This window comes from Mesoplodon densirostris, chromosome 4, assembly GCF_025265405.1.
Source record: "Mesoplodon densirostris isolate mMesDen1 chromosome 4, mMesDen1 primary haplotype, whole genome shotgun sequence".
In the NCBI taxonomy this organism is placed as follows: domain Eukaryota; kingdom Metazoa; phylum Chordata; class Mammalia; order Artiodactyla; family Ziphiidae; genus Mesoplodon; species Mesoplodon densirostris.
In genome coordinates, this window is record NC_082664.1 from 119,717,950 (window position 1) to 119,825,552 (window position 107,603).

General features: G+C 46.4%; 2 protein-coding genes across 6 annotated transcripts; one reads left to right on the forward strand and one right to left on the reverse strand.

The window, feature by feature from the left end:
- The first annotated feature begins 22,915 nt into the window (after positions 1-22,915).
- On the forward strand, positions 22,916-77,025 carry EDC3 (enhancer of mRNA decapping 3). 4 transcript variants are annotated; one of them, XM_060097007.1, is made up of 9 exons: positions 23,087-23,218; positions 23,930-24,024; positions 31,216-31,308; positions 40,705-40,886; positions 43,864-44,180; positions 53,623-53,958; positions 68,016-68,169; positions 71,845-72,062; positions 74,551-77,025. In XM_060097007.1, exons 4-9 carry the CDS (start codon positions 40,723-40,725, stop codon positions 74,883-74,885), a joined length of 1,524 nt encoding a protein of 507 aa, XP_059952990.1. In that variant the 5' UTR covers positions 23,087-23,218; positions 23,930-24,024; positions 31,216-31,308; positions 40,705-40,722; the 3' UTR covers positions 74,886-77,025. The 4 variants fall into 4 exon arrangements, with proteins under 4 accessions (XP_059952991.1, XP_059952990.1, XP_059952989.1 ...); XM_060097008.1 differs by lacking the exons at positions 23,087-23,218; positions 23,930-24,024 and adding an exon at positions 22,916-22,941; XM_060097006.1 differs by lacking the exon at positions 23,930-24,024.
- Positions 77,026-77,442: 417 nt separating this feature from the next.
- CLK3 (CDC like kinase 3) lies at positions 77,443-91,741 on the reverse strand. Of its 2 annotated transcripts, none has more exons than XM_060097009.1 (13): positions 91,651-91,741; positions 88,080-88,231; positions 87,177-87,393; positions 85,197-85,293; positions 84,853-84,919; positions 82,428-82,544; positions 81,602-81,768; positions 80,014-80,108; positions 79,793-79,922; positions 79,455-79,537; positions 78,806-78,885; positions 78,524-78,614; positions 77,443-77,853 (listed from the first exon to the last, which is right to left on the reverse strand). In XM_060097009.1, exons 2-13 carry the CDS (start codon positions 88,229-88,231, stop codon positions 77,677-77,679), a joined length of 1,473 nt encoding a protein of 490 aa, XP_059952992.1. In that variant the 5' UTR covers positions 91,651-91,741; the 3' UTR covers positions 77,443-77,676. The 2 variants fall into 2 exon arrangements, with proteins under 2 accessions (XP_059952992.1, XP_059952993.1); XM_060097010.1 differs by lacking the exon at positions 91,651-91,741 and adding an exon at positions 91,607-91,636.
- Positions 91,742-107,603: the final 15,862 nt, after the last annotated feature.

Below are 107,603 nucleotides of genomic sequence, written 5' to 3' on the forward strand. Positions count from 1 at the left end.
TGAACTCCTAAAGGAACAAAAAGGAATAATTGAATTAAGTTAATGGCCTTCGTTACTAACTTGAAAGGTAAAAACCAATATAGGTCACTCAGAGCTTTTAACCAACTTAAGTAATTTAATAATTGGAATATTACCATAAAAGGAAAAAAATAAAGCAGTATTTCTAGTTAAAATGAATCCTCGGAAATTAGTCTGGTTTGATAATATGACTTAACCCTGATTTTATCACAATTTTAGAAACTCTAGCACTATTCTAGGTGATGCAAAGGTTTTAATTTCTCAGAGAAAGCCCAACAACTGTAGTTTGAATCTCTTAAGTTTCCTATACTAGATTTACTGGTCAGATAAGCTAATATTGCTTTCATTATTATTTATAAAATTGTAGACCAAGTGAGAGAATGGCATGGACATATATACACTACCAAATGTAAAATAGATAGCTAGTGGGAAGTAGCCGCATGGCACAGGGAGATCAGCTTGGTACTTTGTGACCACCTAAAGGGGTGGGATAGGGAGGGTGGGAGGGAGATGCAAGAGGGAGGAGATATGGGGATATATGTATATGTATAGCTGATTCACTTTGTTATAAAGCAGAAACTAACACACCATTGTAAAGCAATTATACTCCAATAAAGATGTTAAAAAATAAAATAAAATTGTAAACCTATGTGTTCAACTAAATTAAATGATGATAACTAATGTTTTCATAAAAAGATAGACTTTTGTAACTTCAGACAGTACTGTAAATTGTTTAAATCTAAACTTGTGCTTTCTATGTAAATGCTAAAATGTCTTTTTTTCTGTTAATTTTTTATATTAATATTGATTGTTTTAAAATTAAACTAAAATTTAGTTTTTAAGATCTCTGACTTTGAGCTCTTGAAATTTATTAATTATTAATTTTTAAGTATAAAATAACCTAAGGAAATTAGAACTTATAAGACAGTGAGAACAAATGTATGGAGTTAAGATAATAGCTTTTTCTTATCCTTTGGCTACATACAAATACAGTTATCCTTTATAAAGCTTAACCTTTTTCTCCAGGTTTCTTGAGATATAACTGACCTATAGTATAAGTTTAAGATGTACAATGTGTTGACTTAATACACTTATATTTTGTAAAATCATTACCACATAGCATTAGCTAACATTTCCATCACATCACATAATCAACATTTGTTTCTTCTGGTAAGAACATTTAAGATCTACTCTCTTAGCAACTTTCAAGTATATAATACAGTATTATTAACTATAATCACCATGCTCTACAGTAGATCCCCAGAACTTATTCATCTTATAATTGAAAATTTGTACCCTTGATCAACATCTCCCCATTTCCCTCACCCTCAACCCCCTGGTAAGCACCACTCTACTCTCTGTTTCTATGAGTTTAGCTTTTTAAAATTCCTCATATATGTGATATATTTCAGTATTTGTGTTTCCTTGTTTGACTTATTTCACTTAGCATAATGCCCTCAAGGACCAATTCATGTTGTCACAAATGCAGGATTTCCTTATTTCTCATGGCTAAATAATATTCCATTGTATGTATATACCACATCTTTATCCATTCATCTGTTTGACAGACACAGCTTGCTCCCACATCTTGGCTATTGTGAATAATGCTGCAATGAACATAGGAATGCAGATATCTCTTCAAGATCCAGTTTTAATTTCCTTTGGGTATATACCCAGAAGTGGGATTGCTGTATTATATAATAGCTCAATTTTTAATTTTTTGAGGAACCTCCATACTGTTTCCCTTAGTGGCTGCACCAATTTACATTCTCACCAACAGTGCACAGTTGTTTTCTTTTCTCCACAAGCTAGTCAATGCTTGTTATCTCTTGTATTTTTAGTGATAGACATTCTAACAGGTGTGAGGTGATAGCTCATTGTGGTTTTGATTTACATTTCCCTGATGATTATTGATGTCAATCAACTTTTCATGACCTGTCGGCCACTTGTATGTCTTCTTTGGAAAAATGTCTATTCAGTTTCTCTGCCCATTTTAAAATCATATTGTTCGTTTTTTGGATATTGAGTTGTATGAGTTCTTTGTATTTTTGGATTTTAACGAAAATATCAGTTATATGATTTGCAAATATTTTCTTGCATTCTGTAGGTTGTCTTTTCGTCCATTGTTTCTTTCACTGTGCAGTAGTCTCAAATGTCAAGGAGCATTCTCCCTGTTTTCTTCCAGAAGTTTTATGGTTTCAGTTCTTATGTTTACATTTTAAACCAGTATTGAGTTAATTTTTGTGAATGGTGTAAATAGGGGTCCAATTTCATTCCCCTGTATGTAGTTATCCAGTTTTCCCAACACTATTTATTGAAGAGACTATCATTTCCCCATTGAGAATTCTTGGCTCCTTTGTCAAATATTAGTTGACCAGATATGTGAGGGTTTATTTCTGGACTCTTAATTCTGTTCCATTGGTCTACATGTCTGCTTTTATGCCGGTACCATACTGTTTTGATTATTATAGCTTTGTGATATAGTTTGAAACCAGGAAGTGTGATGCCTCCAGCTTTGTTCATCTTTCTCGAGATTGCTTTGGCTTTTTTGTGTTTTGTGTGTGTGTGTGTGTGTGTGTGTGTGTGTGTTTTAGGATTTTTAGGATTTTTTTTTTGGCTGCATTGGGTCTTAGTTGCAGCATGTGGGATCTTTTTTGTTGTGGCGTGTGGGTTCTTCATTACAGTCCACGGGCTTTTCTCTAGTTGTGGCATGTGGGCTTCTCTCTAGTTGTGGTGTGTGGGTTTTCTCTCTCTAGTTATGGCACGCAGGTTCCAGGGTGCATGGGTTCTGTAGTTTGCGGGCTCTCTTGTTGAGGCGTGCAAGCTCAGTAGTTGTGGCACGTGGGCTTAGTTGCCCCGTGGCATGTGGGATCTTAGTTCCCCAACCAGGCTTCAAACCCGTGTCCCCTGCATTGGAAGGTGGATTCTTTACCACTGGACCATCAGGGAAGTCCCAGGATTGTTTATTTCTATGGAAAATGCCACTGGAATTTTGATAAAGATTGCACAGAATCTATAGGTGGCTTTCGGTAGCATGGACATTAAAAAATATTAATTCTTCTGATCCATGTACATGGGATATCTTTCAATTTGTTTGTGTCTTCTTCAATTTCTTTCATCAAAGTCTTAGAGTTTTCAGTGTAAAGCTCTTTTATCTCCTTGGTTACATTTATTCCTAGGTATTCTATTGTTTTTGATGCTATTGTGAATGGGACTGTGTTCCTTATTTTCTTCTCAGATTGTTTGATGTTAGTGTGTAGAAAAGCAACTGATTTCTGTAGGTTGATTTTGCATCCTGCAACTTTACTGACTTTGTTTATAAGTTCTAACAGTTTTTTGGTGGAATCTTCAGAATATTCTGTACAGTCATACTTGGTTTTATTGTGCTTCTCTCTCTTTTTTTTTTTTTTGCGGTACGCGGGCCTCTCACTGTTGTGGCCTCTCCCATTACGGAGCACAGGTTCCGGACGCACAGGCTCAGCGGCCATGGCTCACGGGCCTAGCCGCTCCGCGTCTTCCTGGACCGGGGCACGAACCCGTGTCCCCTGCATCGGCAGGCGGACTCTCAACCACTGCGCCACCAGGGAAGCCCATTGTGCTTCTCTTTATTGAGCTTCACAGATATTATGTTTTTTACAAATTAAGGGTTTGTGGCAACCCTGCTTTCAGCAAGTTTATTGGCGCCATTTTTCCAACAGCATTTGCTCATTTTGTGTCTCTGTGTCCCATTTTGGTAATTCTTGCAGTATTTCAAACTTTTAAATTATTATTATATGTGTTATGGTGATCTGTGGTCAGTGATCTTTGATGTTACTACTATGACCTGAAGACTGGATGGTTAGCATTTTTTAGGAATAAAGTATTTTAAAATTAAGGTATGTATATTGTTTTTTTAGGCATAATGTTACAGTACACTTAACAGACTACAATATAGTGTAAACATAACTTTTATATGCACTGGGATACAAAAATATTCATGTGACTTGATTTATTGTGAATCTGGAACTGAATCCACTTATCTCCAAGTTATGCCTATATATGAGATCATATCATCTGCAAACAAAGACAGTTTTACTTCTTCCTTTCCTATTTGAATGCCTTTTATTTCTTTCTTCTTCTTTTTTTTTTTTCTGATTGTTCTGGCTTAGGACTTCCAGTATGATGTTGAGTAGGAGTGGTGAGAGTGGACATCTTGTCTTGCTCCTGATCTTAGATGAAAAGTTTTTCACCTTTCACCACTGAGTTTGATGTTAGCTATGGGCTTTTCATATATGGCCTTTATTAAGTTGAGTCATGTTCCTTCTATACCCAATTTGTTGAGCATTTTTATCATGAAAGGATGTTGTATTTTGTCATATACTTTTTCTGCATCTATTGAAATGATTATATGATTTTTATCCTTCGTTTTGTTAACCCTAACCCTAACCCTAACCCTAACTGGATATTTTTGATTTGTGTATGTTGAACCATTCTTGAATCCCAGGGATAAATCCCACTTGACTATGGTGTATGTTACTTTGTTGTTGTTGTTGTGTTTTGTTTTTGTTTTTCTTTTTTTTTGATCACATGCGGCTTTTGGGATCTTTGTTCCCTGACCAGGGATCGAACCTGGGCCCATGACAGTGAATGTGCCGAATCCTAACCACTGGACCACCCGGGAATTCCCTATGTTACTTTTAATATACTGTTGAATCCAGTTTGCTAGTATTTTATTCAGAATGTTTGTATCCATGTTCAGCAGGGATATTGGTCAGTTATTTGCTTTTCTTATAGTGTCCTCATCTGGTTTAGGTATCAGGGTAATGTTGGCCATGTAAAATGAGTTTGGGAGTGCTCTTTCCTCTTCAGTTTTTTGGAAGAGTTTGAGAAGGATTGGCATTAATTCTTCTTTAAATGTTTGGTAGTTGTGAATCCTTCTGGTTCTGGGCTTTAATTTGTTGGGAGGTTTTTATTTACTGATTCTATCTCTTTACTCATTATTGGTCATTATTTGTCTGTTCAGATTTTCTATTTCTTCATGATTCAGTCACGGTGGTTTGTATGTTTCTAGGAATTTATCCATTTCTTCTAGGTATCCAACTTTTTGGCATCTTATTTTTCACAGTAGTGTCTTATGGTCCTTTGTATTTCTGTGGTATCAGTTGTAATGTCTCCTCTTTTTTTTTTTTTTTGGCTGTGCCATGCAGCTTGTGGGATCTTAGTTCCCTGACCAGGGATGGAACCTGGGTCCCAGCAGTGAAAATGCCAAGTCCTAACTACTGGACCACCAGGGAATTCCCTGTCTCCTATTTCATTTCAGATTTTATTTATTTGAGTCTTCTCTCTTTTTTTTCTTAGTCTAGCTAAGAGTTTGTCCATTTTATCTTAAAAAAACCCCCAGCTCTTAGTTTCATTAATCTTTTCTATTGTGTCTCTGGTCTTGGTTTCATTTATTTCTGCTCTGATTTTTCTTATTTCCTTCTGCTAACTTTGGGTTTATTTTGTTCTTTTTTTTCTAGTTCCTTGTGGTATAAGGTTACGTTGTTTATTTGAGATCTTTCTTTTTTCTTGATGTAGGTGTTTATTGCTGTGAATGTCCCTCTTAAAACTGCTTTTGCAGCATCATATAGGTTTTGATATGTTGTGGTTCCATTTTTGTTTCTTTCAAGATTTTTTTTTTAAATTTCCCTTTTGATTTCTTCTTTGACCTATTGGTTGTTCAGGAGTGTGTTGTTTAATTGCCACATATTTGTGAATATTCCATCTTCCCTGTTTTTAATTATTTCCAGTTTTATTCCATTGTGGTTGGAAAAAATACTTGGTATTATTTCAATATTCTTAAATTTACCATGATTTGTTTTGTGACTTATCATATGATCTATCTATCTTGGAGAATGTTCCATGTGCACTTGAGAAGAATGTGTATTCTGCTGTTGTTGGGTGGAAGGTTCTGTATACGTCTGTTAGGTCTATTTGGTTTAAAGTATGGTTCAAGTCCAATATTTCTTTGTTGATTTTCTCTCTGGATGGTCTATCCATTGTTGAAAGGAGAGTATTGGAAACCTTGATTGTTATTGTATTGCTGTCTATTTCTCCCTTCAAATCTGTTAGTATTTGCTTAATATATTAAAGTGCCCTGATGTTGGGAGCATATATATTTATAATCATTGTATCTCCTTGATGAACTGACCCACTTATCATTATATAATGATTGTCTTTGTCTCTTGTTAGTGTTTTTGGCTTAAAGTCTATTTGTCTGATATAAGGATAACTACCCATGGAATATCTTTTTCCATCCCTTCACTTTGAGCCTATGTGTATCCTTAAAGCTGAAGTAAGTCTCTTGTAGTTGGGTCTTGTTTTTAACCATCCACCCACTTTATGTCTTTGGGTTAGAGAATTCAATTCATTTGCATTTAGAATAATTGTCCAAGGGTGGGGACTTGCTAATGCCATCTTGCTCATTGTTTTCTGGCTATTTTGCTTTTCTCTTGTTCCTTTCTTCCTCTTTTGCTGCCTTCCTTTGTGAACTGATGATTTTCCATAGTGGTATGCTTTGATTCCCTTCTCTTTATCTTCTTTGAATCTACTGTAGGTTTTCACTTAGTATTTACCATGCAGCTTAACCATGTACCATGGTTACCATCTCCTTACCATGTAAGGAGAACACCTGGGATCTCTCCCAAAGCAGTTATAGCAGTCTATTTTATGCTGATAACAATTTAACTTTGATCAAATACAAAATCTCTACCCTTTTACTCCCCCCCCGTTTGTGTTTTTGACGTCACAATTTACATCTCTTTATATTGTGTATTCTTTAGCTATTTTAATCTGTTTGTCCTTTAACCTTTATACTATGGTTAATTTTCTTAACACAGCACCATACTACAGTATTAGAGTATTCTGCATTTTACTATATGCTTCCCTTTACCAGTGTGTTTTATATTTCCATATGTTTTCATGTTACTAATTAACATCTTTTTGTTTTAGCTTGAAGAATTCTTTTAACATTTCTTGTAAGGCAAGACTAGTGATGATGAACTCCCCTAGCTTTTGTTTGTTTTGGAAAGTCTTTATCTCACATAGGGCTTAATATAAAATAGCAAAGCCAATGTGATATATACTATCTAACAACATTTAATTAAATTAATTATATTTTTAACTTGAAAATTTAAACTTTAAATAATATTGTCATCCAACATTGTAGGGTATGACTAAATCTTTAAGTGTATTCATATAATAATGTTAGTAAGAAAAAATTAAATATGATAAGAAAAGGGGACTTATAGCTATAGATATATTATGGCCTGGAATATACAGTTTGTTCTATGGCCTGAAATATACAGATATGAAGAAATAAATAATAATCTTTGTCCTCTGCATACTCTACTCAGACAACAAAATTTTATTTTGTCTCACCTATGTGCATACTCTCAATTCTCAAAAATCTACTTTTTTGTGTGTGTTTCTATGCTGCCTCTTACTCTTCTTCTAGGGATTTTTTAAATAAAGCAACAAGGATTCTTCACTTCAGGAAGGACTAAAATTCTTAATGATTATCATGTAAACTTTTATTATGTTTGTTTTAAATATCATTATTATCATTCTGATTAATGAGGTAACCAAGATAACAACTTATTCTTTGCTCTTGTGGCTAATCTGTTCTAACAACTTTTTTGAGATTGCCTTTCCAAAATTCAAGATAATGAAATATTAAGTCTTTGGAATAGTGGTTGATGGTTATAAGACATTGTGAATGCACTTAACGCCATTTAATTGAACCCTTAAGAAAGGCTAAAATGGTAGACTTCATGTTATATATATTTTACCACAATTAAAAAAAGAACAAGAGTCTTTCCTATCTAAACTGACTTTGAGGTTTCCCAGATGGTCACTGGGGAACCACAGAGATTTGCTTTTTCTCGTGGAAGGAGGAATAATAGGTTTTTTAGGTTGTTGCTAATTTCCATATTTTATTTAATTCAACATAGTGAGAAAATTCTTTTGTTTTCCATACCCATGATGAAAAGAAATTAAAATCTGACACATCAGAAGTTCAGTTTTGATATTAATATAAATATGTTTCATGGACTATGTACTTTTTAGTTTGAGAATAGGCATTTTCATGTTCACCTACAACAACTGAAACAATAACTGTACACAAATTAATGAACAATTTTTGTTTCTAAGTTTAAATACCTGTTTCTAATGGGAACAATCATAAAAACACTTGATGCTATAAATGACTGATGAAAGCTTTATAGATTGATGTGTATTATTCTCAACAGAGATTCCACTTTCCTCATTGTATTGTATTACTAGTTTTGTTATTATTAATATAAATTAACCAAAGTCATTCAGTCTTTCTGTGAGGCATGCGGGATCTTAGTTCCCCAACCAGGGACCAAACCCGCACCCCCTGCAATGTAGTCCAGAGGCAGGGACTTCATGGAAGTGGACAGCTCAACTCCAAGACTTTTCAATCAAGATCATGCCTATGAGTAGGCCTACTGATCTACATTTTAATTCTTTTAACTATTCTTAATTTTTCTGACCATCCTGATTCTAGGCCTAACTTTTTATATAGAAACATCTCACTTTTTAGATTCAATACTAGCTAGCTCAGGAAATTTAACTTACTGTTGGATTTCCCAATTGGGTATCCAAGAATACTGGTAAGATCTCTTCTGTTAGTGTATTCTACTAAAGTTGCCACCAGATGCAATTATGATTAAGTTCATTCATTGAAATTAATTTGTTTCAGATTAGTGCACAATTAATAACTTTAACATAAAAAGAAGTACATCATACAGGTTGATTAAATTGAGGAAATAAAACTAGTTATAATAGTTCGACAAATATTTTAGATACATTGCTTGTATTAAGCAGTCACTCCCCATTCCTTGTTGAAAATCAATTGACTATAGATATATGGACTTATTTCTGGACTCTCAATTATATTCCACTGACCTATATGTCTGTCTTTATGGCAGCACCACACTGTTTTGATTATTGTGGTTTTGTAGTAAGTGTTGAAATTGGAAAGTGTAATTCCTCCAACTTTATTCTTCTTTTTCCCCGATATGATTTTAAACAGCAAGTTTCTCAGGGTCTTACTATTTAAAAGAACAATATTCCTTAGCACTGTCCTTGATGTGGATATGATTTCAATGAACATGATTCCTAATATTATGCCCTTGATACACATAACAGAAGAACTCTGTTTGTCCTTTTAAAAATCTCCCCCCACACACACTTTTTTTTGGCCACATGTGGCTTGTGGGATCTTAGTTCCCCGACCAGGAATCAAACCCGGGCCTCTGGCAATGGAAGCTCAGAGTCCTAACCACTGGACTGCCAGGGAATTCCCTTAAAATCTCCCTTTTGACCTTTTTAAATCTAACATAAGAAAGAACACAATATTCTTTTTTTACATAAGTTTTTTTCTTTTCTTTCTTTCTTTCTTTCTTTCTTTCTTTCTTTCTTTCTTTCTTTATGGCTGCGTTGGGTCTTCATTGCTGCACACAGGCTTTCTCTAGTTGTGGCGAGCAGGGGCTACTCTTGGTTGCGGTGCGCAGGCTTCTCATTGTGGTGGCTTCTCTTGTTGCAGGTCACGGGCTCTAGGTGCATGGGCTTCAGTAGTTGTGGTGTGTGGGCTCAGTAGTTGTGGCTCGTGGGCTCTAGAGCACAGGCTCAGTAGTTGTGGCACACAGGCTTAGTTACTCCACGGCATGTGGGATCTTCCCTGACCAGGGATCAAACCTGTATCCCCTGCATTGGCAGGTGGATTCTTAACCACTGCACCACCAGAGAACACAATATTCTGATTCATGTTCCCAGATCTTCACAGCACTGTATATTCCTTCTTTCTGTCCCGGTGATCATCAGGTGTTTAAATTGACTTGATGCCATAACTGATCCATTTGCTTTCTCTGCAATGTCATTTGATGAATCAGTTTTCAAAATAGTGGCTGTACAGTAGCTTTTAAGACCCTGAGGTAAAAATACGAATTAGAACTATAAGGAGGGTGTGAAAAGCACCTCTAAACCATAATTTAAGGTTTTTCCAAGACCTAACCATGAGAATTGTGTTCAAACCTCAACTCCTTCATTTACTATATGATCCTCAGTAAGTGACTTAAGCTCCTTCAGTTCACATTTTCTTAACTATAAAATGAGGTAATTCTTCTTACCTAATCTAAGAATGTACATACTGGATATAGTATGGTAAAGTTGGTGAGGCCACAGGAGGAATCAAGAATAAGGCTTGAAAGAAATAAGTTTTTTCCCCCATGGGTCCCAGAGAGTGGGTCACTGCATGACATGCAGGGCCACAGGGGAAGTGCCAGGTTTTGGTCAGGTGCAGAAGACAGAAACAAGAGAAGGGCCTCCCTGGTGGCGCAGTGGTTAAGAGTCCGCCTGCCGATGCAGGGGATACGGGTTCGTGCCCTGGTCTGGGAGGATCCCATATGCCGCGGAGCGGCTGGGCCCGTGAGCCATGGCCGCTGGGCCTGCGCATCCGGAGCCTGTGCTCCGCGACGGGAGAGGCCACAACAGTGAGAGGCCCGCATACCGCAAAAAAGAAAAAAAAAAAAAAAAAAAAAAAAAGAGAAAAGCCTAGGCCAGAGGCTTTATTTTTGTTTCCAGGGAAAAGACAAGTCAGGACAAGGTAAACATCTTAGGAATGGCTAGTTTGAATAATTCTGGCAGGTTCTGAGGCATAGAGTGTTCTCCAATCACCTAGTACCTGGTCATGGGACGCTTTAAGGCTGGAGAAATACTTGCTTGGTGTGTGAGAGTTAGATAAGGAGTTGGTTGTGGGATATAGACTCTGGATTTGTTGGTTTGTGTATAAAAAGTGTGCTTTGGTCAAGCCCTTTGCTATCTGTAAGAATTGACTAGCCCTGGGAGGGGCAGTATTTCCCAGGGTCTGTAAGGCTCATAAATGCCATAGCATAAAGAATACGAAAAAATAAGAAAATATAGTTAATGTAATTAACCAATGGATGCCAAATAGAAAGATACAGAATCTAAGAAAACACAGAACAATTGACTCTGTGGCTATTCGGCATCATTTTAAGGGAACTTTTCACTAATGATAATAGAGACTTTTAGAGAGCAGGGCATGAGTTGCCCTAAGCAGCATAGAAAGCCTTTTATTATGGGGATAAGAAAGGCGGAACACAAGTAGAAGTGTAAGGAATCCTTGTAGGCTGGCCATAACTAAGTTTCCCATTTGCATGGCATTAGTCAAGAAAATAGATCTGAAATTTTTGGAGTTTCTAACAATATCTTGGTGGAATTATAGAGTGTGTTAGAACTATGCTCAGTTCAAGGTTGTAGGTCTGGCAGTTATGTTGTTGGAGGATATGAACTGATAAATTAGAAAGGAAACATAAAAATTAGTGATATTGTGTGTAACCAGGGGATGGAGTAGTTGTGATGGCTGTAGTGGAAAGGTTGTGGTCAAAAGCTGAAGGAGAGTAGTAGGAGAAGGCACTGCAGAGGGAGTAGTCCTCTTCCCAGGGAGGTCATGGGGTTGACTGACTGAAGGCAGATGCCTCCATAATGTCCACTAAGTTTTAGAATGGCACAGATAGTATTAACTTCTACCAGATTTCTCCTTCAGCTTGAGAGTTGTAGGGGTGTATGTTTTGGCAAGGAATATACCAGGATCATGGGCTAAGCAGACAGAAAGCTTGGGAGTATAATAGCATCTCTAATATCAAAGGAAGAAAACCAGAAATGTCCTGTGTCTATTATGAATTTTAGGAGAAGCAGTCCATAAGCTTTGCTGGGGTGGAGGTTTTAGTGTCTGGAGTGAAGTTGTCTCTGGCACAGGAGGTGAAGACATCTCCAACTTTGAGGTCTTGGACTGGGGCAATTTCACCTCCAGCAGTGAGCTCTCGAGCCAGAGCCATGTTGTCTGGGGTGTAGAACTTGGAGTATCCTTTCCAAGTGGGTGCCCCCTTGAAAAGTAGGTCTTAGCATTTTAACAAATTTGGCTTATTTGGCTGTTTTGGGCCTCTGGGTTATAAATCAATAAAAGCACCCAGACAATAGCAATAAGACCCTATCAGCATAATAGTGTGAAGCTACACATGAGAGGTTTGCTACTTTGACTTCTGACTAGAAGCCATGTCCAGGTCTAGGCCTGGGACCTGGTAAACTTCCCCCAGCACAGAGTAGCCCTTAGCCATTTACTGTTTTGTTTTGCTTTTTACTTCTTATGAGTGGTCAGTTAACAGTGGTCCAATTTTTCTTTTCTTCCTATATCTATTTCCCTTACAAAGTGACTTTATACATCTCCTCCTGTAAAGAGATATCGTCTATTTCTCCAGCCCTTGAATCTAAGCTGGTCTGTGACCAGCTTTGGTCAACAGAATGCATTGGAAGTGATACCCAGGCCTCAAGAAACCTTGCACACTTCTGTCCTCTCTTGGAATCCTGCCACCACCATGAGAACAAATCCGGGTTAACCTGCTGGAGGATAAAAGACCATATGAAACAGAAAGCAGTTAACAAAGTCAAGGTCACCTTAAAGCAGCCAGACCCTAGTCAACCTTCCTTGAGTGAGTCCAGCCAAGATCAGCCAGGCCTAGCCCAACTAGCAGAACAATCCAACTAATCCAAAGAGTAATGAGCTAAATAAGTACTTGTTATTTTAAGTCACTAAATTTTGGGAGAGTTTGTTATACAGCAATAAAAAAATTGATACACTGTGTTAATTTGGTTTCCCTGGCTGAACAGTAAGGGCAGGCCTATTTCTCTGTTGCCTCCATCCCATCTTCTAGCACTGGGGCTGAGCACATGGTTGGCATACCATAAATACTTGTTGATTAATCAGGCCTTCCCTAATAACTTTATGGGTGACTTGGAGCATCTCGTTTGCCTCTCTGGGCTTACTTTTCTCTTGTTCACACCTCTGTCTGATCTTTCCAAAGGATTTGATGATTAGTAAATAAAGATATGTTTCCCTGTTGGGACTTTTCCTGAACATCTCTTAGTGGGTCCTCCATAGAGTACTCTGAATCTAGAAGAAGAAGAAAGAAGAAAGAAGAAAGAAGGAAGAAGAAGAAGAAGAAGAAGAAGAAGAAGAAGAAGAAGAAGAAGAAGAAGAAGAAGGAGAAGGAGAAGGAGAAGGAGAAGGAGAAGGAGAAGGAGAAGGAGGAGAAGGAGAAGGAGAAGAAGAAGAAGAAGAAGAAGAAGAAGAAGAAGAAGAAGAAGAAGAAGAAGAAGAAGAAGAAGAAGGAGAAGGAGAAGAAGAAGAAGGAGGAGGAGGAGGAGGAGGAGAAGGAGAAGAAGAAGAAGAAGGAGGAGGAGGAGGAGGAGGAGAAGGGGAAGAAGGAGGAGGAGGAGGAGCAGAAGGAGAAGAAGAAGAAGAAGGAGAAGAAGAAGAAGAAGGAGGAGAAGAAGAAAATGCACACTTGCAAAACAGCCCAGAGCATTCTTGGGTTTATCACTTTGTTTAAATGTTTTTACACTGTATGTGAAATTATTCATTTACTTCCCACTTTTCCCAGCACTTCTCTTTTTTTAAAAAATACATTTATTTGTTTATTTGTTTTTATTTTTGGCTGCATTAGGTCTTCGTTGCTGCGCACGGGTTTTCTCTAGTTGTGGCAAGCGGGGGCTACTCTTTGTTGTGGTCGCGGGCTTCACATTGCGGTGGCTTCTCTTGTTGCAGAGCACGGGCTCTAGGCGCGTGGGCTTCAGTAGTTGTGGCACGCAGGCTCAGTAGTTGTGGGTCACGGGCTTAGTTGCTCCGCGGCATGTGAGATCTTCCGAGACCAGGGTTCAAACCTGCATCCCCTGCATTGGCAGTCGGATTCTTAACCACTGCGCCACCAGGGAAGCCCTCAGCACTTCTCTTGCAGGGGATACATCAGATATGTCAGAATGTGGCTCTAAGGTGAGTGGTAGTGGAGGAGGAGAGCAAGGGAGCAAGGAGAGATCCAGCTTGCAGTATTCACTTAATTGGGCTGTGGGGAACGTGCACAAGTGTCCTGAACTCCTAAACATTTTGCACAGTAGTCTGACCCTTGAGATATGCTTGGGGAGGACACCTAGTTTCTAAGTCCCCAGGAGCACACTGCACCTGGAAGGGAGCCCAGGCTCTGGGCTGTTAGCCATGGCGAGCTAGGAGGCTTTCCCATCCAATCCTCTCCCCACCAACATCGGGGCTTCTATTTGGTCCACCTATGTGTCTGCACAGTGAGATCACCACTCCTGAACATTTTAATAGCTAGCTTGCAGGTCCAGCTGAGGAAAATCAGGAGCTTCTGTGTCTGCACGTAACCCTTAAGGCTTGCCTGGGAACCTGAGAGTTGTGAAGGTGACGTTCCTGAAACTAAAGTCCCAGGACTGGAGTAAGAAGTGGCAAGTCAGCGGCAGCATCTGAAAAGCCTAATTGTTGCTGAACCGGTTTCTCTCTGAGTATCCGAGGGGAAGGAGAGGGAGGACACCAAGGCTGAGCGGCTGGAGCTGGGAGAGGCCTCACACCTGAGGCAAGGCTGCTGCCACGCCAGTGACAGTTGTCATCTGTTCTCTCCTTGGACATCTTTTCAGACAGGCAACACACCCTCCCCTATTACCCAGCACAGTTCTAGGTGCCCTTTGTTCTTTGCTCAATATCTATCCCTGCCCCATTTTAAAAATTAAGATAATTCTCTCTAGTTTAGACACTGGGAAAGAAGCTTGAAAGAGAAACCCAAGGACGTGGTAAAGATTACAGAGTGTGGTGGGAGAGGTATGAGAGAAGAGAGAACATTGCATTGAGGGAGAGAGGTTTGTTGCTGTGGCTGGGTGGACCACAGACTCCTTGGGATGACCCTTCAAGTTCAACCTCATCTTCAGTGATTCAGGAGCCCTGCTTACTGCACAGACTACTGTTTCATGCCTAAGTTGATTTCACCAAAATGACATACAAAGGGAAGGCAATTCTCAGATGATTTCAGTCAAAAATGCAAAGCTATCCCTTGACAAACCTGGGTTCGTTTCTTTGGAAACTTCTTGTTTAATGGGATGAGAAAACTACAACAAGTTTGATGGCAAGGCAAGGTTCTATGAGATAAATCCATTTCCCCATTAACTTCCATGATAAAATTGATGGTGTTTATCAAGTACTTTGCCCATTTTTTAATTGAGTTGTTCATCTTCTTGTTGTTGAGGTGTGAGAGTTCTTTATTCTGGATACTAGATCCTTATCAGATATATGATTTGCAAATATTTTCCCCCATTCTATGGGTCGTCTTTTTACTTTCTTGATATGTCCGTTGAAGGTCCCAAATTTTTCATTTTGATGAAGTACAACTTATTTTTTCTTTTGTTGCTTGTGTTTTTCGTGTCATATTTAAGAAACTCTTGCCTAATCCAAGGTTATTATTATTTTTAATCCTGACCTTTGTTTAGCATTTTATAGTCTGGGACCTGCTTTCATGTACGTTACCTCTCATAAAATGACACGTAAAAGTTTAAGACACATAAACCTTTGAGATCACATAAAAGAAAAATAATCTTATAAGTAAATAGTAATGGTTGCCTGGCCCCAAAACTTATGCTATATAAGTAGGGTGACTATAGAATTTATTGTCTAAACCAGAACACATTTGAGAATAAAAGCAGGTGATAATAATTACTATGAGTAACAGGTGTGAACTGGGAGTGTTTTAGGCAAACTGGGACATATGTTCTCTCTACATATAAGTAATGGAGACCTGAGTCCCAGTGTTGAATCCACCATTAATTTGCTAAGCCGTCACCCTTACAATGGGATGTGAAGTACATAATTTCTTTTTTTTAATTTTTAAATTTTATTTTATTTATTTTTTTATACAGCAGGTTCTTATTAGTCATCAATTTTATACACATCAGTGTATACATGTCAATTCCAATCACCCAATTCATCACACCACCATCCATCCCGACCCCCCGCAGCTTTCCCCCCTTGGTGTCCATACGTTTGTTCTCTATATCTGTGTCTCAACTTCTGCCCTGCAAACCGGTTCATCTGTACCATTTTTCTAGGTTCCACATACACGCGTTAATATACGATATTTGTTTTTCTCTTTCTGACTTACCTCACTCTGTATGACAGTCTCTAGATCCATCCATGCCTCAACAAATGACTCAGTTTCGTTCCTTTTTATGGCTGAGGAATATTCCATTGTATATATGTACCACAACTTCTTTATCCATTCATCTGTCGATGGGCATTTAAGTTGCTTCCATGACCTGGCTGTTGTAAATAATGCTGCAATGAACATTGGGGTGCATGTGTCTTTTTGAATTATGGTTTTCTCTGGGTATATGCCCAGTAGTGGGATTGCTGGATCATATGGTAATTCTAGTTTTAGCTTTTTAAGGAACCTCCACACTGTTCTCCACAGTGGCTCTATCAATTTACATTCCCACCAACAGTGCAAGAGGGTTCCCTTTCCTCCACACCCTCTCCAGCATTTGTTGTTTGTAGATTTTCTGATAATGCCCATTCTAACCCGTGTGAGGTGATACCTCACTGTAGTTTTGATTTGCATTTCTCTAATAATTAGTAATGTTGAGCAGCTTTTCATGTGCTTCTTGGCCATCTGTATGTCTTCTTTGGAGAAATGTCTATTTAGGTCTTCTGCGCATTTTTGGATTGGGTTGTTTGTTTCTTTAATATTGAGCTGCATGAGCTGTTTATATATTTTGGAGATTAATCTTTTGTCCGTTGATTCGTTTGCAAATATTTTCTCCCATTCTGAGGGTTGTCTTTTCGTCTTGTTTATGGTTTCCTTTGCTGTGCAAAAGCTTTGAAGTTTCATTAGGTCCCATTTGTTTATTTTTGTTTTTATTTCCATTACTCTAGGAGGTGGATCAAAAAGATCTTGCTGTGATTTATGTCAAAGAGTGTTCTTCCTATATTTTCCTCTAAGAGTTTTATAGTGTCCAGTCTTACATTTAGGTCTCTAATCCATTTTGAGTTTATTTTTGTGTATGGTCTTAGGGAGTGTTCTAATTTCATTCTTTTACATGTAGCTGTCCAGTTTTCCCAGCACCACTTATTGAAGATGCTGTCTTTTCTCCATTGTATATCCTTGCCTCCTTTGTCATAGATCAGTTGACCATATGTGCATGGGTTTATCTCTGGGCTTTCTATCCTGTTCCATTGATCTATGTTTCTGTTTTTGTGCCAGTACCAGTCTTGGTTACTGTAGCTTTGTGGTATAGTCTGAAGTCAGGGAGTCTGTTTCCTCCAGCTCCGTTTTTTTCCCTGAAGACTGCTTTGGTTATTCAGGGTCTTTTTTGTCTCCATACAAATTTTATGATTATTTGTTCTAGTTTCATAAAAAATGCCATTGGTAATTTGAAAGGGATTGCACTGAACCTGTACTTTGCTTTGGGTAGTAGAGTCATTTTCACAATATTGATTCATCCAATCCAAGAACATGGTATATCTCTCCATCTGTTGGTATCATCATTAATTTCTTTCATCAGTATCTTATAGTTTTCTGCACACAGGTCTTTTGTCTCCCTAGGTAGGTTTATTCCTAGGTATTTTATTCTTTTTGTTGCAGTGGTAAATGGGAGTCTTCCCTTAATTTCTCTTTCAGATTTTTCATCAGTAGTGTATAGGAATGCAAGAGACTTCTGTGCATTAATTTTGTATCCTGCAACTTTACCAAATTCATTGATTAGCTCTAGTAGTTTTCCGGTGGCATTTTTAGGATTCTCTATGTATAGTATCATGTCATCTGCAAACAGTGACAACTTTACTTATTCTTTTCTGATTTGGATTCCTTTCATTTCTTTTTCTTTTCTGATTGCTGTGGCTAAAACTTCCAAAACTATATTGAATAATAGTCGTGAGAGTGGACAACCTTGTCTTGTTCCTGATCTTAGAGGAAATGGTTTCAGTTTTTCACCATTGAGAATGATGTTGGCTGTGGGTTTGTCATATATGGCCTTCATTATGTTGAGGTAAGTTCCCTCTATGCCTACTTTCTGTAGCGTTTTTATCATAAATGGGTGTTGAATTTTGTCGAAAGCTTTTTCTGCATCTATTGAGATGATCATATGGTTTTTCTCCTTCAGTTTGTTAATATGGTTTATCACATTGATTGATTTGCATATACTGAAGAATCCTTGCATTCCTTGGATAAACCCCAATTGATCATGTTATCTGATCCTTTTAATGTGCGCTTGGATTCTGTTTGTTAGTATTTTGTTGGGGATTTTTGCATCTATGTTCATAAGTGATATTGGCCTGTAGTTTTCTTTTTTGTGACATTTTTCTCTGGTTTTGGTATCAGGGTGATGGTACCCTCGTAGAATGAATTTGGGAGTGTTCCTCCCTCTGCTATATTTTGGAAGAGTTTGAGAAGGATATGTGTTAGGTCTTCTCTAAATGTTTGATAGAATTTTCCTGTGAAGCCATCCGGTCCTGGGTTTTTGTTTGTTGGAAGATTTTTAATCACAGTCGCAATTTCAGTGCTTGTGACTGGTCTGTTTATATTTTTTATTTCTTCCTGGTTAAGTCTCAGAAGGTTGTGCTTTTCTAAGAATTTGTCCATTTCTTCCAGGTTGTCCATTTTATTGGCATATAGTTGCTTTTAGTAATCTCTCATGATCCTTTGCGTTTCTGCAGTGTCAGTTGTTACTTCTCCTTTTTCATTTCTAATTCTATTGATTTGAGTCTTCTCCCTTTTTTTCTTAATGAGTCTGGCTAATGGTTTATCAACTTTATCTTCTCAAAGAACCAGTTTTTAATTTTATTGACCTTTGCTATTGTTTCCTTCTTTTTAATTTATTTCTGATCCGATCTATATGATTTCTTTCCTTCTGCTAACTTTGGAGTTTTTTTGTTCTTTCTTTAATTGCTTTAGGTGTAATTGCTTTAGGTTATTTATTTGAGATGTTTCTTGGTTCTTGAGGTAGGATTGTATTGTTATAAACTTCCCTCTGAGAACTGCTTTTGCTGCATCCCATATGTTTTGGTTTGTCGTGTTTTCATTGTCATTTGTTTCTAGGTATTCTTAAATTTCCTCTTTGATTTCTTCAGTGACCTCTTGGTTATTTAGTAGTGTATTGTTTAGCCTCCATGTGTTTGTATTTTTTACAGATTTTTTTCTGTAGTTGATATCTAGTCTCATAGCGTTGTGGTCAGAAAAGATACTTGATACGATTTCAATTTTCTTAAATTTACCAAGGCTTGATTTGTGACCCAAGATATGATCTATCCTGGAGAATGTTCCATGAGCACTTGAGAAGAAAGTGTATTCTGTTGTTTTTGGATGGAATGTCCTATAAATATCAATTAAGTCCATCTTGTTTAATGTATCATTTAAAGCTTGTGTTTCCTTATTTATTTTCATTTTGGATGATCTGTCCATTGGTGAAAGTAGGGTGTTAAAGTCCCCTAATATGATTGTGTTACTGTCGATTTCCCCTTTTATGGCTGTTAGCATTTGCCTTATGTATTGAGGTGCTCCTATGTTGGGTGCATATTTACAATTGTTATATCGTCTTCTTGGATCATTATGTAGTGTCCTTCTTTGTCTATTGTAATAGTCTCTATTTTAAAGTCTATTTTGTCTGATATGAGAATTGCTACTCCAGCTTTCTTTTGATTTCCATTTGCATGGAATATCTTTTCCCATCCCCTCACTTTCAGTCTGTATGTGTCCCTAGGTCTGAAGTGGGTCTCTTGTAGACAGCATATATACGGGTCTTATTTTTGTATCCATTCAGCCAGTCTATGTCTTTTGGTTGGAGCATTTAATCCATTTACATTTAGGTTAATTATCAATATGTATGTTCCTATTACCATTTTCTGAATTGTTTTGGGTTTTTTATTGTAGGTCTTTTCCTTGTGTTTCCTGCCTAGAGAAGTTCCTTTAGCCTTTGTTGTAAAGCTGATTTGGTGGTGCTGAATTCTCTTAGCTTTTGCTTGTCTGTAAAGGTTTTAATTTCTCTGTTGAATCTGAATGAGATCCTTGCTGGGTAGAGTAATCTTGGTTGTAGGTTTTTCCCTTTTATCACTTTAAATATGTCCTGCCACTCCTTTCTGGCTTGCAGAGTTTCTGCTGAAAGATCAGCTATTAACCTAATGGGGATTCCCTTGTGTGTTACTTGTTGCTTCTTCCTTGCTGCTTTTAATATTTTTTCTTTGTATTATTTAATTTTTGATAGTTTGATTAATATGTCTTGCCGTGTTTCTCCTTGGATTTAGCACGTATGGGACTCTCTGTGCTTCCCGGACTCGATTGACTATTTCCTTTCCCATATTAGCAAAGTTTTCAACTATAATCTCTTCAAATATTTTCTCAGCCCCTTTCTTTTTCTCCTCTTCTTCTGGGATCCCTATAATTCGAATGTTGGTGCATTTAATGTTGTCCCAGAGGTCTCTGAGACTGTCCTCAGTTCTTTTCATTCTTTCTTCTTTATTCTGCTCTGCAGTAGTTATTTCCACTATTTTATCTTCCAGGTCACTTATCTGTTCTTCTGCCTCAGTTATGCTATTGATTCCTTTTAGAGAACTTTTAATTTCATTTATTGTGTTGTTCATCACTGTTTGTTTGCTCTTTGGTTCTTCTAGGTCCTTGTTAAACGTTTCTTGAATTTTCTCCATTCTATTTCCAAGATTTTGGATCATCTTTATTATCATTAGTCTGAATTGTTTTTCAGGTAGACTGCCTATTTCCTCTTCATTTGTTTGGTCTGGTGGATTTTTACCTTGCTCTTTCATCTGCTGTGTATTTCTCTGTCTTCTCATTTTGCTTAACTTACTGTGTTTGGGGGTCTCCTTTTTGCAAGCTGCAGGTTCGTAGTTCCCGTTGTTTTTGGTGTCTGTGCCCAGTGGCTAAGGTTGGTTCAGTGGGTTGTGTAGGCTTCCTGGTGGAGGGGACTAGTACCTGTGTTCTGATGGATGAGGCTGGATCTTGTCTTTCTGGTGGTCAGGACTGTGTCCGGTGGTGTGTTTTGGGGTGTCTGTGACCTTATTATGATTTTAGGCAGCCTCTCTGCTAATGGGTGGGGTTGTGTTCCTGTCTTGCTAGTTGTTTGGCATAGGGTGTCCTGCACTGTAGCTTGCTGGTCCTTGAGTGGAGCTGGGTCTTAGCATTGAGATGGTGATCTCTGGGAGAGCTTTTGCCTTTTGATATTACTTGGAGCCAGGAGGTCTCTGGTGGACCAATGTCCTGAACTCGGCTCTCCCACCTCAGAGGCACAGGCCTGATACCCAGCCAGAGCACCAAGACCTTGTCAGCCACATGGCTCACAAGAAAAGGGAGAAAGAAAGAAAAGAAAGAGAAAATAAAGTTATTTAAATTAAAAATTAAAAAATTAAAAAGTAATAAAAAAGAAGAGGGCAACCAAAGCAAAAAACAAATCTACCAATGATAACAAGCGCTAAAAACTGTACTAAAAAAAAAAAAAAAGGACAGACAGAACCCTAGGACAAATGGTAAAAGCAAAGCTATACAGACAAAATCACACAAAGAAGCATACACATACACACTCAGAAAAAGAGAAAAAGGCAAAATATATATATATCTTTTGGGAAGTCTGAGGTCTTCCACCAGCGTTCAGTAGGTGTTCTGTAGGAGTTGTTCCACATGTAGGTATATTTCTGATGTATTTGTGGGGAGGAAGGTCATCTCCACGTCTTACTCCTCTGCCATCTTGAAGGTCTCCAATCTCTCCTGTGAGTTTAAAAAATCATTTGGAGTGGACTACAGAACCATAGAACCAAAGGGAGGCATAAGAGAATTAACTACCTCTTTTTGGGACTATCAGTCATGCTCAGGCGCACATTATCTCATTTACTTTCTTTTTTTTTTTTTTTGCGGTATGCGGGCCTCTCACTGCCGTGGCCTCTCCCATTGCGGAGCACAGGCTCCGGACACGCAGGCCCAGCGGCCATGGCTCACGGGCCCAGCCGCTCCGCAGCATGTGGGATCCTCCCGGACCGGGGCACGAACCCGTGTCCCCTGCATCAGCAGGCAGACTCCCAACCACTGCGCCACCAGGGAAGCCCTATCTCATTTACTTTCACAGCAACTTTGTTAGCTATTATCTCCAGAGTTGCACAGCTCGTTTGTAAAATAATAATAACTAAAAAGAAAAGGTAGGGCAAGGGTTCAACTCTGAGTCTGATACACCAATGGTTCCCAAACCTGGGGTGTGCTAAGAATTGACTGGAAGGAACCTTTAAAATAATAGATGCCATGCCCCACCCCCCAGACCTACTAAAATGGGATCTCTAGTGATGGAGGAAGGGAAGGGAGAGCTCCTGAAAAGAAAAAAAATTTTAAGTTCTTAAACTGATTTTGCAGAGCCAGATTTGGAACCACGGCCCTACTCTATGCTGCCTGACCAAGCCGTGGTTCCTAAACCAGGTGTCAGCCTTCAAGATAACCTTGCAAACTTGCCTCAAGATAACCTTGTAAACTCAAACTCCAAAATTCCTCATTACACTCAGTCTTGGCCCTAAACACCTGCTCTTTTCAAAATCAAGACTACCAAGACTCTAAAATGCCACGGAAAGGAGAGTGGCACTTTCCTGTGTACCGAGTACTGGAGGTGGGGGTGGTGGAATGTAGTCAAGCACAGACTGGCTGACACTAGGCCAATAACGAGCTGAAGCTGATCAACTTTGAAGATCAACCATGAAGGGAATTTTTTGTTTCCTTTAATCCATCACGGGGGCCTACTAATTGCACCCACAGCTGCAACTGATCAAGGATGGGGCCACGTGACCAGGCGCCCTCCACGCCGAAGTCTTCCGCTCTGGCTCGGCTATTAGCCCAAGAGGGACTGGCGGGAAAGCCGGAGCTTTTTAGCAAGACTACGCGAGAGAGGGGAGCTCCCCAGGCATCTGAGGCGGGGAGTGCGGACAGGACTCCAGCTCGAACCCAGACTCCACTCGATATAATAAGGCGGAGATTGCAAAATGGATAGCAGGTGCGGTTCTGGAAGGGCACAGATCTGACCCTAGCAGTGCTCTTCCCAAACTCTCATATTTCTCGGGCGCCCCGCCCCTCAGCAGCCGGCTTTCCGGTTTCCGAGGCGTCGCGCCGGAAGTGACCTCACGGCAGCGGCGGGGAGTCGCGGGCGCTTCCGGCGGCGGCCGCGGCTGTCTGGGTGGATGTGGAGAAGCCCCGTGGTCTCTGGGTCCTGCGGTGTTTCAGGGCCGTGTTGGTGTGGTGTGCGCAGGAGGCGCAGGCCCGGCGGCGTGGAGGTGGGAGCGAGGTGGAGGCGGGTGGCTAGTGGGCGCTCGTGGGAGGGGGCTTCCGGGGTTGCAGGAGGGTTTGCTTTTAGGCTTCGTGGTTCCAGGCCTTGCAGACCTTTTTAGAGGCTGGCATGAGCTGGGGGCCGCTTCGGGTGCGCAGGGGGCCCATTACTAGGGCTTGCCTCCGGGGCATGGTTTGAGGTGGGAGGCCGAGGGGAGCGGGATTCTAAATAGTTGAGGAATTGTGGGAGGTGTGAGGCACTAGCCGCCTAGGCTCTTAGTTTAGCCTTGTTGATGGCTCCTGCAGCCCGCCCACTCATTGCTCCCTGCTTCAGTTTCCTTTTGCACAATGAAGTACGGTGGCAGGGAAGAGCGCTAGTGCCACATTCATGACTGATAGCTGGAGGACAGAGGTGAACTGGACTCTGAGAGGGAAGGGTGAATGAGAAATAATGATACCTGCTAGGGTGCAGCTTCTGCTGAATCCTGGGGACTTCCCCTTGATTGTTTACTGCAGTTCGTGTAAGTCTTAGCTTCTTATTATCAGTAGTCTTTGTACGATATTAGTTGACTTGATCAGTAATTGACTTGTTGAATGGTTCAAGTTCAAGTGTTTTGGTGTGTGGGAGGCATAGTCTTCACCTGCTTGGCCAGTTGGTTGTCAGTAAACCTCCCAATTCCGGAGCTAGGAGTCCTAACAGTCCTCTCCTGTGGTTACAGGTGAGGAACTCGAGACCCAGAATGGTTTTTGTTCTCTTTCCTAGCCACAGGCTAAACTGATTTCAGTCTGCGGTCTGTCTCAATCCCATCAAAACGTAAGTGACTGTCCCTGAGCAGGTCACTGTTTCAACTGGAAACCTCAGATGGATTCTAGGCTTTTTTTTTTGCGGTACGCGGGCCTCTCACTGTCGTGGCCTCTCCCGTTGTGGAGCACAGGCTCCGGACGCGCAGGCTCAGCGGCCATGGCTCACGGGCCCAGCCGCTCCGCGGCATGTGGGATCTTCCCAGACCGGGGCACGAACCCGTGTCCCCAGCATCGGCAGGCGGACTCTCAACCACTGCACCACCAGGGAAACCCTAGGCTTTTTTTAATGAACGGCAGATAAAGGGTACTGAACACAGAATTCCTATTTTTTGGTTTCTCTGTATGAAACGGAGATGGTTACAAATAACATAACAAAAAATTTTCTTTTTGAATTTCTTAATTTTATTTTATTTTTTTATACACCAGGTTCTTATTAGTTATCTGTTTTATACATATTAGTGTATGTATGTCAATCCCAATCTCCCAGTTCATCCCCCCCATAACATAACTTTTTGATTGCTAAGAATTTTTTGGTGGGGCTTTCTTGAGGGGTCAGGGCTGTGGGACTAGCAGAGTGTCTCGCAAACTTTTTGACCTGTGACCCACAGTTAATGTATTTTACATGCTGACCGTGCGTGACCCCTGCATGCACAGAGTGTGTACACACACAGGAAACAAAGGTTTACCCTTTCTATATATGATGCCCTCTGACATTTTCTATCTCATTAAAAGAAAAAAAAAGTTGATTGCAACTCACTAAATTGACTCTGACCTGTAATGGGTCTGACTGCTAAAGACCTGTAGTTTGAAAAACATTGGACTAGAATATGTTTAATTAAGATTCTTGAGATTCCTGAGATTCTGTAAGTAATGCAAGGTGGAAAATATGTCATTTTTCTCTTCTTATCAACCAGAGGAGCAGGGTTACTAGAGTTCTTCACCAGAACAACAGGACAGGACACCCATATCAGTATCTCAAAGGAGTGCAGTATCCATAGTGATAATGTGTCCGAATTTTGGCAAGGTGTTTGAGTCTTTTCCGATGACCTGGTGGGTGAGATGGGGGGGATTTGCCATATAGTGGTAAAATTAGATGACGTCATGACTTTGAGCATCTATGTCTGTAGGGATTTGATTTGTGGGCACAACTTACAGCTGGGATTTTGGTGATCAGTGTTGAGGCTCTGTCACTTTCCTTATACATAGTGTGTATTTGAAGGCTTATCTAGAGAGTGTGCTTATCAATTTGTTGACTTTATGAAGTGAAGAGAGGAAGTATCATCTGGGTAATCTCAAGATTTGCCCAGTGCAGTCTAATGAAATGGAAGGGTCATCAGAAATTTAAGTAGTTTAAATATTTAATTTTAAATAGTTTAGGATGTAATTTCTTTTTTTTTCTTTTTTAAATTTATTTATTTATGGCTGCATTGGGTCTTTGTTGCTGTGCGCGGGCTTTCTCTAGTTGTGGCGAGTGGGGGCTACTCTTCATTGTGGTGTGTGGGCTTCTCATTGTGGTGGCTTCTCTTGTTGTGAAGCATGGGCTCTAGGCACGCGGGCTTCAGTAGTTATGACACATGGGCCCAGTAGTTGTGGCTGCGGGCTCTGGAGTGCAGGCTCAGTAGTTGTGGCGCCCAGGCTTAGTGCTCTGCGGCACGTGGGATCTTCCCGGACCAGGGATCGAACCCATGTCTGCTGTATTGGCAGGCAGATTCTTAACCACTGCGCCACCAGGGAAGTCCCTAGGATGTAATTTCTGAAAGGTTGTAAATATTGACTTTTTAAAAATAAATACAAAGTTTTGGGCTTGTGGCGCAGTGGTTGGGAGTCCGCCTTTCGATGCAGGGGATGCGGGTTCGTGCCCTGGTCCGGGAGGATCCCACATGCCGCGGAGCGGCTGAGCCCTTGAGCCGTGGCCGCTGAGCCTGCACGTCCGGAGCTTGTGCTCCGCGGTGGGAGAGGCCGCATCAGTGAGAGGCCCGCGTACCGCAACAAAATAAATAAATAAATAAAAATAATAAAAAAATAAATACAAAGTTTCTAAATGTAATAGCAATTTGATGTTTTTAAAAATACAGATATATATATATATTTTTTAATATTTATTTATTTGGCTGTGCTGGGTCTTAGTTGCGGCACGCAGGATCTTCATTGAGGCATGCATGATCTTTAGTTGTGGCATGCGGGATCTAGTTCCCTGACTAGGGATTGAACCTGAGCCCCCTGCATTGGGAGCGTGGAGTCTTAACCACTGGACCACCAGGGAAGTCCTCAGATAACCTTTTTTTATATTAAAAAAGCCCTCTAGGATATGGATATGTATAAATGGTGTATTACATTACTTGATTTTCAGATGTTAAGCCAATCTTGTGTTCCTGGAATGAATCCCATTGAGTCGTGGTGTATAATACTTTTTTATATGTTGCTGAATTCAATTTGCTAATATTAAGAATTTTTGTGAACATCTGTTCATGAGGGATATTGGTCTGAGGTTTCCTTTTCTTATGATATCTTTGGCTGGCCTTAGTATTAGAGTAAAATTACCCTTATAAAGTGAGTTGGGCAGTGTTCCTCTTCTTCTGTTTTCTGAAAGAGTTTATGTAGAATTGTTAATTATTTCTTTCTATGTGTTTATATTATAGAGTTTACCAGTGAAGTCCTATGGGCCTGGGCTTTTCTTTGTAGGAAGATTTGAAATTACTAAATCAGTGTCTTTACTTGGTATAGGTCTATCCGGATTTTCTATTACTTTTTGAGTCAGTTTTGGTAATTGTATCCTTCTGGAAATTTGTACATTTCATATTTTTCCTTTTCCTTTTTGAACTTGTATCCATTCTACTTTAACCACAGAATTTTATCCTAAAACAGGAGTCAGCAAACTTTTTCTGCAGAGGACCTGGTGGTAGGCATTGTGGACCATGTAGTCTCTGTCAGTACTACTCAGTTCTCCCATTGTAGTGCAAAAACAGCCACAGACAGTAAGCAAACAGCTGTGCGTGGTTGTGTTCCAATACAACTTTATCGGTAGTGGGCCAGATTTCGTACATGGACCGTAGCTTTCTGACCCCTGTATTTTTTTTTTCTGACCCCTGTTTTAAAATAATAAATTTTATGCTTGAAAACCTTATTTGATAATCCAGTTATCTAGGCAGATCAGGTTTATGAAAGAGTAAGGTGGAAATTGATTCCGTTGCTTGCATATCTTTGTGTACCCCTACGGATATGTGTATTCCAATTCGTAGTTTTGTTCAGGTGTGATGGGAGGGGCCCTCACAGTATGATTTTCTAGGACCATAACTCTAATCCCCAATCTGGCCAGTATTCTTTCTGTGAAAAGGAGATATCTGAGGGACTTCTCTGGTGGTCCAGTTGTTAAGACTCTGTGCTTCCACTGCAGGGGGCACAGGTTTGATCCCTGGTCAGGGAACTAAGATCCTGCAAGCTGCAACCCCCCAAAAAAAGAGACATTTGAAATAAAATTTGCTGTATTGTAGAAACTGTATAGATTATCTCATTTAATCTTCACAATGGTTCTGTGAGGTGGTGGTATAATTGGCATACAGTTGACTCTTGAACTGTTGGGCCACCAACCCTCTGCAAAGTTGAAAATTCGAGTATAGTCTGTAGTTGGCCCTCCATATACCTGGTTCTTCTGTATCTGTGGTTCTGCATCTCAGATTCAACCAACCGCCCATCGTGTAGTACTGTAGTATTTAGTAAAGAAAATTGGTGTTTAAGTAGACCTGTGCCATTCAAGCCCATGTTGTTCAAGGGTCAACTGTAATTCCCATTTTATAGTTGAGACGATTGAGACTCAGATTAGGATAATTTGCTCGTAATTCTGGCCTGTAATGTCTGACTTCAGAAGTCCATGCCCTTTTCACTATGTTGCCTTTTGTGGAAGATAGGGACCTAGTACTAGGGTTGTACTAGATGTTTTCTTTTAAGATCTCTGCCATTCCCAAGCTTTTGATTCTGCAAACACCTTTCTGCATAGATGTGTGGAAAAATACCTAGTTTTTCAGAAATCCATAACTAACCACTCATCTATAACTGTTGATTTAATTGTCCTTAGCAGACCAAGGGATTGCTTCTTGGATCTGAATGCTGTGAGTTCTGTATGATGTGGCAGATGAGATGGAAGTTTGTAGGTCTGTTATTGGCAAGTTGTCTTTGAATCATTTTGGCAACTACCTCAGTTGCATAATGGGTGGAAGACCATTTAGGTCTACCTGACTTTGTTATCTAAAGGCTTCTTACAAGAGAAATGATTCAGTAAAGTCTCATAGTGTGACATTCGGTAGTCTGGAAATCCTGATAGCATTTGAGCAAAATCATCCCATATCTACTACTATGTGTGGTATGCCCAGCATAAATGGGTACATTTGTCCACCACAAAGACATATACAAAAATGTTTAATTTTTTATTCATAATAGCCCCCAAACTGGAAATAATCCAACTGTCTATCAGCAGTAGAATGGATAAATACACTGAGGCATAGTTATATCATAGAATACTACGTAGTGATGAATCTCACAGATGTAATATTGAGCAAAAGAATCCAGACACTTTAAAAGAGAACCTTTATGATTCCATTTGTATGAAGTTCAAAAACAGGCTAAGTGAATCTTTTGTGGTAGTTATCAGAATAATGACTGCCTTTGTGGGAACACAGTGGAACCTTCTGGAGTATTCAAAATATTGTGTCTTGATTGAGTGGTGGTTATTTGGGTAAATTAATATGTAAAAATTCATTGAGCTGTAAACTTAAAATATGTAGACTTACTATCTATGTAATACCATGAGAGAAAAGTAGAAGATAAAAGACAAAGATTGGTCTGCTTGGGAATTCCCTGGTGGTCCAGTGTTTAGGACTTTGCACTTTAACTGCTGAGGGCGAGGATTCGATCACTGGTCCAGGAACTAAAAATCTGCAAGCCACGCAGTGTGTCCAAAAAAAGAAAAAGATTGGTCTGTTTGTAGCTCCTAGATCATCTTCAGTGGTAGCTCTTCTTTTGACATGAAGGTGTTAGCCCTGTAATTGATGAAGCCTCCTTGCTTAGTGTGTTCATCTGATTAGAAACCCAGATGTTGGCATTCCACTTGTTTTATTTATTTGTTTGTTTATTTATTCAATTAATTTTTGGCTGTGTTGGGTCTTCACTGCTGAATGCGGGCCTTCTCTAGCTGTGGCAAGCGGGGGCCACTCTTTGCTGCAGTGTGCGAGCTTCTCATTGCAGTGGCCTCTCCCATTGCGGAGCATGGGCTCTAGGCACGCGGGCTCAGTAGTTGTGGCTTGCGGGCTCCAGAGCACAGGCTCAGTAGTTGTGGCACACGGGCCTATTAGCTCCATGGCACGTGGGATCTTCCCAGACCAGGTCTCAAACCTGTGTTCACTGTGTTGGCAGGCGGATTCCCAACCACTGCGCCACCAGGGAAGCCCCTCCACTTGTTTTAGATTTACTGTTTTCAATTAATAAAGGAATTTTCTTTAAAACTATTAAAATTCTATTTAGTTATTATTAACATAATATAAACTTGAATGTTTAACATCAGTGTCTTAAGGATATATGTTGAATGAAGAAGTAAAAAGTTTTTTCACATCTGATTAATTTCTGGTATTTCTAAAATTCTTATTACAGCTCTTCATTCTGCATCTATCTAAAATAAGCATCAGCGGGCCTCCCTGGTGGCGCAAGTGGTTGAGAGTCCGCCTGCCGATGCAGGGGATACGGGTTCGTGCCCCGGTCTGGGAGGATCCCATATGCCGCGGAGCGGCTGGGCCCGTGAGCCATGGCCGCTGAGCCTGCGCGTCCGGAGCCTGCGCGTCCGGAGCCTGTGCTCCGCAACGGGGGAGGCCACAACAGTGAGAGGCCCGCATACCGCAAAAAAAAAAAAAAATAAATAAATAAAAAAATAAAATAAGCATCAGGGACTTCCCTGGCGGTCCAGTGGTTAAGAATCTGCACTTCCACTGCAGGGGGCACGGGTTTGATCCCTGGTGGGGGAACTAAGATCTGGCATGCTGTGAGCTGCGGCCAAAAAAAAGAAAAAGGCAAAAATAAAATAAGCATCAGAGTAGGGTTATGATGGAGTATAAAATGATAAGAAAGGAACTCCATACTTTTGTGACATTAAGTAGACAAAGGCCAATCAGGAAAGGGAAAATAAGCATAAAACGTGTTTTATGTGCGTTTTACCATCATCAGTGTTGTGGAAGTTGTGTTGCATTGGAAGTTCACCTGATCTCTTAAATTCTTTGAGATATATTGATAACTGTTGCAACTCAGTGATGGGTATGTGGGGTTCATTATGCTGTTCTGTCTATGTTTGGATATGTTTGAAATTTTCTATAATAAAATGTAAAAAAAATTTATGGATGAGCCTGCTAACGCATTGTTTCTTTTATTTTCTGTTCTGTCGGCACAGTTTTGTGATACTTGCTCAGTTAAATACTAGAGAACTACCTGAGTTTGTCTTTAGGTTTTTGTGTTTCTAATGAGACATACTTTTTTTTTTAACTACAGGAGTGCCTTTTTTGCTCCTTTAAATACTTATATATATATATATATATATATATATATAGCTATTTTTCCTTTTTTAGACTCTATTTTATATAGGTATATTTCTGAAATTAATATTTGAGGGCTTCCCTGGTGGCGCAGTGGTTGAGAGTCTGCCTGCCGATGCAGGGGACACGGGTTCGTGCCCCGGTCCTGGAAGATCCCACATGCCGCGGAGCAGCTGGGCCCGTGAGCCATGGCTGCTGAGCCTGCGCGTCCGGAGCCTGTGCTCCACAACGGGAGAGGCCACAACAGTGAGAGGCCCGCGTACCGAAAAAAAAAATTTTTTTGAAAACTGTTTAAAACGCTATTCTATTTCTTTTCTATTTTTCATGGGAAACACTAAGCCAGTGTTTCATTTTATACTTAGTATTGTATGTTATGTTTATATAGTCATCTGCTGTTTGCTGACTTCCTTCTGTGTGTAGGGCAGTGTTAGATTTCATATCTTACATAGGATTTTGCATAGAATATGCTTATGGATATTGTATTTTTAGAACCTTTTCCAAGGAGAGCCAAGGCATTTAGATATAAATATTTAGATACTCTAGATTTTGAGTGATTAACTTCTGTCAGATTTATTATATCTAATTCATTCATTGACTGGATTAATATTTATTGAGTTCCTCTTCCATTCTAGGCAGAACAAAACAGACAAGGTCCCTTGCCCTGATGGAGCTTACATTATAGTGGGGTAACACATGCAACATAAACAAATAAGATAATTCATATGGTGAGTCATTTTGAAATCATAACAGAAAGTGTTGGAGAGTGATGGGGAGTAGCTGCATTAAACTGGATAGCCAGAAGGCCTCTTTGGGGTGGTGACATTTTAGCAGATACCAGAAAGAAAAGATAGAACTAGCCATTCTTAGAGCTGGGGCAAGAGTGTTCTGAGAATACCTGGTGCAAAGTTTTGGAGGGAACAAACTTGATATGTTTGAGGAAGAGTAAGAAGGTTAGTGTGTCTGGAGATCAGGGGGAAGGGAGTGGTGAGAGATGAAGCTGTCTCTAGAGGTTAGCAGAAATAGATCATGTAGGGCCTACAGTCCATGGAAAGGAAGTTATTAAGCAGAATCATGACAAGTGATTTACATTTTAAAATTTGCTCTGGCTGCTTTGTAGAGAAAGAATTGGAGGGGCAGAAGTGGAAGCAGAGATACCAGTTAGAGGTATCCTGTAATTATGAGATGATGGTGACTTGGACTAGGAAGGTGGTAGTGGAGATGGAGAGAAATAGACCTATCTCTGAGGTGGTGACAATAGAATTTGTTGATGAATTGAAAGTATGGGATGAAGGACAGGAAAGGAATCAAGGATGACTCCTGACTCTTTTTTTTTCTTTTTTTGCCTAAGCAGCGTAGTGGATATTGGTGCCATTTATTGAGATGGGAAAAGCTTGGGAAGGAACAAACTGGGGGATGTTGAGTGTGGGGCTAAAGAAATCAAGAATTGATTTTGGGCACTTATGAGATGCCTGACAGACATCTTTGTAGGAACTGTTTTCAGTTCTTTTTGTTTTGAGTTTTCATCTTTATGTTTATGGAAAACCTTGCTAGGAAGTTAATCTTATTGGAGGAATGGCTAAATATTCTGTGGCATTATATAGTGGTTATGTTGGCTACATATACTTTTCCTCCTTTTTTATTGAGATATGGTTTACATACAATAAAAATGCACAGACGTTAAATGCCCAATTCAGTGAGTTTTGATAGATGTGTACATCCTTGTAACTACTGCATCAGTAAAAACATAGAACATTTTCATTTCAAGAGGCACAGAAAGAGGCCTCTGTGCCTCCTTCTAGTCAGTTTTCCACCCTATAGGCAAACACTTCTGATTTTTCTCACTATAAAGTAGTGCCTCTTGTAGAAATTCTTATAAATAGACTCAAATAAATGTATCTGTATGATTTCTTTCAGTTTTTGAGAATCAACTACGTTGTAGCATAAGTAGTTTGTTCCTTTTTATTGTCCAGTAGTGTTCTGTTGTATAATTACACCATAATTTGTTTCCTCTCTTCTCCTTGTTTCCAGTTTTTGGATATTGTGATAATGTACTTTGTACATGTGTGTACAAGTCTTTTTGTGAATATATGTTTTTATTTCTCCTGCGTAAATCCTAGGAATGAAGTTTTGGGTCATAGGTGTGTGTTTAATATTGTAAAAAACTGCCAAACTCTTTTCCAAAGTGCTTGTATCATTTTACATGATCAACAGTTGAGAGAGTTCCAGTTGCTTCACATTGTCATACACATTTGGTGCTTTCAATTTTGATCCATACTAGTGGGTGTAGTATCCTCTGTTGTTTTTTTCCAAATTTAGTATTTTTTTTATTGTGGTGAAGTATACATAAAATTTATTATTTTAACCATTTTTTTTTTTTTTTTTTTTTTTTTTTGTGGTATGCGGGCCTCTCACTGTTGTGGCCTCTCCCGTTGCGGAGCACAGGTTCCGGATGCGCAGGCCCAGCGGCCATGGCTCACGGGCCCAGCCGCTCCGCGGCATATGGGATCCTCCCAGACCGGGGCACGAACCCGTATCCCCTGCATCGGCAGGCGGACTCTCAACCACTGCGCCACCAGGGAGGCCCTATTTTAACCATTTTTAAGTGTACAGTTCAGTGACATTGAGTGCACTCACATTGTTATGCAACCATCACCATCATCTGTCTCTAGAACTTTTTCATCATACCTAACTGAAACTCTGTTCCCATTAAATAGTAACACCCCGTTTCCTGCTCCCCCAACCCCTGGCAAACACTGTTCTACTTTCTGTCTCTGTGAGTTTGGCTATTCTAAATTCTTCATATAAGTGGAATCATACAAGATTTGTCGTTTTGTGTCTTATTTCACTTAGTATGATGTCTTCAAGGTTTATCTGTGTTGTAACATATATCAGAACTAACTTTTTTAAGACTGAATGATATTCCTTTTTATGTATATAGTGTGTTTTGTTTATCTATTCGTCCATCATGGACGTTTAGGTTGCCTCGTGTGTGTGTGTGTGTTTTTTTAATACTTATTTATTTGGCTGCACCAGGTCTTAGTTGTGGCACGTGGGATCTTCATTGCCACGTGCGGGATCTTTAGTTGTGGCTTATGGAATCTTTAGTTGCGGTGTGCGGGAGATCTAGTTTCCTGACCAGGGATCGAACCCAGGCCCCCTGCATTGGGAACATGGAATCTTAACCACTGGACCAGGGAAGTCCCTCATTGTATTTTAATTTACATTTCTCTGATAATTAATGATAATTGAACAGCTTTTCATATGTTTATTGGCTATTCATGTAACTTCTTTTGCCTGCTTTTAAAAAAATGTGGTGTTTCCTTTTTATTCCTGATTTGTAAGCATTCCTTATATATTCTGGATACAAGTCCTTTATCAGATATATCTATTGTGAATATTTTCTCCTTGACTGTGACTTACCTTTTCTTTTTTTCTTTTCTTGTTTTGGGGTGATTGTAATAGAAGAGGGCAGAAACATCTTTTTGCCATCATAAATTTGAGAGTTTTCTTGAAATGCTTGGCTGCCTGGGAGGTAGCCTTCACTAGAATGATTTTGAGATGGGGCTAGATTATATGGAATACCTTCCTAAATATTTTATTACAGTACCTTTGTTTTAAATTTATGACTGTCTTAACCCATCCAGAGAATGATTTGGTTTGGAAAAAAATGGAAAATAATTTGGTTTGAAAAAAAGAGTTTTCTGCTCTGGAGTATTGTAATGAAAGCTAGGTGGCTTTACCTTTTGACTGACTGAGGCTCTATCCTGAGAAAATTATTTAAGACAAGCACTGAATGAAATTGATCATTGCTGCACTAACTATATAATTGTGAAAAATGGAATTATCTAAATGCCCATTGAGAAAAAAACTGATATGTCAGTGCAGTGGAATATGTACAGCATGGAAAATATGCCATTGTACTAAGAAGCTGCCTTTATGCTCTGGTTACAAGTATGTAAAATATCCATGATAATCTCTCTGTTGTAAATTCCCCATCTGTAAAATGGGATAGTAAAGTAGCTACCTCATAGGGTTGTCACGATGATTGAAGGAAAGAATGCCTCTAAAGTTTTAGCTCGTTCCTGAGACATAGTAAGTGTGCAATAAATGCTAGCTGCTGCTGCTGTTACACAATATGATGGTATGTGTATAAAGGCTGTGGGATTATGTGTGTTCCATTCACCTTTTGTTTCCTTAATGGTGATTCCCCCCCCCTTTCTGTTACCTACTATATTAAATCATCACCGAATTTAAACCATCACCTATATAGGTTTTGAATCTGTCATCTTCTTTCCATCTTCATTGCTTCTGCCTATGCCAGCTTACCACCATCTCTTAAATGGGCTGCTCTAGTTGCCTCCCAGCTGGTCTCCTGCATCTTTTTTATACCTCTTCCAATTTGTATTCTTTTTTTTTTTTTTCGGTACGCGGACCTCTCACTGTTGTGGCCTCTCCCGTCGCGGAGCACAGGCTCCGGACGCGCTGGCCCAGCGGCCATGGCTCAGCGGCCATGGCTCAGCAGCCATGGCTCAGCAGCCATGGCTCACGGGCCCAGCTGCTCCGCGGCATGTGGGATCTTCCCGGACCGGGGAACGAACCCGTGTCCCCTGCATCGGCAGGCGGACTCTCAACCACTGCGCCACCAGGGAAGCCCCAATTTGTATTCTTTAATGATGACTTTTGATAAGTAAAACTTTAAAATTTTGATGAAATCTAATTCATCAGATTTTTTCTTTTATGATTAGTACTTATTTGTGTTTTGGCTAAGAAATCTTTCTCTGCCCTAAGGGCAGTAAAATATTCTATTTTTTTTGTTTTCCCAGTAGCTTTAGTTTTAGCTTTTATGTTTAGATAGTGTATTTCAAATTAATTTTTTTGTATCTATGTGGGATAGGACTAGAACGTTATTTTTTTCTCATATATATCCAGTTGTTCTAGCACCGTTTATTGAAAAATACTTTTTGATTTTTCCATTGATTTATCTTGGTACCTTGATCAGAAGTCAGTTGACCATATGTGTGTAGGTCTATTTCTGGACTCTGTTCTGTTGATCTAGTTGTCTATCCTCGCACCAATACCACACTGATTTTGTATAGCTTTATAGTAAAACTTGAAAGAAGATAGTGTAAAACAACTACCTCTGTTTTTCTTTTATATGATTATTTTGGCTACTCTAAGTATTTTGCATTTCCATATAGATTTTAGGACCAGTTTTTCAGTTTTTCCAAAAAGGCCAGCTGGGATTTTTATTAATATTTGTATTTGATCCACAGATCAATTTGGGGAGAATTGACAACTTTAAGCTCTTCCGTCTGTGAATGTGGTACATCTCTCCATTTATTTAGATATTCTTTTAATTTTTCTCAGCAGTCTTTCAGTTTTTATCATAGAGGTCCTGCCCATTTTTCATTAGATTTATTCCTAAGTATTTTGTTTTTTAATACTATTATAAATAGTATTTTAAAATTTCATTTTCAGTTGTTTGTTGCTATTATATAAAATACCATTGTTTATTTTATATTGAGCATGTATCCTGTGATCTTGCTAAAGTCATACTAGTAGGATTTTGGGGGGTACATTCCTTAGGGTTTTCTACATGCACGGTCAATAATACAGCTTACAAATAAAGATAACTTTACATCTTCCTTTCCAATATTTATGCTTTTTATTTCTTTTTCTTTTTTTTATTTCAGTGGCTAAGACCTAAATATAGTGTTGAATAAGAAGCAGAAGTGGCGAGAGTGGACATTCTTGCCTTGTCCCAGTCTTGCGGGGGAAAGAATTCATTGTTTCACCATTAGTATGATGTTAGCTTTAATTGTTTTGTAGATGCCACTGCCCCTTTTTTATATCATGGATGGATGTTGAATTTTATCAGATTATCTTTCTACATTTATTGACATGACCATTCATGATTTCCCGTTTACTTTGTTAATGTGGTAGAAGACGTTGATTTTTTAAAAAAATTAACCTTTTTATTTGAGATAACTGTAGATTCATATGCACTTGTAAGAAATAATAGAGATTCCATATACCCTACCTGGTTTTCCCCATTGGTGACGTCTTGTAAAACTATAGTACAATATCACTACCAGGATATTGACATTGATATGGTCAAATATAGAATGTTTCCATTACTACAAGGATCCCTCATGTTGCTTATTTATAGTCATCCCTGTTTTCTTCCTGCCTCCCAACACTTCCCTCACCCCTGGGAACCACTAATCTCTTCTCCATAGTTTGTCCTTTCAAGAATATTACACAAATGGAATCATACAGAATGTAATCTTTTGGGGTTGGCTTTTTTTCACTTTTTCTCCCTGGCATGAATATACCACAGTTTGTTTCACTATTCATACATGGAAGGTCATCTAGGCTGTTCCAGTTTGAGGCTATTAGGAGTAAACCTGATATGAACATTCATGTACAGGTTTTCATGTGAACTTAAGTCTTCCTTTCTCTGAGATAAATGACCAGTCGTGCAGTTGCTGGGTCATGTAGGAGTTGCATGTTTAGATTTTTTATAAATTGCCAAATTGTTTTCCAGAATGGCTGCACCATTTAGTAGTCCTGTCAGCAATGTCTGAGTATATGAGTAAACCAGTTTTTCCACATCCTTGCTCGCACTTGGTGTTACTGTTTTTCATTTTAGCCATTCTGGTGGATATGTAGTGATATCTCATTGTGGTTTTAGTTTGCATTTCCCTAATGGTTAATGATGTTGAATATCTTTTCATGTACTTATTTACCATCCGTATATCTTCTTTGTTGAAACGTCTTTTTGTGTCTTTTGCCCATTATGGATTGGATTGTTTGGGTTTTTTTTTTACCATTGAGGTTTTTTTTTTTTTTTTTTTTTTTTTTTTTTGCGGTACGCAGGCCTCTCACTGTTGTGGCCTCTCCCGTTGCGGAGCACAGGCTCCAGACACGTGGGCTCAACGGCCATGGCTCACGGGCGCAACCGCTCCGCGGCATGTGGAATCTTCCTGGACCGGGGCACGAACCCGTGTCCCCTGCATCAGCAGGTAGACTCTCAACCACTGTGCCACCAGGGAATCCCCTACCATTGAGTTTTGAGAGTTCTTTTTTAAAATTTTTTTTAAAAATATTTATTTATTTATTTATTTGGCTGTGCTGGGTCTTAGTTGTGGCACGCGGGATCTTTAGTTGCAGCACGTGGGATCTTTAGTTGCAGCATGCAGGATTTTTAGTTGTGGCATGTGGGATCTTTAGTTGCGACATGCGGGATCTTTAGTTGCGGCATGCGAACTCTTAGTTGTGGCATTCGGGATCTAGTTCCCTGACTAGGGATCGAAACTGGGCCCCTTGCATTGGGAACACGGAGTCTTAGCCACTGGACCGCCAGGGAAGTCCCGAGAGTTCTTTATATATTCTATATACTAGTCATTTGTCCTTGTCAGATAATGCAGTTTGCAAATATTTTCTGCCAGTCTGTAACTTGTCTTTTTTATCCTCCTAACAAGGATCCTCTTGCAGAGCAAAAGTTTTTAATTTTCAAGAAGTCCATCTGATCAGTTTCTCTTTTAATGGATCAAGTCTGAGAACTTTTTGCCTCACCCTAGATCCTGAAGGCTTCTCTCATGCTTTTCCTAAAAGTTTTATAGTTTGACATTTTACATTTAAGTCCATGACCCATTTTGAGTAAATGTATATATAAATTATGAGATTTAGGTCAGTGTTCATTTTCTAGGGATGGATATCCATTTATTCCATCACCGTTTGTTTGTTTGTTTGTTTTAACAACAAAAGCAAGGTATAATTGTGTTCTTTCACTGGAGGATACGAAGCCTGATACAGTTATTAAACTAAGTATCTATGTTATTTTATTTTAAAAAATATTTATGTTCTGCTGCTTGAGTCATCAAAGAAGATTGTCTTAAATCTCTTCTGTTGACTTAAAAAATTATTCTTGAATTTTTTTTTTCTAAATTTTTTGGCTGCGTTGGGTCTTTGCTGTGCGTGGGCTTTCTCTAGTTGTGGCGAGTGGGGGCTACTCTTCGTTGCAATCTGTGAGCTTCTCGTTGTGGTGGCTTCTCTTGTTGCGGAGCATGGGATCTAGGTGCGTGAGCTCAGTAGTTGTAGCATGCCGGCTTCAGTAGTTGTGGCATGTGGGCTCACTAGTTGCAGCGTCTGGGCTCTAGGGCTCACAGCCTTCAGTAGTTGCAGCGCGTGGGCTCAGTAGTTGTGGCTCACGGGCTCTAGAGCTCAGGCTCAGTAGTTGTGGTGCACGGGCTTAGTTGCTCCGCCAGCTGTGGGATCTTCCCCCGTGTCATGTGAGATCTTCCCAGCCCAGGGATTGAACCCGTGTCCCCTGCAGTGGCAGGTGGATTCTTAACCACTCCACCACCAGGGAAGTCCCTGTTCTTGAATATTTTATTTTTTATAGTCTATATTATAGTTTTATAGTCTATATTATATTTTGATATAGTAAAATTACTTCTATGGAGAATTATAGTAACATATATTATTAGTGAGTTGTACCCTGTATGGACATGAATTAAATAAATCTCTTTCTGTGTTTTGGCCTTAATTTTTTTTTTTTTTTTTTTGGCGGTACGCAGGCCTCTCACTGCTGTGGCCTCTCCCGCCGCGGAGCACAGGCTCCGGACGCGCAGGCTCAATGGCCATGGCTCACGGGGCCAGCCGCTCTGTGGCATGCGGGATACTCCCAGACCGGGGCACGAACCCGCGTCCCCTGCATCGGGGACGGGCAGACCCTCAACCACTGCGCCACCAGGGAAGCCCTGGCCTTAATTTTTTATCTGACATTTCTGTTGCAACCCTTTTGTTTCTTTTTTTTTTTGGCCGCGTTGGGTCTTCGTTGCTGCACGCGGGCTTTCTCAGTTGCAGCAAGCGGGGGCTACTCTTCATTGTGGTGCACAGGCTTCTCACTGCGGTGGCTTCTCTTGTTGCGGAGTATGGGCTCTAGGCACGCGGGCTTCAGTAGTTGTGGCTAATGGGCTCTAGAGCGCAGGCTCAGTAGTTGTGGTGCATGGGCTCAGTTGCTCTGCGGCATGTGGTATCTTCCCAGACCAGGGCTCAAACCCGTGTCCCCTTCATTGGCAGGTGGATTCTTAACCACTGCGCCACCAGGGAAGCCCAATCGTTGGTTTTAAACCTTTCATCTTTTCTAATATAAGCATTTATATTAGAAATAGATAAATACATAAATTTCCCTTCAAACACTATTTTAAGTGCATCCCATAAATGTTGATATGTTCTATTTTCATTTTCATTGAGTTTGAACTGTTTTCTGTTTTTTGGCCATGTGGCATGGCGTACAGGATCTTAGTTCCCCGACCAGGGATTGAACCCGCACCCCCTGCAGTGGAAGTGCGGAGTCTTAACCACTGGACTGCCAGGGAAGTCCCGAATTTGAACTATTTTCTAACTGCCCTTTTGATTTCTTCTTTGACCCATAGGCTATTTAGAAATGTCTTGCTTAATTTCCAGATATTTTGGGATATTTGAAATATCTTACTATCAACTTCAAATTTAATTCTGTTATGGACAAAGAGCATACTCTGTCTGATTTCAGTCCTTTGAAATGAATTGATACTAGTTTAAGGCCCAGCATGTGTTGGTGAACTTGAAAAGAATGTTATTCTGTAGTTAGGTGTAGTGTTCTCTAATGCCTTCAGTCAGCTTTTTTAAAAAAAACTTTGTCCACAATTTTTCATTGTCATCAGCAAGAGGGTTAGGGGTTAGTCTGATGTGAGCTACTGTGACGTTACCAACATTATTTTTTTATATATTATTTCTTATTTATTCTCTTTGAAAATATTCTGCTGGCAGATATATTAAAATATAATGTTATAAACAGGTGATAGTTTTTGTGATTTGATGTCCAGGTAAATATCCAGTGCATGTGGTTTAAAGCAGTTATAAGATCTATATATATAATGGTATTGCTTATTCATTAGTATGCTTACTCCTACTAAAAAAACTTTATTTTTTATGCTTTATTACCTCAATTAAGGATATGATAGAATATATATTATTAAGCAACACCTGGTACAGACCTGATATAATGTTTGGTGAATTTTATTAAAGATTTATCTGTTTCTCAAGGTACACTGCATTGTTCCTTCTCTCCACAGTGGTCTCACATCTGAAACATGGCTACAGATTGGCTGGGCAGTATTGTGTCCATCAACTGTGGAGATAGCTTGGGTGTCTATCAGGGAAGAGTATCAGCAGTGGATCAGGTCAGCCAGACCATTTCTCTCACCCGGCCTTTCCACAATGGAGTGAAGTGCCTTGTGCCAGAAGTCACTTTCAGGTGAGTATCCTGATTCTTCCAAATCCAGTCTGGTGATCTGTGGAGCTTGACCTAGGTCTCATTGCCAATATTCTCTTGCATAGGGCTACTTTTGAGTAGAGTCTTATCAGGGGTGAGATTTTGCAATCTTAGATCTTATAGTTCTACTGTTTCAGCAGAGACTTTGTGTTGTAATTAGCGTTCAGCTAATGATTCAGGGTTTGTGAAACATTTTTCTTATCTCTGTCAAACATGCAATATTATATTTAAATGTGTCAAATTCAGAATAATATTTCTGTTTTCTGGTTTCAGATTTCCTTTCTCAGTTTTGTATTATTTGTGCTTTCTTATATCTAAGGTCTTTATTGATCTCCCCGCCCCACCATGTAACTATCTCTCTTTGTAGATTTAGATTATGATTTATCTCCAGAGGCACACTGTAGCCAGTAGCTGAAGTTCTTAGCTACAGGAATGTATTTTTCTTAGTGTTTGTTAACAGATCTCAACCTTAGATGTCTCCACATCCCTCTTTTCACAAGTTTGACAGAAACCTCCCTTTCTTATATATATATATATATATATATATATATATATATATATATATATATTTTTTTTTTAAAGAGACTGTCTGGCAAGCGCTTTCTTGACTTCCTAAACAACACCCACATGTAACCTTTTCTGTAGGTGTATCCATTCTTACTGCTTATCTCCTCTGAAGTCTTCATGGAAGAAATATCCTTTGTGTTCAGGGCTAACCTTATCGCGCGTATGCTTTATGTGCTATCCTTTTCTATCTCCTTTGAGGCCCTACTCCTTTTCTTTTGTGTCCTCGCTTGCAACCTTTATACTGTCTCTTTTCTCTGCTTTCTAACATTCCCAGGCCTCCCCCATAGTAAAAACACTCCCCCCTGCCCACCCCCAACACCTTGCATTTGCCACTAGGTATTGCCCTGTCATTTCCCTTCTCTTTGTACTCACAATTCTTTTCAGAGAAAAATACAGTTGACCCTTGAAAAATGAGGAGGTTAGGGCACCAACCGCCTGTACCATCGACAATCTGTGTATAACTTTACATTTGACCCTCAGTATGCATGGTTCTGTCTCTGCAGATTCAACCAACCATGGATCATGTGGTACTATAGAATGTGTTTAGTGGGAAAAAAAAATCCATGTGTAAGTGGACCTGCACAGTTCAAACTGTGTTGTTCAAGGGTCAACTGTAGTCTGCTTTCATTCCCTTTGTGGCCTAGTCCCTCTAGGCCTTCCCTACTCCACCATTGTCTTTTTTCCAACTTTACCATCTTGCTGAAGTAGCTTTTGCCAAGTGCCAAATTCGGTGGAGTATCTCAACTCTAATCTTATTCAAATGTGCCCTGATTGTTGGAATGGCCTCTTCTTTTAGTTCCTTTGTCACCCTTTGGGTTTTCTTGCCATGTATTCCTCCATTCCTTTATACACCTTCCCCACCCCCGCCCCACCTGATTGCTTTTCTTCTCACTTTTTAAGATGGGGTTAGTCAAAGTTCTATCCTTGGTTCTTTTCTGAGTCTGTATTCTCTCTAGACAGTCTCATGGGTACCTTCTTACACATTAGTGAGATCCCAAATCTTTAATTTAGACCCATTATCTGAGTTCCATACACTTTAATTTCATTGTCTACTGGTCATTTCCAGGTGGATATCCCACAGAATATCCTAAATTTAAGATTTTCAAAGCTGAGCTCATTATGTTATCTGCAGATTTCTTCCTCCCAAGTTGTACCCTTAATTAGTGACTAGTGACACCTTTCACCCAAGTTAGAAGCTCAAGAGTCATAATAAATTCTTTCTCTTGATCCTCATGTTCAGTTAGTTACCAAATTCTTTGGATTCCAAATGTTATTTGGTTCTGTCCTCCCCTCTCTCTTTGCATTGTCACTTGCCCTATTCATCCCCTCTTATTTCTTGCCTCATCTCCTGACTGGTGACCCTGCGTCTAGTTTCTCCACCTTTCTTACAGCCATCAGGAAAATCCAGTGTGATTATGATCTGATCCCTAATTTCCTCCACAGCCTTAGCTCCTAATGGCCCTCCATAAGCATTCTACTCTTTAGTAACACTGTGACATTTGCAGGTCCTCAAATGGCCCACATTTTCTCAATCTCTGAGCCTTGGTCTAAGATGCCCCTCTCCCTACCATACTCTGCTTGGCCAGCTCTTATTTTCCTTCCCCCACCAGACTTCGCTTAAGTGCTTCATCCATCTCTGCCAGACTCACATGTATTTTGCTTTGGGGAGCTCTAGTCCCCTGTACACACCTCTGTCATAGTATTTAACACTTTTGATTACCTACTTGAATTTTCTGCTGACCAGACTGTGAGTTCCTTGTGGGCATGTAATGCTTTTCATATCTATATACCCCACTCCTAGTACAGGGCTTACCATATAGTAAGTACTCTGTGTATACCTATCGAATGAGCAGGTGAGTGAATAAATGAAAAAAAACTATTAAGCAGTCTAGAAATCTAAGATGTTAATGATAGTTTTGTGATTAACAATAGGTCTCTTTATTTTTTACTGAGGTATAGTTGATTTACAGTGTTGTTCTAATTTCTGCTGTACAGCAGAGTGACTCGGTTATACATATGTATATATTCTCTTTTATATTCTTTTCCATTATGGTCTATCCCGGGACACTGAATATAGTTCCCTGTGCTTTACAGTAGGACCATGTCCATACCTTCTAATAGTTTGTATCTCCTAACTCCAAACTCCCAGTCCATCCCTCCCACTCCCCAACTCCCCCTTAACAATAGGCCTCTTTAGAGGCCAGTGCTGTGTCAGTTGAATGTCAGTGGCTGAGCCTTGTCTTTAAGTGCCCTACTACCTTTTCTAGGTTTTGCCTCTGATGACTCATTGAAATGCAGCCCTGCAAATGTGTAGCTGGTTGCTATTGATCCCAGTTTCATCTCTGTTATCACTATTATAGTTTTGAGACTTGGACTCTTTTGTATATTTCAGGGCAGGTGACATAACGGAATTAAAAATTCTGGAGATACCAGGTCCTGGAGAAAACCAACATTTTGGAGACCTTCATCAGACAGAATTAGGCCCCTCTGGTGTTGGGTGCCAAGTAGGTATCAATCAGAATGGCACGGGCAAGTTGGTCAAGAAGCCAGCCTCTTCCAGCAGTGCCCCTCAGAACATCCCTAAGAGGACAGATGTGAAGAGCCAAGATGTTGCCGTCTCTCCCCAGCAGCAGTGCTCAAAGAGCTATGTGGACAGGCACATGGAATCCTTGAGTCAGTCCAAAAGTTTCCGTCGTCGGCACAACTCTTGTAAGTTGGATCAAGTTAATATTTCTTCTTAACCTGATGTTTCCTGTCCACTTATCCACTTCTGTTCTTTAAATAAGTCATTTATTACCCTAATAAAAAAAGGATGCTGGCAGAGCTTCGCAAAAATATAGCATGTTGGGCTTCCCTGGTGGCGCAGTGGTTGGGAGTCTGCCTGCCGATGCAGGGGACGTGGGTTCGTGACCTGGTCCGGGAGGATCCCACGTGCCGTGGAGCAGCTGGGTCTGTGAGCCGTGGCCACTGGGCCTGTGCGTCCGGAGACTGTGCTCCACGACGGGAGAGGCCACAGCAGTGAGAGGCCCGCATACCGCAAAAAAAAAAAAAAAAAAAAAAAAAAAAATATATATATATATATATAGCATGTTTCTTTTCTTCCCGAGATAGTTCCTCAAGATATTAAAGGGAAAGGAAATGAGCTGTTAGAGACTCACACCAGCTCCCTGCCCTCTCTCACCACTTCCCTTCCTTCAAAAAGTCAGTGATCTGCCTAGAGTTCACATAGACAAAAGTGATGTTGTTTTTAATCTGATGACTGGTGGTAGTAGTGATGTCAGGGTTGAACCTGCACTAAAGCTGTTTTGGGGATTCTTGAATAACTTCTCTTTTTGTGATTTGACTCCCATCCTCAGTTAGAGGAGAGGAAGGGACGGGCCTAGACATCTCTGTGATCTTACAGTTTCTGACAGACTGACAGTTTTAAATTTGTTGTGTTCACTGTCCCTGCCGGCACACCAAGGAGGGCATACACTGGTGTGTGTTAATGCCCAGTTTTGTTTGGTACTGACAAATTGTTGAATGTCATTTGCTCATTATAGAACCGTAGTTAATTCACTAGAATCAGGTATGCTCTTTAACATATTGAATATTTACTAGAATAATGTTATAATAGTGAATTATAGAAGATTCACTAGAATCTGTGTGGCCCTTCAGAAGCCAACATTTTTAAGTTTTGAAAATGCCTGATTCTGTGACTAAACTATTGGAATTTTGAGGGAAAAAAAGGTATTTCAAGGCACTTCTCCTTCAGTGCTTCTTAAATAACTATCTGAATTGACAATGGTTGAAGATCTGAGACTGAAATTGAGTTGTTAGTTCTTCTGTATCCTTTGAAAAACTGTAGAATTATTGGATACAAAATGACTTTTTCCATTTAGACTTCAACCTTCTGTACTTTGCTTTATTTTCTCTTTAAGAAAAAAAAAACTTTTTTCTAAATAAATAGAAAAAACAACAAACACATTTTTTCTTTACCAAAAAATTGACTCTTTGTTAAGTTCGAATGTTCAAGCAGTTTATAATCTCTCATGTACTTGTAGATAATCTTCATTAGCAATTTGTAAATTACTTTTTTCACACATATTTTCCCCTTTATTAACATCTTAACATTACTATGATACATTTGTTACATTTAATGAACCAGTGTTGATACATTAACCAAAGTCTATATTTTATTCAGATTGCCATAGTTTTTACCTCATGTCCTTGTTACAGGCTCTCATCCAGCATACCACGTTACATTTAGTAGTCATGTCTTCTATTGGCTCTGACGGTTTCTCAGACTTTCATTGTTTTTGATAACCTAGACAGTTTTGATGAGCACTGGTCAGCTATTTTGTACAGTATTCCTCAATTGGTATTTTATGTTTTTCTCATGATTAGACTGGGGTTATATGCTTTTGGGAGGAAGACCACAGAGAGAAAGTGTCATTTTCATCACATCATATCAAGAGTACGTACTGTCACCATGGTTTATGACTTTTGATGTTGACCTTGATTGCCTGGCTGAGGTAGTGTGTGTCAGAGTTCTCCTCTGAAGTCACTCTGTATGACCCACACCTAAGGAGTGGAGACTTATGCAGAGTATCTACATAAGTTACTTGGAATTCTTCTGCACCAGAGATTTGTCTCTTCTCTCTCATTTGTTTTTATCATTTATTTTTATCAGTATGGACTTATAAGTATTTATTTTATACTTTGGCTTATAATTCAATACCACTTTATTCTGGTACTCAGATTGTTTCAGCTTTGGACTCTGAGAGCTCTTCCAGTTGGCTACTGTGTACCTTTGACATGCTCCCATCATTGTGGGTGGGTTTTTTTTTCCCCCAGTATTACCTTACTTTCTGGCACTACAAGGTGCTCCAGGTTTATCTTTTATATTTCCTGCCCCAGCCCTAGAATCAGCCATGTCTCCAAGGAGCCCTGTTTCCTTTTACTGGAGAATGGTATTACAAACCACAGTCTAGCCACTAGATGTGCTCATTGCTACTGGGTATCGCCCTTCAGCTGACAGAGCAGGAAAATATATATGTGTATACTCAACCACTGTATGTACACATATCTTTAAATACTTCTATATGTAACCTTCACTACTATAATATTAAGCTAAATGTAAGTTCATACTGATGTGTCCAAGTCTAATCCATTACCACATGGATCATTCTTGCCTCCTCCTTATCTGTAACCTCTCCCTCCAACTGTGAGAAACCTATACCATCTGCCATCCATTGACTTAAATTATTCAATTCCAATATACAGTATCAGAATTACCCTAATCCATATTCCCACCCCCTTCATTGACTTGTTTCATGTATTTGTAACAGATTGTTTCCTTACATTCAGCATTTCATCCTTGGACCCTCCAACCTCCTCAGTGATTTTAAAAAAAATTTGTATGCATTAATGCTCACTCTTTGTGCTCTAAAGTTCTGTGGGTTTTAACAAGTACATAGTATCTTGTATCTCTCATTACAATACTCTGCAGAATCCCCTGTGTTTCACCTATTCAGTCCTTCCCCTTTTCCCTCAGGGACCGCCCGCCGCCCCCGCTCCCCCAGTAACTACTGATCTTTTTACCCTCCACCTCTGTAGTTTTGCATTTTCCAGAATATCACATAATTAAAATCACATAGTATGTAGCCTTTTCAGACTAGCTTCTTTCACTTGATATGTATTTAGATTCATCCATGTCTTTTTGTGGCTTGGTAGCCCATTTCCTTTTATTGCTGCATAATATTCCATTGTATGGATATATCAGGACATCTTGGTGGCTTCCAGCTTTTGGTGATTATGAATAAAGCTGCTGTAAATATTTGTGTGCAGGTTTTATGTGGACATAAGTTTTTAGGTGAGTTGGGTAAATACCTAGGGGGTGTGATTGCTGGGTGTTATGGTGAGACTGTCAGTTTGTTTCTGTTTCTTTTCTTTCCCCGTTACTAACGATTATAGCAACTCTCTTGAAAGAGTACAGTTAACTTCAAAACAAGTAATTTATTTGATCTTTAACAAGTCACTCTGATATAGTAAAAAGTGGGGTCACTCTCAAAAGTATACTCTGGTTGGGCTTCCCTGGTGGTGCAGTAGTTAAGAATCCACCTGCCAATGCAGGGGACACGGGTTCGAGCCCTGGTCCGGGAAGATCCGACATGCTGCGGAGCAACTAAGCCCGTGCGCCACAACTACTTAAGCCCGCGCGCGTAGAGCCTGTGCTCCACAACAAGAGAAGCCACTGCAATGAGAAGCCCGTGCACCGTAACAAAGAGTAGCCCCCGCTCGCCGCAACTAGAGAAAGCCCGCGCGCAGCAACGAAGACCCAACGCGGCCAAAAAAATAAAATAAAACTAAAAAAATTTTTTTTAATTAAAAAAATGTGTACTCTGGTTGATGCTTCTTCTGCTTTCGCTGTTTGATCCATTCCCCTTTCCTAGATTATTAAGTGCATGTAAATTAGGTCATGGGCAGTAAACTGTTAGACTCTCTTTTCGAGAATTTCTTTTGAATCCAGATTTGTGTGGAAGATGTCTGTGGCCTGGGAATTTGATGATGTGATGTGGCTCAGAATTGGTTTGTGTTAGAAAACAGAGTTACATTTATTTATCTGATCCATGAACCCTGTAAGATAAGTAGAAAGGTCTGCCAGAGATTGACTGACTTAGCATTTATGTAGCATTTTAAGGATTCCAAGGAAGTAGATTGGTTTCTTCCCACCACAGCTGTAATGTAGATTATTAATGTTTGTTTCATGGATGAGTGAGAAATGGAGATTAAGTATTTTTCTTATTAGAGATCTGTAAGTCACATTTTCTCTGGTGTATGTACATTGATGTTGAGACTAGTAGATTGATAAAGCTATAGGAATATAATCTCTCGTTGATTCTGGCTTTTAATTGTTCTTTCAAAGTTAGTAATAAGTTGTTGACGGATTTGTTGGTTCTAGTTACCTAATCCAACACTGATGAGAGCTTTAGCACAAGCAGATTTTAATCTCTTCTTTTAGGTTGTAAAAGAAGGGGGGTGGGAGGGTGGTTATAAAGAGTAGTTCCTGTGACCTTGGTCGTTGAACTGACCACTCAGAATATTTGTCAAGTGGATGAATGGAGCATCAGTCCCAGGGAGCAGAGGGAAACCTTCTGAGGCCTGTTATATGTTCTGTTTAGTGTAACAGTGATCCCACCACCTGAGGCCCTAAAGTTATTTTTTGCTAAGTTTTCATGATCCTTTTGAGGTTCTAATGTGACTTCTTAACCTTCTTGGATGTGCTTCATATATCTACCAGACTTGAAAACCCTGGTGCTGCTGCTGGAGCCCAAGAAGTTGACTGATTACCAGGGCCTGGAATTTGGGAGTTGAAAAGAAGGTACCAGATACTCTCAGGAACCTGCTCACAAAGCCCATTGAGTCTGGCACTAAAACATTTGTAATTTGACCTTCAGGTGCCCTTTAGCGTGCTGTAAGTGCAGGACAAAGTTCCCCTTTACAATATGTGTGTGACAAAAACCAATAAATAAGTGGCACTGAGTGTTACACAACAATGGGTTTGTTATAAGTTGTCCTGGCCAAAGGGCCTCTGTGCCAAAGGCTGGCAGCAAAATGGCACAGGAAGGCAGCCAGCCTCTAGTCTTAACACATACTTGGCCCTTGTAATTGAAAGGTAAAGAAATCTGGGAAGCATTGTTTATCTTTTCCAGAGGAAGTGCTTTTCTCTCCTAGTGGCCAAAGGCCAGTTTAATACAGAGCCAGGCCCTTTGGGCTGAATAAGCCAAGTATTGAGACAGCTTATTCACCCAGGACTTCCCAATATTTGTTTTAAAGTATGAGGAAAGGGAAGAATAAGAGACAACTGAGAATTTTAGCCTGCCTTTCACTTTATATTCTCTTACCTTTTTCTTGCTGACCTATGGTGTCAGTATTTCCTCTTGGAAATTTTTTTCACTGTCTGCTTTCCTGACAGTATTTGGAACATAGCTGATCCTTAGTGTGTCTTTGTCAAATGAATAAATGGAAGATCCTTAGTCATAGGGAGCATGAGAAAATACTAGATACTTTCTAAAGTCAGAACTGTGGGTTTGTAAGTTATGTTTGTAGAGTCTGTGGCCAAGCCAAAAATGATTTCCCGTTTTGCTTCTTTTACTCTGTCTTCTCTACCATTGATTAACTGCTTGTCTTCATCTGTCATTTTGATAGGTCCAGGATAGTTCATTGTCAGTTCATAATGGACATGACTGAACTGCTTTCCTGTGAAGCCCTTGACTCATACTCCCTCTTGTTTCATTGTTGACTTCATCTTCCTGTCCTTTTCAGTCACGCAACACACTTGGCATAGTTTTTGATGGTTCCCTTTCTTTCTCATAGTCTCAAGTTGTCTTTTTTTTATAACCTCTTTAGAGGCTTTTGTTGTTTGGGGGTTTTTTGTTTTGTTTTTTGGTATGGCTGTTTTGATTTCATAATTCAGCAGAGTTTCTTGTTTACTTATGGTGGACCAGGCATAGTATTGGCTGACAGGTCTGAATGACAAGTGACACACTTAACCCCTTGAATAGAACAGAGATTCAAAGAATTCTGGTTACATTCAGTTAATTAAAAAAATTTTTTTTTTATTTTAATGGCAGTCATAGTTGGAGAGAATACCTGTGAGAGGCATGATGTAGAGAAGACTGAGCAAACTTTTTCTGTAAAGGATCAGATATTAAATAGTTCAGGCCTTGCAAGCCATAAGGTCTCTGTTTCAAACATTTAACTTTGTCTTTGTAGCACATAAGGAGCCTTAGACAATATGTAAACAAATGAATGTAACTGTGTTCCAGTAAAACTTTATTTACAGAAACAGGCAGTGTTTGGGCTGGATTTGGCCCCAGGGCTATGATGTAGAGTATACACTTAGGGTGAAGTTAATCAGTGGTAGTCCATATGGATTCATGTTTGGAATAACCTTGATTACTTTTTAATTTGGGGAGGCTGTCTTCTTAGATCTGATTAGATTAATTTTTTTAAAAAGTCTGGTTAAAGAAGCCTATAAGAGGGCTTCCCTGGTGGCGCAGTGGTTGAGAGTCCACCTGCCGATGCAGGGGACGTGGGTTCGTGCCCCGGTCCGGGAGGATCCCACATGCCGCGGAGCAGCTGGGCCCGTGAGCCATGGCCGCTGAGCCTGCGCGTCCGGAGCCTGTGCTCCACAACAGGAGAGGCCACAACAATGAGAGGCCCGCGTACCAAAAAAAAAAAAGCCTGTAAGAGAAATAGAGGAAGTGTTATGTCTGCCATTCTCTTGTTCACTTATAATTGCATTATTAGTATTATCTTTAATACATAGCTGCTTTTTTTTTTTTTTTTTTTGGTTGCACTGCACGGCATGTGGGACCTTAGTTTCCCAACCGGGGATTGAACCTGCACCCCCTACATTAGAAGCATAGAGTCTTAACCACTGGACCGCCAGCGAAGTTCCAATACATAGCTTTTTTATAGGAATCCTTTAAAGCCACTTACTCATTTTTGTATGCTTTAGTAGTTAAAAATGTATATAGTTGCTCAGTGTGAATGTACTTAATGTCATCGAACGGTACACTTAAAAATGGTTTAAATGGTAAATTGTATGTTATGTATATTTTACCACAGTTTAAAAATTTTGATGTAAATCCACTTGCATGGACACACTTATCGTTATGGAACATCATTCATTCCTCAGATAGTTCAAATACTGGCAGTGACTGGGTGGCATGAAACCTCATAAGGGTGCCAATTTCCATCTGTACATTAAGTTCATAAGGCTTAATTTCTTCCTGTTTTTAGTTAAAAGAAAGAGTAAATAAAATATTCAATATCTTCTCCCTGCATCATAGCGGATCATCCCTTGCACTCCTGGCTATGCACACAACCACTGGAGAGAGACCACTGGGCCAGAGACCTATTTCCTAATAATCTTGATTTAATATTTTTTATTTTTTAAAATAAATTTCTTTATTTGGCTGAGTTGGGTCTTCATTGCTGCACGTGGGCTTTCTCTAGTTGTGGCAAGCGGGGGCTACTCTTCGTTGCGATGCACAGGCTTCTCATTGCGGTGGCTTCTCTTGTGGAGCATGGGCTCTAGGTGCATGGGCTTCATTAGTTGTGGCACATGGGCTCTAGAGCACAGGCTCAGTAGTTCTGGTGTACGGGCTTAGTTGCTTCGCAGTATGTGGGATCTTCCCAGACCAGGCTTTGAACCCGTGTTCCCTGCTTTGGCAGGTGGATTCTTAACCACTGCGCCACCAGGGAAGTCCCTATTGATTTACTATTGAGGCAGTACATTGATAATCCTGCAAACTGGGCTTTTTTCTCTAGTTCTTCCCTCGCCTACATACATTGCTAATGGTGTTATCCTGACCTTGTATTTTCATTCTTGCTCTCCCATTCCTAATCCAGCTCTGTTTCTCATCCATATTTCTGTAGCACTTTATATAAACTTCTATTATAATTCTCATTATATTGTATTTTAGTTATTTGCTTATATATCTCTCCTCCTTCCTTTTTGGGTAGCATGTCTTGGTTATGTACTATATTCCTGGTACCTGGCTATGGCACACAGCATGCTCTCACTAAATGTTTTTATCAAATTATCGGAACTAGAGCTTAACCCAGACTTTGACAAGCTTCTCAGTGGTTCGTAATCTCAGCTATTTATGGTGACTCAGCCAACTCTTCCTCCACTTCATAATTTTGGTCAGCCTTAGGTTTTTTTCAGAGGCCTAAATCTCATCCTAACTGCCAGCATAGCCCTTTTCCATACCAATATTTGGCATTAGGAAGACTTAGACATGAGTTATAATTTGCATAGTATACATCTTTCAGAATAGTTGTTGTAATTGATCTTGCTGATGTTGATTGATAACATTAAACAAATATTTATTGACTGACTGCTATGTACTAGAAACCCTGCTGGGGGTACCACAGTGATCATTTTACACACAAGGAAATTAAGAAGTTGGGTGATAGGTATAAGATTATACAGCATGCAAATAGATCCTAGGTCTCGTGACTCATGGTCCATTGGATAGAAGGGAGTTGCTGTGAGTAAAGTTAGAGCAGTATAGTTGGGATGATATGTGTGAGGGGGTTTGCTCATGATCATCCTAACCTCTCTTGAGTATTTTCAATAATTGAGGAGCTTGTTCTCTCAAAAGGAAGTACATTATGTTTCTCCAGACTATGTTGGCAGTTCCATTTCCATACCAGTCACCTGGTCCATCCTTTCAGGGTGATCAGATGGGGATCAAACTATAAACTCAGTTCAGGATTCTCTGGGAAGGGATGGTTTGGAGAATTCTGTGGGGTCTTCTGCCTTGGCTGCTAGAGGAGTAGTTGACTGATATGTGGTGGCCAAATAGAGTTTCAGAGACAGAGTGACTGACTGCTGTGGTGTTGATATGCATCTTGGTGTGCCCTCTACAGGATCAGGTCAATATGGTCCTTGTCATCATTTGATGGTTCAGAAATTGCTTACCCAGAAGTGGTAAAATTTTGAGAAAAGAGATCCCATTAACCAAAAGATCTAAAAACAGGCCTGTAAATCAAAATATATCAACTTATAGTGGTAGATGTATATCTGGCTCAAGGTCTGGAATCTGTCTAAACCCAGGGGTTCCCTCCTACTGGGGTCTAGCCTGAGACTGAGTTAAAAAATCAGAAGATTACTTGCTTGGTAAGCATGGAATTCAGAGCCACTTGAGTAAGATCTTTCTATGAGCTTCAGGTTATGAGAACTTGGCCTTCTTTTTCTCTGGGGGTATTTCTCTCTTAATTAACTGCTGGACATTCAGACTCAAACCACCCAGACCTGTGGGAAGAGACTGCTATATTCTTGCCCTTCCACTTTTTTGATATATTCAGTTGTCAAAAAAACCTTTGTCATTACCAATTCCCTTATGAAGAGCAGAGCTTAAGATTTCCAGGAATACTGCTTATTTCATATTCACTGTTGGGTAATATACGAAATCTATTATTCCATGAGATTTGAGGTAATTTTTTCTACTTAATGTGATTTAGGAATAGCTTTACCTTATACCATTTTCACATTGATTCCTGTAACACTGTCCACAAAGGACTAATGTATTTTCCACTTATACTGAGCACTTTCTGTGGGCACACTGACTTTAGTCCCTGTTTTTTTCTGCAGGGTCGTCTAGTAGCAGGCACCCAAATCAGGCAACTCCAAAGAAAAGTGGCTTAAAGAATGGCCAGATGAAGAATAAAGATGACGAGTGCTTTGGGGATGATATTGAGGAGATCCCAGATACAGATTTTGATTTTGAAGGGAACCTGGCCCTTTTTGACAAAGCAGCTGTGTTTGAGGAGATTGATACTTACGAGAGGAGAAGTGGTAGCCGTTCCCGGGGCATCCCAAATGAGAGGCCTACTCGGTACCGCCATGATGAGAACATCCTGGAGTCAGAGCCCATTGTCTATCGTCGGATCACAGTGCCCCACAATGTGAGCAAGGAGTTCTGCACAGGTAAGTTAACCCCACATCCCACTGGCTGCTCTTAATTTTTTTTTTTTTTTTTTTTTTTTAATACTTGAAACAGAATGACCCAGATTCTGAGTCAGGGTCTTGTAGTAGGAATTAACTCAAGGGGCATGGTGGTTGGCCCATTATATTGTCTTTTAGAGACTGTGGCTATCCTACTTACCACTAGGTTGGGGTGGGGGCTGATTTCTCTACATGTCCATTTATATCCTATACCTGGCAGGATCTGGTCTGCTGTTAAGTACATTATGATTAACAACTAAAGGCATAGAGGCTGACTATCTAGATTGACATAGTCAGCTCTGTTTTCACTTTGGCTTCCCTGTTACTGCCTATAGATTTTATCAGAAGTTCAACTCTGTTTCACTGGTTGTTTACTGGGGTAAGAAATAGAGCTGAGTAGTTGAAACCATTGGCTAAAATTAGGGTTTCAATAAATAACATTTGTTTACTACACTGTCCTCATCTCCTGCTAGCCCTGGTCATTGAGGGTTGGCTAGTCATAATGCTTATGTGACAGTGTAGTGCCTTGGTAATTAGGTAGGTCACTGTGTATGATAGCCTAATCTGTTAACTCAGTGATTTTTAATTTTGTGGTTTTGTTTTTTCTTTTAGCATTTGGATCTTTTCTTCAAACATGGCATTTGAGGCAGCTGTAGGACAGGTGGTCTACCTCATCCCCGTCTCTGTCCCTTCCCCCCAAACATTATTAACTGGGCTTAGATTACAGATTGAAACTATTGTTGTTAAATGATCTTAGGAGCTAAAGGAGGAATCCATCATTTTAATAAGTATAATAATCACCTGAAGTCTTGGAGTCTTGAATATAGGGAATATAAACCTTGAATGCTAGTAGCAGTTACAGGGAGATTTATGGAGACAGCTTAGTTACATATGGGGGAAAATCAGAGATATGGCATGGCATTTTTGTGAACGTCAGTAGGGCTCTGTTGTATTTGGTTTTGCTGAGTGTAAAAGCTTCCATGTGAAAAAAAAGAAATAAGCAGATTGTCAGGTTAAGAAAGACTACTAATTTCTGTCTTTCACTATCAGACTTTGGCAGGCACGCCTCTTTACTAAGGTAGTTTCCTTAAGTGACACTGACAGTGTGAGTTGCTGAACTCCTTTGATTTTTATCACCTATGTTAAGGCAAACAACCTAGCTCAAGAATCAGGCTTAATTTAAATTGCCAGGTTTTTTTTTTTTTTTTTTTTTTTTTTTTTTTTTGTGGTATGCGGGCCTCTCACTGTTGTGGCCTCCCCCGTTGCGGAGCGCAGGCTCCGGACGCGCAGGCTCCGGACGCGCAGGCTCAGCGGCCATGGCTCACGGGCCCAGCCGCTCCGCGGCATATGGGATCCTCCCAGACCGGGGCACGAACCCGTATCCCCTGCATCGGCAGGCGGACTCTCAACCACTTGCGCCACCAGGGAGGCCCTAAATTGCCAGGTTTTAAGCTTTTCAAAGGCAGCTATCATCCAGCAGGTCTGGTCGTATACTCAGATCCTGCTGTCCATCCACTTTTTTTTTTTTAACATCTTTATTGGAGTATAATTGCTTTACAGTGGTGTGTTAGTTTTTGCTGTATAACGAAGTGAATCAACTATACATACACTGTCCATCCACTTTTTTTTTTTTTTTGCAGTACGCAGGCCTCTCACTGTTGTGGCCTCTCCCATTGTGGAGCACAGGCTCCGGACGCACAGGCTCTGGATGCGCAGGCGCAGCGGCCATGGCTCACGGGCCCAGCCGCTCCGCGGTACGTGGGATCTTCCCGGATCGGGGCATGAACCCGCGTCCCCTGTATCGGCAGGTGGACTCTCAACCACTGTGCCACCAGGGAAGCCCGTCCATCCACTTTTGACTGCTCTCCTTTTTACTGCCCTCAGTGACAAAATAAGCTGCCTTTACTGGTCACTCTCTGGAAGCTGAGGTGGTTGGGTCGTGCCGTATGTGATTTCCCTGAAATTCCTGAGCTTGGGGAGATTATAGCCTGCCTTGGAGTGAAGTGGCTAACAGGGAAAGAATAGCAATAAGAATCAGGAAAGATTCTCAGATCTAAAAGAGCCTAAGAAAACATTTGCCAAAGTAGACAACAGGAGAGGTGGGAAGTTTTTCTTCCTACATACTCTGTCTCCCCAGCTTAATGTTCACACTTTGTTTAATGACAGAAGTGAAAGTTCCCTCCTCTCATATTTTTCCAGAATTGCCGTTAACAGACATACTACAAACCACATGTGCTAGGCATTGGCCAAGAACTCGGGTATGGCGGCTTGTGGTGTGTAGCAACCAGTTGCATTTCACTGGAGCATGACAGTGAGGGTACAAGAGGCCCTATAGCCTCATGGCATCTGGTTTTTCTCTTTGTTCTCAGCAGTGATAAAGAGTGGAAATGAAGTCCTTTTGCCAAGCAGGATCTATGCTGGAAATAGAGCAATCAAGCAGTTATCTTGCTGAGCAGCTTCTACAGGTGATTTTGTCTCTGCTCCAACTCCAAGGCACAAGTCTTAAAGCAGGTTTTTACTCAATGTTATTCACGTAGCGCCTGGCTGGGGACACTTTTCCAGTTGGATTTACTATCCAAATGTTAGTATTGGAATGAGGCAAGCTATCTGCAATATGTGGGGAAACAAGCTAGGACAAAAAAAAATGTTAGTGTTAGGTTACTTGATCACCTAGTATAATTTTCTCATTTAACAGATTGAGGACATTGAGGTCCAGAGAGGTAAAGGCTCTATAAACCTTATCTATCACATTTCCTTTCCTTTTCTGAATACAGATATGTTAAAGAGAAAGAAGGATATAAGAAGAGAAGGGCAGTTTAATGGCAATTAGACTATATAGTCTTTTCTCTTTAGTATTCCCTCAGGAATAGACCAACTTAGATCTGCAGTTGTAGAGAGTGGTTTGGCTAGCTCCCCAGTCTAGCCTTGTGACATTTATGTCCTAGAACCCCAAATACTTATTTTCTGCTAATTCCCAGAGTAGCAAAAGAACAGCACGTTTACCACCCATTTGGTAATGGCTTGGGTTTCAGGATTCTGGCAGCTTGCTGCTGGTATCCTACACATTGACTGCATGCTGAGTGGTGTCAACAGTTTCTAAGCTGTTATTCTCTAATTGCTCATATTCCTCTTGGCAATACTCTTTGCCAACTGTGTGTGTGGAGCGGGGGCAGTGTTATAAAAGGTCTATTGATTGGGAAAACACATTCAGGAAGCAGCTAAATTTAGCTCTTTGTTTAACCCCAATTTTTTCTCTCTGGAAGGCCCCTTTGGGTCCTTTAACAGTGCTGCTATCTCCAAAAGATTGTCAGACATTCCTCCAGCTTGGACCTATGCTGCTAAATAATTGTATCCTGTGGTTGCATACATGTTGGTTAAGTTTGCCTATAAAATGCTAGATGCATGTGAGCACTCTGTGTTCAGAGGTGAGAGGTCCCCAAAGAACACCGGTTAGGAGAGTGGTAAGGCTTCAGAGAAGAATCTTTGCCCAACATTCATAATATTCTAAAAGTAATTTTTAAGACAGTGTGGGCCAGTCGGAACACTGTGCTTACTGCATGTAAGTCACTCTAAGACAGTCCTTGCATCCAAGTAATTAAGATGTACTAGGAAATGCAAAGATACCATATATGCCTGGAGTCCAGTGAGAGTGTGGACATTAAATGCATTGGGTGTTGAGGGGCATGAGAGGTCGTGAAGGCTGGGCTGATCAGGGAAGGCTTCACAAAGTGCGCAGGACAGAAGCCTTGAAGCATGGGCAGGATTTCACCAGAGAGGAAGAGGAAGATACTTATGGGTAGGCTGGGCAGGTGCTGTGTAGTGTGATAAAGCGCTGTGTGGGAGATTGGCTATTGGCTGGTTTGGCCAGGGCAGAGGTTTTTGTGTGGGGGAATAGCAGGAATTAAACATAGCTTTAGACCAGAGCACAGAGAGCCTATGTGCTAATGCTGTCCCTGGCTCTGTGGCCATCAGGAGCAACTGAAGGATTCTGAAAAAGACATGATCCAAAATCTCTTTTAGGAAGATTTGTTAGTCTTTAGGAAAACTGGTCTCATGGTAGAATTCAGGGTAGAATTTGAGGAGAGAGACCAGAGCAGGAAGATAAGTTAGACTGATGACATAACTAATATGCCAGGGGTTTGGACCTCTGAATGGAAAGGAAGACAGAGATGTGAGAGAAGTGACAAAGGGGAATTTGATAGGATTTGATGATTGAAGACAGGTTGAAGACAGGTTGAACAACAGAATTCAAAGGCATTGAATCTGTGGGGTGTGAAGAACGGCAGCGAGTCCAGTTGTAGTTAGATTGCATGAGGTTTATGGGCCAAGTTCTTGTGATTTTCTTCTTGCATTGCTTTGTGGCTGAGCCCAGAGAAAGCAATTAGTAGAGTTGCCACACTGAGGGACTTACTGATTATTCAGTGTTAAAGGCTTCAAATGAGGCGGCTTCTGTAGGGTCAGAGAATTGAGTGATGTAGCCACGTGGGGACTACTGAGCCTGTTTCCTTGTCTGTAAAGTGGGATAATATTTGGCAATTAAATGAGATCGTGTGGAAAGCAGGGCAATGCCTGGCTTATAACTATTATTCAGTCAATATTTGACTTTAATGTGAAGTGCAAAGGCTGTCTCAGTAAAGTGACTTCAAAGCATCAACATTTGTAAAATTTTTACTGTGTGCCAGGCACCGTCCTAGATGCTCTGGGTAAGTCATTGTCCATCACCTCAGGGGCCTTACATAGGGTAACCAGATGTGTAAACAAACAAATAGTGGAAGTGTGTACAAGATTTAGAGGTGGCAGAAAAGGAAGGGTAAGTGCCTGGTTCAGGAGAAACAGCATTATGATCACCGTCATACTAGTGGATGTTCACTGGGTATTTACTATGTCCTGGGCACCATTCTAAGCACTTCACATGCTTATCACAGTTAATTTTCATGGCATCTCTATGAGGTTGCATTGTTATCCCCTTTTTGTTATTATCCTCATTTTGTTGGAGTTAAGTGTTGCATTAAATCTTTCACCAGGAATGACTTTAAAGTGTCTAGAATTCTTCATTCCCTGGGTTCTCATAAATTCTTCTCAGGTTCATTTATTCAAGACCCCTTCATTTTAGTAGAATTCTGATTTAATTTCTGCCATTTGTTTTCCACTGTGTAGCCTTCTTTTGTCTTCAAGTATATAGAAGCCGGATGGGAGGCAACAGGGTGCTATTGGTACAGGCACTGAATCTCCACAGTTGTCCCATCGGCTTTGCCTGAAGGATGTTCCTCAGCCTCCACACCATGTGTCTGCTGAAGTTTGGGGAGTAGCAAGTGTATGAAGATGACCTGAAGTAGAGTTACTGCTTACTGCCTTGCAAAAGGATCAAGTCAGAGTTTGAGTGAGGCACTCTGGTTTGAGCTCCCTTAGTTCAGCACCACTTACCCATACTCATTTTTCTCAGTAAAAGCAGTTCTAGTTCTATTCTGAAGGGGAGTAGCTGGTGAAGCCACAGTTGGTTTCTTTCTGCTGCTTCTGGCTTGCCTCTTTATTCTTCTCTTTGAGCTTCAGTAGCGATGTATCTTGCTCTCAGGACAAGCTCTCCTTTCACTATTCCAGGCTGTCAGTTGTTTTCCACAGCTGGCATTCCATTCCTGCCTCTGAGCCCTGTCTGCCTTCCTCTGCTTCTTGTCCCCAGAGTCCCTCAAGATGTGTCCTAATGCTTTCAAGACGAGCAGTGTTTTTTACCTCCTGAAGAACAGGTAATCAGGAAATCTGTTTTGGGTTTGTTTATGTGTTCAAAAGGAATTCAGAAAGAAAGAAATCTTTGAGCTTAGAAGTGGCCATTGAAGAATTTTACCCTGAGAATAGTGAAGACTGCCTTCAGTGACTATTGTGCTCATGAGGAGGATCCTTCTCACAAGGAGACTCGAGTGTCTGCTGCAGTGGAACTGGTCATGATCTCATTGCTTTTTCAAACCATTGACCCAACCCACATGGGTTCTTCCTTGATCTCCCTTCAACCCTCATTCCCCTTCCTGTGTTTACAGATTAGACCATGTGCTACAGGGATGCCATTCCCAGGGAGGCACCTCTTTTACATTTCTTATCCTAAGAGAGCCACAGGGGAGACATGAGGAGGTAAATTCTAGGAGGTGTTCTGGACCAGAAAACCTGCATTAACAATACCTGTGCTCCTGCACCAAGTGCCACCACAGCTTTTCATTGAGCAGAGCTGATGAGCCTAGTTTCTGAAATTGTGTCTCTGCAGGCAGACTTCCTTGACGGTGACTTTGTTGATTTTTGGGAACCGCAGGTTCTAGCAGATCCTCCAGTGCCAGGAGTGGAGGGAGTAGTTAGTTCTTTTAATGTGGAATCCTTCAGAGTTTCTGGGCTTGGATAATCAGGTGGGCACTTGTCATCAGCCTGAAGGGCTTGGTTGTAGTCCTTGGCACTCATGAGGTTTTAGAGCACTACTGTTAAGACAGGTTTCTTGGCTTAGACTCTTCCCCCAGTAACGAACACTTGTGCTTCCTACAGTCCTACTGGAAAAGGTCTCATGGCAACTTGCTGCCAGAGTTTTTTAATTTAAGAATTTAAGCTCAAACTAAGGGCTGGGGGATCTGGAGCCAGCACATTATGGCCTGACACCTGAGTTTTGATGAAGGTACCAACTGGTCATTTTAGAAACTTGAGTTGGTCTTTGCAAATGTGACTTTTTTGCTATTATGTGCCCTTTGCCATTTCACAGCCACAGGCGTCTGGCCAGAACAAGGAAGGGGTTTGATTTCAATGTATCCATCATCCTCCTTAAATTCAACATATCAAAGCTAAGTCAGTCATTCACCCCCTCCCATATCTTTGACTCCTTAGCATTCCCATTTCTTTCAGTGGAATCACCATTTTTAAAGTGTCCAGCATGAAACTTTGTGGCCATCTTTGCCTCTTACTTCTCATAAAAATTCATGACTAGAGGGCTTCCCTGGTGGCTCAGTGGTTAAGAATCCGCCTGCCAATGTGGGGGACACGGGTTTGAGCTCTGGTCCAGGAAGATCCCACATGCTGCGGAGCAACTAAGCCCGTGCGCCACAACTACTGAGCCTGTGCTCTAGAGCCCGCAAGCCACAACTACTGAAGCCCGCATACCTAGAGCCTGTGCTCCACAACAAGAGAAGCCACTGCAATGAGAAGCCCGCACGCCGCAACAAAGAGTAGCCCCCGCTTGCCACAACTAGAGAAAGTCCACGTGCAGCAATGGAGACCCAACGCAGCCAAAAGAAAAATATTGATGACTAGAAAGAACCCTGGAGGCCACTTTTTCTAATTTAATAACACAGTGATTCCTTTTGACAAGGAGTTTTCCTTTATCCTCAGTATTCATTCTGACTGTAGATTCTCTTCTTCCTCAGTGGTCCTTGGAATTGTCATGACCTTTTACTTTTTAAAAAAAAATAATTAATTAATTTTATTTTTGGCTGCGTTGGGTCTTCGTTGCTGTGCGCAGTCTCCCTCTAGCTGAGGCGAGCCGGGGCCACTCCTCGTTGCGGTGCACGGGCCTCCCACTGCAGTGGCCTCCCCTGTTGCGGAGCACAGGCTCTAGGCACACAGGCTTCAATAGTTGTGGCTTGTGGGCTCTAGAGTGCAGGCTCAGTAGTTGTGGCGCACGGGCTTAGTTGCTCTGTGGCACGCGGGATCCTCCCGGACCAGGACTCAAACCCATGTCCCCTGCATTGGCAGGAGGATTCTTAACCACTGCACCACCAGGGAAGCCCGACCTTTTACTTTTTTATGCTACCCCACAGGTTCCCTTTGTCCCTTGAAATCAATTCTACATGGCCTTCTGCCCTCATTTTCTAGCCCTGTCAACTTCATCCTGTATAAAACAACTTGGCTTTTAATGCCTTCCGAAGTCTGGCCCTGCCCACTACTCTAAACTCTCCTTCACGTCAGTCTCTGGGCTCCAAGCAGGGTAGTTTTCATCTGCTCATGTCACACCCTTTCCAGCCTCTGTAACTTTGTTCATGGTTCCTCCGCCACCTCAAGTGCGCTCCCTTTTCTATCATTGTGACTATAATTGTCTGTCATGCGAGGCATGGTTCAGATTGAGGATTTGACACTATCTGCAGCTCCTGGTTTGAAATTCCTATTTTACATTTGTGCTCAGGATAACGCAGTTGTTTTTCTCTGATATTTGCACATATATATTTTTTGTTTCCAACTAGGTTGTAAGACTGGGAATGTGGTTTGTTTTCATATTCTTTTTTTTTTTTTTTGCGGTACGCGGGCCTCTCACTGTTGTGGCCTCTCCCGTTGCGGAGCACAGGCTCCGGACGCGCAGGCTCAGCGGCCATGGCTTACGGGCCCAGCCGCTCCGCGGCATGTGGGATCTTCCCGGACCAGGGCACGAACCTGTGTCCCCTGCATCGGCAGGCGGACTCTGAACCACTGCGCCATCAGGGAAGCACCCGTATTCTTTTTATTTATTCTGTTTCCTGCCATTCCCCCCACCACCACCACTGGCTTGATGTATTATTACTCTGCAAACATTTGTTGATCATATTTGGAGGCACTTTACTCTTTTTTCTCTCCAACTTTTTATATTGAAAAAAATTTCAAACTTACAGAAAAGGTGCTAGAATAGTATAATGAACAACCATATGTCCTTCATTTAGATTCACCAGTTAACATTTTGCGACATTTACTTTATATAAATGCACACACACACACCCCTGAACAATTTGAGATTTAGTTGCACTCATTACATTTCACCCCTGAATACTTCCATATGTATTCAGTAGGATGTTGCTCTCTACAGGCACACTACAAGATTGCTCTCAGGAAATTTAAAATTAATACAAAAGTATTATCTAATTCCATATGCAGAGCTTTCCAGTTGTCCCAATCATGGCCTTTTATAGTTGTATTTTTTTAAACTCATTTATTTTTTTGCTGTGTTGGGTCTTCTTTGCTGTGCGCAGGCTTTCTCTACTCTTTGTTGTGGTGCGCAGGCTTCTCATTGCAGTGGCTTCTCTTGTTGCAGAGCACGGGCTCTAGGTGCATGGGCTTCAGTAGTTGTGGCATGTGGGCTCAGTAGTTGTGGCTCATGGGCTCTGGAGTGCAGGCTCGGTAGTTGTGGTGCACGGGCACGGGCTTAGTTGCTCCGTAGCATGTGGGATCTTCCCAGACCAGGGCTTGAACCCATGTCCCCTGCGTTGGCAGGTGGATTCTTAACCACTGCGCCACTAGGGAAGTCCCTATAGTTGTATTTTTAATCAACCATTGCATATTACATATAGTTGTCAGATCTCTTTCATTTCCTTTAACCAGGACAGTTCCACAACTTTTGGTGTCTTTTGTGAGATTGATATTTGTGAAGAGTCTAGGCCAGTTGATTTGCAGAATAACCATTGGTTTTGATTTATTGATTGTTTCCTTTTGATGTGATTCATGTTAAACATTTTTTCCAGGATTTTGTTGGGACTCTGTCCCTCTTGGAGCATTACATCATACAGTACACAACGTCAGTTTGTCCCATCACTGAGGCTAGTTTGATCACTTGGTAAGGTGTTGTCCAACAGATTTCTTCCTTGTAAAGATACTTTTCCCCTTTGTAATTAGTGAGTAATCTTGTCAGGAAGTCCTTTACCTCTTGAGTCCAAAGCTTGTTCCAGTAGAGCTTTAACCTGAGGGAGTGAGGTCCAGTGTGGATAGGAGGTTGTTCTAGTTGTTAATGGGGGAAGGAAGAAGTGGGGAAAGAGTCAGAAACATCTTACCCACACTTGCCTTTGGTTACAGCTGGACTGTTACCCAGCTGCAGAGAGGAATGCTCTGAGGCTGTTATACAGGTTTCCTTCGCATTCATCCTTTAATTCAGCACATATTTATGTAGCCCCTCCACTAGGCATTGTGCGCTGAAGGCACAGTGGAGAGGAAGGGGATACAGCAGTGAACAAGACAGACACGGTTACTGCCCTCAGGGAACTTACAGTTTAGCGAAGTAGATAGTCCAAAAGGAAAAAAGAGTTATTTACAAATTGCATTAAGTACAGTGAAGCAGGTAAGCAGCGTGCTGAGACTGAGGGATGTTTAAACTGAGACCTGAAGAATGAGGAACCTGCCATGTGTGGTGTCAGGGAGCACTGGAAGAGAGAAGAGAGTGCCGGAAGAGGGAAAGCATGTGAGGGGATGTGCTTCCTGAGGCTGGGGGGAACCTGGAGTACTGAGGAACCTGAAGGCAGCCCCGATGCCCAGGGCATGGTGCAGGTTGAGGCCCGAGGTAAAGGGGCTGAAGTACACAGGGGCCAGATCACGGGATGCCTTGTGGACCCCAGTAAAGACTACTAGGTGTATTTAGGTTTCTCGTAACAAATTCTTTCAAAGGTACTCTTGACACCAAATTGCGTTTTGTGGCAGCCTTAATATAAGTCTACAGGGGCTGTCTGTACATTGTGTCTAAAGTTATGAGTTTACCAGTTTTTTTTTTTTTTGAGGTACGTGGGCCTCTCACTGTTGTGGCCTCTCCCGTTGCGGAGCACAGTCTCCAGACGCGCAGGCTCAGCGGCCATGGCTCACGGGCCCAGCCGCTCTGCGGCATGTGGGATCCTCCCGGACCGGGGCGCGAACCCGTGTCCCCTGCATCGGCAGGCGGACTCTCAATCACTGCGCCACCAGGGAAGCCCCTTACCAGTTGTTTTATACTCCAAAAAAGAACTCGTCTGATATCGCCACCCAGTTGTGTGACCACCACAGAATGGAATCAGAATTCATAGTCCTGGAGAAATCCCCATGCCCAGTAATGGGCTGTGCTCCTCATTGATAAGACATAGGATACACACAGCCTTTCCAACTAAAAGTCCATGCCAGTGTGAGGACTGAGTTTGGATTTGAGATGACACTTTGTTGTGGGAGCCCTGTTACACAACGGAAAGGCTGGGAGGTGTGGTGGACAGGGAGGGAATGTACATGCAGAGGCTGCGGGGGAAGGCTTGGACGTGGTGCTAGAAGGTGTCTTGAGGGTGGGGAAGTGTGATGGAGGGTGTGAGGACATGCATATGTGTCCGTAAGGGAGGGAAAGGCCCCAAATAGTATGTACTGGAAGGAGCAGTGCGGAAGTGACAAAGACATGAAGAAGGGGCAGCACACATGGTGCTGGGCCACGAGGCTCCGTGGCCCTGCTTCACGCTGTGGAATGGGCTGTGCGGGGAGGAGGCATCTTCTCTCCTGGCCTGTACTGGGTGTGCTTAAGCCGTTTTCCTTGATATCCTGAGATTAATCAGATCCTAAGAAGTGCTCTGCTTGTCACAAACTGGCTATAATTATATCTCTGTCTTGTTTCACTGACAGCCCTAAAGTACATATTAATATTAAGAGAAGCCCTACCAACTAATTTTACTGCCTTGGTTCCCAAACAATAAAGATCCACCTTCCACCGAAACATAATTGGGCTTGGCCCATGTTCAGGCTTTGGTGATGTTATTGTTTGCAGTTTACACGCTATGTTTTTGGTTCCCTTCCTTTGGAGTTTATTTTATTCCCTCTGCCTGTTTCTGATAAGCCAGTCTGACTGCTTGGACTCTGTGTGTAAATTTTGAAAAGGAACATTTTGTGGTGCTAGCATGTTCCTTTCAGAGATACAGAGTAGAATACAGTGAAGTCCTAGACCCTGAGACCGGCAGACTAAGCAGAAAGGATTCCTGGCCATATCTTTCCCTAGGCTACAAAACATGCCAGTTCATCAACAGGACCCCTTCCCTGCAGCACAAATCAGTGAGATGTAATAGACACACAGTTTCTAGCTGCAGCATTCAGCCAGCCAGAGTGGAGTAAACTCTCCACCTGTGCCATGAGTTTTGTACCCCTAAGACTGAGAAGAAAGGTAGCAGAAAACACTCAGCCTGCCCCCAGAGAGCCCTCAGAACCAGAGAGGGGGTGCCTATCCACACAGCATAAGACCTAGTCCCAGAAAGAAAGTTTGATTAGTGGGGTGGCAGGCCCAAGACTCACTGCCCTGACCTGTTTCAAATTCACCAGGAGGGGAATACGTAGGTGAAGAAATGCACAGACTTGAGGGAAAGCTCTCCCTTGCGTGACTTGCAGGTGAAGAGGGTGTTTGAAGTAGGCAGGTGCATGACTGGTCTGACAGGTTTAGGGTTGTTAGTGGCTTAGGACTCCTGAGAATTCATTCAGCTTTTTCACACTGCTATCAGTGGTTCCTAACTAGTTCTGATAACATGTGCATGTCTGGAGCAGGCCATAAGAAATGGCTCTTTTAATCAGCCGTTGACTTGCAAGGTCAGGCTACAGCCTCCAACATCGGCATCCGGCATCCGGGATATCAATGACTGACATTTCACAAAGGGTGAGGGGAGAGGTGAAGCTCACTGTTTGTTGTCTGCCCCAGGCAGGAGTAGGACTCATACAGGTGGAAGGGGTCAATTAACCGACAGGATAGTGTGAATTTTGACATGGAGATGGGTTTTATTTTATTATTACATTAAGTTATTATTATTTTGCCTTCCCTTGAGAGGATACAGACGTGGGTGCTTTATCAGTCTTTCTGCTTGGATTTCTGTTGTTAAAATGTACAGCCACAGCCTAATTCTGTGTGGTTTTAAGAATCCATGTAGGCAGGATTGGATATCTGATAGAACCTCAAGAAATTTCTCCTGAAAGGATCAGTGAGGAAGAAAAGTTTTTCTATACAGGGCTCTGGAACCAACAGGATGATGATGCACTTTCTGAAAACTTCTGCTTTAGAGTTAAGTAAGCCACACTAGAAATAGCAGTAGGTTTGCATCATTTATACGTTTGAGTACCTGATGAGAACTTGCCTCTATTGGTAAATAACTACAGCTGGGACAGTATAACTGAGGTGGGGGCTGAGGAGGTAAGAGGCTTATTTCCCTACTTTGAGGAGTTTACAGTCCAGTATAGATAAGGACACAGGATCTAAAAAGCCATGTGATCCAGCCAGACAAAACTAATTACTTGCAATCCCACGATGACTTGCTGATTGGAATCTGTGTTTCTTGGTCTGCCAGTGAGGCCACATGGGGCTGTTTGGCAGAGGGTTTGCTCCCTTGGGGCCAGCCCAGTGGCTTTAGCTTTTGTAAGATGGCATTCGTTGTCAAGGCAAAAGATCACAATTTTTGACTTTGCTGTTTCTTTCCTGTCCTGGTTTTCTGGGCCCTGATACGGCACTTTGCTACTGATACATATAATACTATGGACTCCTTCAAGTGTACCCAGCTGCTGCAGACTTTGACCTTGTAAAACCAGGTATCAATACTTTCCATGGTGTACTTTCAATGACTATGATTCTCCCTAACCTTTATAGAGTTCTGTTTGTTTATGGTGAGTAAAAGATTTTTCTGAGTAGCTTAAAGCAAGCCATAGGTTACTTTCCGTGTACTCTTTCCCTGTGGTAAGAGTATTGGGTTACAGTCAACCCAAATGGGGAGAAAATGACAAAATTACTTAAGAAAACAATTTCCTAGTTGAATTTCTTCAGCCAAAAGGAAGGGCTAAGTAGAGGACAGTAGGAGGAAGAAGATGTGGGGAGCAGATGGGATAAACAAGTCATCCTGCCTTGAAATTGAACAGCAGGGACCAAGAGGGTCAGGAGGGTTAGCTAGTGTCTGTTCCACTCTGGGGAAGGATAAGGGGTCTGCTTGTGAGGAAAACCTCACTGCCAGGAATGGCATTTCCCCCACTTTGAGAAAAGCATGTTTTCTTCTAATGTGGTTGATAGATTGCAGCCTTTTCTTGATAGTACCAAATACATCTTCATGGATTTGGCCTTTGTGGTCTAAAGCTACACTTCTAAGAGAGTTTAAGTTCATCCCTGCTCTGTGGTAACCTGAACGGGTTGTTACTCAGTTCCCCATGCACTGCTTGAGCTCTGTGGAGAGCTACATAGCATGCCTAAGTCCCAGATTAGGCAGGTGGGCTGGGGAGGGTCAGTCTTAAAGTCTTGGCTTTCACAGATCAACTACACCCATTTGTGGAGCTGGTTTCCTGTAATCACTTTCCCTTTTTCCTCGCCTCCTTTCAAACTGCAGACTCTGGCCTGGTTGTCCCAAGTATTTCCTATGAGCTGCATAAAAAGCTGTTGTCTGTGGCTGAGAAGCATGGCTTGACTCTGGAGCGGAGACTGGAGATGACAGGCGTGTGTGCCAGTCAGATGGCACTGACCCTACTCGGAGGACCCAACAGGTAACTGCCTCCAGGTCGGCGGGGGCTCAGTGTGGGGTGATGCTGCTCTGCCTCAGCACCACCACAGTGCATCACACACACAGTTCACCAGACCGTTGCTGCTTCTCTAACGTGAGTACCTCTGTGAAGTCACTTTCCTGGATGCTGCAAGGTTTTTGTTTGCCTCTCTCACCCTTGTCCTGGAAGTCCTCATTCTTCTCCCAGCAAACCACCCTTTGATCCTTCCTTCGTGGTAACAGCTGACTCTCAGACTCCTGCTGACTACCAGAGGCTTGCTTTCTAAGAACCTTCAGAGACCCAGCCTTTGGAACTCGCCATTCACTCAGAGGGCTGGGATAAAAATCAATCCTGAGTTCCATACCTGAGAGCTTCTAGAATAACCCTGACAACTGGGTATAAGAGCTAGACTTTGGTACCTTTCCACTTGCCCTTTTAGGCTGCTATATCAGGGGCAGTGCTTAGTTTTGTGGGTGTTTACTGATACCATGTACCAGACCTTGTGCTAGGGCTAGGGATACAAAGAAAAAGAAAATACTGCTCCTGTCCTCCAGTAGCCTAGTGAGGTCTCCAGAAAGTCCAGTGCTGTGGTAGAGGAAACAGAAGCCTCTCCAGGAAGCCACATTTCTACTCCAGGCTGGAGAAGACACTCACCCTTCCTAGAGCAGTGGCATCCAAACTGAGTCCTACAGAGCAAGGGGGAGTTCACAGCGGCGAGCAGCAAGGGGGAAAAGTAAAAAGCGTGTGCCGAGGGCAGAAAGGATCAGGAGACCGTGGATCCATAAGTCATTTTGTGTGGCTGGAAAGTAGGGCTTTGGTACAGCTGAGAGATAGGGAGCTGCTGAAGGGATCTCAGTAGTGCTGTAACATGGTTAGTCTTGTGTTTTAAAAAGGCGATTTTGGCCAAGTAGATGAATGGAGGCAAGACTGGGGCCGTGAGACCAGTTAGAAAACTGAGCCAGGGGCTAGGTGATGGTGGCCCCAAGCAGGGAAGTAGGGATCAGAGAAGTGGGTGGATGAGGGAATTTTTAAAGGTAAAATCAGCAGGGCAGGGTATTGAATGGATATGGATGGTGATGGAAAGTGAAGTGTCGGTGATCACTGAACTTAAAGCGTTCTAGCATGGACATCTGGTTGGATAGTGGTAGCATTCACTGTGATAAGACACGTGGGCAGAGGAGCAGGTTTGGGGGAGATGGTGGATTTTGTTTTGGATATGTTGGGTTTAGGAGGCCTGTGCGACATCCAGATCAACCACTGGCAATCTGGATCTGAAGTTTAGAAAAAGGTCTCAGCCAAAGATAAAGATCTGGAAGTCATCATCTGGTACATGGTATAAGAATAGGCAAGCTCCTCTAAGGAGAGGGTGTAAAGGGAGGAAAGGGCCTAGGGTGGAATTCTGGGGAACATTAGCATTAAAGCAGAGTTAAGAGATGAGGAGCCTTCCAAACTAGCTAAGAAAGTTTAAAGCCAGAGAGGTAAGAGAACCAAGAGGGTAGTGTTTAAGAACCAAAGGAATGGTGTTTGAGGAATAAAGGGACGGTCAGCAGTGGCGATGCTGAGAGAGCAAGCACAATTAGAGTTGACAGGTATCTGCTGGATTTGTCAATAAAGAGGAGGACTTTGGTAGCCTTGTGGGAGAGTGGTGTCTAAAGTGATCCACGCTGGCTGTGAGATTTCCCCTCCTGGCTTCTCCACTCCACTCACCCTATAGCACTGTGTTCATTCCTCCTTGTCCCTCGATTTAGGCCTGCTTCCCAGCCTGGATCCCTGGCCTCTCCTCTGCCAGGAAAGAGCCAGTGGAGACCCCACAGGAGGCAGTAGTGCAAGCTGCTCTCTGAAGGAGTATCCTGCCCTTGGGTCTGATGACCGTTGAACCTTCTCCCAGAGCAGCCATTGGGGCAACTTGAGGAATAACCTCTTCCTGGGAGTATTTGAGGCCATTAAGTGGCTTCCCAGAAATAGCAGTTTGGGGGCAGGAGCTGAATGTCCTCCCCAAGTCACATTCCTCTAGTCAGCTTCTTGGAGTTGGCTGTTCTTGTGCTTGTCTATTCTTTCAGTGTCTGAACTCTCAGAAGGGCCATCTCCTGTCGTTTGCAGCAGTTGCTGGTTTTCCTTTGAGAAAGATACCACGGTAATCAGTTTCATGTATGTCAAGTACCATGCATTTTTTCACTGTGCTTTCACAACAGCATTTAATTTGATCCTCATAGCTTCACCTCGAAGGTAGATAGTAACCTGGGTTTTAAGATGAGCAAAGCTAAGGCTCAGAGAGCAGAAAGACTTGGCCCATGTGACTTTGCTGGTTCATGGTGGAGCCAGGTCTCCAGTGCCTATACTCTGACCCTGCCGTTGGGTATGTGGGTGCCATGGTCCGTTTTGAGTCCTCTGATGGGGATGCCTCTGTGAGAGGGAGAGTCCATTTAGGGAACAGACACGGGTGAGTCAGAAGCCAGAACTCCGCAGTATCTGTGTGAAGGGAGAAGTACTCGTCATATTTCCATAAGATGCAAACATGGTGAGGGAAATGAATGACTCGGTGTATATGTAAAGTACATTACCAGATTCCCCCAAATTTATTTGGAGAGTGGGAGTTTCCTCTTTGGCTCGACAGCATCTGTCTTCCTCTCTTTGGGGAAAACCAGTAAATGACTGTCACTGCTCCGCCCCTAAGCAGGGCCTTAAGCCTCTTTCTGTTCATCTCCCCTTCCCTTCCTGCCCTGGGGGCAGACTGAGTCGGGCACAGCTCTAGGGCTAATCCTCTAAACCTCCTTACTTGTGGCTTCTCTGAGACCAGAGAGGTCTCAGCTTTGAACGGCAGGAAGCTGGAAGTGACTTCATCAGGAAGTGGGTGTCCAAGGCAGCTACCAGCCTAGGAGGCCGGGAAGCCCCTAGCCTGCCTCCTGCCTCCTCTGTGACCAGTAGTGTAACAGTGCCAGCATCAATTGAGTATTTTGTGTGTCGGTTCCTGTTACAAGTGCTTTACATCCATTCATCCACCCAGCGTCCTGTGAAATAGGTACTATTAGTATCTACACCACTGCTCTTATTAGCTTACTGGCAGCTCAGTAAGGAGAACTTGGACTGGCAACTGACTGAGGATGATTTAGAACTACCGTCTTTGGTACTTGCTGTGAGTGTCTTAGGAGCTGAGCCAGAGTAATCGTAAAAGGGGTGGGTCAGTTTCACAAGTGAAGGGGTTTCTGGGCAGGGGAAATAGTTTGAGCAGAAGCAAGAAAGAACCTTACACGTGCAGCAGAGAATGATGAGACCAGTGTTCCTGCAGTGGAGCAGGCATGTTGGGGAAGAAGAGCAAAGAAGGCTGCAGAGGTAGAAAAGCCTCTTTGCTAAGAAGAGTTTGGACCTAATAGGTCATACAGTGAGAACAGTAAGTGTTCTTGGTCAGAAAGCAATGTTCTGGCAACAGTGTTATATGGAACAAGATCTGGGTGAACTACCTAATGAGAGGACCCAGCAGATGACGTGACACCGGGATGTGGGACAGTGGGAGTGCCACCCTGTAAACCTGGCCTTTAGTGGATTTTGTCCATCCCTCTCTGGAACCTGGGACTAGCGAGAACTCTGAGAGCAATAGGTGCCGAGAGGCACTAGCCTGGTATATGATGCAAGGGATTGGCAGGTCTGCAGCTGATAATGCTTCTTTGCCTTCTGTTCCAGGTTGAATCCCAAAAATGTTCACCAGAGGCCTACGGTGGCCCTGCTATGTGGGCCCCATGTGAAGGGGGCTCAGGGTATCAGCTGTGGGAGGCACCTAGCCAACCATGATGTCCACGTCATCCTCTTCCTGCCCAACTTCGTGAAGATGCTGGAATCCATTACCAATGAACTGTCTCTCTTCAGCAAGACCCAGGGCCAACAAGTGTCTAGCCTCAAAGGTGAGCACTTGCACAGAGCTGGGCTGAGGCCCTCTCCGTCCTCGGTGCTTTCATTGGTCTGGCGGTGCCGCCCAGTGGTGACAGGTGGAAAAGCACCACAAGTGTAAAGAGTGCTTTGCCCGTAAGTAGTCTTAGTGTCTAAGGAAATAAATACCTTTGGTGTTGACTTGCCTACTTCCTATCCCTTTCACCCTCCTCCTTCTCCCACTACTCAGATGGAGAGGTGGGGACCTATTTATTCATTTCACAGATATTTACAGAACGGGCACTGTTTTTGACACTGGGGATATGGCAATAGATTTTTTTTCCTAAAAAAATATTTATTTATTTATTTGGTTGCATTGGGTCTTAGTTGTGGCAGGCGGGCTCCTTAGTTGCAGCTCAGGGGTTCCTTAGTTGCAGCTTGCTGGCTCCTTAGTTGTGGCATGCGAACTCTTAGTTGTGGCATGCATGTGGGATCTAGTTCCCAGACCAGGGATCAAACCCAGGCCCCCTGCGTTAGGAGCGTGGAGTCTTAACCACCGTGCCACCAGGGAAGTCCCAGATTTTTTTTCTTAATCCATGCTTCCGTGGAGCTTACATTCTGGTTAGGACAGATGACAAGTAATATCTCTTTCGGGTCACATGGCAGTAAGTGTTATGGAGACAAATAAAGCAGGGAAGGAAAACAGAGAATGTTGGAGGGTTGGGTGGAGGGTAGCAGACTTAGACATTTCAGGGTCCAGTCATAAAGGGCCTGTGGATCACTGTGAGGGTTTGAAATTTTACTCTGGGTGAGATGGAGAGTCACTGGAGGAATTAGTAGAATAAAGATATAATCCATCTCGGGTTCCAAATGATCATTATGGCTGTTGTTTGAGAGTAGACTGTAGGCTTACAAAGAGAGTTATTAAGGCTATTGTAATAATTGGAGAGAGAAATGTTGGTGGCTAAGACAGCCACAGTGGAAGTAATGAAAGGTGTTTAGTTTCTGAAGCAATATTGAAGATAAGAGTTTACAGATTGGGTGTAAGGGACGAGAGAAAGCGAAGGGTTAAGAATGACTCCAAGGTTTTTGGCCTGAGTAACTGGAAGAATGGAGGTCCCATCACTGAGATGGAAAGAGCTGGGGGGGAGGTTTGGGGAAGAAGAGCAGAAGCTCAGTTAGAGATGCCTGTTGGATATGCAGGTGGAAATGTTGATTGAGTCTGGAGTTAAGGGATCTGGTCTGGAATTACAAGTGTGTGGGTGGTATTTAAAGCCATAATGAGCCTGGATAAGATGTCTCCTAGGAAGAGAGATTAGATGGAGAAGTTGTTAGACTGAGTTCTTTGTATAGAAGTCAGGGACTTGAGAGACCAGCTAAGGAGACAGGGAAAGAGTGGTCAGTGAAGGAGAAGGAAAACCCGGAGGGCCTGGTACCTGAAAGGCAAGTAAAGAAAGAACGGTATGTTAAGCTATGTCAGCAAGCCTTTCTAGGTTGCCTTACTCTCAGGCCAGGCTCCTCCTGTGGGCATGCGGAAGATAAGATGCCACTCCCACTCTTGAGAGCCTCAGGGCCCACAGGGACACCACCACCTCCATCTGTAGTGGCCTGTTCTGAGTAAGGAAGCCATCAGTCTCTAATTGAGAAATGAGATATGTCATTACTTAAGGCTGAGACCTGGGGAGGGGTTCTTGTATGTGGGTTCCCCCCTTGAGATCTATAACATGACGCCCTTTTCCAGGCAGTTGGTTCTTCCTCTAGCTGCCCACAATCCTTTCTATCCCAACTGCCCCAGGAGGCAGGTCTGAGGATGCTCACCTTTGAGTTTGGTCTGATTTCCACTAGTCTCAGTTTAACCTCTCGGGCTGGTCAAGACTTATATACTTGTTGAGACATCTGTTCTTATACTGTCCCAGAGGCCTGGTTAGAGCAGAGAAGCCTTTTAAAACACCTGAGAAGTGATAGATTCCTTCCCCATTCTTAAGGTTGGGCTGCAAGGAGGACTTATTTCCATGATAGTGAGAGGGGCCAGCAAGGCCAGGCAGTCTGGAGCAGGCCATCCTGGTGTAGAATGAGCATGCTCTTGCCTGCTCACACTTGGGCCAGACAGCAAATGGCAGTCAGCCCATTCCTCCTGAGCCCTAGGCACAGTCTCCCTGTGAGGGCTGACATAGCAGTAGAGCCCACCTTCCCAGAGCTTATAATTTACCAGGGGGTTAGTCAGATATGAGGAGGAGGCAAGGGCCTTGTGTCCTGAGAAGCTCTGCACACCCAGCAGGACAGTGCTTCAGCCTGGGAGCTCCATGAGGACAGTGGTCCATCAGGCTGACACGCTCTTGGTCTCTAGCACCCAGCCTAACCAGGCCTTGGAACTTCCGGGGCCTGAGTACTGACCCAGCCTTGAGAAGGCTGGCCTCTGGAGTGGTGTCTGAACAAGACACTCTTGGGGGCCACCATGGTTCTAGTCCCAGCCTGGGCTGATACTTCATAGGGGTTTTCAGATGGCACTCTTTCCACCTACAGATCTGCCCACCAGCCCTGTGGACCTGGTGATCAACTGCCTGGATTGTCCCGAGAATGCCTTCCTGCGGGATCAGCCCTGGTACAAAGCAGCCGTGGCCTGGGCCAACCAGAACCGGGCACCAGTACTCAGCATAGACCCTCCTGTGCATGAAGTCGAACAGGGCATCGATGCCAAGTGGTCACTGGCTCTGGGCCTACCTCTGCCTCTGGGGGAGCATGCAGGCCGTGTCTATTTGTGCGACATCGGCATTCCCCAGCAGGTATTCCAGGAGGTGGGCATCAGCTACCACTCGCCCTTTGGCTGCAAGTTTGTCATCCCACTGCACTCTGCCTAGAAGGGCTCTGGGCAGGCTGGACCCTGCGGTCCCCTGCTGCTCCTGCCAACGAACGCCTTAAGGATGTGAAGCTTCATGGACCTTGTTTTTTCTCTTTTTGGTTTCTTTCTTTGAGAGAACAGCTCATATTTAAAACAGACCTGTCACCTGCCCTTAGCCAGGGAAAGCTTTCTCACTGGGTGTGCGGGGCGAGTGGCAGGCTCTGTGCACAGTGGCTCCAGGCATCGCTACACTCGGCCCCCTGCGTGATCAGGTGGGGCTTTGTTTACAGACGTAGGCAGCTCACAGACTGTGTGTCACGTTTACAGCCTCTGGGCCTGGGCGAGCGCCTCGCGGGGTGGGGCAGCCCTGTTTGGGGCCTGAGCTGGCTCTGGTGCCGAGCTTGTGGCTCTGTCTCCCTTGCTTCCCTCACAACCCCAGCTAAGTGGCCCTTCCTCAGATCACGTAGAACTGGCTGCACTGCAGTTGTCCGCTAGAGGGCAGACTTGCAGTCTCCGTTCCATTTTGGGCTTTGAGGCCTTCCCCTCAGCTCCGCCACAGGTTGATTTGGGGGCTTTTGACCCTTTCTCTTGAGCTGATCCAAGTTTTATGCTGGGTTTTTTTTTTTTCACTCCATCACTCTGGGAGGCAGGGAAGGGGAATGGCATCAGAATGTGTTACTGTATTGGGATTTTTTTTTTTTTTTTTTTTTACTGTTTTTCTGTTGTCTTCAGCACAGGTAGTATAAGGTTATGTTACTGTAGAACCACAGTGCCCATCTTGCCAGCAGTGCCCCCCAACCCCATACTCTATAGCTGGGGGCTGAGCCTTTGCCTGGTCTGGGGCCAGACCCCTCAGGGTGCAGCGTTAATGTTCAGTATTGGGGAGGCCCCTGGGGGAGCCTGGTGCTGAGCCAGAAGAGGCTCCCTGGTGCTTCCGTCCTAAGCCACCCACTCCCCCGCCCTCCTTGCCTGCACACACACCCCCTACGCTCTTCTGCCCCCTCTGCCCTTCCCCTGAAGTGGTCCCCGGCAGCTGTGATCCCAGAGCAGGGCGCACATCCCTCCCATGTGGGCTCTACCCCAGCTTTTACAGTGTGGGCCTTGAACCCTTTATGATTGTTTTCTTTAGACGAGTGGGCTCAGGGCCAGCACCCTGTCTCAAAGATGCCAAAATGAGGCTAGTTCTGGATGAGCTAGCTGGTGGGGCTCAGCCTTAGGAACACACTGCTGCTCAGATCCTAAGGCACTAAGCCCCCAGATGTTCACAGGCCCAGGCCCTGAAGGCTGGTAGAACAGGAGCCAGGCCCTGAAGTTCCTGAGAGGGGCCCTTGCAAAAGGCTTGTGCTTTAAAGCCTTTTTCAGGGCTTCAGGCTTCCTTCTGCTCTGTGCCCACCCACTCTGGTTAAGGGGGTGAGTGGAAGGGCTTGCCAAGGATCATGGACACAGGGTAGGCCCTGGTACCATGGGTTTCAGGCTACTTATCACTTTTCTTATAGGAGCATAGGCAGGAGCAGATGAAGCAGGGGAGAGAGGGCTGGTCCCTCCTTTCCTCTCATCTTCCCTCAGATGTTAAACTGTCTCCAGCAGTGGAAGGCCAGCGACTGTGAATCCCGTGCTGTGTATCCTTCCTGAGCCTCTGCTCACACTCAGGGCCAAGCAGCTCCCAAAATGGGGCCCTCTCTTCAGAGGCAGGGCCATCATCTGAGGAGCAGTGCTGGATTACAGGCATTTTAGTAAGCAACCATTGAACAGGTTCTGGCTGCCTGTTGATGCAGTGAGGTCTCCTAATTGGGTGCAGTGAGGTCTCCTAATTGGGTGCAGTGAGAAACGAGCTAGAAGAACCCTGGCCCAGAAGACTGTGCTTGCTCCAGTAAGTCACAGTGACCCTGGGGGTGATGGCCTTCTGTTGAGGGGCTGCTGGGAGTTGGTGCCCAAGCCTCTCCCTGTTCTCTCCCCAGGTGGCACTGGAGCATCTTCCTGCCCTCAGCCTGGGCCTTCCCCAGTGGTGGTAAAGATAAGCATGATTCCTCTCTCTTCAGCTCTTTTCAGAGGCATCCTGCCCACAGTGCCCAGTCCCAGGGAGCCCCCGTCAGGTGGCCAAGACGATCACTCATGCAGCTCTTGGGGAACCAAAAACCAGCATGAAAATAAAGCTGAATGACGGAGTCCTGTGTTCTGTGGTAAATTGCTCGGTATGCTGCAGTGAAGTACTGCATCCCCAGCCCTAGGAGCCTGCGTTGCTTCTCACACTTCATTAACGTTATCGGGCACATAAGAGCCTAAAGTCCCAGCCAAAGACGGGGCTGGAAGGATAGGTAAAACCAGTGGGCCATTTCCCTTATATTCCTTGGGGCTGAGAGGTACAGGGGCCTGCAGTCCCCTTTTAGGACTGTTCAGCAGACCTACCACTGCTCTTCTGGGCCCAGAGGGATACACGAGCTTCTGGCTAGCCCTTCTGTGCCTGGCCCAGTTCACACTTAGCTCTCCAGAAGCTGAACTGCTAAGAAAGACTTTATTAATAAGGTAGGGAAGGGAGAAGGCAAGGAGCCTGGAGATGGACACACTGGTACCAGGGGTTACAAACAGTAAGAAACACTTTATTATAACTTTACAACATATAAATAGCTTGGGTCAAATCTGTGCTTTCTGGCAGCTGGGCATCAAGTCTCCTCCCTGTAGGCTCCTGCCTTCCTTCACATTGCACTGTTCATTGGGTGGCTCTGGCCCTGGGGCCGGTGGTAGAGCTTGGAGAAAAGGGGCCGGGCAGCCCAGTTCTGCTCTCCATCTCCCAGTGCGGTGGCCTGCACCTGTCATCTGCTTGGGTTGCGGCTGGTGTGGAAAGACCGCTCCTCAGGGGTCAGACCAGCAAAGAAGGGATGCAGCAGGGCCTCCGCCAATGTGATGCGCTGGGCAGGGTCAAATTCTAACATCCGTCTCATCAGGTCAAACAGCTGCACGTGCTCCGGGGAGTCTTGGAGCATATAACTCTGCTCAGGGACACAAGGTGTCTCAGTGTGATGGCAGGGTCGTGGGAAGCCACAGCAGGTCCCCTTGCCTCTGGGAAGCCTTGCTGCGTGACTGAGAAGGCAGGGATGCCTCCCTGGAGGACTACTTCTCCCCTCCTGGACAATGAGCAGCTCTTTCCTTTTTGTGCCTGTAATAATGTTTGCTCTGAACTTGTCAGGCTACTACTGGGTGTCTTGCTGGCTTGGTGCCTCTGCCCCCACGTGCAAAGTTCTGACAGGTGGGTAGAAATCACCTCTGTGGAATTCACTTGTCCAAGCACCAAATGCAGTTGACAGAGGCTTCCTGGCCATGTCTAGGTCTTCCCTACCCCTCACCTCAGCCCTGCCTAGTTCTTCCCAAAATTGAGAGAAGAGGGGGCAGGAAGTAGCACGGTCTCTGACCTCTGGCTCTTCTGGTGTTCCCCAATTACATGCACAGCCACCCTGTGGGGAAGGGGTGGAGCTAAGGGCCCCTCTGGGGCAGTCTGCAAGAAGCCCCACTGCCAGCACCCAGCAGCCTTAGGCACAGCCTCCCATAGGGCCGGAACCAGGAGGCAGCCTGTAGCTGCCTGGCCTGTCTCTCTGCTGTGTGTCTGCCCAGTGCCTGGGGTCTCCTTGGCATAAGTTGAGCTGGGGGAAGCCAGAAACTGACCTTAAGAGGTTTGCAGTTCTCCTTCACATACCGGCCGTCAGAGCTGTTCTCATCCCAAACCAGGCCCCCTTTGTAAAAATATTTCTGCTTCCTGAAAACAAAGGACAGGAAGGGTCAAGTCTTAAATGGGAACGACAGTGGCAGCCTGAGGAATGGCAGCAAAGCAAGGCAGGGGATCCTGGCCTGACCCAGCAGGAAGGTCTCGGCAACAGGTTTGCCAGGTCACTCCAAGATGGGAAAGGCCCCTAGGCCAGCCCTGTGGGAGCAACCAGGACTCCTTACCTGGTACGGTGGATCATGTGTGATGGGATGGGCCCTAGGATCTTCTCCATCATCACCAAATGCTCTCGGTTTTCGTGGGTCTGTGGAAGGTTAGGGACACAGCAAGTGGGGGTCAGTGCCAGCCTCTGCCCCCTCAGGGTCCCTCAGGGAATAAAGGATAAAAAAGATGGGCAAGTTCCCTTCCTGCCCCAGGAGATGCAAACCCACCAATGGAATAGCAGTCCCAGCCTTTCTGACCTGGTGGCAGCCTGGGACCAGGGATGAGGCCAGCCTGTTCTCTCAGGGTCACGGGCAGACTCCTTGACCCTTCAGGTGCACTGCATAACTACACACCTCTTTCTGGCTACGTTCCTCACTCTCTCCCCAGAAGGTGCCCTGCCCCAGCCCATCTCCATGCCCTCACTCATGCGGTGCCCCTTGCCTGGAATGCTCACTCCTCCCACCCCAATCCTCCATCCTTGATGGCTGACCACAAGAGTCCCTGAGTGTTCCAGCTACCCTGACCTCTTCCTTCCCCTGAGCATCTACAACCCTCAGGAGACAATCTCACAATGTGCTGACTGGTGGGCAGTGGTCCCACACTAGGCCTCTGCAGCCCGTCAAGAGTAGCAGCACTTAGGGTAGTGGGGTGATGTGGGAGAGGCCTTACCTGGAAGAGTGTGAAGCCCCGGTAGTACTCAAAGAGAATGCAGCCAATGCTCCAGACGTCGCAGGGCTGTGCCCAGCCCAGCTCTGAAAGCCAAGAAGGGACAGGCTATGAGATTCAGCCCCTGTGCTCCCAGCCTAGAGGTCACAGTGCAGCTACCACACTGCCTGGCAAGGCTCCTGCCCCAAACCCAGTAGAGAAGTCTCTTGGTAAGGCCAAGTCAACAGCCATAGTGACTCAGCACACTGGCCTCAGGTGGTGGACAGGCACCTCACTCCCTGTTTATACCCTCCCAACAACTGCCCGCTTTATCAGGGTTGGGAGCTACACAAGTCACTCACCCAAGATCACCTCAGGCGGGCGATAGTGACGGGTGGCCACAATGGTCGTGTGATGCTCGTGGTCAAAGGTAGCACTGCCAAAGTCAGCCACTCGGATGCTGGTGTTCTTCACCGACTTCTCCTCACAGCTCTGAAGGGCAAGGAAGGTGAGCCAGGTCGAGTCTGTCCTGGTGGGTAACGCACCCCTGGAACAGGGCCTCAATCTTTTCCCCCACCAATACCTTGTGCTCATTGTAGAGAGTTTCAAACTCAGAATTCACAAACAGGATGTTCTCTGGCTTCAAGTCTGTGTGGGTCAGTTGGTTCTCATGTAGAACTGGGGAAGCAGGAGAGGAGGGAAGCAGACACTGAAAACCTGGGCTTCCTCTCTGGCGCACCTGCCAGCGCTAGGCCAGCTCCCTCTTCCAAAGCCAGCCTGCCAGAGCCCCTCACAGCCCCTAACCTCAGCAGTGGGCCAAGGGAGCAGACCGAACTGCCTCTGTACTGGCTTCCCTCTCTAGAGTTCTCTGTGCTTAAGGCCTTGGAAGGTTCTGATTCTTGAGGGGGCAGGGGAGACTTTTTCCATTTATAAAACCTCCCTCCACCTGTCTGCAGGGGATCAGGCCTCCTCAACCTGTCTGTCACCAGAGCTGCAGCATCAGCCTTGGGGTGGTTCCCTCTCCCCAACACCAGCTACGTAATGTGCAAGGCCCAGGGCAAAATGAAAATGCAGGTCGTCTTATTAAAAAGTTAAGAATCTCAAGATGATGGGCTTCCCTGGTGGCGCAGTGGTTGAGAGTCCGCCTGCCGATGCAGGGGACACAGGTTCGTGCCCCGGTCCGGGAAGATCCCACATGCCGCAGAGCGGCTGGGCCCATGAGCCATGGCCGCTGAGCCTGCACGTCCGGAGCCTGTGCTCCGCAACGGGAGAGGTCACAACAGTGAGAAGCCCGCGTACCGCAAAAAAAAAAAAAAAAAAAAAAAAAAGAATTTCAAGATGGTAGCAGCAGAGTATTAAACCAAGCACAGGGCCCCCTGTGAAGCACAACAATGAAGCCAGTCCTGCCTCTCCTCATCCCCAGCCCCGAGCGGGGAGAAGTGTGCCTTTTTCTTCCAACTCCTGTCCCACCGATGGTGGCACCCTGCCACTCATCACTTTTCCCGTCTGGCACTCAAGACCCTCACAACAGTGTGGCCCATCTCTCCCAACATGGGCCCTCTCTTCACCAGAATGAGTTGCAGCACATGCCAGGCTCTGGGCCATCGCTGAATGCTCACCTGGCTTGGAACACTCTCCCCTGACCCGTCATCTATGCAGACCCTGTAGTCTAGCTCTAGGTCTATCCACCTCTCCAACGAGCCTTCCCAACCTGTTCCAACCACTGCAAATCCTGCCGTGCTGAGCACAGGCACCACCAAATATGCTCTCAAAGGCTGGCAGACAGATGGGAAATGATGGTGAGACAGAGGGTGTCTATGTTGACAGGACCTGTGGGTGGGACCTGCCAGGTCAGTCTTTGACCTCTTCATCCTATGCAGGAGGGTAGGAACCGGGGTGGTACAGGGCTAATTCTGGAGCAGCTCTTTCCTTTTATTTTTCCCAAGTGCTTGGGGGCAGAGGCCAGCTCAGGAGCCCCCTAGAGAGGACTGCAACCACTCCATCCTCACAGATTCCTACCTGAAGGCCTTTCGGCCAAAGGGGCCCTGGTGTCTCTGGCCCAGCAGAATAGTTAACGATGTGCTAGAGCGAATGATGGAGAGCAGGATCACCAGGTGACTCTGCTGCAGATATGTGGCTGACCCATGCTCCATTTGAGGATGGAAACTTACACCTAAGGGCGTGGCAGAGCTGGTAGGCCATGTGCCGGACATGTGGTAGAGGGTAAGGCTGGAAGTTATTCTCCTTTAGGAACTCAAAGGTGTTCTTGCCCAGGAGCTCAAAGGCGATGCACATGTGACCATGGAAGTTGAACCAGTCAGACATCAAGACGCACAGGCTGGAGGAGAAGGATGGATGGGGCTCAGGGTCTGTGCTGGGGGGGCTGGCTGCCTCACCCACTCCCCTCAAGTGATGCCAGTCCCCACTCCCTCCCAGGCCGCTGGGTCCCACGCAGGATGCAGATATACATAGAGAAAGAAAATTATGGGCACAATCCCTGCATCTCAGAGAACGAGGTGGAGTTAACATCCGTACACTCCACAGAACAAGCATTGCTTTTTCCCACCCCCTCAGCTAAGCTTCCTGAGATCCTGCAGGGCTCAGAACAGTGCTTGGAGGAGGGGAAATGCTCAGTGTCTGTGTGCCAAAGGTGGCTCTCCTTTGGGTATCTCTGACTACATGAGAGCCCCAAACAGCTTGGGGTTTGTATCTTGTCTAATGCCCACCACAACCCAATGAAGCCCCCAATTCACAAACTCAGGGTGGGGAGGCCCGCCTCAGAACACAGAGCTGGTTGTGGTGGAGCCTAGACTGAAATCCAAAGGTTCCTTCCAGCAAGACTCACTCGCCAAACTCCCCTGGCTCTGGTTGTCGGCAGAAGGCATGGTGCCAACCAGGTGAAAGGGCACTGCTCAGCCCCAGTGGGTCCAGGCAGTTGGGGCTGGAGTGGACACTGCCCCCTAGGAAGCTTCCCTCCCATTCCTTGCCAACACTCACAACTTGTTCTCTTTGTCCTTCTCCTTGATTTTCTTGAGAACATTGATTTCTAGCCGGGCGGCCTCCCGGTACTTGCCCACGTTGCGGATGATCTTCAGGGCAACCTGAGACTTCCCTCTGGACCAGGGAAGGAAGCAGAATTTCTCATGAGAAGCTGTGCAACCCTTCCCCCACCCACTGCCCCAACCCAGCAACTCCTGGCAAACACTACTCAGGACTCCAGGAACAGGGCCTGCCCTGAAGACAGCAGATTCTTGATGCCCAGCCTACCCCTTGTAACACTAGACCTCTACCATTATAACAACAAGTTGCTGTTGGCATCCGTGCCAGTCTCAGGCTTTTATGATCTCAGCCACTGCCAGCTCCCGGGGGCGTAGGCAGAGAAGTAGAGCCCTATCCTGCTGACCAGCGCCAGCCCTAGAGCTCACTCAGTAACCCAACCTGTAGGCCAGTCCGTTGATCCTGGCCAGGCGGTCCCACTCAGAACCCTCTGCGGCACCTCCTGACCTTCCAGAGCACATCTACAAGTCTGGGCAAACTGCTCCTCCTGGGATTCCAGGATGGAGTGAGGGCCTGGCAAGAGGGTAAGGGTCCCAGCAGCAGGCTCCTCTCCCTGGGAACCCCAGGGCCGATCCCTTTAGCACACCACCCTGGCCCCACCTGCCTGCCTACCAACCACGGCATTTATCAGAGACCACAGACTGCCAGGAACCTTTGTTCAGTGTCCGTGAGGATTTTAATAATTCCTGCTCCACACCTCCCACCCTTAGCCCCAGCACCAGCCCTGTAGGCCACTTGCAGAATCTCAGCAGAGAATATCTGCTGAGGTTAGCCTGCTAGGTCCAACGCTGTCAGGAAGGAAAAGCCAGAGTTCAGATGCCCAGTGGGAAACTAGAGTGATAAGCGTTGGCCCACAACGGTGTGGCCTTGAAGCCTCTGGGAAGCTGGCCTTGGTGCCTGAGGAAAAGTTTACAGGCCCCAGGGCAGAGGCATCTTCTAGAGAACACCCTGTTTTTCTCTCCTTATCCCATTTTCCCAGATTTTCAGGGCAGGAGAGGACCTCAGAGGAAAAACCACCACTCCAGCCTCCTAGAACAGGATCCCTCAAGGGCATTCCAACCCTCGACACAGGGAGCTCGTCACTTCCACACAACTACTACCAGGCTTGGACGGCCCCTCCTTTTGCTGAGCTGAATTCTGCCTCCTCACAACAAGCCCACTGGCCGACTCCCTCTGGACTCCCTATAGGTCCCCTAAGCCCTGTGCCTACCCATTAGTGACTTCGAAGGCTCACTTTCCATCTAGCTACTCAGAGTGACACAGCCCAGAGAGCCCCCATGTGGCACAGCTCTCAGATCTGCCACATCTCTCTCTCGTCACTGTACAGTCTACATGTCCCTATGCCCACTGGTCCCAGCCCTAACCTCTTGGCCCACACGGGGTCTGAGGGGTGTTTAAATGGGAACTGGGCGCCCAGGGAGGCTTCCTCAGTGATAAGCACTACCTTAAATTGGGGCCACATGGCTGGCTGGACTGCTGGGCCTAACTGTCCTTTCCAAGCAACCCTCTGAACCGAGCACAGCGGTACCCGGCTCCTCCATTCAACAGGTGGGGGATAGAGTCAGACCCCAAGCGTGTTTCTTCATCTCTAAAATAGTGCAAGTCACATAAGGGCAGCACGTGGCTCAAAGGAGACAGCAAGGCCACAAGCACTTGCTGGTCAAAGCGACAAACCACAGAGAGGGCCATTAAGGTGGGAAGGCAGTGGGCTCCCAGGAGGTAGCCTCCCAGCCTAAGGTAGAGGAGGCAAGGCTTCTGGTCTTGAGGAATGGCAAGGGGACAGAAATGTTTTTCACTGCTCAGTCTAGAAGGGAGTAAGGTACCCCCAGAAGCACCCCTACACGCACGGGTGCACCCCCGCTCTACCTCAGCACACTCAAAGGGGCCCAACCCTAGCCACACTGGAGAAGGCAGCAGCCTGCCTGGTGAGAAAGCCCAGGGTCGTCTTCTCTCAGTGGGGGCCTGCACGGCCTCTCAGGCAGACCTCCAGAGGGTGAGGGCTCATGTTTGAGCTGGGCTCAGCAGTACTGTCAAGCCCCTGCCAGGCCCAGACCCTAAGAGATCACAGGAAGCAGATCCAGACCACGGAGGAGCCAGGGCCTTGCCCTGTTCTGATATCCGCAACCACAGTCCTGGGGAAGTGGGGAAACTGGGGCAGCGCCATTCACTGACCAGCAGTTCTTGGGCAGAGATGCCACATGCCTATGGAATCCCAAGAATTTCTCCCTAATTCAGGGGATCAGCACAACCCCAATATGCACAGGTCAGAACTCTGCTTTGGTGCTACTCTTCAAAAAGAAAGAGGTTAAGCTCTGCCACCACCTTCAAGAACCTCAGGCCAACTTTTCCCAGGAAGATGGCTCACCTGGCATGGTCCAAGCACTCCACCACCTTGCCAAAGGTGCCTTCACCCAGGTTCCCCACGATCTCATCTAGGAGAGAAAAGAAACAGGGCATGAGGATCCGGAGGACAGAGGATCGGCAGCTCCTGCAAGTTCACAGCATTCAAATTCTCAAAAACAAAAGAGGTTTCTCTCTCACTGCTACACTCTTAAAAACGGAAGTTGCTAGTGTCTGTGTCATTCAGGCAATTACTGGTGGCCCCGCTAAGGCGCCACGCGCACTAGAGGCCCCTCCAGGCAGGAGAGGTCTCGTCTAACAAGGGGGATAGAAAGTAGAGAGGTAAAGTTTTACGAAAGGTGGCTGTACATCGCTCTTGGAGCCAATCGCCGATCCGGCACACCAGGTGGCCCTCCTTGTCATCTTCCACACTCCGGCTGCTGCGCTTACTGCTCTGTTGGCTTCTCTGCATGCACCGCCCCCCGAAACGCCATCCGACCAATCGCATGGTAGGCGGTTCCGATTGACAGATTGAGGTGTCAGTCAAAGGCAGAGGTGGAGACGGTGAGGAGCCGGTGGGTTGGTTGATTGGATTTTCCAGATCCCAGCATTTCATAAGGCACACAGCATATATAACGATAGGGATATTGCAAGGGACACGTCAAGACACAAACTGACTTCAAAAACAGAAAAGTAAAAACAGCTACAGGTATGTAAAGAAAACTCGGACATTATCTAAGAGAAGGGCGCCGCAAATGCTCAGAAAGACAACCAGCCTCTGCTGCTGAGGGGCTGCCGTGTAGAGAGTCACAGGCCTGACTCCCTCCTCCACTGAGTCTCCCCCTCCCGGGCCCTCCCATGATGGCTTCGGCCAGGGTGGAGACACAGTGAGAACGGCGCAAGAAGATGGCTGGCCCAGCCTGGGTCCGATCATCCAGAATGGTCAGAGGCCACTCTGGCTGGCTTCAGCTGCAGAATGCCCAGCCTGTCCTTGCCTGCCTCCGTTTGCCCACGCAGTCCTGCACATGCCCGACAGCTGCCACCTGTCCCTAGACGGCATCCGTGGCCAGACTTAATTAACATCACCAGCAGAAACGGCCTTCCGTCAGCAGCCCTTGTGCCACCAGCATCGAGCAGGGAAGGAGCCCTGGATCCTCTGGGCCAGTCGACTCTCCAAGGCCTACCACCACGATGGCCCACACAGGCCCCAAGCCAGCTCCTGCCCTGGCCTTGGCACCTATGCTACTCACAGGCCAGGCCAGGCCCGGCCCATCTTGAGCCTCACGACGACAGAGGGCACCAAAAAGAGAAGAAGCAGAGCCACAGCCCTGCACTACCATCCTGTGGCAGCGTGCAGAGAGGCCACCAGGCCATGCCGGTTGCTCAGTCAACCTCAGCCCGTGGCCACTCAAAGAACCACGGGAAAGCTCAGCAGAGAAGACGCCTGGCCCCCCTCCACTGTTGCACCACTACTCCTCAGGGGCCTCACGGCCAGGAGCGAGTGAGGGAGGGAAGAGAGCTGGGGAAGAGAAGAGAAGACAGCATATACCTTCAGAGATACACAACTGGCCTTCCTTCCCAGAGGTCTGAGCGCAGTGTGGTTTCCTGGTCTCAGCAGAGACCCTTCTGTACAACCCTTCACATTAAGGATGTTTCCAGGCCCTGCTCTGGGCATGTGGCCTGCAGCTGGACAAGGCCTGGAGCTGTGGGCCTTTCTGCCATTTCTTCACATGCCCCACCACACAGGCAGCTCATCCCCCTTGCCTTGATTGCCCCTCACGTGAAGAGGCTAGACTGCAGAGGACCTGACTGGAGGTCAGAGGGAAGGTTCCAGTCCAAGCTAATTGATGGGCCCTCCCCTACCCGTGGGCACTCCAGCCTCCGGGCCTTTGGTGAGGGGTGTGGAGAAGAGACTGCAGAGGTGGATGCAGTCCATATCAGTCGGAGCACTCAGCTGTGTGTGGGGGCAATCTCTGGGTGGGGAGGACCGGGCCATACAGCCCCAGACCACGTACCAGCAACCCTATTAAGGATTCTGAAGAAGTGTCTCTGGCTACTTGCGCATGTGGCCTGTCCTGGAGTGGTGTGGAGATACAGATAGGCTGGGGACCAGCCAGCGCCGGAACCAGAGCCCCTAAGTTGCCACTGCCCATGGGCCAGAAGATAGAGGAGCCGGGCCCCTGCCCAGCCCTGCACCTGGACCAGACAACACATACACACACACACGCACGCACACCAAATGCACGTGCGCAGGGCTGGCAGTACTCACCCAGACCAGCCAGCCTGAGAGAAGGCTAGAAAGAGACGAGGCTTTTAAGCCCCAGCCCGCACACTCTGGCCACCACTCACCGAGGAGGCGCTGCTACAAGACCTGGTGCGGCGTTTGTGGCAGTGGTGGGCATGCTTGCGGGTCCGGTATGGCTCCCTTTCCCGTGACCGCCGACGATGATGGCAACGTGAAGATCCATAGTAGTCCTCTCCAAAGGATGGGCTCCGCTCTTCACACCGGTATGTGTCGCTGTCACGATGCTCCCGGTATCTCCTCTGGTAGGGCAGGCGGTCATGGCTGCCAAGACGGGGATAGGGACACTGGTCAGAGCTTCCTCCCACCAACCGGGCTCCTGCTACTAATCAAGACTCATGTGGTGGGGTCTCTGCAAAGGGCTCGCAAGGGTAGCCTGTGGGAGCAGAGGCATCCAGACTAGGGGAAGTGGGGGAGGGGGGACACGTGTGTGTGTGAAATCCAACCTCCAGAACCCCAGTTCCTGACAGCACCCCTCCAGCGCCATAGGAGGCGGAGCACTGGGAAAGGTGAGCGTGGTGGAGGACCTCTGAGGGTCCCCCAGCCCAGAGCTCTCTGTGGCCTGCAGAGACTGTTATTTTGGTCTGGGAACTGAGATAAGACCAGGGACCAATATCTGGAAAGGGCTGAAGTTATGTTCCCAATCCACAATCAGGAAGGCTCAGAGGTTAGCAGGGGAGATGCTGGCCTAGAAAACGGGGGAATGTGTCAGGAGAAGGAAGACTCAAGGATAGAGAAATAAGGGGTGGCCTGGATGGTGGCGAACTGAGGCCAGGGAATGCAGGCGAGATCAGGGGAAGAGCCTGAAGAGGACAGGGCAGTGATCAATGTGCAGCCGGGCAGAGGCGGCAGTCACCTGAAGGAGGCCCAGGGCTGCCACAAGCCTCCAGGCTGTCTCCCTAGCCCGGAAGTGGGAAGGAATCCTTTCTTCCGACCTAGTTCCCTCTCACCTTCTAGACCGAGATCTCCGGGGCGGAGGCTCCCTTCGAGAGGGGTATCGCAGTCTCCCTTCATGCTCCCGACTGTAAGACCTCCTCCTCTTCCATCGGTAGCTCAGGTACGGGTCTGGCTCAGGGGAGCGGTATCGCTTACAGTGATGCATCTAGGCCATGAGAAATAGAAAGCCCTGCTAAACACGCAGCCAGCCACAGGGCTGCCCAGGCAGCCTAGGCGCTCCTGAAGAAGAGGCCCATTGTTCTGTCTGGGGGCAGCCCCTCCCAGGGCTTTATGAAGTGAAGAACTCTGAGGTCACACTGGTCAAACAGCAGACAATGGGTAACACCCTTCTCCACCAGAGAACAAAAAAGCAGCTGCCTCCCCAGCACAGCATCATTGGCCTGGTGGCCTGGGCACTTAGGGAACCTGGAGAGCCAGGACAGGTGCCGAGGCAGAATGCGGGGAGGGGCTGGTGAGCACCATCACAGGAGACCAAGGCCAAGTAGAAAGGGAGCCTCCTGTGCTCAATTCCCTCCTGCCTGTCTGTAGGGTCCTATGAAGTGCCTGTTCTGTTGAGCCAGAGTCAAAAGGCTGCTGGCAGGGAGCCAATACACAGGAGCAAGGGGTGAAGGCCCTAGAGTTTGAGAAGTCAAGTTGCCTGGCGGAGGCCCTGAACTGTACCCTGCTCAAGGACCACAAATCCGTGTGGGGAGCCACAAGCAGAATCAAGAAGACCAGCCCTTGGACCAAGAGGGTCCCACAAACATTCCCTAGCCTACCTGAGGGTCTGGCCAGGCAGACATGGGGGTCTATCCAGCCCTTGTTGGTCTACATTCAGTCCTGGCGTCTGTAAAGATGCCAGGGTCTTCAGAGCAACCAAGTCACTTGCCCGAGGCCTATTTAGCACCCGCAGACCACCTGCTGCTGGTGCCATGCCAGGCAGCGCCTCACCTCCAACAGGACCATTACTGTGCCCTCTCCTAGATTCCCTGCTCCAGTATCCTCTTCTGTGCCCATCTCAGGAGAAGTCAGAAGGCGGGCTGTCGGGCAGGCTTTGGGCTCGGGGAGGCAGGCCAAAAGGGCCCCACCTCACTATTGCTGGTTCAGTAGGGACTTACCCCCACCACAGAAAATTGCCAGGCCGGATCAGCCATCAGCTGAGAAAGATGGCTATGTAAGGCCAGCTCCCTGTTCCACCCACACCCCAAACCCTGACACTGCCTCCACAGGAGGGCTGGGCCAGAGACCATAGCCAGCCTTCCTCCCAACCCTTCACTTGGCTATAGCCAACCAATGGTGGTCAGTCCTGGGCTTGCCTGATCAAGCACATTTTGGACAAATCCACTGAGGCTGTCTCATCTTATGAGAAGGGTCTGTCTGGAGGAGAACAGAATGGAACGGCTCTCCTTAAACGAGCATGTCAGTGAGGCATATATGACAAAACCCCTGGGAGCTTCTCTGCAATCCTGAGAAAGTCACTGCCCTCAATCTCCCCGCTGGCAGCTGTCTTCTGCCCTCTACCTGGAAGCCCAGGCCACAGCAACCCTTGGAGATACTCTGGAACAGCTCCTCAAGAGCTGTTCTGTTTTGACTAATATTTCACTGTTTCCCTGCAATTATGGCTGGGTCAGGTGCCCAAGTGATGGAATGAAGGCAGTGTCTCACATCTCAATAAGTGACAAGGAAGATGCTCCAATGGCCAGGACAAAGGCCCTGCCCATCCTCACTGGGCAAAGCACCAGACCTGGAAGACATGGTCTATTCTACAACAGGCCAAAGACTCTCTCCTGGGACCTAGAAGATTCTTATATATGCTCATGTTAGTGGAAAGAGCACAGCTTCAGATGTCAATCTGAATCCTGGCACTGCCACTTCTAGCTTGTGCCTTTAGGCAAGTTATTAAACAAGTCTAACCTTCAACTTCCTCTTGCAACAAGGGGATAGTTATCTCTTACAGGGTTCTGTGCAGATTAAATTATATCACTCCTTTAAGTAACATGCCTAGTACATGCCTTTAGGTCAAAGGCCTAGCACAGGTCTGGGCCCACAAGAGGTACTGAAGGCAGCTTTTCATTAGCAACATTAAAAAGGTTCCAGGTAACAACTAGGGGTCTGTGTTAAATGCCCTAAGGGCATTAAGGACATTTTTAAGTCCCTTCCAAGGGACCAGAGGAGAGACAGATCCGGGTAGAAAACCCTGAACGAAATCCCAGTGCTGCCTTACTGGCCTCGTGACCTTATACACTAGGCCTTGGTTACCGTACCTGGGAAATGGAGATGACACGACCTCCCAGCCAACTTGGCAAAGGAGATGACACGTATGAAAGCTATATAAAACATCACACACAAGGCAATCACAGAGGATATAACTTCTCCTTTAACACATTCTAGGCAAGTGAAATATTGGGAACACCAGATGCTCCTCATTATCTTCCCAGCTAGGGCTCTAGGGCCCATTTCTCATCAATTATCTCTGATTCTCTGAGACCTCAGCAAACAGGTTGTTACGCTATGCTCTGGAAGGCTCTGCCTCTGCACAATGAAGAAAAAGGTAAGGTGAAGGAAACCAGGCGGAGGATGCCAGCTTTTCTCTGAGCACGGGCCTAGTCGTCTTCTCATTTGCTGGTCCTGGCCAGAGAACTGGGCTGACAAGAAGAGCAGCCAGCCAGGTCAGTGGCTGCCCTCCCGGATTCCGGCCACCCCAGCGCCCCATGGTTATTTTTGGCTGACGCTGCCCCACCGCTGCAACCTCAAACCTGCCACCTTGCAAGCCGCCACCACCGGGTGAAACGCTCCTCCTTTTCAAGGGCATGGAGGAGGGAAGCTGGAAGGCCGCCAACTCCGCCTCAACGGAGCCCTGGCTCAGGCGATTCCCACCCCAGCTCCACACCAGGACACCCGCACCCGGAACTAAAGCACAGAGATTCCCGGACCGAGGAGCAGCCCGGGCATTTGTACTGTCAGCTTGGCCGGGCCCCTCCTCCGGGCTGGAGCGGATCCAGCATCACAACAAAACACTCAGGGGGCCTGAGGCCCTCGCTCGCGTCCCCTCCTGACGCCTCGGTTCCCAGAGATCTCAGAGCCCCGTCCCCCGTAACCGCCGCCAGTGGAGGCGAGGGGAGACCTGGGGGAGGTCGAGGGGGGAGGGGAGGGGAAGGCCAGCTTGGGCCGGAATCAAACTCCAAGCCGCGCGGGGAAGAGGAAATGTGCGAACTAAGCCTCGAGCCGGGGGTAGGGGAGGGGTCTGAAAACCCCTCCAGGCTATCCCAGGTAGGACCCCGACCCCATTCCGCGGGCAGGTGCAGGGCCCAAACAGGATCCCTGCAGGGGCCTCAGAGGCCTCTTAGGCTCGGACTCCGACACGAGGGATCGAGAGGTCGGGGTCTGCGGTGACCGCCCTCTGGGGGAGAAGCGACGGGTCAGGGGTGAGAGGTCGGGTCCGCGGCCTGAGACAGACCGAGAAGAAAACGAAAGAGAGTAGCCCAAGACCGACCCGGGAGCCCTGGGATCCACACCCAGGGCGCCCACCCCTCCGACTCACCGCCCGCCAACCGCTCCCGTAGCGGGCCCGGACCCCATACTCACCGTCTCCTAGGCTCCGGCTGCAGCTAGGCCCCACTCCCCGCTCCCAGCGCCTCTTCCGCTTCCGGCTCCGGCCTCCGCCCGTTGCAGCCCCGCCCCTCGCGTGACGCAGCCGTCGCCAGCTCGGGCTCGACCCGGCTCGGCGGCCTGGCCGCTCTAGCCCTCGACTCGAAGGCTCTGGAGGACCCGCCTTCTCAGCGCCGGTCGGTGAGGCAGCTGCGGAGCCTGGTTCCGGGAGGGCCGAGAGGAAGTCCCCGGCCGCGGCCCGCCTCCCGCCGTGTCGCGTCGCACGTAGGCCCCAAAGACGCGACGGGGGCGTCCCCGGCCGACGGCGCCGGAAGCCAAAAGGTGGAGCCCCAACCCCGCCTGTGCCTGCCTGTCCCTTCCTGCGTGCCGAGAGGAGGGCATTGTTTCGCTGTCGCGCCAGTGAAAACCAGGCGGGCCTTGAGCGCCCGTCTGGCTCCGGGGCCTAGGAGGGCGCTAAAGATCACGGAAGGCTCGGGAAGGCTGTCCCGACTCCCAGTTATGTGGAAGAAGCAAATGAGACCTTATTCTGTTTGTGTGGAGGTTTTTTAAGACGTGGCGGCAAGCCGTAGGTGCACAGCAGTTTCTGAGAAGATATCGGAGAGTCACGTAGGCGGGGCCTCTGGAGGGATGGGGTCTGGAAGAAAGGGAGGGGTGTCGCCTTTTCCTTGAGCATCCTTGGAGGACGGCACTAAGCGGACCAGCATTGTTTCTCAGTTTGTAAACCTCCGCCAAACAAAATACCTGTGCCCCGCCGCGGGCTGACCCGGCTGCCATTTCTCCCCGGAGTCACTCGGCGACCCCTTTGCCCGGGCCGCGAGCGTGGGCTCACCAAAGCCCCGCCCACCTGCTTACCCCGCGCGTGGGCAGAGCGGAATAACGAGGCCCTGTTTCCAGATGCGAAAACCGAGGTTGGGTCCTTTGGAAGACTTCACTGTTTGTGAGGTCCCCACACTCCCCGCCCCCGGGCTCTAGTTGGCGTCGCTCAGCAAAGCGGGTGGGAGCGTCCTCTAACTGCCCCCGCGCCACGCCAGGGACCGAGCATCCCTCCAGACCCCACCCCTCCCCGGGACAGCACCGCGGGGCCTGGCCGCCAGCCATCCCTCTCCCCGGCCCCGCCCCGGCCTCTCCCCAATGAGGATGGGCACGCCCCTGTCGCGAGTCGTCACCTCCCAGCCACCCAGGCGCTGTCGGAGCGGAGCCGCGCTGTCGGAGCGGAGCCGTCCCCTCGGGAGTTAGGGAAGGCTCTCCAGTCTCTAGGCTCTGGCTCCCCCTTAAACTGGGGTCTGACGGCGTGGCTTGAGCGGGTGCTTGGTACCCCCCAAATCTCCGTTAGTTCCACCACCCCTATCGGAAGTAAACAACAGAAGTTAAGTAAAAACGGGATGCTTGCTACACTACTGCAGCCTCAAAACCGGCTCCAGGTCCCCCTCCAACCAAATGCACCCATTCCCCCCCAGTATAGAAATTCAGCAGCCGCTTCTAGTGTGCAGTTGATGACCAAGAGCCCGGCTGTCTGCGCCCCTAGATCCCGCCCCTTTAGGCTCCTGCCTCAGGGGTCGGAGCTTCTGAGTTGCCATTCTTTCCTGGGCCCCAAAGCTTGGCCTATGGCCCGCAGCCATACCAGCCGAGTTTCATCTAAGGGTTTCATCCACTCAGACGAGGTGGGAGGACTCTGGTATCTTTTCCTCCCACCGCTTGGTGTTGTCCGCAGTTTCCATGGCTCCTGGAAGCCGCGATCGCGTCAGCAGCTGACGGTGGAGGAGCTCAGAGAGGCTCCTGTCCCTAGTCCTGACCTGGGCGCCAGGCTCTGAGCGGGTAAGTCGAGCCCTCTTCCCGCTAGCCCACCATCGAGAACACAGGAGTCCCCGCCCCCCAGTAAAGAAGCAGAGCTTTCTTTTTTAGAAGTAGGATAGGCGCCATCTCCCAGCTCCCCCTCTAAAATCTTCAGTCCAGCAGCTGTCCTGCCTGAAATTCTACCTTAGAGCCTCATTCTTTTGTCTCTTTGTTCCTAAAAGAACTCACACCTTGAAGAAAGAGAGGCACTTGGGAAAAGTGAAGTATGGATAACTCCCCCACCCCCAGTTCACCCCACCCCACCTCCCTCATTCCTCCAGTGCTGGATGGCTGAGACCTTGGCAACTGGTGGCTGGGGAGGTCAGGGACCTGGACCACCTTCAGAGAAGGTTTGATCCACATCCTCTGCCCCTCAGGTCCACGCTCTGTCTCTGGGCCTCAACCCATGTGCCCACCAAGTCTTTTCTGTGCTGGTTGAGGACACCAAGGAGATGCCTCTGCCCTGTGCCCTGCCACCTGAGCCCCACAGCAATTATGGCCCCCTTGATCTCCCTTTTGCCCCCCTGTGCTCTTGTCTCAGCTCACCTCTCCCCCTAGGCCCCACCTCCTCTGATCCCCTCCTTGTCCTCCTGCCCTTGCTCTCTTCTATCTGCCACATCCATCTTTGCCCTTTCCGGGGCAGTTAATTCACCTTCAGGCCTTAGCCCAAGGGTCACCCTGGAAAACCTTTCTGGGAGCCCCAAGGAAGGGTCAGACTCCCTTCTCTCTGTTGCCACAGCACTTGGTGGCTGTGCTTCCCTCTGCGCTGGCTCCACAAGCTCAACAGCCTGACCTGTACCACTCCCCACTCCAGTAGACCATGACCGCCCCCCACAAATCAAGCCAGGAAAGCTCAGGGTCTCAGTAAGGGCTGGGGGCTGCCCATAGCGAGCCCCTGCCTCTAAGTGGGAAAGACAGAGCACCCAGCCAGTGTGAAGTTGTGGGTGCTATGCAGGGTGTGGAAGGAGGGGGGCAGGGACTGGTCCTCATGGTCCATTTTGGAGAGGCCTTGTGTGTTGGTGAAATGGAGGGAGACAGCTCAGGAGGGAGCTACAGTAACCTGAGCCTGGAGTCAGGGGAGAAGAGTGTCAAGGTGTCCAGAAGGGAGAGGGCCTGGTGGGTGGTGCTACAATCCTGAGCAGGGACGGGTCTGGGAATGTGAGGAGTAGGCAGGTCAGTTACGGGTCAGGGCCCCCACCTTACAGCTGAAGCTCTGAAAGCCGGAGAGGTACTGGAGCAGTGACTTGATTTGAGGGCTTCTGACCCCCTACGGCAGAGCTAAAATACAGTGTCTCCCCAGATGTTCCCTGGCCCTGGCCATTTCTAGGCTCCCACAATGGGAAGGAGAGCAGCAGGATGGAGGAATGTGGGCCCAGTTTGCAGTGCACTGACTACCTGCGTGACTCGGGGCAACTGATTTCCCCTCTGAGCTTCAGTCCCCCCACCCCAAACCCGGGAGGATCAAATGAACCCATGTTTGTTCAGCAAGTAGCTGGGCCATAGCACCCACAGATCATGGAATCTGTTGGAACTGAGAACTATTTAGCGAGGTTGAGGCTAGTGTTTATTTGAAATCTGAATCACCAGGGAGAATCCTGGGCGAAAGTTTAGGGTTGAAGGGGTTTAAGTGCCCATTCAGCCCCAGGGCCTGTTTCCACATCTGAGGCAAGGCCTCAGAGGCTGGTGCTCTGGGAGGGCAGGCGTGCCCCAGCTCCAGGGTATCCCCTCTATTCTGCTGTCAGGACCCACTGAGTCAGAGCCCCACGGGCCTGACGCCTGGTGCTGCCTGCTGTTCCCGGCACTCCCATCACCCCTAGCTACTGGACTGTGCTCACCCACTGAGCCCCACTGAAGGATGCAGGTGAGTGTGGGGAAGCTGGTCACGGCAGTCCCTGGGGCCTGGGCCGAAGCCTGACTGCTCTTTTCCTGGCAGGTGCTCTGACAGGGCCTTTGAGGGAGACTGGGAGTGGTCAGAGAAGAGCCTGCGGGTGTGGCTGGCAGAGAGCAGGTGGCAGCGGGCTGAGCTGGCTGGCCGCCTGCGGGCAGCACTGGAGGCCCTGTCTGAGCAAGCACAGGTGCTGCAGAAGCGGGAACGCGGGCTGGGACTCGGCAGGACCCAGTGTGAGCTGCTGGCCCCGAAGCAGAAAGTGAGGCTCTGGTCCTCTCCCCGTGGTCTTCCTTGCTTGTCCACAGCCCCAGGGAGGTCCCCTGAGCTAGCAAGTTCCCCTTACCAGACTGAAAACCCCAGAAAGCTCAGGGCTGATGCCCATATCTGGTGTCATATTCTCAGGAGGACGGCTTGTCAGGGCCTGGGGCATCCAAAGGAGACAGAGGGAAATTGAGTCCCCGGCAGGGCTACCATGTTGAAAGTGTCATCTCTGTGAATAGCACCCCCTGGAGGTGTGCAGTGCATTGCCTGGTGTGGCTGGGAGCAGTGGATAGAAGCAAAGGAAGGACCAGGGAACCTCTGCGCTTCCCCTCCCAGGTAGAATAAGAGGGAACGAGGTGGCTGGTTTTAGCTCAGTGGACAGAAGAGTTTCCTCAGAAGCCCAGTCACCCCTGGTGAAGCTTCAGTCCCCAGGGAGGGAGAGAGGGTCATGCACACTGAGGCTTCTAGGGGAGGTACCCAGCACCCCTGCCACATGTGAGAGTGTGGACAGTGCTATCCCGTGATGGCCTAGATACCTAAGCCTTTATGTGACCTGGTGGTCTCAGCCCACAGCTGACCCTCCTAGAGCCACTGCTCCCTACCAGCCAGAGAGGACCCTGGGAACCCAGTTGACACACCTGCCCACTCTCCAGCATTCCACAACAGCAGCCCCTGTACTCTTTTTTTTTTTTTTTTTTTTTTAATTAATTTATTTATTTATTTTTGGCTGTGTTGGGTCTTCGTTGCTGCCGGCGGGCTTTCTCTAGTTGCGGCGAGTGGGGGCTACTCTTCGTTGTAGCGCGCCAACTTCTCACTGCGGTGGCTTCTCTTGCTGCAGAGCACGGGCTCTAGGCACACGGGCTTCAGTAGTTGTGGCACACGGGCTTAGTTACTCCACAGCATGTGGGATCTTCCCGGACCAGGGCTTGAACCTGTGCCCCCTGCATTGGCAGGAGGATTCTTAACCACTGCACCACCAGGGAAGTCCCAGCCCCTGTACTCTTGCTGGAGCTCCAAAGCCATCAGGAGCTGGGCTGGAGAAGGTGATGTGTCTTGTGTCTAGCTGGAGATGGAGGGTTTCACATCTGGAGCCAGTAGTGATAACAGCTGTGCAGCTCTCAGAGCTGCACAGCACAGTTCCTTGTGTACAAGCCAGGGCACAGGTCCATGCTGGGCCCCCAGCTGGGCTTATCACAGCTGGTGGAGCAGGCAGGGCCTTGTGGAGTGAGCCTGCTTTATCAGGGGCTGCAGACGCTGCCCTGCCGGGGGTGGGGGATGTGTGTTGTGAGGCTGGGCCAGCCCTCTCCAGGGGCTTGTGCTGCCTTCAGCCCTCCCCGCAGCAGGTGGAATGCTCTGTGGCCCGCCTGGAGCAGGAGAGGCTGTGGGGATCCCAGAGACAGATGGAGTGGAGGAGGCCAGACCAGGATGCAGAAGACAAGTGAGGGTGCTCAGAGATGGGGGAGGGGCAGAGTGGCACAGGACAGGCAGACAGTCCCTTCTGCCCCCATGATCCTGCTACTTACTGCAGACAGAAGTGGAAAAGGCCCAGCAGTGTTTGGACCAGATGGGCCAAGAGTCCCTTGGCCCAGAGCTCAGCCTGGGGCCCCCTGAGGTAGGGATGACCAGAGCCCCCCACCCAAGTGGGTGCCTGGCAGGGCCCTGAACACTGGCCCTCCCGCGCATTCGGCCCTCCGTATACTTCATTCCCAGGTCTTCATTCTTGGAGCAGTAGCTGGGGAAGGAGGCCAGTGCAGGGGCTTCTGTTCCGCCCAAGAGGGACGCCCCTCTCCCAAACATTTGGAAAGACCCTGCGATCATCCAGCTGACTCCTCTCACGGTTCAGATGGGAAAACAGTCCGGATGGTAGGGAAAAGCTTGTTCAGGGTCATAACAGTGTGGTCTGAACATTAGGAGGAGCCCCCTAGACTGAGTGTACCTGCAGGAGATGCTGGTGCCAGGCCTGCAAGGCCAGGAGCAGAGTTGGGATGGCAACAGGGCCCAGGCACTTCAGGACCCAGATGGATTCTCGATGGGGGTAGCTGAGACCCCTGAACAGGCTCAGGATACAACCTTCCTGCAGGAACAGCTGCTGATGCTCACCCAGGTGGGTCAAGACAGGGAAATGGTCAGCCCTGCAGGGAACCCAGGGTACCAAGTGAGCCAGGCTATGCCCACCTGTGCCAGGGAGCAGAGAAGCAGGGGAACCTGGGCCCTGTCCTTGGGGGATTCTGAGGTTGAGTGGCCCTAAGGACACCATGGAAAAGAGAACGACCAGGAGGGACAGCTTGGAGCAGGACCCCCACACAGCCCAACTCCAGTGAGCACAGTTCACATCCTTGTCCACCAAAACAGCACCCTCTGCTGGTGGGAAGCCAGGGACTGTCCAGCCTCAAATCATTTGGTCCAGAGTTGAAGCCTGGAGTTCTGAGAAGCCTCTGTGGGCTGGGGTGGTCAGAGAAGGGCTCCTGGAAGGGTTGACTCCCAGAGGATGCGGAGGTCAGGAACTCGGGAGGAGGGAGCTGCGTGGGTAAAGACCCACGGGCTAGCTCAAGCAGACAGATCCCAGCCAGGGGAGGCGGAGCCATGGCTCAGGATGGAGCGGGGTCTTCACAGGTGAACAAGAGACTCAGAAGAGCTGGGCCAGAGCCACCAGCAGCTAGGGGCCTGCTTGGAGCAGCTGCAGCAGCTGCAAGGAGAAAAGACGGTGTTGGAGCACCACGTGCAGGCCCTGAAGGCAGAGTGTGTCTGGCTGCCTGGGGAAAAGTCGGTGCTGCTAGCAGCGCTGAGGGCAGCCCTGGGCCAGGAGGCCTGGTAAATGGCTGCTCGGGCCCACCCCTCAGTGCTCAAGCTGGGCTGGGCTGGGGGGTCGCGTTCTCACACTGGGGGAGATGGCCTGTGGGCAGGAGGTGGGCCAGCCTCTGTCACAGCCGGTAAAGGAGAGGAGCCCAGAACTCCAATCCCTAAATCATGTGGCCAAGGCCAGACTCCCTTCCCCAGGTATCAACACTCCTGGTTGTCACATTCTGGCTCATTTATGGGAGCATGTGGGAAATACGTCAGCTTCAACACGTCCTGTCTCCCCTACACGTGGCTGAGCCCCTCCTGCTGGCCCAGGGTCAGGCTCAGGGGAGGTCAGATAACCTTAGCTGCTGAGCTCAAGTCAGGATGCTTGGGAGTGGAAGTGCTCAGGACAGAGGGTTTTATGTGTACAGGGAGCCATGAAGGAGCGTTCTCTGTCCCAGTCCCCATCCCTGCCATCAGGACATAGTGAGGACACCCATGCAACTTGGAAAGGAATCACTGAAAATGTATGAAAACAAGGTGTGGGTGATCTGAGGTTCATGCTGTGCCCAGACCACCCCATTTCTAGTAGCACATTCAAGATCCACGAGGTACCAGTGCCCCTCGGGAAAGAGCTGGAGGAGAAGGAATCACATCCCAGGCTTCATGAGAAGGTGGCTGAGTACTGGAAGGCACGCTGGCACCAGGTAGCAGTTACTCTGAAATTCAGAGGAAGTACAGAGACTTCAGAAGCAGAATGAGGCCTGAGCTCCCCAGGTCGGTGCATTCTGTCCACCCCTTTCTTCTCCCTCCCTGTTCTCTTCCCCACCGCCCTGTCCTTCCTCCTACATGCCAATGAATCTTCCTGCTTCTTGGGATGTCCCGGCTTTGTCCTCCACTTCTTTCCCTTCTGCCTCTTCCTCATCATACTCCGTCATTCTCCATTCATTCATTCAGCAGGCATTTACAAACCACCAACTACATGTCTGGCCCTCTTCTGTACACAGTAGAACCAAAGTAGGAGCAGACCACTCCCTGTCCCCAAATGCTTCTGGTATTGGGGGTGGGGGGGGAGAATCAAGCAGGCGATTATAATTTAATGTGCCTAGTGAGGGGAGAGGCACTATAAAAGCTATGGGCGGGGCGGCAGATAGCGAAGTCCTCCCCAGAGAGGGGGCTTCTGAGCCTCGAAATTTTCACTGAGGGATGAACAGGCATCTTCAAGGAACAAAAGAAAAAAGGGCATTTCAACAAGAGGGAAGAGCTCATGCAAAGGCCCAGAGAAGAGAGGCATGGAGGCGGGGGTGTTGTGAATAGTCCCTGACCCAAATGAGAAGTGGAGGAGGTGAGGAGTTGCTGTGAAGTGTGGGGGCCACAGCAAGGGCTCGGGGGTCCCAGGCCCTGTCCACCCAACTTCACCTCTAGCTCCTCCTGGAGGAGGCCTCCTGCTGGCCAGCACCCTCCCTTAGTCTCCTGGCCAAATGCCTGTGTGCACGGGCAGACAGACAGTTGGACACACACACACACCAAGATATACATCAAACACTCACCCAGAGACACGTGCGCATGCTCCCAGATGTGCCCACACAGAGACACAGAGAAATACATACAGACACCGAGGAGATGGCTCAGAGCCACAGGGGTGGAGAACTGTAAGGACCTGGATGGGATCCACGCTGTGCAGCAGGACCCCAACCAGAGGTGATCTGTTGCTATGGCTGGAAGCACAGGGAGAGGGGTCTCAGCAGCAGTGCTTAGCTGGCCCAGGCCTCATAGAAGGTGGAGTTGGTCTAAACTGGTGAACCTCAAACTGGGGTCCAGAGCTGGGCTCTGAGAGGGCTGTTATTTCCTCAAGGAAGCAAATTTGCAGTAACAGTCTGCAACTGCACATTTGTACAGAAAAAAATCTCGGTTTTTGTCTGTTTCTCAACCCAGACTCTTAAGGGTTGGAGATTGTCTCCCTGGGGCCTGAAGGGACTCTGTTCTTTATGGGATGTGCAGTGGATCATGTCAGCGAGAAGGTAGGGAACTCAGTGACCAAGGGCCAGGCCCTCTGGTCAGATTCAGGCTCTGGGAAGGCAGGAGGTGGTGCCAGGGGAGCCCTATGCAAACACCATGCAGTTGGCCCGTAACCAGTGCAGATGTGAGCCCCAGCTCTAGGGTCTCCCAGCTCCGTGCCCCTCAGGGACTGCCCTGCCCTGTCTCCCTCTTTCCAGTCCCTGGGAGCTCCTCCCAGGACTAGGACTCACCTGTGAGTGAATGGGTGCCCCAGGCCCTGTGCTTGTCCAGGGAAGGTGACCTAGAAGTTGGCCCTGCATCATGGGCAGGGGTCCTGTGTAGAGCAGCCAATGGGCCAAACACAGCAGGGAGAGGGGGCAGCAGCCAGATAGGGTCTGATGCTGCATCAACATCCGGCTGCAGGGGACACGAGGGGCACCCAGGGCCTTCAGCACTCTGCACCTCTAGTCCCATCCCCCACCTCAGGCTCCTTCCACCCTGACCCTCTCTGGGTCTCTACCTCAGTCTGTCTTCCTCTTCAATCCCAGGATTCTGTGGGCTTCACTGTACCCAAAATAGTGGTTAAGACTGTGGGCTCTGGAGCCTGACCACTGACTCCACATTATACTAGCTGTGTGCCCTTGGTCAAATTACTCCATTTCTCTGGCCCTCATCTGTAAAAACCAAGAACAGTAACAGCTTTCCTCCCCCAGCAGCTGGCTGTGAGGGTTAAACTGGACAAGCATGTGAGAAGCTCAGTGCTATGCTGGACACGTGGCACGTAGTCATGAACTGTTAGCTGCTATTGTTACACACTCATGCTGCTGCAGGCCTGGCCGCTTTGAGGCAAAAGTCTCCCTTCCGAATCAGGGTCCCTTTGGGGCCAAAGAGCTGCCATGGCGGTTTGATCTCATGCACCGTCTGTGTTAGTTTGCTAGGGCTGCCATAACCAAGGACCACAGAATGGGGGGCTTAACCAACAGAAACTTACTGTCTCTAAGTTCTGGAGGCTGGAGTCCGAGATCAAAATGTCAGCAGGGTTGGTTCCTTCTGAGGGCTGCCTCTCCCCCAGCTTCTGGTGGTTGCTGACAGTCTTGGACATTCGCATCACCCCATTCTCTGCCTTCATATTCACAGAGGACTCTCCCTGTGTGTATGTTTCTGTGTTCAAATTTCCTCTATTTATAAAGACACCAGTTACACTGAATTAGGGCCCACTCTAATGAGCTCATTTTAAATTTACTTCTGTAAAGACCCTGTCTCCAAATAAAGTCCCATTCTGGGGTACTGGAGGTTAGAATGCAAACATACCTTTTTTTTGTGGGGGACACAGTTCAACCCACAACACCCTCCAATTTGCTTCCCGCTACCTTCTTGTTGGGTGGGTTGGGTGTGACTTGGGATCTTGGGGACCCAGCTGTTCTTTGTCTTGTTTTTCCCTTCCCTTAATCCCAGGACCCTGGCACAGCTGCAGAGGGGCTGGAGTGTCCAAGGGAGGGGTCGCTCAGTGAGCCCCCAGGCACCTCGGGTGAGGGAGGCAGACTGGGGTCCAGGCTGGAAATCGGGCTCCTCTCTGCAGGCCGGGCCCTGCCCAGACTCAAGAGCCTGTGTGGGGGTGTCTGTGGGCATGAGAGGATGGGGGTGGGGCTCCCCACAGATGGGGCTGCAATCTGTGCCAGTGACAGGAGCAAGACGCAGGCTCTGGAGAGGAAAAACAACCAGATGACTGCCAGGATCCAGAGGTGGAAGGTGGGAGGAGCTAGGGGCTGCCTGGGGTGGGGGGAGTTGGGGCCCACCTGGGGTAGAAGCCCTTCCTGATGACCCTAGAGTCTTCCCCAAGCCTGAAACCAGGGACCTAGTGCAAAAAAGTAAGCAGCCCAGGCTCTGTCACAGGCACTAGCCCCTTCCCCTCATGGGGCCTCAGCTTCCCTGTCTGTATAATGGGTCCCAAACTCCCTGTCCTGGCCCCTGTAGTACCTGGGGGCTCAGGTCCAGGGTGTGGGGCCTCTTGGGCTAAGGCAGCCCTTCTGTCCACAAATGGACAAGGGCCTCTCACTCCAGTCTGAGCTGGATGCCTGGGGGTAGGAGCAGGACTCAGGGTGCAGCTGGCACCTGAACCTGCAGCGTGAGCTACTAGGGGCAAGGGTCAGTGCCCTCGGGTGAGTGTGGCCCGGGCCTGCCCACACACCAGGACAGGGACACGAGAACCTGGACAGTCCAGCGGCTGAGAAGGAAGGCCAGCCGCCCAGGTGTTCCTGAGTCCTAGGCACCCTCCCTCTTCCCACAGGTGCGGGCCCCGGCAGAGGCCCCAGGCAGGCTATGAGTCAGTCTGTGCATGCAAGGTGGGCTCCACCCCATCCCCAGCCCCCTGTGGAGGTCTGGGCCCAGCTTGGCTTCTCTCTGGGGACCAGACTGGCATTTACTGAGTGGGCACCAGCCAAGCCCACTCCCCTCAGCCTCCAGTCCCAGTCTGCAGGGGAGGCCTCTGTGGAATCCTCCCTGGGCCTCTCAGGCAGCAGGGTTTCCAAGAACACAGAGATGGGGTTGTGGCCAGGTGGCCTTGGACAAACCCTCTGCTGACTCTGAGGTCCCCATCTGTGCACTGGGACTGGTGTCGATAGGACTCAGGAAGGGTTCTTGACCCTCAGTGATACTATGACCCTATTTGGTTTACCCATTAGGTTGCTGTCCCTGGGTCATACTCTCCAGATCTTTAGGGCCTGTGTCCCAGTGGAGTGGCCCACTGTCCTTGGTTGGGCTAATGACATTCAGAATGGGATGTGGGCAAGGCCTGCCCCAGGTGCTGCCAGAGCCGAGGCCTGCAGAGAAACCCAGGGAGTGTCCAGGCCCCCCCACCACCACCAGTGGCAGAGGGGAAAGCTTGGGAGCAGGCGGGGGAAGAGTCACTGCAGCCCCACTGGGAGGTGAGATCTGGCCTGGGTTGGTCCTGGCTGCCCTCCCTCAGGGCTGGGGACAGGGCCTCCCAGGCAGAGGATGCAGCTGTGTGGACCGGGCCCTCTAAGACCACGCTGGGTCCTTGTGACCAGGAAACTGAGGCCGAGGCCACCTGGAGAGGTGAAGGTAGGGTGAACTCAGGAGGCGGGGAGGGGAAAGCTTGTTGGAACCAGTGAATCGGGATCAGGATGTCTCCTCCGAGGGCCAAGAGCTGAGCCTAGACCCACTGCAGGCAGGACCCCAGGCTGCCCTGCTCTTGCATGGTCTCGGGGTGGCCCTGGGTGGGGACCAGGCACTCACTCCTTGGCAGGGTGGGCTCACCAGTCAACACAAAGCAAGTGCACCACGGTCAAGGCTCTGTGGGCCCAGCCTGGTGCACAGGGACCCAGTGCAGGGAGAGAGGGGAGGATCTGGAGACAGAGGGGGATTTGGAGACCGGGGCCTGCCCTCAGGAAGCTCTCAGGCTAGAAGAAATTAGTCATACAGGGAGCACTGAGGGAGTTTCACCCATCAGGATTTTTGGACTCAGGGAAATTTTTAGTCACCTAAAAATTAGGAGGGGAAGAAAGAGGCTACCTTGCTCCTTCCCCCTAGTGCTGTTCCATCAGCTTCTCCCAGCACCTGATAGGCATCTGTCCCTTCTTTGGGTCAAGGCGTAGTCCCAGGCAGCCCCCTGTGAGAATGGAGTGAGGTGATGTCCTTGGGGAAGCACCAGATTGAGATAGGAGCCAACGACCGACCCCTCACCCCCAGTTCCTGCAGACTTCGCTGCAGGAGGTGGGCTCCAAGCTGACCCAGATGCGGCCTAAGCTCGAGAAAGCCTGGGATGTGCTGAAAGCTCAAGCCTCAGAGCTGGAGGCTCAGCAGCTGGCCCTGGAGGGTGCCCAGAATCAGGGGCTCAACTCACCCCCACCTCTGTGCCACTGCCAGGCCTGCATGCCCAACGAGGGACCCACAGTCTCCCCTGCCCATTCCTGGTCACACTGTGGCCACTGGCTTTCCCTTCCTCGACTCCCTAGTCAAGTCCCTCCCAAGCCCTCACTGCCCCCTTTCCGACAGGGCTGAAGCCCTCGAACGTGCTCACTGCCTCTCCCCCCTCCCCCTCAAGGTGGCAGAGAGCCTTGCTGAGAAGCTGAGGCTGGAGCAGGAGCTGGTGGGAAAGTGAGGACCATGGTGGGTGAGGGGCACCCGGATCTGAGGGGCTCTGGGGGAGAAACCCCCTCCCTCACAGAGATGCTCACCAGGCTTCACAGCTCCTCCCCTGCCCCTGAGAATCTGGGGCAGGTGGCAGGGGGCGTTTGGGGACATGCTGTTAAGTGAGCCCTCTCATCCCCTCGGGGGATAGTGATGGGCCTGGGGCCTGATGTATCGCCCTGTCTGCCTTCTCCTCTCTGAAGAGGGGAACCTAGGGGAAGAAGCAGGAGAGAGCGTGGCTAGGTGGGTTCTGGGGGCACAGGGAGTCAGGATGTCTGGGTTCCTGGGCATGGCATCAGAGATTGAAGGAGTGGCCTTCAGAGCTGAAAAGTCCTGTGCTCGAGTCAGCTTCTCCACCAACCAACTAGGTGAGCATGAGCAAGTCTGCCTTCTCTAAGCCTCAGTTTCCTCATCTGAAAAATGGGGGTACTGACAGTACCTACCTCAAAGGAAGATGCTAGGATTACACAAGACAGTGCATGGAGCACAGTGCCTGTTTCCAGTCCCCCTAAGCTTCCTGATACCTGGGGTCCAGTTTAGGTGAGTCAGTATTAAAGCCATAAAAGCAGAGAGATGTGCCCAAGACCAACTGTGTATGGGGCTTCAGTCACAAAGTCTATCCATTGTTCCACCAAGAAGGCATTGTCTGCACTTCTTATTAAGTTCAGGAAACAATTTGATATAATGTACAGCCATCAATCATAGACAGTGTAGCAATGCCCACGACCAGGAGCTTGAATACTGTTAGTGCTTGGATCCCATTTCACTCTGACCAAGGGCCTCATCTTTATGACCCTGCGTGGAGGAGTTGGATGGGGTGGGGAATCCTGTCTTTTGCCTCAGCTGCTCTCTGGAGATCCCGAGGGAAGGGGGGCAGATCCATCAGTGGACCCTCAGGCTGGGAACTGTGTCCACAGGGAACAGGAGCTGGTGCAGCTCCGAGCATCAAGGGCTCCAGCGCCGGGAGGACAGAAGCCTCTATCCGCCTCTCAACTCCTGAAGGTAGCATTTGGGGATTCTCCAGAGGGACAGGCAGAGTGACCCCTGCCTCCCTGTGGGACCAAGTCCCAGTTTCTCTCTCTGCCTTCGTCTCCTCATCCGCAAGTTGGAGGGGGAAACAGAGGCTCAAAGGGTCCCTCCAGCTTGGACCTTTGCTGGTTCTCCTGGATTCCTCAGCTGCCCACCCTTCCCTGGCAGAGCTGGCGCTACCGCATATCTGGTACCTGCCCTGCCTCTGCGCCCTCTGTGGGGGTCAGCCTCTGCCTCATCTGCTTCCAGATCGTAGCCACAGCCCTGGAACCAGAGGAGAGGAGCATCTGAGAAGCAGCCAGGGGCAGTGCCCAGGCTGGGGAAGAAAGGTGGCGTGGAGACTGAGGCCCAGAGCCACGAGGGAACAGATTCACAGCCTCGCTCTGCAGCACAAGAGATTGAGGTCAGCCCCTGGCCCAGCCCCGGGGAGCCGGGCAGTCCTGGCACAGAGGGCCTGGATCGATAGGCCTCAGGAAATCAAGCGGGGACGAAGACTCTTGGGGAGAGGGGAGGCCCCTGTAGCTATGCCTTTAGCCCCCAAGGCCAAAGTCTCTGTCAGGTCTATTGTAGGTGGCTGCAGTAAGAGGCTGTCCTTGTCCCCCACCTGCCCCGGGGCCTGAAACGCTCACGCCGGCACAAGGTTCCTGATTCTCTTTCCCAGGGGGACCCTGTGGCTCAGAGTAGAGCTGGGCAGGGAGTGGCCAAGTGGGGATGCTGGGGTCCTTGTGGGGCTTGGTTGGCCCACTCATTGCCCCCGTGCCAGCAGAGTGATGGCTGGGACCCTCTGTCTTACTGGTGAAGGCCTGAGGCACTGGGCTTCAGGCTTTTCAAAGTGAGTTTTCATTTACTTGCGCTTCATTCAAATCATTCTACAGTTTCCATTTCACAGACAGGAAACTGCCCAGAGAAGGGGAGTAACTTGCCCTAGGTCACACAGCAAAACAGCAGCTAAGCCCCCTGGTTCCCTAACCTGTCCCAGAAAGGTGGTTTCTCATTTCACACTGCCTATTCTGAGCTTGACAGCAGGACCATCTTCAATGGCCACAGGCCAGGCCGGCTTAGGGTTGACATCCCCCTCAAGGTCAACTGGCCATTGTTCTTTCTCCGAACTTCCCTCCCCGCCCTCCTCTGTGCTTCCTTCCCCTACAGAGCTCTGTCAGCTGGGCCACATACCCCCCAGAACCATCCTCGATGCTGTCACTGAACGCTCCCCCATCTACTGCCTTAAGTGAAGCAGGGTTTTGCAGAGGGGGACTCTGGCAGGGGGATGGGACAGAACATCTTTGGGATTGTTTCTCCAGCATCGTCCTCCTCCCTCCCATATACAGGCTACTGTGGGGGCTGCCAAGTTCTCAACTGATTGGTCCAGCACTGGGTGCTGAACCCAACTGAACCAATGGTCTCCTTCCTGGGGTCACTGGACTTCGGACAAAAGAGTAATCTTCCCAGGGCTGAAAACTGGACACATAAAACTGGGGAGCTGTCAACTGCCCTGTTTTTCTCTGAGGAAAAAGGTGTATTTCACTAACAGCAAATGGAGCTGACGATTCCCAGAAAGTGAAATTGGGATGGAGAGCTTTTGGTTCAGCCCAGGGGGTCTCATGCATGCAGAAGACATAAACTTGACCTTTGGGATGGTCATCTCACCTTGCTCTGTAGCTCAGGCATCAGGCTGAGCTGGTCTTCAGGAGGTGAGGAATACCTTCCACGGGCAGGGCTTCTGGGTTCCAGACCCTTCCTGAGGCCAGCCCCAGGTCCCATTGCCCTTGGGCTCCTCCACATACCCTGGTGTCGGAGAATAAATACCCCTCCTGTCTGCTCATATGGGCCTGAGCGATTTGGGTCCCTTACGAGGGAATGCCTCCAAACCAGATGGCTGCCCGCCCTGTCCCAAAGGCTCTCCCGGTAGGCAGAGCATTGCCCTTCACTGGCTTATCTCAGACCCGGCTCGGGTTTGTTCCCCTGGCACAGAAGGCCACCCCACCACCCC

Coding starts and splice junctions, on each gene's coding strand:
- EDC3 (XM_060097008.1), top strand. CDS start 40,723: ATGGCTACAGATTGGCTGGGCAGTATTGTGTCCATCAACTGTGGAGAT. Junction 44,181..53,622: donor CCGTCGTCGGCACAACTCTT/GTAAGTTGGATC, acceptor TTTTTTCTGCAG/GGTCGTCTAGTAGCAGGCAC. Junction 68,170..71,844: donor CTACTCGGAGGACCCAACAG/GTAACTGCCTCC, acceptor CTTCTGTTCCAG/GTTGAATCCCAAAAATGTTC.
- CLK3 (XM_060097009.1), bottom strand. CDS start 88,231: ATGCATCACTGTAAGCGATACCGCTCCCCTGAGCCAGACCCGTACCTG. Junction 84,920..85,196: donor CGATTGGCTCCAAGAGCGAT/GTACAGCCACCT, acceptor TTTCTCTCCTAG/ATGAGATCGTGGGGAACCTG. Junction 79,538..79,792: donor CCCGCCTGAGGTGATCTTGG/GTGAGTGACTTG, acceptor CTTGGCTTTCAG/AGCTGGGCTGGGCACAGCCC.